Source organism: Protomyctophum parallelum (assembly GCF_964188405.1).
Source record: "Protomyctophum parallelum genome assembly, chromosome: 3".
Classification (NCBI taxonomy): domain Eukaryota; kingdom Metazoa; phylum Chordata; class Actinopteri; order Myctophiformes; family Myctophidae; genus Protomyctophum; species Protomyctophum parallelum.
The window spans coordinates 1,874,524-2,018,702 of record NC_139698.1 but is presented as its reverse complement, the minus strand read 5'-3'; the positions used below and the strand labels follow the sequence as shown (position 1 = coordinate 2,018,702).

Genomic DNA, 144,179 nt, shown 5'->3' with positions numbered 1-144,179 from the left:
ACCACGACTACCGCCGGTACCGCCGGCCCGTTCCCAGAGTACACCAGCTTCCCGGAGCACTGCGTGCTGTCCTTCCAGCCCGACAGGAGGTGCGTGCTGACGGGGAACAGCTCCCTCAAGGCCTTCCGGATCTCCATGGCTCTGGTGCTCATCGGGACCTACCCCAACCTGTGCTTCCTGAAGGGGCAGGGCCAGTACCTGGGCCTGGATCCCACCAGGCCCATCTCCTGCAAGCAGAACCCTATTGACATCCACCCGTACACCTTCGAGTGCACCAAGGAGCCGGGCCTGTTCGCCATGGGACCGCTGGTGGGGGACAACTTTGTCCGCTTTCTGAAAGGAGGCGCGCTGGCCATCGCTTCCTGTCTGCTCAAGAGGGTCAAGAAGAAGAAGGGGAAGGTCATCACCAACGGAGGCCATGACTTTATTTAAAGGACAAGAGGATGGCAGAATAATAGGTCTATATGCTGGCCTATATATAGGCATATATGCTGTATATAGGTCTATAAATATAGGTCTATATGCTTTATATAGGTCTATATGCTGGCCTATATATAGGTATATATGCTGTATATAGGTCTATAAATATAGGTCTATATGCTGTATGTAGGTCTATAAATATAGGTCTATATGCTTTATATAGGTCTATATGCTGGCCTATATATAGGTATATATGCTGTATATAGGTCTATAAATATAGGTCTATATGCTGTATGTAGGTCTATAAATATAGGTCTATATGCTTTATATAGGTCTATAAATATAGGTCTATATGCTGTATGTAGGTCTATAAATATAGGTCTATATGCTGTATATAGGTCTATAAATATAGGTCTATATGCTGTATGTAGGTCTATAAATATAGGTCTATATGCTGTATGTAGGTCTATAAATATAGGTCTATATGCTGTATATAGGTCTATAAATATAGGCATATATGCTGTATATAGGTCTATAAATATAGGTCTATATGCTGGCCTAAATATAGGTCTATGAATATAGGTCTATATGCTGGCCTATATATAGGCCTATATGCTGTATATAGGTCTATATGCTGGTCTATATATAGGTCTATAAATATAGGTCTATATGCTGGCCTAAATATAGGTCTATAAATATAGGTCTATATGCTGGCCTAAATATAGGTCTATATGCTTTATATAGGGCTATAAATATAGGTCTATAAATATAGGTCTATATGCTGGCCTATATATAGGCATATATGCTGTATATAGGTCTATATGCTGGTCTATATATAGGTCTATAAATATAGGTCTATATGCTGGCCTAAATATAGGTCTATATGCTTTATATAGGGCTATAAATATAGGTCTATATGCTGGCCTAAATATAGGTCTATATGCTGTATATAGGTCTATAAATATAGGTCTATATGCTGTATGTAGGTCTATAAATATAGGTCTATATGCTGTATGTAGGTCTATAAATATAGGTCTATATGCTGTATGTAGGTCTATAAATATAGGTCTATATGCTGTATGTAGGTCTATAAATATAGGTCTATATGCTTTATGTAGGTCTATAAATATAGGTCTATATGCTGTATGTAGGTCTATAAATATAGGTCTATATGTCTATATATAGGTCTATATATATGTCTATATATAGGTCTAAATATAGGTCTATATGCTGGCTGCTATACCTGCTATCTCATGAGTGGTTAACAAAGGTGATGGGAGGAGGAGGAAGGAACCGATTTTTTATTATTATTCTTTTTTTTTAAAGCTTTCTTTTCATCGTTTTAGATGTGGTGTTTTCTATTCTAAACAGAGGCTTTTCTTACCATTTCCTGAGACATTTAGGGCTCCATTTTCGTCACCGCTAAACCGCTTTAACTGTTCAAAAATGTTTTTGCAAAATAGTAAAAGGCAAAGACGTTTAGGGATAAGGGGGTTAGCGGTGACGATAAGACGTTTAGGGATAAGGGGGTTAGCGGTGACGATAAGACGTTTAGGGATAAGGGGGTTAGCGGTGACGATAATGGAGCCCGTAGTATATATATTCTGAGCATAATGTGAATGGATGTGAGCACATTGGTTTCAAGCTAGTTGTAAAGTCTTTTGCGTGACTCCATTTCCCAGAAGTCCGAGCAGCAGCAACGAACGCCAGTGTTTCCGCATCACATCTGCGACAACAAACCTTATTTCATTTTTATTCAGGGTCTCTTTTTTTTTAAATCGTTCAATAATATGACGTGTCCTTCATTAACACATTGACTCTCAGGGGAAATCGATAATAAACATCGTCGCTTCCCTGCCGCAGTTTTTCACGAACCCCTCTGAAGAATCACCCCCTCGCGATTGTACGTACTGTACCTCCTATTTCATGAAAATCCGCCGGAAAAAAGTTCCATTGTTTGTGTTTGAGTCTAAAGATATTCCAGCGCTGTGATGCGAGACAACAGCGGCGAACCAGAGCACAATGGACGAGGCCGTCATTACGCACCGTAGACTTTGCATTGTGCCTCCATTTCCCAGAAGCCTTTGCATTGTGCCTCCATTTCCCAGAAGCCTTTGCATTGTGCCTCCATTTCCCAGAAGCCTTTGCATTGTGCCTCCATTTCCCAGAAGCCCTGAGAATCGAGCGTCAGTGATTTTTGTGTTTTTTTTCCCGGTCGTGTTAATTACTAGGCGCGCTAATCGCTGCCCGTTTGAAAGGACCTTATGACATCTAAAAACCCAAATAAATGATGATATATATATATATATATATATATATATATATATATGCATCATTGGAATGAAAACAAGGCATATTGAGACACAATATCTAATGACCCACTGATTGTAATAAAACATCTCATGGGGAACGAGTTCCAAACCGAATGCTGGGACTAAATATTCACTTCAGAGGGTTTCTATAATAACTATGGGTAACGTAACGTTCAATACCATGATTCTGAGCCTGTTAAACCACAGCATGTCGTCCCATTCCTCAGAGGAGTCTGCCTGTAGCTGCCTATATGTCGTCCCATTCCTCAGAGGTCTGCCGGTATACAATAAGTAGACCATATAGCCGTATAGCCAGACAGAAACAAGGAAAGATAAAACGTGTCATTTAAAAGGCGCTTTCTATGCAAAACAACTTACAAGTATATACAGTACTTTCCACCAGTAAACCTATAATGTATTCTGGGATGTACAGTTTCACTGTACACTATAACGTCCCTATTTTTAGGGGAATATAACAGTTTCAGTGGTTTTCAACCAGTGGTCCTTGAGGGGGTTCCAGGTGGTCCTTGAGGGGGTTCCAGGTGGTCCCTGAGGGGGTTCCAGGTGGTCCCTGAGGGGGTTCCAGGTGGTCCTTGAGGGGGTTCCAGGTGGTCCTTGAGGGGGTTCCAGGTGGTCCTTGAGGGGGTTCCAGGTGGTCCTTGAGGGGGTTCCAGGTGGTCCCTGAGGGGGTTCCAGGTGGTCCCTGAGGGGGTTCCAGGTGGTCCCTGAGGGGGTTCCAGATGGTCCTTGAGGGGGTTCCAGGTGGTCCCCGGTTAAATGATGGAGAGTTGGCAACCACATGGACCCTTAATAGTTTGGTGGGTGGTGGTGAGATTACGAACATGAACAGCCTCTGATTGGGCGGGTGGTGGTGAGATTACGAAGATGAACAGCCTCTGATTGGACGGGTGGTGGTGAGATTACTAAGATGACCAGCCTCTGATTGGACGGGCGGTGGTGAGATAACGAACATGAACAGCCTCTGATTGGGCGGGTGGTGGTGAGATTACGAACATGAACAGCCTCTGATTGGGCGGGTGGTGGTGAGATTACGAACATGACCAGCCTCTGATTGGACGGGTGATGGTGAGATTACGAAGATGACCAGCCTCTGATTGGTCGGATGGTGGTGAGATTACGAACATGAACAGCCTCTGATTGGACGGATGGTGGTGAGATTACGACAGCCTCTGTTCCTGAAGTGAACTGTTTCTTGTGGCTTTGCAGAGCTTCTCTACTCTTGACATCAGCTGTTGTGCGGTGGTGACCTTTGAGGTGACCTTTGACATCCGTATGAAAGTGCCTTGCGGGCGCGGCTTCTCGATATGCATGGGGGGAGGGGGTGGGCGGGGGGGGGGTGAGACCTCGTATGTCCACCCCTGTGAACCTGTGCTCTTTAATTTATATTTTTTTGTCCCACGATTTTGTAACCCATTTTTCACCCCTGTGTCAATCATCCTGTGATGTGATCCTGGGCTCTACACACCCTCCACCAACCTAGTCCCCATATATGGGGGACAAGGGGAGAGCAACGGACTTAACTCATGCTTCCTTCATGCCTGAGTGTCCAAGTTGCTCCTTTACACCTGACAGGGGGGAGTTTCCCTGGTTGGCCGTAGCGCGTGAACCTGTGCTCCAAATGTGTTCAAAACACTTTCGAAAGAAATGTAATACAACATATTCTGTTTTAAAAAAAGCCTAAGTATTAACCCCGCTGGGCCGCAGCGGCCAAGCTACACCAGGCCATTTTGCGCACATGCGTATGCGTTCACTGTGCGCGTTCACTGTGCGCGTTCACTGCGCGCGTTCACTGCGCGCGTTCCGTACAGTGCGTTTGGATAGGACCAAATATATGTCAACGATACCAGCTACACCAGACGCACGGATACCGCGGGCCATCCTTACGCGTGCTCTTAAAAATAGGATCGGTTCTAATTCTTTTTACGTGCGTATATTAATGCCCCCATGCGCGCGTATCTATATATTATCCTCCCGGAAGGTCCCGCACAAACCTGCCGCGCGTCTGACAGGTCGATGTAGCCGCGGGGCGTTTGGCTTACGCACGCACGGTCCGCGCGTTTAGAGCAAACGCGCGAGAAAAGCCTGGCGTCGCTTGGCCGTGAGCGGTCCAGGCACGTGTCGACGGTTCGAGTCCCAAGCCTGTCGGCCGCATGTCTTCCCCCCCCCCCCCACCCCCCAGTCTCACTCCCCCTTTCCTGTAATTACTGTACCTTATCAAATAAAGGCAGTAAAGCCAAATGATACAGTATATATAGAAAAAGCCGAAACCCTTTTCGAACGGATTCAATTTAAATAAATCCCACGGATGTAACTGTTAACCGTTGAATAGCCAATGTACAAGCCCTCGCAACGTGTTTGAGATCTTGTAGATCTGCTATTTTCACTAGTCTGGGTGGAGCCGGCGAGGGGAGATTCATCCTTTGGTTCAGAGATACGAGGTTTCTGCCCCGACAGCAACAACAATGTTAACCTCTTCTTAACCCATTCTGACCTGAGATCAGATTCTAAAAATGTCTTCCTGACAGTTTTCTGAAAAAGCTATGTTTCTATGTCAGTCAGTCTTCGATAAAATAAAAAAATAGCAGAACTACAAGCTCATAGCGCGCCACTCGTTGGCGTGCTATGAGCTTGTAGATCTGCTATTTTTCAATAGCTAAAGCTTAACATAGTGCTTACACCAAAAGAATGGGTTAAAGCCCTGTCTTATACTCTGTTGTATGACAGTGTCGGCCGGCGGAAACCAGCCGATCTACAAGCTCATAGCTGTTGAAACCAGCCGATCTACAAGCTCATAGCTGTTGAAACCAGCCGATCTACAAGCTCATAGCTGTTGAAACCAGCCGATCTACAAGCTCATAGCTGTTGAGCTTGTCGATCATTCCGCTGGTTTCTAAAAAGAAAAAGATGACTGAAGGCGTTTCTAAACCATTTTGACCTGAGGACGCCTCGTGGCCTTTAGCCCATTCTGACCTGAGATCAGATTCATACGAGGTTTCCGCCGGACACACACTGGTCTGATTAACCCATTCTGACCTGAGATCAGATTCTAAAAAAATGTCAGTCGTTCTTCGATTTTTCAAAAAATAGCAGACCTACAAGCTCGTATCGCGCCACTCGGTGGCGCGATACGAGCTTGTAGATCTGCTATTTTTCAATAGCTAAAGCATAACATGATGCCGACACCAAAATGGGTGCCCGGTCAGAATGGGTTAAACACTTTGACCATTATTTTAAAACTTTAGCACGTCGAAAGATAGCAGATCTACAATGCTACGAGCTTGTAGATCTGCTATTATTAATTATTTTGAGATGGGGGGGGGGGGTCAGCAGTCAAATAAATATAATTCTGGGGGTCCTTGACATGAAATAGTTTGAGAACGACTGCTATAGAAACCTGAGGTTTCTGTTCTCAGGTTTAATGGGTTAAGCCTCTCTCTCTCTCTCTCAGCCCAGGTTTTCCAGCGCAGACTGTCTTATGGTCTCATGCTTGTGCTAGCTAGCGTGATGTGCTAGCTAGCGTTACGATCTTAGAGTATATATATTAATAGAGACGGCGCCGGATTTCTCCTCCCATCCACTTGCATTACGTTGCTCGAAAGCGCATGAGGCGATTTCAGTGCATTCTGGGATTGATTGGGCCAAACGCATGAACGCGCTGGCCGTTGACTATCATTGCACGCGTTCACGTGCTTTCACGTATTAAATCGCGTTCACGTGTCACGTGTTTGGCCCAGCGCTGCAATACCAAATTCTGCCACTATGTCCATTTCGCCTCAGGGTTTCCTCCGTCTCTATTCATATATACTCTAAGGTTACGATGTGCTATCTAGCGTGATGTGCTAGCTCGCGTTACGATGTGCTAGCTAGCGTGATGTGCTAGCTCGCGTTACGATGTGCTAGCTAGCGTGATGTGCTAGCTCGGGTTACGATGTGCTAGCTAGCGTTGCGATGACGCGCCGCTCTCTATTGCACAACTGAAATGGGTTTTTAACGTTTTGTACACTGTATTTTTTTATTATCAACTAATAAAAATCACACCTGTGTGAACCGAGCGGTGCAACTATACGTTTATTTATAGCTACTGTACTGTCCTGTCTGCTCTGTATAGGCCTACTGTATTGTAGTGTGCAGTGCTCTCTCTACTGTACTTTGGAAAATAACATCTTCGAGAAATGACAGTTACCGTTGTGGGAGTCCCCGGGACATGCAGACCCCCAGGAACACGCCCAGGGCTTGTACTGTAGTGTACTGTCTGCTATGTATAGGCCTACTGTACTGTAGTGTACTGTACTGTACTGTAGTGTATTGTAGTGTACTGTCTGCTCTGTATAGGCCTACTGTACTGTAGTGTACTGTCTGCTATGTATAGGCCTACTGTACTGTAGTGTACTCTGTGTCACTTGACTCTGTGCTGAACTCTACTGGCCATATTAGGTGTTGCAGCTGTCCGTGCTCGGACACAGAGACACATATGTACAGACAGGGACACACATAGCTGCGTAACGGAGCGGAGGACACAGAGACACATACGTACAGACAGGGACACACATAGCTGAGTAACGGAGCAGAGGACACAGAGACACATACGTACAGACAGACAGGGACACACATAGCTGAGTAACGGAGCAGAGGACACAGAGACACATACGTACAGACAGACAGGGACACACATAGCTGAGTAACGGAGCAGAGGACAGAGACACATACGTACAGACAGACAGGGACACACATAGCTGAGTAATGGAGCAGAGGACACAGAGACACATACGTACAGACAGACAGGGACACACATAGCTGAGTAACGGAGCGGAGGACACAGAGACACATACGTACAGACAGGGACACACATAGCTGCGTAATGGAGCAGAGGACACAGAGACACATACGTACAGACAGACAGGGACACACATAGCTGCGTAATGGAGCAGAGGACACAGAGACACATACGTACAGACAGACAGGGACACACATAGCTGTGTAATGGAGCAGAGGACACAGAGACACATACGTACAGACAGACAGGGACACACATAGCTGAGTAACGGAGCAGAGGACACAGAGACACATACGTACAGACAGACAGACAGGGACACACATAGCTGAGTAATGGAGCAGAGGACACAGAGACACATACGTACAGACAGGGACACACATAGCTGTGTAACGGAGCAGAGGACAGAGACACATACGTACAGACAGGGACACACATAGCTGTGTAACGGAGCAGAGGACAGAGACACATACGTACAGACAGGGACACACATAGCTGAGTAATGGAGCAGAGGACACAGAGACACATACGTACAGACAGGGACACACATAGCTGAGTAATGGAGCGGAGGACACATAGACACATACGTACAGACAGACAGGGACACACATAGCTGAGTAACGGAGCAGAGGACACAGAGACACATACAGACAGACAGGGACACACATAGCTGAGTAATGGAGCAGAGGACAGAGAGACACATACGTAGACAGGGACACACATAGCTGAGTAACGGAGCAGAGGACACAGAGACACATACGTACAGACAGACAGGGACACACATAGCTGAGTAATGGAGCAGAGGACACAGAGACACATACGTACAGACAGGGACACACATAGCTGAGTAACGGAGCAGAGGACACAGAGACACATACGTACAGACAGACAGGGACACACATAGCTGAGTAACGGAGCAGAGGACACAGAGACACATACGTACAGACAGGGACACACATAGCTGTGTAATGGAGCAGAGGACAGAGACACATACGTACAGACAGACAGGGACACACATAGCTGAGTAACGGAGCAGAGGACACAGAGACACATACGTACAGACAGACAGGGACACACATAGCTGAGTAACGGAGCAGAGGACACAGAGACACATACGTACAGACAGGGACACACATAGCTGTGTAATGGAGCAGAGGACACAGAGACACATACGTACAGACAGACAGGGACACACATAGCTGCGTAACGGAGCAGAGGACACAGAGACACATACGTACAGACAGACAGACAGGGACACACATAGCTGAGTAACGGAGCAGAGGACACAGAGACACATACGTACAGACAGACAGGGACACACATAGCTGAGTAATGGAGCAGAGGACACAGAGACACATACGTACAGACAGGGACACACATAGCTGAGTAATGGAGCAGAGGACACAGAGACACATACATACAGACAGACAGGGACACACATAGCTGTGTAATGGAGCAGAGGACAGAGACACATACGTACAGACAGACAGGGACACACATAGCTGAGTAACGGAGCAGAGGACAGAGACACATACGTACAGACAGACAGGGACACACATAGCTGAGTAACGGAGCAGAGGACAGAGACACATACGTACAGACAGACAGGGACACACATAGCTGTGTAACGGAGCAGAGGACACAGAGACACATACATACAGACAGACAGGGACACACATAGCTGAGTAATGGAGCAGAGGACACAGAGACACATACGTAGACAGGGACACACATAGCTGAGTAACGGAGCAGAGGACACAGAGACACATACGTACAGACAGGGACACACATAGCTGAGTAACGGAGCAGAGGACACGGACACATACGTACAGACAGACAGGGACACATAGCTGAGTAACGGAGCAGAGGACACAGAGACACATACGTACAGACAGACAGGGACACACATAGCTGTGTAATGGAGCGGAGGACAGAGACACATACGTACAGACAGACAGGGACACACATAGCTGAGTAATGGAGCAGAGGACACAGACACATACAGACAGACAGGGACACACATAGCTGTGTAACGGCGCAGAGGACACAGAGACACATACGTACAGACAGACAGGGACACACATAGCTGTGTAATGGAGCAGAGGACAGAGACACATACGTACAGACAGACAGACAGGGACACACATAGCTGAGTAACGGAGCAGAGGACAGAGACACATACGTACAGACAGGGACACACATAGCTGAGTAACGGAGCAGAGGACACAGAGACACATACGTACAGACAGACAGGGACACACATAGCTGCGTAACGGAGCAGAGGACACAGAGACACATACGTACAGACAGACAGGGACACACATAGCTGAGTAACGGAGCAGAGGACACAGAGACACATACGTACAGACAGGGACACACATAGCTGAGTAACGGAGCAGAGGACACAGAGACACATACGTACAGACAGACAGGGACACACATAGCTGAGTAACGGAGCAGAGGACACAGAGACACATACGTACAGACAGGGACACACATAGCTGAGTAATGGAGCAGAGGACACAGAGACACATACGTACAGACAGACAGGGACACACATAGCTGAGTAATGGAGCAGAGGACACAGAGACACATACGTACAGACAGACAGGGACACACATAGCTGAGTAACGGAGCAGAGGACACAGAGACACATACGTACAGACAGACAGGGACACACATAGCTGAGTAACGGAGCAGAGGACACAGAGACACATACGTACAGACAGACAGGGACACACATAGCTGAGTAATGGAGCAGAGGACACAGAGACACATACGTACAGACAGACAGGGACACACATAGCTGAGTAATGGAGCAGAGGACACAGAGACACATACGTACAGACAGGGACACACATAGCTGTGTAATGGAGCAGAGGACACAGAGACACATACGTACAGACAGACAGGGACACACATAGCTGAGTAATGGAGCAGAGGACACAGAGACACATACGTACAGACAGACAGGGACACACATAGCTGAGTAATGGAGCGGAGGACAGAGACACATACGTACAGACAGACAGGGACACACATAGCTGAGTAACGGAGCAGAGGACACAGAGACACATATGTACAGACAGGGACACACATAGCTGTGTAACGGAGCAGAGGACACAGAGACACATACATACAGACAGGGACACACATAGCTGAGTAACGGAGCGGAGGACACAGAGACACATACGTACAGACAGGGACACACATAGCTGAGTAATGGAGCGGAGGACACATAGACACATACAGACAGACAGGGACACACATAGCTGTGTAACGGAGCAGAGGACACAGAGACACATACATACAGACAGACAGGGACACACATAGCTGAGTAATGGAGCAGAGGACACAGAGACACATACAGACAGACAGGGACACACATAGCTGCGTAATGGAGCAGAGGACACAGAGACACATACGTACAGACAGGGACACACATAGCTGAGTAACGGAGCAGAGGACACAGAGACACATACGTACAGACAGACAGACAGGGACACACATAGCTGAGTAACGGAGCAGAGGACACAGAGACACATACGTACAGACAGACAGGGACACACATAGCTGTGTAATGGAGCAGAGGACAGAGACACATACGTACAGACAGACAGGGACACACATAGCTGAGTAACGGAGCAGAGGACAGAGACACATACGTACAGACAGGGACACACATAGCTGAGTAACGGAGCAGAGGACACAGAGACACATACGTACAGACAGACAGGGACACACATAGCTGAGTAACGGAGCAGAGGACACATAGACACATACATACAGACAGGGACACACATAGCTGAGTAACGGAGCAGAGGACACAGAGACACATACGTACAGACAGGGACACACATAGCTGAGTAACGGAGCGGAGGACACAGAGACACATACGTACAGACAGACAGGGACACACATAGCTGTGTAATGGAGCAGAGGACAGAGACACATACGTACAGACAGGGACACACATAGCTGCGTAACGGAGCAGAGGACACAGAGACACATACGTACAGACAGACAGGGACACACATAGCTGTGTAATGGAGCAGAGGACAGAGACACATACGTACAGACAGGGACACACATAGCTGCGTAACGGAGCAGAGGACACAGAGACACATACGTACAGACAGACAGGGACACACATAGCTGAGTAATGGAGCAGAGGACACAGAGACACATACGTACAGACAGACAGACAGGGACACACATAGCTGTGTAATGGAGCAGAGGACAGAGACACATACGTACAGACAGGGACACACATAGCTGTGTAATGGAGCAGAGGACAGAGACACATACGTACAGACAGACAGGGACACACATAGCTGAGTAACGGAGCAGAGGACACAGAGACACATACGTACAGACAGGGACACACATAGCTGCGTAACGGAGCAGAGGACACAGAGACACATACGTACAGACAGACAGGGACACACATAGCTGTGTAACGGAGCGGAGGACACAGAGACACATACGTACAGACAGACAGACAGGGACACACATAGCTGAGTAATGGAGCAGAGGACACAGAGACACATACGTACAGACAGACAGGGACACACATAGCTGAGTAATGGAGCGGAGGACAGAGACACATACGTACAGACAGACAGACAGGGACACACATAGCTGAGTAACGGAGCAGAGGACACAGAGACACATACGTACAGACAGACAGGGACACACATAGCTGAGTAATGGAGCAGAGGACACAGAGACACATACAGACAGACAGACAGGGACACACATAGCTGAGTAACGGAGCAGAGGACACAGAGACACATACGTAGACAGGGACACACATAGCTGAGTAATGGAGCAGAGGACACAGAGACACATACGTACAGACAGACAGGGACACACATAGCTGAGTAACGGAGCAGAGGACACAGAGACACATACGTACAGACAGACAGGGACACACATAGCTGAGTAACGGAGCAGAGGACACAGAGACACATACGTACAGACAGACAGGGACACACATAGCTGAGTAACGGAGCAGAGGACACAGAGACACATACGTACAGACAGACAGGGACACACATAGCTGAGTAACGGAGCAGAGGACACAGAGACACATACGTAGACAGGGACACACATAGCTGAGTAATGGAGCAGAGGACACAGAGACACATACGTACAGACAGACAGGGACACACATAGCTGAGTAACGGAGCAGAGGACACAGAGACACATACATACAGACAGACAGGGACACACATAGCTGAGTAATGGAGCAGAGGACACAGAGACACATACGTACAGACAGGGACACACATAGCTGAGTAATGGAGCGGAGGACACAGAGACACATACGTACAGACAGGGACACACATAGCTGAGTAACGGAGCAGAGGACACAGAGACACATACGTACAGACAGACAGGGACACACATAGCTGAGTAACGGAGCAGAGGACACAGAGACACATACGTACAGACAGACAGGGACACACATAGCTGAGTAACGGAGCAGAGGACACAGAGACACATACGTACAGACAGACAGGGACACACACAGCTGAGTAATGGAGCAGAGGACACAGAGACACATACGTACAGACAGACAGGGACACACATAGCTGAGTAACGGAGCAGAGGACACAGAGACACATACAGACAGACAGACAGGGACACACATAGCTGAGTAATGGAGCAGAGGACACAGAGACACATACAGACAGACAGGGACACACATAGCTGAGTAACGGAGCAGAGGACACAGAGACACATACGTACAGACAGACAGGGACACACATAGCTGAGTAACGGAGCAGAGGACACAGAGACACATACATACAGACAGACAGGGACACACATAGCTGAGTAATGGAGCAGAGGACACAGAGACACAAACGTACAGACAGACAGGGACACACATAGCTGAGTAACGGAGCAGAGGACACAGAGACACATACGTACAGACAGACAGGGACACACATAGCTGCGTAACGGAGCAGAGGACACAGAGACACATACGTACAGACAGACAGGGACACACATAGCTGAGTAACGGAGCAGAGGACAGAGACACATACGTACAGACAGACAGGGACACACATAGCTGAGTAACGGAGCAGAGGACACAGAGACACATACATACAGACAGACAGGGACACACATAGCTGAGTAATGGAGCAGAGGACACAGAGACACATACGTACAGACAGACAGGGACACACATAGCTGAGTAATGGAGCAGAGGACACAGAGACACATACGTAGACAGGGACACACATAGCTGAGTAACGGAGCGGAGGACACAGAGACACATACGTACAGACAGGGACACACATAGCTGCGTAATGGAGCAGAGGACACAGAGACACATACGTACAGACAGACAGGGACACACATAGCTGAGTAACGGAGCAGAGGACACAGAGACACATACGTACAGACAGACAGGGACACACATAGCTGTGTAACGGAGCAGAGGACACAGAGACACATACGTACAGACAGACAGGGACACACATAGCTGTGTAACGGAGCAGAGGACACAGAGACACATACGTACAGACAGGGACACACATAGCTGAGTAACGGAGCAGAGGACACGGACACATACGTACAGACAGACAGGGACACATAGCTGAGTAACGGAGCAGAGGACACAGAGACACATACGTACAGACAGACAGGGACACACATAGCTGTGTAACGGAGCAGAGGACACAGAGACACATACAGACAGACAGGGACACACATAGCTGAGTAACGGAGCAGAGGACACAGACACATACGTACAGACAGACAGACAGGGACACACATAGCTGAGTAACGGAGCGGAGGCACTGCTCAAAAACACATCTTTCCAAAAGACACCATTTGAATGTGAGAAACTGTTATTTTTTGTCCATAATGTTTTGCTCTTTAAAGGAGAATGTCATACTAAAAGGCTTTCTTACCTTTCTTTGTAGTCGTTACGTCCCCACCAAAGAGGTCCAGGTGTTATTTGTAGTTGTTACGTCCCCACCAAAGAGGTCCAGGTGTTATTTGTAGTTGTTAAGTCCCCACCAAAGAGGTCCAGGTGTTATTTGTAGTTGTTACGTCCCCACCAAAGAGGTCCAGGTGTTATTTGTAGTTGTTACGTCCCCACCAAAGAGGTCCAGGTGTTATTTGTAGTTGTTACGTCCCCACCAAAGAGGTCCAGGTGTTATTTTGTGAAAAAGTGCATTATTGGCTATTTTTCCCTAATATAAGCCCTCAATGGGGGTTGGGTTTTTGTGCTGGACCTCTTTGGTGAGGACGTAACAACTACAAATAACACCTGGACCTCTTTGGTGGGGACGTAACAACTACAAATAACACCTGGACCTCTCTGGTGAGGACGTAACAACTACAAATAACACCTGGACCTCTTTGGTGGGGACGTAACAACTACAAATAACACCTGGACCTCTTTGGTGAGGACGTAACAACTACAAATAACACCTGGACCTCTTTGGTGGGGACGTAACAACTACAAATAACACCTGGACCTCTTTGGTGGGGACGTAACAACTACAAATAACACCTGGACCTCTTTGGTGGGGGACGTAACAACTACAAATAACACCTGGACCTCTTTGGTGGGGACGTAACAACTACAAATAACACCTGGACCTCTTTGGTGGGGACGTAACAACTACAAATAACACCTGGACCTCTTTGGTGGGGACGTAACAACTACAAATAACACCTGGACCTCTTTGGTGGGGACGTAACAACTACAAATAACACCTGGACCTCTTTGGTGGGGACGTAACAACTACAAATAACACCTGGACCTCTTTGGTGGGGGACGTAACAACTACAAATAACACCTGGACCTCTTTGGTGGGGACGTAACAACTACAAATAACACCTGGACCTCTTTGGTGGGGACGTAACAACTACAAATAACACCTGGACCTCTTTGGTGGGGACGTAACAACTACAAATAACACCTGGACCTCTTTGGTGGGGACGTAACAACTACAAATAACACCTGGACCTCTTTGGTGGGGACGTAACAACTACAAATAACACCTGGACCTCTTTGGTGGGGACGTAACAACTACAAATAACACCTGGACCTCTTTGGTGGGGACGTAACAACTACAAATAACACCTGGACCTCTTTGGTGGGGGACGTAACAACTACAAATATCACCTGGACCTCTTTGGTGGGGGACGTAACAACTACAAATAACACCTGGACCTCTTTGGTGGGGGACGTAACAACTACAAATAACACCTGGACCTCTTTGGTGGGGACGTAACAACTACAAATAACACCTGGACCTCTTTGGTGGGGACGTAACAACTACAAATAACACCTGAACCTCTTTGGTGGGGGACGTAACAACTACAAATAACACCTGGACCTCTTTGGTGGGGACGTAACAACTACAAATAACACCTGGACCTCTTTGGTGGGGGACGTAACAACTACAAATAACACCTGGACCTCTTTGGTGGGGACGTAACAACTACAAATAACACCTGGACCTCTTTGGTGGGGGACGTAACAACTACAAATAACACCTGGACCTCTTTGGTGGGGACGTAACAACTACAAATAACACCTGGACCTCTTTGGTGGGGACGTAACAACTACAAATAACACCTGGACCTCTCTGGTGAGGACGTAACAACTACAAATAACACCTGGACCTCTTTGGTGGGGACGTAACAACTACAAATGACACCTGGACCTCTTTGGTGAGGACGTAACAACTACAAATAACACCTGGACCTCTTTGGTGGGGACGTAACATCTACAAATAACACCTGGACCTCTTTGGTGGGGACGTAACAACTACAAATAACACCTGGACCTCTTTGGTGGGGGACGTAACAACTACAAATAACACCTGGACCTCTTTGGTGGGGACGTAACAACTACAAATAACACCTGGACCTCTTTGGTGGGGACGTAACAACTACAAATAACACCTGGACCTCTTTGGTGGGGACGTAACAACTACAAATAACACCTGGACCTCTTTGGTGGGGACGTAACAACTACAAATAACACCTGGACCTCTTTGGTGGGGACGTAACAACTACAAATAACACCTGGACCTCTTTGGTGGGGACGTAACAACTACAAATAACACCTGGACCTCTTTGGTGGGGACGTAACAACTACAAATAACACCTGGACCTCTTTGGTGGGGACGTAACAACTACAAATAACACCTGGACCTCTTTGGTGGGGGACGTAACAACTACAAATATCACCTGGACCTCTTTGGTGGGGACGTAACAACTACAAATAACACCTGGACCTCTTTGGTGGGGGACGTAACAACTACAAATAACACCTGGACCTCTTTGGTGGGGACGTAACAACTACAAATAACACCTGGACCTCTTTGGTGGGGACGTAACAACTACAAATAACACCTGAACCTCTTTGGTGGGGGACGTAACAACTACAAATAACACCTGGACCTCTTTGGTGGGGACGTAACAACTACAAATAACACCTGGACCTCTTTGGTGGGGGACGTAACAACTACAAATAACACCTGGACCTCTTTGGTGGGGACGTAACAACTACAAATAACACCTGGACCTCTTTGGTGGGGGACGTAACAACTACAAATAACACCTGGACCTCTTTGGTGGGGACGTAACAACTACAAATAACACCTGGACCTCTTTGGTGGGGGACGTAACAACTACAAATAACACCTGGACCTCTTTGGTGGGGACGTAACAACTACATATAACACCTGGACCTCTTTGGTGGGGACGTAACTACAAATAACACCTGGACCTCTTTGGTGAGGACGTAACAACTACAAATAACACCTGGACCTCTTTGGTGAGGACGTAACAACTACAAATAACACCTGGACCTCTTTGGTGGGGGACGTAACAACTACAAATAACACCTGGACCTCTTTGGTGGGGACGTAACAACTACAAATAACACCTGGACCTCTTTGGTGGGGGACGTAACAACTACAAATAACACCTGGACCTCTTTGGTGGGGACGTAACAACTACAAATAACACCTGGACCTCTTTGGTGGGGACGTAACAACTACAAATGACACCTGAACCTCTTTGGTGGGGGACGTAACAACTACAAATAACACCTGGACCTCTTTGGTGGGGACGTAACAACTACAAATAACACCTGGACCTCTTTGGTGGGGGAGGTAACAACTACAAATAACACCTGTACCTCTTTGGTGGGGACGTAACAACTACAAATAACACCTGGACCTCTTTGGTGGGGGACGTAACAACTACAAATAACACCTGGACCTCTTTGGTGGGGACGTAACAACTACAAATAACACCTGGACCTCTTTGGTGGGGGACGTAACAACTACAAATAACACCTGGACCTCTTTGGTGGGGACGTAACAACTACAAATAACACCTGGACCTCTTTGGTGGGGACGTAACAACTACAAATAACACCTGAACCTCTTTGGTGGGGGACGTAACAACTACAAATAACACCTGGACCTCTTTGGTGGGGACGTAACAACTACAAATAACACCTGGACCTCTTTGGTGGGGGACGTAACAACTACAAATAACACCTGGACCTCTTTGGTGGGGACGTAACAACTACAAATAACACCTGGACCTCTTTGGTGGGGACGTAACAACTACAAATAACACCTGGACCTCTTTGGTGGGGACGTAACAACTACAAATAACACCTGGACCTCTTTGGTGGGGACGTAACAACTACAAATAACACCTGGACCTCTTTGGTGGGGGACGCAACAACTACAAATAACACCTGGACCTCTCTGGTGGGGGACGTAACTACAAATAACACCTGGACCTCTTTGGTGGGGACGTAACAACTACAAATAACACCTGAACCTCTTTGGTGGGGACGTAACAACTACAAATAACACCTGGACCTCTTTGGTGGGGACGTAACAACTACAAATAACACCTGGACCTCTCTGGTGGGGGACGTAACTACAAATAACACCTGGACCTCTTTGGTGGGGACGTAACAACTACAAATAACACCTGGACCTCTTTGGTGGGGACGTAACAACTACAAATAACACCTGGACCTCTTTGGTGGGGGACGTAACAACTACAAATAACACCTGGACCTCTTTGGTGGGGACGTAACAACTACAAATAACACCTGGACCTCTTTGGTGGGGGACGTAACAACTACAAATAACACCTGGACCTCTTTGGTGGGGACGTAACAACTACATATAACACCTGGACCTCTTTGGTGGGGACGTAACAACTACAAATAACACCTGGACCTCTTTGGTGAGGACGTAACAACTACAAATAACACCTGGACCTCTTTGGTGAGGACGTAACAACTACAAATAACACCTGGACCTCTTTGGTGGGGGACGTAACAACTACAAATAACACCTGGACCTCTTTGGTGGGGACGTAACAACTACAAATAACACCTGGACCTCTTTGGTGGGGGACGTAACAACTACAAATAACACCTGGACCTCTTTGGTGGGGACGTAACAACTACAAATAACACCTGGACCTCTTTGGTGGGGACGTAACAACTACAAATAACACCTGAACCTCTTTGGTGGGGGACGTAACAACTACAAATAACACCTGGACCTCTTTGGTGGGGACGTAACAACTACAAATAACACCTGGACCTCTTTGGTGGGGGACGTAACAACTACAAATAACACCTGGACCTCTTTGGTGGGGACGTAACAACTACAAATAACACCTGGACCTCTTTGGTGGGGAACGTAACAACTACAAATAACACCTGGACCTCTTTGGTGGGGACGTAACAACTACAAATAACACCTGGACCTCTTTGGTGGGGGACGTAACAACTACAAATAACACCTGGACCTCTTTGGTGGGGACGTAACAACTACAAATAACACCTGGACCTCTTTGGTGGGGACGTAACAACTACAAATAACACCTGGACCTCTTTGGTGGGGGACGTAACAACTACAAATAACACCTGGACCTCTTTGGTGGGGACGTAACAACTACAAATAACACCTGGACCTCTTTGGTGGGGACGTAACAACTACAAATAACACCTGGACCTCTTTGGTGGGGGACGCAACAACTACAAATAACACCTGGACCTCTCTGGTGGGGGACGTAACTACAAATAACACCTGGACCTCTTTGGTGGGGACGTAACAACTACAAATAACACCTGAACCTCTTTGGTGGGGACGTAACAACTACAAATAACACCTGGACCTCTTTGGTGGGGACGTAACAACTACAAATAACACCTGGACCTCTCTGGTGGGGGACGTAACTACAAATAACACCTGGACCTCTTTGGTGGGGACGTAACAACTACAAATAACACCTGGACCTCTTTGGTGGGGACGTAACAACTACAAATAACACCTGGACCTCTTTGGTGGGGGACGTAACAACTACAAATAACACCTGGACCTCTTTGGTGGGGACGTAACAACTACAAATAACACCTGGACCTCTTTGGTGGGGGACGTAACAACTACAAATAACACCTGGACCTCTTTGGTGGGGACGTAACAACTACATATAACACCTGGACCTCTTTGGTGGGGACGTAACAACTACAAATAACACCTGGACCTCTTTGGTGAGGACGTAACAACTACAAATAACACCTGGACCTCTTTGGTGAGGACGTAACAACTACAAATAACACCTGGACCTCTTTGGTGGGGGACGTAACAACTACAAATAACACCTGGACCTCTTTGGTGGGGACGTAACAACTACAAATAACACCTGGACCTCTTTGGTGGGGGACGTAACAACTACAAATAACACCTGGACCTCTTTGGTGGGGACGTAACAACTACAAATAACACCTGGACCTCTTTGGTGGGGACGTAACAACTACAAATAACACCTGAACCTCTTTGGTGGGGGACGTAACAACTACAAATAACACCTGGACCTCTTTGGTGGGGACGTAACAACTACAAATAACACCTGGACCTCTTTGGTGGGGGACGTAACAACTACAAATAACACCTGGACCTCTTTGGTGGGGACGTAACAACTACAAATAACACCTGGACCTCTTTGGTGGGGGACGTAACAACTACAAATAACACCTGGACCTCTTTGGTGGGGACGTAACAACTACAAATAACACCTGGACCTCTTTGGTGGGGGACGTGACAACTACAAATAACACCTGGACCTCTTTGGTGGGGACGTAACAACTACAAATAACACCTGGACCTCTTTGGTGGGGACGTAACAACTACAAATAACACCTGAACCTCTTTGGTGGGGGACGTAACAACTACAAATAACACCTGGACCTCTTTGGTGGGGACGTAACAACTACAAATAACACCTGGACCTCTTTGGTGGGGGACGTAACAACTACAAATAACACCTGGACCTCTTTGGTGGGGACATAACAACTACAAATAACACCTGGACCTCTTTGGTGGGGACGTAACAACTACAAATAACACCTGGACCTCTTTGGTGGGGGACGTAACAACTACAAATAACACCTGGACCTCTTTGGTGGGGACGTAACAACTACAAATAACACCTGGACCTCTTTGGTGGGGACGTAACAACTACAAATAACACCTGGACCTCTTTGGTGGGGACGTAACAACTACAAATAACACCTGGACCTCTTTGGTGGGGACGTAACAACTACAAATAACACCTGGACCTCTTTGGTGGGGGACGTAACAACTACAAATAACACCTGGACCTCTTTGGTGGGGACGTAACAACTACAAATAACACCTGGACCTCTTTGGTGGGGACGTAACAACTACAAATAACACCTGAACCTCTTTGGTGGGGGACGTAACAACTACAAATAACACCTGGACCTCTTTGGTGGGGACGTAACAACTACAAATAACACCTGGACCTCTTTGGTGGGGACGTAACAACTACAAATAACACCTGGACCTCTTTGGTGGGGGACGTAACAACTACAAATAACACCTGGACCTCTTTGGTGGGGACGTAACAACTACAAATAACACCTGGACCTCTTTGGTGGGGACGTAACAACTACAAATAACACCTGGACCTCTTTGGTGGGGGACGCAACAACTACAAATAACACCTGGACCTCTCTGGTGGGGGACTTAACTACAAATAACACCTGGACCTCTTTGGTGGGGACGTAATAACTACAAATAACACCTGGACCTCTTTGGTGGGGACGTAACAACTACAAATAACACCTGGACCTCTTTGGTGGGGGACGCAACAACTACAAATAACACCTGGACCTCTCTGGTGGGGGACGTAACTACAAATAACACCTGGACCTCTTTGGTGGGGACGTAACAACTACAAATAACACCTGGACCTCTTTGGTGGGGACGTAACAACTACAAATAACACCTGGACCTCTTTGGTGGGGACGTAACAACTACAAATAACACCTGAACCTCTTTGGTGGGGGACGTAACAACTACAAATAACACCTGGACCTCTTTGGTGGGGACGTAACAACTACAAATAACACCTGGACCTCTTTGGTGGGGGACGTAACAACTACAAATAACACCTGGACCTCTTTGGTGGGGACATAACAACTACAAATAACACCTGGACCTCTTTGGTGGGGACGTAACAACTACAAATAACACCTGGACCTCTTTGGTGGGGGACGTAACAACTACAAATAACACCTGGACCTCTTTGGTGGGGACGTAACAACTACAAATAACACCTGGACCTCTTTGGTGGGGACGTAACAACTACAAATAACACCTGGACCTCTTTGGTGGGGACGTAACAACTACAAATAACACCTGGACCTCTTTGGTGGGGACGTAACAACTACAAATAACACCTGGACCTCTTTGGTGGGGGACGTAACAACTACAAATAACACCTGGACCTCTTTGGTGGGGACGTAACAACTACAAATAACACCTGGACCTCTTTGGTGGGGACGTAACAACTACAAATAACACCTGAACCTCTTTGGTGGGGGACGTAACAACTACAAATAACACCTGGACCTCTTTGGTGGGGACGTAACAACTACAAATAACACCTGGACCTCTTTGGTGGGGACGTAACAACTACAAATAACACCTGGACCTCTTTGGTGGGGGACGTAACAACTACAAATAACACCTGGACCTCTTTGGTGGGGACGTAACAACTACAAATAACACCTGGACCTCTTTGGTGGGGACGTAACAACTACAAATAACACCTGGACCTCTTTGGTGGGGGACGCAACAACTACAAATAACACCTGGACCTCTCTGGTGGGGGACTTAACTACAAATAACACCTGGACCTCTTTGGTGGGGACGTAATAACTACAAATAACACCTGGACCTCTTTGGTGGGGACGTAACAACTACAAATAACACCTGGACCTCTTTGGTGGGGGACGCAACAACTACAAATAACACCTGGACCTCTCTGGTGGGGGACGTAACTACAAATAACACCTGGACCTCTTTGGTGGGGACGTAACAACTACAAATAACACCTGAACCTCTTTGGTGGGGACGTAACAACTACAAATAACACCTGGACCTCTTTGGTGGGGACGTAACAACTACAAATAACACCTGGACCTCTCTGGTGGGGGACGTAACTACAAATAACACCTGGACCTCTTTGGTGGGGACGTAACTACAAATAACACCTGAACCTCTTTGGTGGGGACGTAACAACTACAAATAACACCTGGACCTCTTTGGTGGGGACGTAACAACTACAAATAACACCTGGACCTCTCTGGTGGGGACGTAACGACTACAAATAACACCTGGACCTCTTTGGTGAGGACGTAACAACTACAAATAACACCTGAACCTCTTTGGTGGGGACGTAACAACTACAAATAACACCTGGACCTCTTTGGTGGGGACGTAACAACTACAAATAACACCTGGACCTCTTTGGTGGGGACTTAACATCATAATTAGTTATTATCAAAAACAACAACAACACTATATATTTTTTAAACATTTTCTTTTTTTTAACACAGTGATCAGACACGACCCACAGCATGCCATGTACTGTTGAACATTATTATGGCAAAATTGTACATTTTTAAGAATTTAACTTTTTACTACATAATACTACTGTATTATGCTTGCAAGGCATTGTTTTTCTGACAATGGGAACAAAACCGTGTGCAGCGAATATCAAACAATTCACACTGTGTGTGTGTGTGCGTGTGTGTGTGTGTGTGCACACGTGCGTGCGTGTTGTTGTTTCCATTACGGTCTGAACCACTGATTCACAAACGGACTGTAGTACAGTATGACTGACTGTACTGTACTGTCCCCAGCTAAAGGATACTTTGGAACCAAATGGACCCTTATGGGTCTGTAACTCTGAGGCCCCTTTTCCACCGGCTGGGAACCGGTTCAGTTCTGTTTGGTTCTTAGAGTCCATGAGCCAGAGCTTCAACATTGGAACGTTGACCCATTCTGACCTGAGATCAGATTCTAAATAATGTCTTCTATGTCAGTCGTCCTTCGATTCTTCAAAAATAGCAGACCTACAAGCTCGTAGCGCGCCACTCGGTGGCGCGCTACGAGCTTGTAGATCTGCTATTTTTAAATAGCTAAAGCACGACATGACGCTGGTTAATTATGAATTAATTAATTATTAATTAATTATTTAATTGAGTGTAGCAAAACCATATTTAATATTAGATTGATATCACCATGAACCTTCCCCAGTTGATTACTTACACAAAGACAATGATTTATTGTTTTAGAAATCGTAAAACGTTAAATATTATGCAAATTAGGCATTATAGAGGAAACTATGCAAAAAAATCTAAATATGAAGAAGCTACTCCTGTGGAAGGGTTATCTTATCATATATTAATTCAATTTACTTATAATGATCCTATAAACAATGTAATATGTTATGGTTTTGCACACCCATTTCATACTTAACTGGAGGTCTGGCTCATGGACTAACACCTGCTTCTGAACTGACCCGGTTCTGGAGGTCTGGCTCATGGACTAAGAACTGTCTCTGAACCGGTTCTGGAGGTCTGGCTCATGGACTAACACCTGCTTCTGAACTGACCCGGTTCTGGAGGTCTGGCTCATGGACTAAGAACTGTCTCTGAACTGAAGCGGTGGAAAAGGGGGTCCGTGTGGTTCCATTTGTACCCTCTCAGAGTTAAATGAACGCTGACTTTGCAATATAAAATGGGGGTCCCAGAGATAGAAATGTCATTAAACGGAGCATAATGCATATAAAACTGTGTGTGTGTGTGTGTGTGTGTGTGTGTGTATGGGGGGGGGGGCGTCCTTGAAATTAAAATGTTATGGGGGGCCCTTGAAGACGTTGAGAGCCGCTGTAGCAGCAGAGTGACGTCTGGGTCACTCTCTGACGGTGCTCCGCTCCTCTCATTTCTTTCTTCCTGTGCTGGGGTTGTACCTACACACACACACAAACACACACACACACACACACACACACACACACACGATGCACACGCATGCACGCACACACACACACACACACACACACACACACACACACACACACACACACACACACACACACACACAACCAGATTTTAGTGTCACTTCCACAATGTACACTACAGGGGAGAGCAAAATATTGTTCTCCACAACCTGAGCCGTTGAGACGAATAACAGTCTGAAGTCCACACGAATTATCCATAACCTTAACTTTATATCCATAACCATATCCACCATATCTACCATATCCATAACCTTAACCTTATATCCATAACCATATCCACCATATCTACCAGATCCATAACCTTAACTTTATATCCATAACCATATCCACCATATCTACCAGATCCATAACCTTAACTTTATATCCATAACCTTAAGTCCACACAAATTATCCATAATGTATAAATGATGGATAAGTGATATAGGCCTTTTCAGGGAGGGGGGGGGGGGGGGTCAGAATAAATGGTGATAAGTGGGTCAGAACAGTGATATAGGCCTTTTCAGGGAGGGGTCAGAACAGTGATATAGGCCTTTTCAGGGAGGGGTCAGAACAGTGATATAGGCCTTTTCAGGGAGGGGGGGGGGGGGGGGGTCAGAATAAATGGTGATAAGTGGGTCAGAACAGTGATATAGGCCTTTTCAGGGAGGGGTCAGAACAGTGATATAGGCCTTTTCAGGGAGGGGTCAGAACAGTGATATAGGTCTTTTCAGGGAGGGGTCAGAACAGTGATATAGGCCTTTTCAGGGAGGGGTCAGAACAGTGATATAGGCCTTTTCAGGGAGGGGTCAGAACAGTGATATAGGTCTTTTCAGGGAGGGGTCAGAACAGTGATATAGGCCTTTTCAGGGGGGGTGGGGGGTCAGAATAAATGGTAAGACTAATATACTAATTATTGGTCTCATCTAATCATGATGCTTCACATTTCAAAACAATAGACACATTGACAAGAGGGAATATAGATACAGTTCTGTTCATGGCCTCTAGGGGGCAATTATATGATGAGAGCATTCAGTGTCCTGATGGTTTGGTTTGGGGGAAGAAACTGCAAACTAGACGCACGCACGCACACAGTATCGATATATTGCGATACCGTTGCCTTTCTGCGATACTGATACTGTGCATAATGTTCATATCTCGATAACGATATATTGTGCAGCCTTAGTTTCGGTTCTTGCTGGTGATGCCTCTAAATCCATACTGGTGACACCGGGGCCTGCGTTGGAGCCTCTAAATTCATGCTGGTGACACCGGGGCCTGCGTTGGAGCCTCTAAATCCATGCTGGTGACACCGGGGCCTGCGTTGGAGCCTCTAAATTCATGCTGGTGACACCGGGGCCTGCATTGCAGGGCTCGAGATCCCGACGATCCCGACGTCCCGGGGACTATAAAATATCTATTTGGGACGTAAATGTATCTCATTCGGGCCGGTTTCGGGACGAGAGGAGTTTTTGCATTGAAAATGCGTATATCGCGTGCAGCGCTGAGCAGCATGAGACTATCAGCGCTGCTGACACTTTTTGCACTATCTGCAGTGCCGTCAGTCAGACAAGTTGACACCATGAACACACCACCATTCATCCAAAGGAATCAATAAGCCGCTTATATTACTTCTGCCCCGTGGATGGGACATTTACATTGAAAAACTATCGGTTGGACAAGCGTGGATTAAACCATGGTCGTGTCTTGTGTGCTATAGCGGAGGGAAAAGTTCCATATGGACACGGGGCTACCGCTACACTACACCAACGTTAGCTTCCATGCTAGGCTTGCTAGTAGCCCCATATGTGCCCTCTCCCTACGCTCATTCTGTAGCTCCGATGAGCGTAGGGAGAGGGCACATATGGGGCTAGGCTTGCTAGCTGCTTTAACATGTGTCGCATGGAACCTCTCCCTCTGATAGAGCTACATTCTAACGGGTTCCATATGGGGCTAATGTTAGTCCAAGTCAAATCCAAGTAGGAGTTGGACCCACGTCGGTCCAACCCACAGCTGACCAGATTAAATGGTTACGGCAAATTTAATAATATGTTGGTATCCTCTGAAGCAACAGATTGTTCTGGAATTGCTGCCCCAACACTGTAGAATGCACTCCTAAAAACGCTCTCATTCCACAGTTTTTATTGATTTTATTTCTTCATCTTTAGTGTTCCCCCTAAAAAAGTTTTTTTTATTTGTTTTCTCATGCCACCCATGTAAATCATTTGAGTATTCATAGACTACCTGCATTACTGCACGTTTATCTTTTGGTCTTGATCAAGCAGCCTACCACCAAAGTTGTATAGCTACTGTAGTCACTATTCATTGATTCACCAAAATAACAAAATCCATTTGAAAATAAATATCACTGTTCTCAGGTTGAATATTGATATGCGGTTAAAATGTGATTAATTTAGATTAATTAATTACAAAGCCTCTAATTCGATTAACATTTTTAACCCAGACCTATTTTTCATCTGGGAGCATTTTGACTAAATTAGTGTATTTTCTCTATCTACTGAAGAAACATGAAGCCAAACAAATAATGTACTGCATGTATTGTATTTCTATTATGCAATAGGAATACAGTTATTAATTTCGCAATCTGAGTGGTCCTTTTTTAACTTTTTTTCCCGGGACGGTATACATTCACTTTGGGACGGTTCAAATTGTATTTTGGGACGGTTCCGGGACGTTGGTGAAAAAAGTTAGTCTGGAGCCCTGCTGCATTGGAGCCTCTAAATTCATGCTGGTGACCCCCGGGCCTGCGTTGGAGCCTCTAAATCCATGCTGGTGACACCGGGGACTGCATTGGAGCCTCTAAATCCATGCTGGTGACACCGGGGACTGCGTTGGAGCCTCTTAAATCCATGCTGGTGACACCGGGGACTGCGTTGGAGCCTCTTAAATCCATGCTGGTGACACCCGGGCCTGCGTTGGAGCCTCTAAATCCATGCTGGTGACACCGGGGCCTGCGTTGGAGCCTCTAAATCCATGCTGTTGACACCGGGGCCTGTATTGGAGCCTCTAAATCCATGCTGGTGACACCGGGGCCTGCATTGGAGCCTCTAAATCACTGCTGGTGACACCCGGGGCCTGCATTGGAGCCTCTAAATCCATGCTAGTGACACCGGGGCCTGCATTGGAGCCTCTTAAATCCATGCTGGTGACACCCGGGCCTGCGTTGGAGCCTCTAAATCCATGCTGGTGACACCCGGGGCCTGCATTGGAGCCTCTAAATCCATGCTGGTGACACCGGGGACTGCGTTGGAGCCTCTTAAATCCATGCTGGTGACAACGGGGCCTGTATTGGAGCCTCTAAATCCATGCTGGTGACACCGGTGAGAACCACTGACATATGTGACCACTGCCAGCAGAATATGCCTCATCTCGCCAGAATGAACATGCCTTAAATCAATAAATAAACTCGTTTTATTTATTTATGTGATTTTCTTTTTTTTCATATTAATACAGTTTGAATGTTGAAGAAGGTTTTCATTCAAACAGATTGTTCATTTGGGCAAATGAAATGTATACATTTATACGTTCAAAGTGGGCTTGTTTTTTAACAAGTTTTTGGGGGCAGAGAAGCGCAGTTCCGAGATTTGCATGTTGTTTTCGATTGGTCCTGGAATCTCTTTGTCCTCAGGTTTCACGCTCTGATCACCGCCCATTAGCGTGCTTGTGTTTGTAAACACAGAAGTATTCTACATGGCTATAGTAGTATGGAGGAGCATTTGGGTTATACTTTACAGAAAATAAACAAAACCACGTAGCTACTCGCTCAAATACGCTTCCCAGCCTGGAAGCAACACACAACAGGCTAGAAGCTAGCTAGCCTAGTTAGCTAGCTGTCTGTGTGTCGTGTGTCAAGTGTTCTTTTTTTTTTTCCTCCACCCGCAAAAAGCCACGATCACTCGTCTTTTCTTTAAATCATAACTCGCTCCTTTTTTTTGCTCATTTAAAGAAATTCAAAATACTATGTAAACTACGGCTTTCATTTGGTATATAGATCGTTTGTGTAGGCCCTCTCTACGAAACGGTATCAAGTGAAAAGGAAATGTCGGGAAATCGGTTTATTGTGTAAAAGATTGGATACGTCTTTTCAAATACGGCCGTTAGTACTGTTAATTCAACATCCGGTGAGGGGAGGATACGGATCGTGTATGTATTGTGTATATAAATCAGCGCATACAGTGGGTGGGCTTTAGACCGGATGTAAGCCTTGCACACTAAATAGAAACCAGGCATTGTGACTGCATGTGGACAGATCTGTTTATTAAAATAGCAAATCTACAAGCGCACAACATCATAGCCTGATGCGTCGGTTTTATTTATTTAAAATACTGGGTCAATTGTCTGACTTTGATTGCTTAAAGTAGACCTGCATAAAATGGTGTACTGCAGCTATTTACAACCAGGTAGTGTATAAGTTAAATTGAACACTTAACTTAGTATTTAATACTTAGTACTTTCAAAAGGGTTTATTGGGGCACCTTACAAATTGCATTGTTTGTTCTACTGGCTTAAACATGTCAGTGTTTCTAGTGTTGCACTGTTGACAGCTAAAACGTCCTATTGTCCCTTGTCCCTCCCATTGTCACACCCACTTCTGTCCAGCTCTAAGGTGATAAAATGTTGTGAATATTGAAAAGGGCTTTTCTCAGCTTTGGGTGAAAGGCCCCAGTCATTTTAAAATGGTTATATCTCCTTCAATTATTGTCCAATTTCATTGAATGATACATCATATGAAAGCTTACATTCTGTACTTTAATAATCTGTAAAAATCTGAAAAATGGAAAAGTAGAGTTGAGGGCCTTTTTGCTGTATTTGGTCACATATATAAACATAGGGTTTTAACCCTGTGAGAACCACTGACATAGAAACATAGGGTTTAACCCTGTGAGAACCACTGACATAGAAACATAGGGTTTTAACCCTGTGAGAACCACAGACATAGAAACATAGGGTTTAACCCTGTGAGAACCACTGACATAGAAACATGAGGTTTAACCCTGTGAGAACCACTGACATAGAAACATAGGGTTTAACCCTGTGAGAACCACTGACATAGAAACATAGGGTTTAACCCTGTGAGAACCACTGATATAGAAACATAGGGTTTAACCCTGTGAGAACCACTGATATAGAAACATAGGGTTTAACCCTGTGAGAACCACTGATATAGAAACATAGGGTTTAACCCTGTGAGAACCACTGATATAGAAACATAGGGTTTAACCCTGTGAGAACCACTGATATAGAAACATAGGGTTTAACCCTGTGAGAACCACGGACATAGAAACATAGGGTTTAACACTGTGAGAACCACTGACATAGAAACATAGGGTTTAACCCTGTGAGAACCACTGACATAGAAACATAGGGTTTTAACCCTGTGAGAACCACGGACATAGAAACATAGGGTTTAACCCTGTGAGAACCACTGACATAGAAACATGAGGTTTAACCCTGTGAGAACCACTGACATAGAAACATAGGGTTTAACCCTGTGAGAACCACGGACATAGAAACATAGGGTTTAACCCTGTGAGAACCACTGACATAGAAACATAGGGTTTAACCCTGTGAGAACCACTGACATAGAAACATAGGGTTTAACCCTGTGAGAACCACTGACATAGAAACATAGGGTTTAACCCTGTGAGAACCACTGACATAGAAACATAGGGTTTAACCCTGTGAGAACCACTGACATAGAAACATAGGGTTTAACCCTGTGAGAACCACTGACATAGAAACATAGGGTTTAACCCTGTGAGAACCACTGACACAGAAACATAGGGTTTAACCCTGTGAGAACCACTGACACAGAAACATAGGGTTTAACCCTGTGAGAACCACTGACACAGAAACATAGGGTTTAACCCTGTGAGAACCACTGACACAGAAACATAGGGTTTAACCCTGTGAGAACCACAGACATAGAAACATGGCTTTTTCATAAAACTGACATTTGCATAATGGTCATCAGGTCTAAACGGGTTAAACCAAACATCCTTCCAGCGGGGGGGGGGGGCGGTGTCTGGGACGCCTGGCTTTTTAGCCCCGCCCCCAATGCCAAAAAAATAAAAGCTCTCGTTTCCTTTAGCGGCAGAAGCTGTTCCCTGAACACGCATGACTGCTCAGTGCACACGCACACGCATGACTGCTCAGTGCACACGCATGCACGCACGCACGCACGCACGCATGCACGCACAGTTCCCTGAACGCGCATGGCTGGATAAAACACTGCTGGTGCAGTGATCACACAGCGCACGCACACACACACGCGCACGCACACATAATCTATCTCACGCACTCGCACGCACACACACAGACAGACAAAGCATCGCTCTCACACACATGCACAGCTACTCACCTAAACAGACACCATCTCTCTCTCTCTGTCTCTTGCTCTCTCTCCCAAATACACACTATCAGTCCGTCTCTCTCTTGCACGCACACACGCACGCACGCACGCACGCACGCACGCACGCACACACGCACACACACACACACACACACACGCACACACACACACACACACACACACACACACACACACACACACACACACACACAGAGCGTTTCTGCTTAGCCAGAGAAAACAGGACAGCCTCAGGGCCAGCTTACATCACCTCCGTTACCTCGGCAACAGTGATGACGCAGGTACATAAAGCTGATCTCTGATTGGACGAATTGTGAAAACAAGGCCGAGGTGATGAATTAAAAACAATAACAGCACTCCATGCTCGTGTTTTTTAGGGTGGGAAGGGAATCACGGCCCTCCATCTTTAACCCATTCTGACCTGAGATCAGATTCATACGAGGTTTCCGCCGGACACACACACTGGTCTGATGAACCCATTCTGACCTGAGATCAGATTCATACGAGGTTTCCGCCGGACACACACACTGGTCTGATGAACCCCATTCTGACCTGAGATCAGATTCTAAAAAATGTCAGTCGTTCTTCGATTTTTTTCAAAAATAGCAGACCTACAAGCTCGTAGCGCGCCACTCGGTGGCGCGCTACGAGCTTGTAGATCTGCTATTTTCCAATAGCTAAAGCATGACATGATGCTATAACACCAAAATGGGTGCCCGGTCAGAATGGGTTAACCCATTCTGGGCAGGAACCCCTTTTTGGTGTTTTAGGCGTTGTATACGTTATACTTTAGCTATTGAAAAATAGCAGATCTACAAGCTGATAGCAGCTGATAGCAGACCTACAAGCTCGTATAGGGCGCCACCGAGTGGCGCCCTATACGAGCTTGTAGGTCTGCTGTTTTTGAGCGGTGCAACCACCACTCCAAGGAACAGCAATGTACGTGTCCGCCTAACTATGTGACGATAATGAGCACCAGTATGACTATTAGTACCAGTTAGGGCTGACCTTCGATTACGTTTTTAACCGTCTTCCTGCCATTGCCGAAGCCCTTCGGCAATTGCTCTTTTATAGTGCTTATGATTGATCAAGCCATAATGCTACTCACGTTAGCCGGTTAGCTAGCAATGTTGTTAGCACTGCACTGGATCGTTCATATTAATTCACCGTCGCCATAAGAATCCATTCTATCCGTTTCTTTCAATCGCCTGTATCTCCTATTCCTTGTCCCAGATGGCATTTTTGGTCAAAACAGCGTTTCTTTGACGGCACGAGCCGACGTTGTGGAGTGCTAAAATGTACCGGCATGATTCGATTATGTAAACAAAGGTTGTCTTGGCAACGTAAAGCTGGCAGGGATAAGATCACTTCCGGTTGAGGCAAAATGTGGCTTTTCAAAATAAGAGCTCAAATTAAAAAAATGCTGGCATGAATTAGGTCCTAATTTCTCAATAAATGGCAGCAGTAAAAGGGTTAATGATCGATTAATCGATATTAATTTGTTTCGAACTTCGACGCTTCGAAACCCAACGGGGGGGGGGGGGGTGCGTGCGTGCGCGATGCGAGCAGTGACTCTTTGGTTTAAACAACGCTATAGCGGAGAGAAAGGCATGCTTCGATTGGTATCATTTATTTTAAAGAGAGAGGAGAGAGGATCGCATATTGGATTGGTCTTTTATTTAACAATTAAACAGCGCCTGAAACAGGCATTACCTCTCCATCAAATAAAAATATATATAATCCAAACTCCTCTGTCAATTGTAAACGAACGGTAACATGAATGAACTCTTCAAGCCTGACACTTGTCAGAAATAAAATCAACCACGGTTAATTTGATTGATCATAAAGTTAATGTGACTGTGAGTGTGCGTATGGGAAAAAATATATAAACTGCACAGATTATAGATCACTTGGAATTATAACAATCTGTTGAGTATTGCCTGAATAATGCCACTAGTGAAATCCCATTTTTATCGACATGCGATGCCGATGGAGAAATCCCACATAGTTAAATTACCTCATAGTCATGCTGCATGCGCTGTTGGTCGATGAAGAATTATAATCCGAGGTTTGTCAATCATATTATGGTTTATGGTTGAAAGTAAACCATAATAAGTAAACTTTAAGAAGAGATCTGCAGTAATTGTGCTGCAGACAGTGCAGAGCGCATGAGAGCAGCTCCGTTTGCTAATTGAGTGGACATTTGCGCAACTTCACTGCATGGCATTACAGTAATTAGTTATTTGCCAGCACCTGCTCCAATATAGGCCTAAATCAAACTTTATTTATATAGCACATTTAAAACAATAAAAGCTGACCAAAGTGCTGTAGGCCTACAGGCTGAAACAAGTGGAGCGTCACCATCGGCGCACAAAAAAAACATAATTAAAAGAAAAAACACAGGCAAATAGGCTACATAATTACAATTCTCCGCATCGCCAAAATAAATCTATAGGCCTAGTTTCATTCGTGCCATTATACTCAGCCAATATGCACAACGCAGCGCATGAGATTGCAGATCTTTGAATTTTCGGTGCGCGCACTCACCATGTGAATCACAAGTATAATGTAGCCTACACCGCCAGGCTCCGCAAGGTTCTCAGCGCAAAGGCACGTCGATAAAAGTTGAGATTTTATAGTGGCATTATTCAGGCAATACTCAACAGATTGTTATAATTCCATGTGATCTATAATCTGTGAAGTTTATATTTTCATTTGGGTGTAAGTAATGTTTTTATGACTTATAAAACATGGTAGCCTATATTTAATGTCCACTGAGCTGTGGTACGCTTCCTTGTTTTTAACACGGGGAAAGAGGAGGCGTTGCGAGGTGCTGCGAGGCGCAAGCATGGCTCGCGGACCAAATGGGGCCGTCTCGCGGACCAAAAGCGGCCGCTATTTTTTTAATGACTATTCGAATCAAAACTATTCGAAATCGAACTATTCGAAATCAAAAAAGAGAGAGAGAGAGAGAGAGAGAGAGAGAGAGAGGTTCTGTATCAGTGGTTAAAGAGATGAAAACCCAAACTCACCTGAACAGATCGTCTCCTAGGTTCTCCTCATTCTTGTTCTGCCGGTCCTCCTGACACACGCACGCACGCACGCACACACACACACACACACGCACACACACACACGCACACACGCACGCACACGCACACGCACACACACACGCACACGCACACAATAATTTGGTTTTAACACAAATCTTCTCTTCTGGGGGACACTTCCAATGCCGCGGGGTCCGCGGCCAAATACATATCAATACTGTGGGCGTCATTGGCATTTGCGGAATTCACCTATAGCTAAGCCCCGCCCTCTCCCACTTAAGACACTCCCACTTGGGACACATTCCAGCCGCCTCATTCATTCCGATGTGTAAATATCATGGATTTTATAACACATTAAATACCGGTTCGTTTTTGGAACCAAAGAAAACCTTCAAAATCTCTTTCCAAGTCCGTCAACAAGGCCCGCCGTGAATATGCACTGGGAAAATATGTGCGTGACATTTCCTTTTTTTTTAAAACAATGTTTTATCATATAGGAAAACTATTGGTGGAGAGGTTTGTCTGAACCCATGTTATGCTTAGCTGTGATTGGACCATAGCAGTTTGGGGAGGGGCTTAGCTATAGGTCAATTGGCCTCAGGTCTCCCTCTCTCCCTCTCTCCCTCTCTCCGAAGCGGTCGAGGCAGACGGTCGCCTACTACTCTAGAGTCTGACCATCCTTCCAGTAAATTCATTCGCTGCTTTTTTCTTAATTAACACATTAGGCTGCCAAATCCGTGATGTCACTTTTTTTTTTTTTTTTTATATTTTTTATCCCACGATTTTGTAACCCATTTTTCACCCCTGTGTCAATCATCTAATGTGATCCTGGGCTCTACACATCCTCCACCAACCTAGTCCCCATATATGGGGGACAAGGGGAGACCAACCTAGTCCCCATATATGGGGGACAAGGGGAGACCAACCTAGTCCCCATATATGGTGGACAAGGGGAGACCAACCTAGTCCCCATATATGGGGGACAAGGGGAGACCAACCTAGTCCCCATATATGGGGGACAAGGGGAGACCAACCTAGTCCCCATATATGGGGGACAAGGGGAGACCAACCTAGTCCCCATATATGGGGGACTAGGGGAGACCAACCTAGTCCTCATATATGGGGGACAAGGGGAGAGCAACCTAGTCCCCATATATGGGGGACAAGGGGAGACCAACCTAGTCCCCATATATGGGGGACAAGGGGAGAGCAACCTAGTCCCCATATATGGGGGACAAGGGGAGACCAACCTAGTCCCCATATATGGGTGACAAGGGGAGAGCAACCTAGTCCCCATATATGGGGGACAAGGGGAGACCAACCTAGTCCCCATATATGGTGGACAAGGGGAGAGCAACCTAGTCCCCATATATGGGGGACAAGGGGAGACCAACCTAGTCCCCATATATGGGGGACAAGGGGAGAGCAACCTAGTCCCCATATATGGGGGACAAGGGGAGACCAACCTAGTCCCCATATATGGGTGACAAGGGGAGAGCAACCTAGTCCCCATATATGGGGGACAAGGGGAGACCAACCTAGTCCCCATATATGGGAGACAAGGGGAGAGCAACCTAGTCCCCATATATGGGGGACAAGGGGAGACCAACCTAGTCCCCATGGGGGACAAGGGGAGACCAACCTAGTCCCCATATATGGGGGACAAGGGGAGAGCAACCTAGTCCCCATATATGGGGGACAAGGGGAGAGCAACCTAGTCCCCATATATGGGGGACAAGGGGAGAGCAACCTAGTCCCCATATATGGGGGACAAGGGGAGAGCAACGGACTTGAACTCATGCTTCCTTCATGCCTGAGTGTCCAAGTTGCTCCTTTACACCTGACAGGGGGGAGTTTCCCTGGTTGGACGTAGCGCGTGGAAGGAACACGTTATTCCAACCAGTTCCTTTCCCCTCCATCAGGCGCCCCGGCTGGCCAGGGGGAGGCAGTTTAGTGACCAGGATTACTGCATATGTCTTTGTGAGGGTGGCTGCTGTTTTCTTAATTGACACCCGTAGGCTGCCAAATCCGTGATGTCACATTTTTAAATCCCTTTATATAGATATGAAAAAGTACTGTACTGTACTGTACTGTACTGTACTGTACTGTACTGTACTGTACTGTACCTCAGCCTCGTCTCTCATCCACTAGGGCAGTGGAAAAAAACACTTTTTGGACTTCTACTACTTTAACCCATTCTGACCGGGCACCCATTTTGGTGTCAGCATCATGTTATGCTTTAGCTATTTAAAAATAGCAGATCTACAAGCTCATATCGCGCCACCGAGTGGCGCGATATGAGCTTGTAGGTCTGCTATTTTTTGAAAACTCGAAGAACGACTGACATTTCTAGAATCTGATCTCAGGTCAGAATGGGTTCATCAGACCAGTGTGTGTCCGGCGGAAACCTCGTATGAATCTGATCTCAGGTCAGAATGGGTTCATCAGACCAGTGTGTGTGTCCGGCGGAAACCTCGTATGAATCTGATCTCAGGTCAGAATGGGTTAAAAATGACGAGCTCAACAAGATGTATACCCACCAAAATACAGTATTATCCCATTGCTGATTTTTTTTTTAAATGTACCTTAGCGACGCACTTGAGGAATAGAGGGGAGGAAATGGAACTGGTAGGGTTTAACCCATTCTGACCTGAGATCAGATTCATACGAGGTTTCCGCCGGACACACACTGGTCTGATTAACCCATTCTGACCTGAGATCAGATTCTAAAAATGTCAGTCGTTCTTCGATTTTTCAAAAAATAGCAGACCTACAAGCTCGTATCGCGCCACTCGGTGGCGCGATATGAGCTTGTAGATCTGCTATTTTTCAATAGCTAAAGCACGACATGATGCCAACACCAAAATGGGTGCCCGGTCAGAATGGGTTAAAAAAAGAATATATATATAACCCATTCTGACCTGAGATCAGATTCATACGAGGCTTCCGCCGGACACACACTCAGCTGTGCCTGTCAGCTGACTGACAGGCACTTTTTGATGTCAATCAATCAAGTCACCTTAATTCAAGTGCCAGGTGCAAAAATTAATTCGGATACTTAAATTATACAGTATATATATATTTTAAGGGCATGTCATGTGATCTACCTGCAAAGCCTTCGGGATCTACTGGTAGATCACGATCTACCTTACAATTTACAATTTAGGCATTTATCAGACGCTCTTAATCCAGAGCGATTTACATTAACCCATTCTGAGTCTGACCTGAGATCAGATTCATACGAGGTTTCCACTGGACACACACTGGTCTGATGAACCCATTCTGACCTGAGATCAGATTCTAAAAAATGTCAGTCGCTCTTCGATTTTTTCAAAAATAGCAGACCTACAAGCTCATATCGCGTGTGTGTGTGTGTGTGTGTGTGTGTGTGTGTGTGTGTGTGTGTGTGTGTGTGTGTGTGTGTGTGTGTGTGTGTGCGTGTGTGTGTGTTTGTGTGTACCTCAGCCACGTCTCTCATCCACTCGTCCAGCTCGGCGTTGGAGCTCCTGTTGTAAACCAGCAGGTCTGAAGCTCCGATGATGACGGCTCTGTCTTCAGCCCCAGAGACACGGACCTGATGCACACACACACACACACACACCACACACCACACACACACCACACACACACACACACACACACACACACACACACACCACACACACACACACCACACACACACACACACACACACACACACACACACACACACACACCACACACCACACACCACACACCACACACACACACACACACACACACACACACACACACACACACACACACACCACACACCACACACACCACACACACACACACACACACACACACACACACACACACACACACACACACACACACACACACACACACACACACACACACCACACACCACACACCACACACACACACACACACACACCACACACACACACACACACACACACACACACACACACACACACACACACACACACACACACACACACACACACCACAGACACACACACCACACACACACACACACACACACACACACCACACACCACACACACACCACACACACACACACACACACACACACACACACACACCACACACCACACACCACACACACACACACACACACACACACACACACACACACACACACACACACACACACACACAATTGCATTCACATTTTACAAGACATTCTTGAACACAAACAATAGTGGATGCGCCGCCTTGAAAACAACTCTACAACAACAAGTGCCTCAGGATACAGATCACGGGTACAGGAAGCATCGCCTTCTCCATATATGGCTACTGCCAATTATTGCAGACACTGAACAGAATTTGTGCCGATGCCTGATCAGCTTATTGGGCTTATTGGGCATGCCTGCAATCTGCAGGCCCCTCACCACTGATTTATGGACATTACCGAGGCTTCAGAATATGAACACAAGTAGTTTACATCTGTAGCCAAGCTGTATAATAGCATCCTTAAGACGCTGGTACTTAATTTAAGCACCTTGGTAAAGGAATGCCTCTTACAGACTGTGGTCAAATGTACATGATGCCACTTACAAAATGGTCACACACACACACACACACACACACACACACACACACACACACACACACACACACACACACACACACACACACACACACACACACACACACACACACACACACACACACACACACACACACACACACACACACACACACACACACACACACACACACACACACACACACCTGATGAACACACACACACCAAATACACCACATATATAGTGAAATGAAGCAGTGTTGTTTCTGGCAGCAGTTTTAGATTTTAGTTTTAGTGTCTTGAATAGTTTTCCTTTCCGTTTTCCAGCTCACAACGCGTCGCAGCGCAACGCGTTGTGAGCTTGTAGATCTGCTATTTTCAGCATGCAACCAAGTGTAAAATGTCTTATAGTGGATCTCTTGTCCACTAGTCCCTTCCTAACATTTTAGTGTAGTTTTTATTTGTTGACAAAATTGCCAATAGATTTAGTCTTACTTTTAGTCATCATACTAGCTTAGTTTTCATTTAGTTTCCATGTAGTTTTCGTCAGTGAGAAAAGGTCGTCGACGAACATTTTTCGTCATAGTTTTAGTCGGCAAAATCAACAGTGGAATGAAGACATGTCACAACATCTCACTCCATTGATGCTAGTGGCTCACTTACTTCCTGGACTACAATTCCCATAATGCTTTGGTGCACTGCTCCTCCTTGAACTTTCAAGAACCTGTTAAGTCTGCCCCCCCACCCCTATTCCCCCACTGCTGAGTAGCTCGCCCGGAATACAGAGATATTCATGTTTAAATAATGACTGGTTATTATTCAACAGTGGTGGAAAGTAGCTGTATATAGTATTGTACTTAAATACATTTCGGCCATTTGAAAATAGACCATCTACAAGCTCGATGAGACACATGTGAGCTTGTAGATTGTCTATTTTCAAATTTATTTGCTTTATTGTACTTTTCTAAACCAATAATATGAACATATTTTTATATGCCACATGTCACATATGCCACAGCTGTGGCTGCCACATGCCACAGCTGTCACATATATTTCCTATACATAATACATATACTGTATATGCAAATACTGTAGTGTATGAACATGGATGCAGCATACATTCTGCATATAGGCTATATTTGCCCCTTTCCATGTGGGGAGAGGGACAACAGTAAAACACCCGTTTTAAATGCATTAGACCAGTTGTTCTCCAACCTTTACCTGTCTACAATATTTTGCTTAAACGGCAAGAGAAAAATAAATCTCGTATAGCTCATATGATGCTAAATGATAACCCACCTTTTGAATATAGCATTTAACATGAGTCTGGGTTGCAATTATAGTGCCTCTTGAGCAGATTGTGCCATAACATCCAGTCCAGTTGTCAATATCAAGAAATGTGCAAATACAAATCAGTTAACCGTTGTGCTAGTTGAATTTAATTCTTCCAATGTGTAGTATTGTGTACAGCACATTTCTAGTAATGATATGCCTAATGCCTTGCCCTGAAAAAAAGTCTAGTGCACACGACACTACTGTCCGTGTATAAAACAATATACTCTACTAATCTCCAGTAGCATTAGCCTCATAATATTGTGCTTCTGTTCTGACAATTTAGAATAGATCATGGCTCTCTCGCACACACACACACACACACACACCCCCCCGGACACCCCTCTCTGCAGTTAGCCTAGCTGTTAGCGGTAGAACAACAACTGCAAGCAAACTCGTCGCGACAGCTTTATGGCTCTCTCTCTCCCTCACGCACACACACGCTCTGTCTCTCCCTCTCTCGTGGCCATAGTGTTTCTGTGTGCTTTTCCAGGTTATTTTTCTGTGTGTCCGCAGCGCTGTGTCGAAGTTTAAAATGTGCGGTGTTGTGTTGTGTGGCTGTGCGCTTCGCCTTCGCCTCGCTCCGGTCTCCTCAGTGTTGTCACCTCAGCTCAACCAATCAAGAGAAGCAGCGCTGCTGGCTCCGCCCATAGGTTCCCAGAACTCAGTGTTAGTACTACCTCAAAAGCAGGGCCGGAAAAAGGTTCTGAGAACCTGGTCTGAAACCGTGCCGTACCGCGCTGTGCGCTGTGGAAACAAACCCAGAACTAAAAAAATAGGTTCCGGTTCTGGAACGTTCTGGTTCCACCTTGCTAGTGGAAAAGGGGCCTAAGTGTGCCCAGTGTCCATGACATCATGGAGCCCATGGAGACTTATACTAAAATATCTAAAAACACAAATTACCCACAAAAAAAAACCCCGCTAAACCGTTTCCTATTTGGTGTAAAGCTTTAGGTACGAACATGTTCCTGCTTAGGATAAGGTCTCAATCATGTTGTTATCATTATTATGTCAAAACATTTTCAAAAAACATTCCCCCCAAAAAAAGCTAAACTTTTCATGAATTAATAACAAAATCCATGATCTATTTTTCAGTAATGTTATGAAGAAATGAAAGAAAGATCTAAGAAATTCAATTAAGTAGAACAACAATATATAAGTAGTAGCAAAAATGGCCGATCTACAAGCTCACAACGTGCCGCGAAGAGACGCCTTGTGAGCTTGTAGATCGGCTGAGAAGTTTTCAACAAGTGGTCCTGGGACCCCCAGGGGTCCTTGAGGGAGTTCCAGGGGTCCTTGAGGGAGTTCCAGGGGTCCCCAGATAAAGTTTGGTTTGGAGCCAAATGGACCCTTATGGGTCTGTAACTCTGAGAGTGTACAAACGTTATTTGTACACTCTCAGAGTTACATTAACATTGATTTTACACTATGAATTGGGTCGGCAGACGTTTAATTTACGGGGTGAGAATCACTGCCATAGAGCCGTATAGGGGGTCCCTGTCATATGTTTTCAAATGGGGGTCTGCGGGGCTAATTAGGGTCAATTTGGGGGTCCTTGACACAAAGTTTGGGAACCAGTGGACTAGACAACATGCCATCGCCCGGTCAGACAGACAGACAGACAGACAGACAGACAGACAGACAGCCAGACAGACAGACAGACAGACAGACAGACAGACAGACAGACAGACAGACCTTGCGGAAGCGTTTGAAGTTGGTGGTGGAGCCGTTGTTCCCCTGGTAGTGGCGTGGTTTGCCTCTAGAGGGCGCCGTCACCGTCAGGGACTTGAACTCGACCAACACCGCAGTCTGAGGAAGATTCTCCTCTTTCACAGACAACTGCGACAAAAAAAAAAAAACACACACACACACACACACCACGAGGCCAATGTTCCATTATCCTCTATAAACCACACCACCGAGGAAAAGATTAATTTATATTATTCTATATAAGACAACTGCATTGTTACTAGTGCTATCTAGACTATCTATCTATCTATCTATCTATGACGACCGTTGAGCCGATTCTACTCTATGGCTCCGAGACATGGACACTTTCAAAGAAACAAGAGAAACGGTTGGATGGCACCTTTACACCCGCCTTCTAATGAGAGCACTACATCTGTCATGGAAGATCTGATCTAATATACGCCAACCTTCCCTGTGTTTCTACACTAGTCCACCCATCGACTGATCTAATATACGGCAACCTTCCCTGTGTTTCTACACTAGTCCACCCATCGACTGATCTAATATACGGCAACCTTCCCTGTGTTTCTTCACTAGTCCACCCATCGACTGATCTAATATACGGCAACCTTCCCTGTGTTTCTACACTAGTCCACCCATCGACTGATCTAATATACGACAACCTTCCCTGTGTTTCTACACTAGTCCACCCATCGACTGATCTAATATACGGCAACCTTCCCTGTGTTTCTACACTAGTCCACCCATCGACTGATCTAATATACAACAACCTTCCCTGTGTTTCTTCACTAGTCCACCCATCGACTGATCTAATATACGACAACCTTCCCTGTGTTTCTACACTAGTCCACCCATCGACTGATCTAATATACGGCAACCTTCCCTGTGTTTCTACACTAGTCCACCCATCGACTGATCTAATATACGGCAACCTTCCCTGTGTTTCTTCACTAGTCCACCCATCGACTGATCTAATATACGGCAACCTTCCCTGTGTTTCTTCACTAGTCCACCCATCGACTGATCTAATATACGGCAACCTTCCCTGTGTTTCTTCACTAGTCCACCCATCGACTGATCTAATATACGGCAACCTTCCCTGTGTTTCTACACTAGTCCACCCATCGACTGATCTAATATACGGCAACCTTCCCTGTGTTTCTACACTAGTCCACCCATCGACTGATCTAATATACGGCAACCTTCCCTGTGTTTCTACACTAGTCCACCCATCGACTGATCTAATATACGGCAACCTTCCCTGTGTTTCTACACTAGTCCACCCATCGACTGATCTAATATACGACAACCTTCCCTGTGTTTCTACACTAGTCCACCCATCGACTGATCTAATATACGGCAACCTTCCCTGTGTTTCTACACTAGTCCACCCATCGACTGATCTAATATACAACAACCTTCCCTGTGTTTCTTCACTAGTCCACCCATCGACTGATCTAATATACGACAACCTTCCCTGTGTTTCTACACTAGTCCACCCATCGACTGATCTAATATACGGCAACCTTCCCTGTGTTTCTACACTAGTCCACCCATCGACTGATCTAATATACGGCAACCTTCCCTGTGTTTCTTCACTAGTCCACCCATCGACTGATCTAATATACGGCAACCTTCCCTGTGTTTCTTCACTAGTCCACCCATCGACTGATCTAATATACGGCAACCTTCCCTGTGTTTCTTCACTAGTCCACCCATCGACTGATCTAATATACGGCAACCTTCCCTGTGTTTCTACACTAGTCCACCCATCGACTGATCTAATATACGGCAACCTTCCCTGTGTTTCTACACTAGTCCACCCATCGACTGATCTAATATACGGCAACCTTCCCTGTGTTTCTACACTAGTCCACCCATCGACTGATCTAATATACGGCAACCTTCCCTGTGTTTCTACACTAGTCCACCCATAGACTAATCTAATATACAGTAACCTTCCCTGTGTTTCTACACTAGTCCACCCATCGACTGATCTAATATACGGTCAACCTTCCCTGTGTTTCTTCACTAGTCCACCCATCGACTGATCTAATATACAGCAACCTTCCCTGTTTCTTCACTAGTCCACCCATCGACTGATCTAATATACGGCAACCTTCCCTGTGTTTCTACACTAGTCCACCCATCGACTGATCTAATATACAGCAACCTTCCCTGTGTTTCTACACTAGTCCACCCATCGACTGATCTAATATACAGCAACCTTCCCTGTGTTTCTTCACTAGTCCACCCATCGACTGATCTAATATACAGCAACCTTCCCTGTGTTTCTTCACTAGTCCACCCATCGACTGATCTAATATACAGCAACCTTCCCTGTGTTTCTTCACTAGTCCACCCATCGACTGATCTAATATACAGCAACCTTCCCTGTGTTTCTTCACTAGTCCACCCATCGACTGATCTAATATACGGCAACCTTCCCTGTGTTTCTTCACTAGTCCACCAATCGACTGATCTAATATACGGCAACCTTCCCTGTGTTTCTACACTAGTCCACCCATCGACTGATCTAATATACGGCAACCTTCCCTGTGTTTCTACACTAGTCCACCCATCGACTGATCTAATATACAACAACCTTCCCCGTGTTTCTACACTAGTCCACCCATCGACTGATCTAATATACGGCAACCTTCCCTGTGTTTCTACACTAGTCCACCCATCGACTGATCTAATATACAACAACCTTCCCCGTGTTTCTACACTAGTCCACCCATCGACTGATCTAATATACGGCAACCTTCCCTGTGTTTCTACACTAGTCCGATCCAGAAGAACACAGTTTTCCGGCCACTGCTACAGAGCTGACAATGAGGTTATATCTCCCCTTCTTCTCTGGAGTCCTGCCTCAAAGCAGACCAGAGGTAGAAAACTGTGGTTCCCTGATGTCATCGCTATAGGGACACATGATGTCATCGCTATAGGGACACATGATGTCATCGCTATAGGGACACATGATGTCATCGCTATAGGGACACATGATGTCATCGCTATAGGGACACATGATGTCATCGCTATAGGGACACATGATGTCATCGCTATAGGGACACATGATGTCATCGCTATAGGGACACATGATGTCATCGCTATAGGGACACATGATGTCATCGCTATAGGGACACATGATGTAATCGCTATAGGGACACATGATGTCATTATCGCTATAGGGACACATGATGTCATCACTATAGGGACACATGATGTCATCGCTATAGGGACACATGATGTCATCGCTATAGGGACACATGATGTCATTATCGCTATAGGGACACATGATGTCATCGCTATAGGGACACATGATGTCATCGCTATAGGGACACATGATGTCATCGCTATAGGGACACATGATGTCATCGCTATAGGGACACATGATGTCATCGCTATAGGGACACATGATGTCATCGCTATAGGGACACATGATGTCATCGCTATAGGGACACATGATGTCATCGCTATAGGGACACATGATGTCATCGCTATAGGGACACATGATGTCATTATCGCTATAGGGACACATGATGTCATCGCTATAGGGACACATGATGTCATCGCTATAGGGACACATGATGTCATCGCTATAGGGACACATGATGTCATCGCTATAGGGACACATGATGTCATCGCTATAGGGACACATGATGTCATCGCTATAGGGACACATGATGTCATCGCTATAGGGACACATGATGTCATCGCTATAGGGACACATGATGTCATTATCGCTATAGGGACACATGATGTCATTATCGCTATAGGGACACATGATGTCATCGCTATAGGGACACATGATGTCATCGCTATAGGGACACATGATGTCATCGCTATAGGGACACATATCATCGCTATAGGGACACATGATGTCATCGCTATAGGGACACATGATGTCATCGCTATAGGGACACATGATGTCATCGCTATAGGGACACATGATGTCATCGCTATAGGGACACATGATGTCATCGCTATAGGGACACATGATGTCATCGCTATAGGGACACATGATGTAATCGCTATAGGGACACATGATGTCATCGCTATAGGGACACATGATGTCATCGCTATAGGGACACATGATGTCATCGCTATAGGGACACATGATGTCATCGCTATAGGGACACATGATGTCATCGCTATAGGGACACATGATGTCATCGCTATAGGGACACATGATGTCATCGCTATAGGGACACATATCATCGCTATAGGGACACATGATGTAATCGCTATAGGGACACATGATGTCATCGCTATAGGGACACATGATGTCATCGCTATAGGGACACATGATGTCATCGCTATAGGGACACATATCATCGCTATAGGGACACATGATGTAATCGCTATAGGGACACATGCTTCAGTAAGCAGGAAATGGGGATGGCAATGAAGGACCGGGAAGTCTGGCGTGGCGTTGTGAAATGCACGATCTCGACCGCGGTAGAGAAATGATGACGATGATCTATCTATCTACCAGTCTTACAGGACACAGATATAGAGGCCAAGAGGTTTCACCATTCTTACAGGGGTCTCCAGTTTGACTACGGTGGTCCCTGACTGGACAGCAACACCATCGCCTCCTCCTGAATGCTAGAAGAACACAAACATGGACACGTTTAGGATTGACAATAATGGACTGCATCTTTATAGCGCTTTTCTACGCACTCAAAGCGCTTTACAACGGTCCATTCATTCATACATTGGGAGGTGAAGGTTCATTCATTCATACATTGGGAGGTGAAGGTTCATTCATTCATACATTGGGAGGTGAAGGTCCATTCATTCATACATTGGGAGGTGAAGGTTCATTCATTCATTCATACATTGGGAGGTGAAGGTTCATTCATTCATTCATACATTGGGAGGTGAAGGTTCATTCATTCATTCATACATTGGGAGGTGAAGGTTCATTCATTCATACATTTGGAGGTGAAGGTCCATTCATTCATACATTGGGAGGTGAAGGTCCATTCATTCATACATTGGGAGGTGAAGGTTCATTCATTCATACATTGGGAGGTGAAGGTTCATTCATTCATTCATACATTGAGAGGTGAAGGTTCATTCATTCATACATTGGGAGGTGAAGGTTCATTCATTCATACGTTGGGAGGTGAAGGTTCATTCATTCATACATTGGGAGGTGAAGGTTCATTCATTCATTCATACATTGGGAGGTGAAGGTTCATTCATTCATACGTTGGGAGGTGAAGGTTCATTCATTCATACATTGGGAGGTGAAGGTTCATTCATTCATACATTGGGAGGTGAAGGTTCATTCATTCATACATTGGGAGGTGAAGGTTCATTCATTCATACATTGGGAGGTGAAGGTTCATTCATTCATACATTGGGAGGTGAAGGTTCATTCATTCATACATTGGGAGGTGAAGGTTCATTCATTCATACATTGGGAGGTGAAGGTTCATTCATTCATTCATACATTGGGAGGTGAAGGTTCATTCATTCATTCATACATTGGGAGGTGAAGGTTCATTCATTCATTCATACATTGGGAGGTGAAGGTTCATTCATTCATACATTTGGAGGTGAAGGTCCATTCATTCATACATTGGGAGGTGAAGGTCCATTCATTCTTACATTGGGAGGTGAAGGTCCATTCATTCATACATTGGGAGGTGAAGGTTCATTCATTCATACATTGGGAGGTGAAGGTTCATTCATTCATACGTTGGGAGGTGAAGGTTCATTCATTCATACATTGGGAGGTGAAGGTTCATTCATTCATACATTGGGAGGTGAAGGTTCATTCATTCATACATTGGGAGGTGAAGGTTCATTCATTCATACATTGGGAGGTGAAGGTTCATTCATTCATACATTGGGAGGTGAAGGTCCATTCATTCATATATTGGGAGGTGAAGGTTCATTCATTCATACATTTGGAGGTGAAGGTCCATTCATTCATACATTGGGAGGTGAAGGTTCATTCATTCATACATTGGGAGGTGAAGGTTCATTCATTCATACGTTGGGAGGTGAAGGTTCATTCATTCATACATTGGGAGGTGAAGGTTCATTCATTCATACATTGGGAGGTGAAGGTCCATTCATTCATACATTGGGAGGTGAAGGTTCATTCATTCATACATTGGGAGGTGAAGGTTCATTCATTCATACATTGGGAGGTGAAGGTTCATTCATTCATACATTGGGAGGTGAAGGTCCATTCATTCATACATTGGGAGGTGAAGGTTCATTCATTCATTCATACATTGGGAGGTGAAGGTTCATTCATTCATTCATACATTGGGAGGTGAAGGTTCATTCATTCATACATTTGGAGGTGAAGGTCCATTCATTCATACATTGGGAGGTGAAGGTCCATTCATTCATACATTGGGAGGTGAAGGTTCATTCATTCATACGTTGGGAGGTGAAGGTCCATTCATTCATACATTGGGAGGTGAAGGTCCATTCATTCATACATTTGGAGGTGAAGGTTCATTCATTCATACATTGAGAGGTGAAGGTTCATTCATTCATACATTGGGAGGTGAAGGTTCATTCATTCATACGTCGGGAGGTGAAGGTTCATTCATTCATACATTGGGAGGTGAAGGTCCATTCATTCATTCATACATTGGGAGGTGAAGGTTCATTCATTCATACGTTGGGAGGTGAAGGTTCATTCATTCATACATTGGGAGGTGAAGGTTCATTCATTCATACGTTGGGAGGTGAAGGTCCATTCATTCATACATTGGGAGGTGAAGGTCCATTCATTCATTCATACATTGGGAGGTGAAGGTTCATTCATTCATACGTCGGGAGGTGAAGGTTCATTCATTCATACGTTGGGAGGTGAAGGTTCATTCATTCATACATTGGGAGGTGAAGGTTCATTCATTCATACGTTGGGAGGTGAAGGTCCATTCATTCATACATTGGGAGGTGAAGGTCCATTCATTCATTCATACATTGGGAGGTGAAGGTTCATTCATTCATACGTTGGGAGGTGAAGGTTCATTCATTCATACGTTGGGAGGTGAAGGTTCATTCATTCATACATTGGGAGGTGAAGGTCCATTCATTCATACATTGGGAGGTGAAGGTTCATTCATTCATTCATACATTGGGAGGTGAAGGTTCATTCATTCATTCATACGTTGGGAGGTGAAGGTTCATTCATTCATACATTGGGAGGTGAAGGTTCATTCATTCATACATTTGGAGGTGAAGGTCCATTCATTCATACATTGGGAGGTGAAGGTTCATTCATTCATACATTGGGAGGTGAAGGTTCATTCATTCATACGTTGGGAGGTGAAGGTTCATTCATTCATACATTGGGAGGTGAAGGTTCATTCATTCATACATTGGGAGGTGAAGGTCCATTCATTCATACATTGGGAGGTGAAGGTTCATTCATTCATACATTGGGAGGTGAAGGTTCATTCATTCATACATTGGGAGGTGAAGGTTCATTCATTCATACATTGGGAGGTGAAGGTTCATTAATTCATACATTGGGAGGTGAAGGTCCATTCATTCATACATTGGGAGGTGAAGGTTCATTCATTCATACATTGGGAGGTGAAGGTCCATTCATTCATTCATACATTGGGAGGTGAAGGTTCATTCATTCATACATTGGGAGGTGAAGGTTCATTCATTCATACATTGGGAGGTGAAGGTCCATTCATTCATTCATACATTGGGAGGTGAAGGTTCATTCATTCATACATTGGGAGGTGAAGGTTCATTCATTCATACATTGGGAGGTGAAGGTTCATTCATTCATACGTTGGGAGGTGAAGGTTCATTCATTCATACATTGGGAGGTGAAGGTTCATTCATTCATACATTGGGAGGTGAAGGTTCATTCATTCATACGTCGGGAGGTGAAGGTTCATTCATTCATACATTGGGAGGTGAAGGTTCATTCATTCATACATTGGGAGGTGAAGGTTCATTCATTCATACATTGGGAGGTGAAGGTTCATTCATTCATACATTGGGAGGTGAAGGTTCATTCATTGGGAGGTGAAGGTTCATTCATTCATACATTGGGAGGTGAAGGTTCATTCATTCATACATTGGGAGGTGAAGGTCCATTCATTCATACATTGGGAGGTGAAGGTTCATTCATTCATACATTGGGAGGTGAAGGTTCATTCATTCATACATTGGGAGGTGAAGGTTCATTCATTCATACATTGGGAGGTGAAGGTTCATTCATTCATACATTGGGAGGTGAAGGTTCATTCATTCATTCATTGGGAGGTGAAGGTTCATTCATTCATACATTGGGAGGTGAAGGTCCATTCATTCATACATTGGGAGGTGAAGGTTCATTCATTCATACATTGGGAGGTGAAGGTCCATTCATTCATACATTGGGAGGTGAAGGTTCATTCATTCATACATTGGGAGGTGAAGGTTCATTCATTCATACATTGGGAGGTGAAGGTTCATTCATTCATACGTTGGGAGGTGAAGGTCCATTCATTCATACATTGGGAGGTGAAGGTCCATTCATTCATATATTGGGAGGTGAAGGTTCATTCATTCATACATTGGGAGGTGAAGGTTCATTCATTCATACATTGGGAGGTGAAGGTCCACGCACACACGCACATGCACATGTGCACACACACACACACACACACACACACACACACACACACACACCCCATCTCCTCACCACGGAAAAAGACACCTCCTCCTCTTTGGCAGCTTGCCAGCGCTCAGACGACTTCCCATTGGAAGCCGCGTCTTGCGCAGGCCGTGGCTGCTGGCTCCTATTGGGCGAAGGCCGTGGCTGCTGGCTCCTATTGGGCGAAGGCCGTGGCTGCTGGCTCCTATTGGGCGAAGGCCGCTCCTCTGTTCCACGGCTCCCTTCCGCGTCGATCCGCGGCCTCTTATTGGACAGTTGATCGGGTCGGGTTCGGGTCGGGTCGGGTCGGGTCGCGCTGCGTTCCACTGGCTGTCATTGATTGAAATATGTATTAACAGTTTGCAGAATGACAGTACATTTCAAGCACAAACTCAATACAAAGACTGTTAACTGTGAGTGGACGACCCGATTAAGCATTACGCTTGTTTACAAGAGGGTCCACCTTGTTCAATTCATCAAAACATTTAGAGACGCATACAAATATCATGATCAGGACATTACACCAATTGTCATACAAAAAAAAAGTGTGATTAATGACTTCACCACTTTTCAACGTACCTTCATATAATTTAAATTTGTCTTAGCTTCTACCGTTTGTTTTCCTTCTCCTGGTCTTTTTTATATGATATTGTATTACTCGACGACACTGAAAATTAGTTTAATTACTCTTTTAATTTCGGGAATGAATAAAACTTGGAATGAATTTTTCCTCACTAATGGGAAGGAATGGGGAGGCAGTATGTTTTGCACACACACTCCCTGGATGCCAACGATGAACCTCTGCCACAAAGTTTCCAGAACGGCCTGTTATAGCGCCACCAGGAGGCCGACTTTTGAAAAACTTTTTTTTTTTATATTACTCCTCCAGATTGTGTCCAAAGATCCCGGAAATCGTTACACACTATCTCTATAGTCATGTAGTGTTCAAGACGGATCTGTCCCATATTTCATATTCCATCCTGATTGGCTAACATTGGCTTCCAAAGTTTGCAGGATTGGCCCGTTTTTAACAAAAAGCCTCAAATCATGAACGCAGCGTGCAATTCACGAGAAATCTTTCACAGACTTTCCTACTATAGGCCGAGGAATATATCCCACCCTTTTCACATTGGCCTGTTATAGCGCCACCAACAGGTGGATGTTTGCAAAACACATTTTTGGAACAAAATGCCTCAAATCATCCAATTGCCATCAATGGCGTAAGAACAAATGGCACCCTTTTTCACATTGGCCTATTAGAGCGCCACCAGGAGGCCACAACCTGACCTGCCCTGGTGGAGACCTGTCCTATTAGAGCGCCACCAGGAGGCCACAACCTGACCTGCCCTGGTGGAGACCTGTCCTATTATAGCGCCACCAGGAGGCCACAACCTCACCTGCCCTGGTGGAGACCTGTCCTATTAGAGCGCCACCAGGAGGCCACAACCTGACCTGCCCTGGTGGAGACCTGTCCTATTATAGCGCCACCAGGAGGCCACAACCTGACCTGCCCTGGTGGAGACCTGTCCTATTATAGCGCCACCAGGAGGCCACAACCTCACCTGCCCTGGTGGAGACCTGTCCTATTATAGCGCCACCAGGAGGCCACAACCTGACCTGCCCTGGTGGAGACCTGTCCTATTATAGCGCCACCAGGAGGCCACAACCTGACCTGCCCTGGTGGAGACCTGTCCTATTATAGCGCCACCAGGAGGCCACAACCTGACCTGCCCTGGTGGAGACCTGTCCTATTATAGCGCCACCAGGAGGCCACAACCTGACCTGCCCTGGTGGAGACCTGTGCCCTGAGGGGCACTTCATCTAGTTATATATTGTAATAACACTGTGTGACAGAGTATGTAATGTACAATATACATTAATTGTATTGTTTCTGTATGGTATGTGTAACAGGTTGATTCTCAGGCCCACAGAAGGTGCACATTCTGCTGTGACATGTGAATTAATACTTGTGTTTATCTATGCAGATGCTGTAGTTTGGAAGCTGCCTTGATGGCCTGAAGAGAGCTCTGATTGCTTGTGTTGTTAAATGGCTCCTAAACTGTGGAATGCACTTCCCATTGCAGTCAGAACTGCAGCATCACTCCCAATCTTCCGCCGTAGTCTGAAAACCCACCTTTTCAGACTCCATCGTGGCCCATAGCACTTACCCCACCCCCTTAGATAGCATTTCTGTTGGCTTAGATAGCATTTGATACAGACTTATAGCATGTTATGTAGACGGCACTATAATTGCATTGTATGTAGTCATAGCATGTCATAGTACATATGTATAGCATAGTAGTATATATATATAGTTTATATGTATAGTCTCATAATATAGATATTCCACTGTTACTTTCTTAGCTTACGCATGTTTTATGATAAATGCTTTTGTGATGTATTCCCATGCTTTTGTTCTTGATTATTGTAAATCGCTCTGGATTAAGAGCGTCTGATAAATGGCTAAATTGTAAATTGTAAATGCCTTGTGATTCGCTGACTGCTTAGCCAGGGGTGGAGTCAGGAGTCTATATAAAAGGGGAAATGGCTCAGTAGAGTTTGTGCTGCCATGGGGAGAGGTTGACACCAGTACCTCTCTGTTCACAGTTAAGTTGTGTTATGGTTGTTTGAGTTGTTTTGAGTTCTTTCTTTTCTTTATTATTCACTATGTTGTCCAGGCCTGGAACTTTAATTAAAACCTTATCTTCACCTGCAAAGTCTGCCTCATGTCCAATATGTCATTTAAAAGGTTTTATCACTGACAAACAGCCGATCTGCGATCCCACTTGGTAACACTCTGACAGGGCCCTTACCTCATAATCATCGTCGTCTTCGCAGGCACCGTCGTCCTCCATGCCCTGAGACATGATGGACTCCAGCTCGTCCAGCTGCAGCCCCGTGTCCATCTCCTTCCTCTTCCTGCCCTGCTGCTCAGACTGATCTGGGAACAGCCGCTCGCTCCCCGACGAGGCCCGGGAGGCTCCGCCGAGGTCGGGGATGATGATGTCGGTAGAGGGTGCTGTTGTTGGTCTAGAGCCGCGGGGCGGGAGAGGGATATGGGCCAGCTTAACGGCAGAGGAGGAGGAGCGCGGCGGCGGGAGGGGGATGTCGGCCAGCCGGACGCCAGAGGAGTCGTCGTCCCACGACGGGAGACGGACGTCGAACAAGTCCACGACGGAGGAGGAGGAGGAGGAGGAGCCTGGTGGAGGCGCGGCCCGCTTTGACGTCAACTCCACCGGAGAGGAGTCGTCAGCGTCCCAAGGCCTGCGAGGAGGATTATGTATTTTTATTTTATTTTATATTTTTTTATCTGACGATTTTGTAACCCACTCTTTCACCCCTGTGTCAATCATCTAATGTGAACCTGGGCTCTACACCCTCCGCCAACCTAGTCCCCATATATGGGGGACAAGGGGAGACCAACCTAGTCCCCATATATGGGGGACAAGGGGAGACCAACCTAGTCCCCATATATGGGGGACAAGGGGAGACCAACCTAGTCCCCATATATGGGGGACAAGGGGAGACCAACCTAGTCCCCATATATGGGGGACAAGGGGAGACCAACCTAGTCCCCATATATGGGGGACAAGGGGAGACCAACCTAGTCCCCATATATGGGGGACATGGGGAGACCAACCTAGTCCCCATATATGGGGGACAAGGGGAGACCAACCTAGTCCCCATATATGGGGGACAAGGGGAGACCAACCTAGTCCCCATATATGGGGGACAAGGGGAGACCAACCTAGTCCCCATATATGGGGGACAAGTGGAGACCAACCTAGTCCCCATATATGGGGGACAAGTGGAGACCAACCTAGTCCCCATATATGGGGGACAAGGGGAGACCAACCTAGTCCCCATATATGGGGGACAAGTGGAGACCAACCTAGTCCCCATATATGGGGGACAAGGGGAGACCAACCTAGTCCCCATATATGGGGGACAAGGGGAGACCAACCTAGTCCCCATATATGGGGGACAAGGGGAGACCAACCTAGTCCCCATATATGGGGGACAAGGGGAGACCAACCTAGTCCCCATATATGGGGGACAAGGGGAGACCAACCTAGTCCCCATATATGGGGGACAAGGGGAGACCAACCTAGTCCCCATATATGGGGGACAAGGGGAGACCAACCTAGTCCCCATATATGGGGGACAAGGGGAGACCAACCTAGTCCCCATATATGGGGGACAAGGGGAGACCAACCTAGTCCCCATATATGGGGGACAAGGGGAGACCAACCTAGTCCCCATATATGGGGGACAAGGGGAGACCAACCTAGTCCCCATATATGGGGGACATGGGGAGACCAACCTAGTCCCCATATATGGGGGACAAGGGGAGACCAACCTAGTCCCCATATATGGGGGACAAGGGGAGACCAACCTAGTCCCCATATATGGGGGACAAGGGGAGACCAACCTAGTCCCCATATATGGGGGACAAGTGGAGACCAACCTAGTCCCCATATATGGGGGACATGGGGAGACCAACCTAGTCCCCATATATGGGGGACAAGGGGAGACCAACCTAGTCCCCATATATGGGGGACAAGGGGAGACCAACCTAGTCCCCATATATGGGGGACAAGGGGAGACCAACCTAGTCCCCATATATGGGGGACATGGGGAGACCAACCTAGTCCCCATATATGGGGGACAAGGGGAGACCAACCTAGTCCCCATATATGGGGGACAAGGGGAGACCAACCTAGTCCCCATATATGGGGGACAAGGGGAGACCAACCTAGTCCCCATATATGGGGGACAAGTGGAGACCAACCTAGTCCCCATATATGGGGGACAAGTGGAGACCAACCTAGTCCCCATATATGGGGGACAAGGGGAGACCAACCTAGTCCCCATATATGGGGGACAAGTGGAGACCAACCTAGTCCCCATATATGGGGGACAAGGGGAGACCAACCTAGTCCCCATATATGGGGGACAAGGGGAGACCAACCTAGTCCCCATATATGGGGGACAAGGGGAGACCAACCTAGTCCCCATATATGGGGGACAAGGGGAGACCAACCTAGTCCCCATATATGGGGGACAAGGGGAGACCAACCTAGTCCCCATATATGGGGGACAAGGGGAGACCAACCTAGTCCCCATATATGGGGGACAAGGGGAGACCAACCTAGTCCCCATATATGGGGGACAAGGGGAGACCAACCTAGTCCCCATATATGGGGGACAAGGGGAGACCAACCTAGTCCCCATATATGGGGGACAAGGGGAGACCAACCTAGTCCCCATATGGGGGACAAGGGGAGACCAACCTAGTCCCCATATATGGGGGACAAGGGGAGACCAACCTAGTCCCCATATATGGGGGACAAGGGGAGACCAACCTAGTCCCCATATATGGGGGACAAGGGGAGACCAACCTAGTCCCCATATGGGGGACAAGGGGAGACCAACCTAGTCCCCATATATGGGGGACAAGGGGAGACCAACCTAGTCCCCATATATGGGGGACAAGGGGAGACCAACCTAGTCCCCATATATGGGGGACAAGGGGAGACCAACCTAGTCCCCATATATGGGGGACAAGGGGAGACCAACCTAGTCCCCATATATGGGGGACAAGGGGAGACCAACCTAGTCCCCATATATGGGGGACAAGGGGAGACCAACCTAGTCCCCATATATGGGGGACAAGGGGAGACCAACCTAGTCCCCATATATGGGGGACAAGGGGAGACCAACCTAGTCCCCATATATGGGGGACAAGGGGAGACCAACCTAGTCCCCATATATGGGGGACAAGGGGAGACCAACCTAGTCCCCATATATGGGGGACAAGGGGAGACCAACCTAGTCCCCATATATGGGGGACAAGGGGAGACCAACCTAGTCCCCATATATGGGGGACAAGGGGAGAGCAACCTAGTCCCCATATATGGGGGACAAGGGGAGACCAACCTAGTCCCCATATATGGGGGACAAGGGGAGACCAACCTAGTCCCCATATATGGGGGACAAGGGGAGACCAACCTAGTCCCCATATATGGGGGACAAGGGGAGACCGACCTAGTCCCCATATATGGGGGACAAGGGGAGACCAACCTAGTCCCCATATATGGGGGACAAGGGGAGACCGACCTAGTCCCCATATATGGGGGACAAGGGGAGACCAACCTAGTCCCCATATATGGGGGACAAGGGGAGACCGACCTAGTCCCCATATGGGGGACAAGGGGAGACCAACCTAGTCCCCATATGGGGGACAAGGGGAGACCAACCTAGTCCCCATATATGGGGGACAAGGGGAGACCAACCTAGTCCCCATATATGGGGGACAAGGGGAGACCAACCTAGTCCCCATATATGGGGGACAAGGGGAGACCAACCTAGTCCCCATATGGGGGACAAGGGGAGACCAACCTAGTCCCCATATGGGGGACAAGTGGAGACCAACCTAGTCCCCATATATGGGGGACAAGGGGAGACCAACCTAGTCCCCATATATGGGGGACAAGGGGAGAGCAACCTAGTCCCCATATATGGGGGACAAGGGGAGAGCAACCTAGTCCCCATATATGGGGGACAAGGGGAGACCAACCTAGTCCCCATATATGGGGGACAAGGGGAGACCAACCTAGTCCCCATATATGGGGGACAAGGGGAGACCAACCTAGTCCCCATATATGGGGGACAAGGGGAGACCAACCTAGTCCCCATATATGGGGGACAAGGGGAGACCAACCTAGTCCCCATATATGGGGGACAAGGGGAGACCAACCTAGTCCCCATATATGGGGGACAAGGGGAGACCAACCTAGTCCCCATATATGGGGGACAAGGGGAGACCAACCTAGTCCCCATATGGCCAGGGGGAGGCGGATTATGTCATTTCATCAGAATCAGAACTCGCTGCTGTCCAGAGGAAACCTTACCTCATAACTACATTCCATAAATCAGTGCTATTGAACACCCTTTACGTCTGTGTGTTGTTTCATAAATCAGTGCTATTGAACACCCTTTACGTCTGTGTGTTGTTTCATAAATCAGTGCTATTGAACACCCTTTACGTCTGTGTGTTGTTTCATAAATCAGTGCTATTGAACACCCTTTACGTCTGTGTGTTGTTTCATAAATCAGTGCTATTGAACACCCTTTACGTCTGTGTGTTGTTCCATAAATCAATGCTATTGAACACCCTTTACGTCTGTGTGTTGTTTCATAAATCAGTGCTATTGAACACCCTTTACGTCTGTGTGTTGTTCCATAAATCAGTGCTATTGAACACCCTTTACGTCTGTGTGTTGTTTCATAAATCAGTGCTATTGAACACCCTTTACGTCTGTGTGTTGTTCCATAAATCAGTGCTATTGAACACCCTTTACGTCTGTGTGTTGTTCCATAAATCAGTGCTATTGAACACCCTTTACGTCTGTGTGTTGTTCCATAAATCAGTGCTATTGAACACCCTTTACGTCTGTGTGTTGTTCCATAAATCAGTGCTATTGAACACCCTTTACGTATGTGTGTTGTTCCATAAATCAGTGCTATTGAACACCCTTTACGTCTGTGTGTTGTTCCATAAATCAATGCTATTGAACACCCTTTACGTCTGTGTGTTGTTTCATAAATCAGTGCTATTGAACACCCTTTACGTCTGTGTGTTGTTTCATAAATCAGTGCTATTGAACACCCTTTACGTCTGTGTGTTGTTCCATAAATCAGTGCTATTGAACACCCTTTACGTCTGTGTGTTGTTCCATAAATCAGTGCTATTGAACACCCTTTACGTCTGTGTGTTGTTCCATAAATCAGTGCTATTGAACACCCTTTACGTCTGTGTGTTGTTCCATAAATCAGTGCTATTGAACACCCTTTACGTCTGTGTGTTGTTCCATAAATCAGTGCTATTGAACACCCTTTACGTCTGTGTGTTGTTCCATAAATCAGTGCTATTGAACACCCTTTACGTCTGTGTTGTTCCATAAATCAGTGCTATTGAACACCCTTTACGTCTGTGTGTTGTTTCATAAATCAGTGCTATTGAACACCCTTTACGTCTGTGTGTTGTTGAACCGATGGAAAGGTGGTAAATAATAACCTGACGCTGCCAGATGAGGGCGGTATTGGGTAACCATGTTCCCCAACACAGCACTCATCTGGGATCTCTCAGGCAGTTGAGCTGACAAAAATCCGTTCCGTACCGGACCAATCAGCGTGAGCTAAGGGCGGGATATGTGCGAAACCGGACGTGAAGCTATATAGACACGTCAATATGATTGGTTGTGTTTGCACGCCCACACGGTGATAGACAGACCGTCCCATCCAATCATCTACCAAGTATCTTGAAAAAAAGGAACAGCCCCGTCATCGAATTTGCTTCCGCGATCCCAGATCCCAATAAGCTGTGAAACAAATTTGTGTAGCAAGCTTCTTGGATCTGGCAGCGTCAGGTTAGGTAAATAACGCATTGGACAAAAAACCCTCAAACTGTCTGCTAAAGCAGCTAACTCCACCACCTCTCTCCTAATAATTGACAATATCTAAAGTCACAACACCAACTTTGATGAGGCAGTATTGTATCGTTTAAAGAAATATAAGTTTTCATTAATTTCCTTAAAAACGTATATTTTACATTTCCTGATAACATTTTGGAGAGGACAGCAGAGATATCTTTATGGTCATTGTTCGGGGACAGCGACATCGATTAGCTAACCAGTTCAGTGCATTAAAAGACATAAAATACACAAATACACATTAAAACGTATTGAAAGTCCATACGGTATAAAATATAGTTGCACGTAGAACCTTTCCAACGAGTCAATGTTTTCCCTCTTTTCCCCCTGCCCCATAGAGCACCGAAGTCCTGACGTAACTCGCTCATCCCGACGATTCCCCTGGTTCACGGAAGTAGTTTCTCTATGGAGAATAACATGGGGTGATCTTAATATCGTCTACTATAAGCGTTGTGGTCCAAAAATAAACAAGCTGTCTCGGCGTTATTGTCAGGGAGGTGTCTCTGTATCGTTTGCAACAGTCAGTCACTCATATATGATACAGTCTGCATCTAGCGAAAATCTAACTAATTCAGCAGCAGTAACATTAGCGTTTTCTCTCAGTCAGTTGATTCTTCATATCCATGTGAGTGAAGCGGCCGGGATGACATGTTTATTTTTCAAACACAGTTCTTATATGAATCAATCTAAAACTCCTCCTATGGTGATTTCAATGCAACTAAACAAATACATGAACCTGGGGACTGACGCCCTCTACTGAAAGTGACGTCAGACTTCGGTGCTCTATTTCTCCCAATTTAGTCGTCATGCCAATTCCCAGAATGTCACAGAAAAGACTTGTGCCACATATACGAGACTCAAAGTGTTCATTAGCAACAATCGGTACCGCCCGGTGAAGGAAGGAGCGAGAATGCCTTTCCAAGATGGCCGCCGTGCACAGAGCCTAAAGTTGTGTTTGTGGGAGCGCGAGGCCAAGCAGGCGACACCCTAGAGGAAGCAGGCTGTTCCCACCCCAGCAGTTCCATTTGCGATATGATTTAAGGCAGATTCACACTATGGTCCCGGATGCGCACTAGGGACCACTTGGCAGGTGTTGTGGGTTAGTGTGAACGCTGCGTACTGTTCCCGGGACCACATGGAGTTAGTCTCGGGACCGGTTGAAGTGTACTCGGGTACGGATCGATGCAACGCATGAAAGCATTGAATACTGTTGTAATGAAGTGTACTCGGGTACGGATCGATGCAATGTGGAAGAACTGAATACAGTTGAATGAAGTGTACTCGGATATGGATCGATGCAATGCATGAAAGCATTGAATACAGTTGAATGAAGTGTACTCGGATATGGATCGATGCAATGCATGAAAGCATTGAATACAGTTGAATGAAGTGTACTCGGATACGGATCGATGCCATGTGAAAGCATTGAATACAGTTGAATGAAGTGTACTCGGATATGGATCGATGCAATGTGAAAGCATTGAATACAGTTGAATGAAGTGTACTCGGATACGGATCGATGCAATGTGAAAGCATTGAATACAGTTGAATGAAGTGTACTCGGATACGGATCGATGCAATGTGAAAGCATTGAATACAGTTGAATGAAGTGTACTCGGATACGGATCGATGCAATGTGAAAGCATTGAATACAGTTGAATGAAGTGTACTCGGATATGGATCGATGCAATGTGAAAGCATTGAATACAGTTGAATGAAGTGTACTCGGATACGGATCGATGCAATGCATGAAAGCATTGAATACAGTTGTAATGAAGTGTACTCGGATACGGATCGATGCAATGTGAAAGCATTGAATACAGTTGAATGAAGTGTACTCGGATATGGATCGATGCAATGTGAAAGCATTGAATACAGTTGAATGAAGTGTACTCGGATACGGATCGATGCAATGTGAAAGCATTGAATACAGTTGAATGAAGTGTACTCGGATATGGATCGATGCAATGTGAAAGCATTGAATACAGTTGAATGAAGTGTACTCGGATATGGATCGATGCAATGTGAAAGCATTGAATACAGTTGAATGAAGTGTACTCGGATACGGATCGATGCAATGTGAAAGCATTGAATACAGTTGTAATGAAGTGTACTCGGATACGGATCGATGCAATGCATGAAAGCATTGAATACAGTTGTAATGAAGTGTACTCGGATACGGATCGATGCAATGTGAAAGCATTGAATACAGTTGTAATGAAGTGTACTCGGATACGGATCGATGCAATGTGAAAGCATTGAATACAGTTGTAATGAAGTGTACTCGGATACGGATCGATGCAATGTGAAAGCATTGAATACAGTTGAATGAAGTGTACTCGGATACGGATCGATGCAATGTGAAAGCATTGAATACAGTTGAATGAAGTGTACTCGGATATGGATCGATGCAATGTGAAAGCATTGAATACAGTTGAATGAAGTGTACTCGGATACGGATCGATGCAATGTGAAAGCATTGAATACAGTTGAATGAAGTGTACTCGGATATGGATCGATGCAATGTGAAAGCATTGAATACAGTTGAATGAAGTGTACTCGGATACGGATCGATGCAATGTGAAAGCATTGAATACAGTTGAATGAAGTGTACTCGGATACGGATCGATGCAATGTGAAAGCATTGAATACAGTTGAATGAAGTGTACTCGGGTACGGATCGATGCAATGTGAAAGCATTGAATACAGTTGAATGAAGTGTACTCGGATACGGATCGATGCAATGTGAAAGCATTGAATACAGTTGAATGAAGTGTACTCGGATATGGATCGATGCAATGTGAAAGCATTGAATACAGTTGAATGAAGTGTACTCGGATACGGATCGATGCAATGTGAAAGCATTGAATACAGTTGAATGAAGTGTACTCGGATACGGATCGATGCAATGTGAAAGCATTGAATACAGTTGAATGAAGTGTACTCGGATACGGATCGATGCAATGCATGAAAGCATTGAATACAGTTGTAATGAAGTGTACTCGGATACGGATCGATGCAATGTGAAAGCATTGAATACAGTTGAATGAAGTGTACTCGGATACGGATCGATGCAATGTGAAAGCATTGAATACAGTTGAATGAAGTGTACTCGGATACGGATCGATGCAATGTGAAAGCATTGAATACAGTTGTAATGAAGTGTACTCTGATACAGATCGATGCAATGTGAAAGCATTGAATACAGTTGTAATGAAGTGTACTCTGATACGGATCGATGCAATGTGGAAGCATTGAATACAGTTGAATGAAGTGTACTCGGATACGGATCGATGCAATGCATGAAAGCATTGAATACAGTTGAATGAAGTGTACTCGGATACAGATCGATGCAATGTGAAAGCATTGAATACAGTTGTAATGAAGTGTACTCTGATACGGATCGATGCAATGTGAAAGCATTGAATACAGTTGAATGAAGTGTACTCGGATACGGATCGATGCAATGTGAAAGCATTGAATACAGTTGTAATGAAGTGTACTCTGATACGGATCGATGCAATGTGAAAGCACTGGATACAGTTGAATGAAGTGTACTCGGATACGGATCGATGCAATGTGAAAGCATTGAATACAGTTGAATGAAGTGTACTCGGGTACGGATCGATGCAATGTGAAAGCATTGAATACAGTTGAATGAAGTGTACTCGGATACGGATCGATGCAATGTGAAAGCACTGGATACAGTTGAATGAAGTGTACTCGGATACGGATCGATGCAATGTGAAAGCATTGAATACAGTTGAATGAAGTGTACTCGGATACGGATCGATGCAATGTGAAAGCATTGAATACAGTTGTAATGAAGTGTACTCGGATACAGATCGATGCAATGCATGAAAGCATTGAATACAGTTGAATGAAGTGTACTCGGATATGGATCGATGCAATGCATGAAAGCATTGAATACAGTTGAATGAAGTGTACTCGGATACGGATCGATGCAATGCATGAAAGCATTGAATACAGTTGAATGAAGTGTACTCGGATACGGATCGATGCAATGTGAAAGCATTGAATACAGTTGTAATGAAGTGTACTCGGATACGGATCGATGCAATGTGAAAGCATTGAATACAGTTGTAATGAAGTGTACTCGGATACGGATCGATGCAATGTGAAAGCATTGAATACAGTTGTAATGAAGTGTACTCGGATACGGATCGATGCAATGTGAAAGCATTGAATACAGTTGAATGAAGTGTACTCGGATACAGATCGATGCAATGTGAAAGCATTGGATACAGTTGAATGAAGTGTACTCGGATACGGATCGATGCAATGTGAAAGCATTGAATACAGTTGAATGAAGTGTACTCGGATACGGATCGATGCAATGTGAAAGCATTGAATACAGTTGAATGAAGTGTACTCGGATACGGATCGATGCAATGTGAAAGCATTGAATACAGTTGTAATGAAGTGTACTCGGATACGGATCGATGCAATGCATGAAAGCATTGAATACAGTTGTAATGAAGTGTACTCTGATACGGATCGATGCAATGTGAAAGCATTGAATACAGTTGTAATGAAGTGTACTCGGATACGGATCGATGCAATGTGAAAGCATTGAATACAGTTGAATGAAGTGTACTCAGATACGGATCGATGCAATGTGAAAGCATTGAATACAGTTGAATGAAGTGTACTCGGATATGGATCGATGCAATGTGAAAGCATTGAATACAGTTGAATGAAGTGTACTCGGATACGGATCGATGCAATGTGAAAGCATTGAATACAGTTGAATGAAGTGTACTCGGATACGGATCGATGCAATGCATGAAAGCATTGAATACAGTTGAATGAAGTGTACTCGGATACGGATCGATGCAATGCATGAAAGCACTGAATACAGTTGAATGAAGTGTACTCGGATACGGATCGATGCAATGTGAAAGCATTGAATACAGTTGTAATGAAGTGTACTCGGATACGGATCGATGCAATGTGGAAGCATTGAATACAGTTGAATGAAGTGTACTCGGATACGGATCGATGCAATGCATGAAAGCATTGAATACAGTTGAATGAAGTGTACTCGGATACGGATCGATGCAATGTGAAAGCATTGAATACAGTTGTAATGAAGTGTACTCGGATACGGATCGATGCAATGTGAAAGCATTGAATACAGTTGAATGAAGTGTACTCGGATACGGATCGATGCAATGCATGAAAGCATTGAATACAGTTGAATGAAGTGTACTCGGATACGGATCGATGCAATGCATGAAAGCACTGAATACAGTTGAATGAAGTGTACTCGGATACGGATCGATGCAATGTGAAAGCATTGAATACAGTTGAATGAAGTGTACTCGGATACGGATCGATGCAATGTGAAAGCATTGAATACAGTTGAATGAAGTGTACTCGGATACGGATCGATGCAATGCATGAAAGCATTGAATACAGTTGAATGAAGTGTACTCGGATACGGATCGATGCAATGCATGAAAGCACTGAATACAGTTGAATGAAGTGTACTCGGATACGGATCGATGCAATGTGAAAGCATTGAATACAGTTGTAATGAAGTGTACTCGGATACGGATCGATGCAATGTGGAAGCATTGAATACAGTTGAATGAAGTGTACTCGGCTACGGATCGATGCAATGCATGAAAGCATTGAATACAGTTGAATGAAGTGTACTCGGATACGGATCGATGCAATGTGAAAGCATTGAATACAGTTGTAATGAAGTGTACTCGGATACGGATCGATGCAATGTGAAAGCATTGAATACAGTTGAATGAAGTGTACTCGGATACGGATCGATGCAATGCATGAAAGCATTGAATACAGTTGAATGAAGTGTACTCGGATACGGATCGATGCAATGCATGAAAGCACTGAATACAGTTGAATGAAGTGTACTCGGATACGGATCGATGCAATGTGAAAGCATTGAATACAGTTGTAATGAAGTGTACTCGGATACGGATCGATGCAATGTGGAAGCATTGAATACAGTTGAATGAAGTGTACTCGGATACGGATCGATGCAATGCATGAAAGCATTGAATACAGTTGTAATGAAGTGTACTCGGATACGGATCGATGCAATGTGGAAGCATTGAATACAGTTGTAATGAAGTGTACTCGGATACGGATCGATGCAATGCATGAAAGCATTGAATACAGTTGAATGAAGTGTACTCGGATACGGATCGATGCAATGCATGAAAGCATTGAATACAGTTGAATGAAGTGTACTCGGATACGGATCGATGCAATGTGAAAGCATTGAATACAGTTGAATGAAGTGTACTCGGATACGGATCGATGCAATGTGGAAGCATTGAATACAGTTGAATGAAGTGTACTCGGATACGGATCGATGCAATGCATGAAAGCATTGAATACAGTTGAATGAAGTGTACTCGGATACGGATCGATGCAATGTGAAAGCATTGAATACAGTTGAATGAAGTGTACTCGGATACGGAAGAATCAAGTCCAATGTGAATCATGTCCAGCGAGGACAAGGCAATCGTATCTATTCAGGAACAGGTTGAATCAAACGGACTCATTGTGAATCTGCCCTTCATGATATTATGTTTTTATTTTATTTTATTTATTTATTTTATCCCACGATTTTGTAACCCATTTTTCACCCCTGTGTCAATAATCTAATGTGATCCTGGGCTCTACACACCCTCCACCAACCTAGTCCCCATATATGGGGGACAAGGGGAGACCAACCTAGTCCCCATATATGGGGGACAAGGGGAGACCAACCTAGTCCCCATATATGGGGGACAAGGGGAGAGCAACCTAGTCCCCATATATGGGGGACAAGGGGAGAGCAACCTAGTCCCCATATATGGGGGACAAGGGGAGACCAACCTAGTCCCCATATATGGGGGACAAGGGGAGAGCAACGGACTTGAACTCATGCTTCCTTCATGCCTGAGTGTCCAAGTTGCTCCTTTACACCTGACCATGATATTATGTTAGCCTGGCTAATAGAAACAGACGTGAATGACGTGTGATACGAGTCTGGCTTATTATAGCCAGGCTATAGTGTCATGTGACCGAGCGTTAACTGACTGATGTCATACGTTTCACACACTGTGGAGGGGGGCGGGCGGCGTTTACCTTTTCTTACTGAGTGGCTGAAAGAAGTTGGTGAGAGCGGACTGCTTCTGTGGAGACGCCACTGCGGGGGTCGTCTGTTTGCGAACGGTCTGCTTCTGTGGAGACCCCACTGCGGGGACCTTCTGCCTCTGTGGAGACGCCACTGCGGGGACCTTCTGCCTCTGTGGAGACGCCACTGCGGGGACCTTCTGCCTCTGTGGAGACGCCACTGAGGGGACCTTCTGCCTCTGTGGAGACGCCACTGAGGGGACCTTCTGCCTCTGTGGAGACCCCACTACGGGGACCTTCTGCTTCTGTGGAGACCCCACTACGGGGACCTTCTGCTTCTGAGAGGAGCTGACAGCCTTGGACGGGACTGGACGCACGCTGCCGTCGGCTGCACCTGCGGTCACAACGTCAACTTCAAAGAACTTCCAAGAACTTTTCCTTCCGGAAACGTCTTTTTGTGCAGTGGTTAAAAGATAACCAGAAATCACAATACACACACACACACACACACACAGTTAACATTACGCTGCCAGATGAGGGCGGTATTGGGTAACCATGTTCCCCAACACAGCACTCATCTGGGATCTCTCAGGGAGTTGAGCTGACAAAAATCCGTTCCGTACCGAACCAATCAGCGTGAGCTAAGGGCGGGATATGTGCGGAACCGGATGTGACGCTATATGTGACCAGTGCCAACAAAACATGCCTCATGTCGCCAGAATGAACATGCCTTAAATCAATAAATAAACTCGTTTTTTTTTTTATGTGATTTTCTTTTTTTTTTATATTAATACAGTTTGAATGTTGAAGAAGGTTTTCATTCAAACAGATTGTTCATTTGGGCAAATGAAATGTATACATTTATACGTCAAAGTGGGCTTGTTTTTTAACAAGTTTCTGGGGGCAGAGAAGCGCAGTTCCGAGATTTGCATGTTGTTTACGATTGGTCCTGGAATCTCTTTGTCCTCAGGTTTCACGCTCTGATCACCGCCCATTAGCGTGCTTGTGTTTGTAAACACAGAAGTATTCTACATGGCTATAGTAGTATGGAGGAGCATTTGGGTTATACTTTACAAAAAATAAACAAAACCACGTATAGCTACTCGCTGAAATACACTTCCCAGCTTGGAGTCTTTCACCAACAAACAACAGGCTAGAAGCTAGCTAGCCTAGTTAGCTAGCCGTCTGTGTCGTGTGTTAAAGAACAAAGAGCCAAGATCACACGTCTTTTCTTTTAATCACAACTCGCTCATTTCTTGCTCATTTAAAAAAAGGTTATATACTATGTAAACTATGAAATGCAGGCTTTCATTTGGTATATAGAACGTTTGTGTAGGCCGTCTCTAAGAAACGGTATCAATTGAAAAGGAAATGTCGGAAAATCGCTTTCTTTTTTTCCTCGCGCACCCAGCAAAGAGCCAAGATCACACGTCTTTTCTTTTAATCACAACTCGCTCATTTCTTGCTCATTTAAAAAAAGGTTATATACTATGTAAACTATGAAATGCAGGCTTTCATTTGGTATATAGAACGTTTGTGTAGGCTGTCTCTAAGAAACGGTATCAATTGAAAAGGAAATGTCGGAAAATCGCTTTATTTTTTTCCTCGCGCACCCAGCAAAGAGCCAAGAACCACGAAACGGTATCAATTGACTAATGATCATTATGACTTGCTGTTTGCTGTATCTGTTTTTTTTTAATAGCAAATCTACAAGCGCACAACGCATCATAGCCTGATGCGTCGATTTTATTTATTTAAAATACTGGGTCAATTGTCTGACTTTGATTGCTTAAAGTAGACCTGCATAAAATGGTGTACTGCAGCTATTTACAACCAGGTAGTGTATAAGTTAAATTGAACACTTAACTTAGTATTTAATACTTGAATACTTATACTTAGTATTTAATACTTAGTACTTTCAAAAGGGTTTATTGGGGCACCTTACAAATTGCATTGTTTGTTCTACTGGCTTAAACATGTCAGTGTTTCTAGTGTTGCACTGTTGACAGCTAAAACGTCCTATTGTCCCTTGTCCCTCCCATTGTCACACCCACTTCTGTCCAGCTCTAAGGTGATAAAATGTTGTGAATATTGAAAAGGGCTTTTCTCAGCTTTGGGTGAAAGGCCCCAGTCATTTTAAAATGGTTATATCTCCTTCAATTATTGTCCAATTTCATTGAATGATACATCATATGAAAGCTTACATTCTGTACTTTAATAATCTGTAAAAATCTGAAAAATGGAAAAGTAGAGTTGAGGGCCTTTTAGCTGGAGTTGGTCACATATAGACACGTCAATATGATTGGTTGTGTTTGCACGCCCACACGGTGATAGACAGACGGTCCCATCCAATCATCTACCAAGTATCTTGAAAAAAAGGAACAGCCCCGTCATCTAATTTGCTTCCGCGATCCCAGATCCCAATAAGCTGTGAAACAAATTTGTGTAGCAAGCTTCTTGGATCTGGCAGCGTCAGGTTAACACACCGTTACAATATTACAAAAAGCCTATATTAAAATGACTTTAAGAAACTCACAATTACAAATCACATCCGAACCTCGGATGGATGACGATCACCAAGGACAGGGATATGAGGCATATAATAGCAGATCCTATACTTTGAACGAAGGTCCATGGGGGCTGTGTGCAAAGATCCTGGTGCTGGGGGTGACGAAGGCGTTGCCAGTGTTAAAAGTACATTTTCGGGCGAAACCGTTTCATGTTTGGTGCAATAAAGCTTTATGTACGAGATGTCCCGTATTTAGCAGACAACGGGTGTAGAGGGAAAGTACGAAAAACCTCGTAATTAATGAAGCAATAAGCCAAAAGAGGTTCCAGTTTACCTTTACGTTTATAATGAGACTGAGAGGCGTGGCCTCCTGACATCCGAGAGGCGTGGCTGAGAGGCACGAGACCTCCGACCCTCTAAAGACATTATAAATACAATACAAGGTAACCTGAGACCTGGTGTGTGTGCTACAGCTACAGTACCTTGGTGCAGTGGTCGGGTGTCCCTCTGTCTCCTACAGTACCTTGGTGCAGTGGTCGGGTGTCCCTCTGTCTCCTACAGTACCTTGTTGCAGTGGTCGGGTGTCCCTCTGTCTCCTACAGTACCTTGTTGCAGTGGTCGGGTGTCCCTCTGTCTCCTACAGTACCTTGTTGCAGTGGTTGGGTGTCCCTCTGCCTGCTGTACAGTACCTTGGTGCAGTGGTCGGGTGTCCCTCTGTCTCCTACAGTACCTTGTTGCAGTGGTCGGGTGTCCCTCTGTCTCCTACAGTACCTTGTTGCAGTGGTCGGGTGTCCCTCTGTCTCCTACAGTACCTTGTTGCAGTGGTCGGGTGTCCCTCTGCCTGCTGTACAGTACCTTGGTGCAGTGGTCGGGTGTCCCTCTGTCTGCTGTACAGTACCTTGGTGCAGTGGTCGGGTGTCCCTCTGCCTGCTGTACAGTACCTTGGTGCAGTGGTCGGGTGTCCCTCTGCCTGCTGTACAGTACCTTGTTGCAGTGGTCGGGTGTCCCTCTGCCTGCTGTACAGTACCTTGTTGCAGTGGTCGGGTGTCCCTCTGCCTGCTGTACAGTACCTTGGTGCAGTGGTCGGGTGTCCCTCTGCCTGCTGTACAGTACCTTGTTGCAGTGGTCGGGTGTCCCTCTGCCTGCTGTACAGTACCTTGGTGCAGTGGTTGGGTGTCCCTCTGTCTGCTGTACAGTACCTTGTTGCAGTGGTCGGGTGTCCCTCTGCCTGCTGTACAGTACCTTGGTGCAGTGGTTGGGTGTCCCTCTGTCTGCTGTACAGTACCTTGTTGCAGTGGTCGGGTGTCCCTCTGCCTGCTGTACAGTACCTTGGTGCAGTGGTTGGGTGTCCCTCTGTCTGCTGTACAGTACCTTGGTGCAGTGGTTGGGTGTCCCTCTGTCTGCTGTACAGTACCTTGTTGCAGTGGTCGGGTGTCCCTCTGCCTGCTGTACAGTACCTTGGTGCAGTGGTTGGGTGTCCCTCTGTCTGCTGTACAGTACCTTGTTGCAGTGGTCGGGTGTCCCTCTGCCTGCTGTGCGACTCGGCTGTGTTCTGCGCTGAGCCCAGGGAGGAGCTGATGGTCTCGTCCACCGTGGTCACCGAGCTGCCGCGGTGGCCCCGCCTCTTCTCAGGGGTCTCTCCCACCGCCGTCACACACGCTGCCACACTGAGGACACCACACACACACACACACACACACACACACACACACACACACACACACACACACACACACACACACACACACACACAGTTCATGAAAGCAGCACAAAGGTAGGTTCAAAGAGTGAACCTTTTACAAGCTCTTTATACATTCTGTGAGCTTGTAGATTAGCGATTTTTTAAACTTAGCAAAAATGCTTGTGTGTGCAATACGTGTACGTGTCTCTTTACTTGCGTGTGCACGTGTGCGTGTGCATGTGTGTGCGTGCGTGCGTACCTTTGTGAGGGCTCTGTGAGTGCGTATGCTGCGTGCATGCGTCCGTGCGTGTGTGTGTGTGTACCTTTGTGAGGGCTCTAGTGTGTTGACTGTAGTGTGTACCTTTGTGAGGGCTCTAGTGTGTTGACTGTAGTGTGTAGTACCTTTGTGAGGGCTCTAGTGTGTTGACTGTAGTGTGTAGTACCTTTGTGAGGGCTCTAGTGTGTTGACTGTAGTGTGTACCTTTGTGAGGGCTCTAGTGTGTTGACTGTAGTGTGTACCTTTGTGAGGGCTCTAGTGTGTTGACTGTAGTGTGTACCTTTGTGAGGGCTCTAGTGTGTTGACTGTAGTGTGTACCTTTGTGAGGGCTCTAGTGTGTTGACTGTAGTGTGTACCTTTGTGAGGGCTCTAGTGTGTTGACTGTAGTGTGTAGTACCTTTGTGAGGGCTCTAGTGTGTTGACTGTAGTGTGTACCTTTGTGAGGGCTCTAGTGTGTTGACTGTAGTGTGTAGTACCTTTGTGAGGGCTCTAGTGTGTTGACTGTAGTGTGTAGTACCTTTGTGAGGGCTCTAGTGTGTTGACTGTAGTGTGTACCTTTGTGAGGGCTCTAGTGTGTTGACTGTAGTGTGTACCTTTGTGAGGGCTCTAGTGTGTTGACTGTAGTGTGTACCTTTGTGAGGGCTCTAGTGTGTTGACTGTAGTGTGTAGTACCTTTGTGAGGGCTCTAGTGTGTTGACTGTAGTGTGTACCTTTGTGAGGGCTCTAGTGTGTTGACTGTAGTGTGTAGTACCTTTGTGAGGGCTCTAGTGTGTTGACTGTAGTGTGTACCTTTGTGAGGGCTCTAGTGTGTTGACTGTAGTGTGTACCTTTGTGAGGGCTCTAGTGTGTTGACTGTAGTGTGTAGTACCTTTGTGAGGGCTCTAGTGTGTTGACTGTAGTGTGTACCTTTGTGAGGGCTCTAGTGTGTTGACTGTAGTGTGTACCTTTGTGAGGGCTCTAGTGTGTTGACTGTAGTGTGTACCTTTGTGAGGGCTCTAGTGTGTTGACTGTAGTGTGTAGTACCTTTGTGAGGGCTCTAGTGTGTTGACTGTAGTGTGTACCTTTGTGAGGGCTCTAGTGTGTTGACTGTAGTGTGTAGTACCTTTGTGAGGGCTCTAGTGTGTTGACTGTAGTGTGTACCTTTGTGAGGGCTCTAGTGTGTTGACTGTAGTGTGTAGTACCTTTGTGAGGGCTCTAGTGTGTTGACTGTAGTGTGTAGTACCTTTGTGAGGGCTCTAGTGTGTTGACTGTAGTGTGTACCTTTGTGAGGGCTCTAGTGTGCTGACTGTAGTGTGTACCTTTGTGAGGGCTCTAGTGTGTTGACTGTAGTGTGTACCTTTGTGAGGGCTCTAGTGTGTTGACTGTAGTGTGTAGTACCTTTGTGAGGGCTCTAGTGTGTTGACTGTAGTGTGTACCTTTGTGAGGGCTCTAGTGTGTTGACTGTAGTGTGTACCTTTGTGAGGGCTCTAGTGTGTTGACTGTAGTGTGTAGTATCTTTGTGAGGGCTCTAGTGTGTTGACTGTAGTGTAGTACCTTTGTGAGGGCTCTAGTGTGTTGACTGTAGTGTGTACCTTTGTGAGGGCTCTAGTGTGTTGACTGTAGTGTGTACCTTTGTGAGGGCTCTAGTGTGTTGACTGTAGTGTGTAGTACCTTTGTGAGGGCTCTAGTGTGTTGACTGTAGTGTGTAGTACCTTTGTGAGGGCTCTAGTGTGTTGACTGTAGTGTGTAGTACCTTTGTGAGGGCTCTAGTGTGTTGACTGTAGTGTGTACCTTTGTGAGGGCTCTAGTGTGTTGACTGTAGTGTGTACCTTTGTGAGGGCTCTAGTGTGTTGACTGTAGTGTGTACCTTTGTGAGGGCTCTAGTGTGTTGACTGTAGTGTGTACCTTTGTGAGGGCTCTAGTGTGTTGACTGTAGTGTGTACCTTTGTGAGGGCTCTAGTGTGTTGACTGTAGTGTGTAGTACCTTTGTGAGGGCTCTAGTGTGTTGACTGTAGTGTGTACCTTTGTGAGGGCTCTAGTGTGTTGACTGTAGTGTGTAGTACCTTTGTGAGGGCTCTAGTGTGTTGACTGTAGTGTGTAGTACCTTTGTGAGGGCTCTAGTGTGTTGACTGTAGTGTGTACCTTTGTGAGGGCTCTAGTGTGTTGACTGTAGTGTGTACCTTTGTGAGGGCTCTAGTGTGTTGACTGTAGTGTGTACCTTTGTGAGGGCTCTAGTGTGTTGACTGTAGTGTGTAGTACCTTTGTGAGGGCTCTAGTGTGTTGACTGTAGTGTGTACCTTTGTGAGGGCTCTAGTGTGTTGACTGTAGTGTGTAGTACCTTTGTGAGGGCTCTAGTGTGTTGACTGTAGTGTGTACCTTTGTGAGGGCTCTAGTGTGTTGACTGTAGTGTGTACCTTTGTGAGGGCTCTAGTGTGTTGACTGTAGTGTGTAGTACCTTTGTGAGGGCTCTAGTGTGTTGACTGTAGTGTGTACCTTTGTGAGGGCTCTAGTGTGTTGACTGTAGTGTGTACCTTTGTGAGGGCTCTAGTGTGTTGACTGTAGTGTGTACCTTTGTGAGGGCTCTAGTGTGTTGACTGTAGTGTGTAGTACCTTTGTGAGGGCTCTAGTGTGTTGACTGTAGTGTGTACCTTTGTGAGGGCTCTAGTGTGTTGACTGTAGTGTGTAGTACCTTTGTGAGGGCTCTAGTGTGTTGACTGTAGTGTGTACCTTTGTGAGGGCTCTAGTGTGTTGACTGTAGTGTGTAGTACCTTTGTGAGGGCTCTAGTGTGTTGACTGTAGTGTGTAGTACCTTTGTGAGGGCTCTAGTGTGTTGACTGTAGTGTGTACCTTTGTGAGGGCTCTAGTGTGCTGACTGTAGTGTGTACCTTTGTGAGGGCTCTAGTGTGTTGACTGTAGTGTGTACCTTTGTGAGGGCTCTAGTGTGTTGACTGTAGTGTGTAGTACCTTTGTGAGGGCTCTAGTGTGTTGACTGTAGTGTGTACCTTTGTGAGGGCTCTAGTGTGTTGACTGTAGTGTGTACCTTTGTGAGGGCTCTAGTGTGTTGACTGTAGTGTGTAGTATCTTTGTGAGGGCTCTAGTGTGTTGACTGTAGTGTAGTACCTTTGTGAGGGCTCTAGTGTGTTGACTGTAGTGTGTACCTTTGTGAGGGCTCTAGTGTGTTGACTGTAGTGTGTACCTTTGTGAGGGCTCTAGTGTGTTGACTGTAGTGTGTAGTACCTTTGTGAGGGCTCTAGTGTGTTGACTGTAGTGTGTAGTACCTTTGTGAGGGCTCTAGTGTGTTGACTGTAGTGTGTAGTACCTTTGTGAGGGCTCTAGTGTGTTGACTGTAGTGTGTACCTTTGTGAGGGCTCTAGTGTGTTGACTGTAGTGTGTACCTTTGTGAGGGCTCTAGTGTGTTGACTGTAGTGTGTACCTTTGTGAGGGCTCTAGTGTGTTGACTGTAGTGTGTACCTTTGTGAGGGCTCTAGTGTGTTGACTGTAGTGTGTACCTTTGTGAGGGCTCTAGTGTGTTGACTGTAGTGTGTAGTACCTTTGTGAGGGCTCTAGTGTGTTGACTGTAGTGTGTACCTTTGTGAGGGCTCTAGTGTGTTGACTGTAGTGTGTACCTTTGTGAGGGCTCTAGTGTGTTGACTGTAGTGTGTAGTACCTTTGTGAGGGCTCTGTGTGTTGACTGTAGTGTGTAGTACCTTTGTGAGGGCTCTAGTGTGTTGACTGTAGTGTGTACCTTTGTGAGGGCTCTAGTGTGTTGACTGTAGTGTGTAGTACCTTTGTGAGGGCTCTAGTGTGTTGACTGTAGTGTGTAGTACCTTTGTGAGGGCTCTAGTGTGTTGACTGTAGTGTGTACCTTTGTGAGGGCTCTAGTGTGTTGACTGTAGTGTGTACCTTTGTGAGGGCTCTAGTGTGTTGACTGTAGTGTGTAGTACCTTTGTGAGGGCTCTAGTGTGTTGACTGTAGTGTGTACCTTTGTGAGGGCTCTAGTGTGTTGACTGTAGTGTGTAGTACCTTTGTGAGGGCTCTAGTGTGTTGACTGTAGTGTGTAGTACCTTTGTGAGGGCTCTAGTGTGTTGACTGTAGTGTGTACCTTTGTGAGGGCTCTAGTGTGTTGACTGTAGTGTGTACCTTTGTGAGGGCTCTAGTGTGTTGACTGTAGTGTGTAGTACCTTTGTGAGGGCTCTAGTGTGTTGACTGTAGTGTGTAGTACCTTTGTGAGGGCTCTAGTGTGTTGACTGTAGTGTGTAGTACCTTTGTGAGGGCTCTAGTGTGTTGACTGTAGTGTGTACCTTTGTGAGGGCTCTAGTGTGTTGACTGTAGTGTGTACCTTTGTGAGGGCTCTAGTGTGTTGACTGTAGTGTGTACCTTTGTGAGGGCTCTAGTGTGTTGACTGTAGTGTGTAGTACCTTTGTGAGGGCTCTAGTGTGTTGACTGTAGTGTGTACCTTTGTGAGGGCTCTAGTGTGTTGACTGTAGTGTGTAGTACCTTTGTGAGGGCTCTAGTGTGTTGACTGTAGTGTGTACCTTTGTGAGGGCTCTAGTGTGTTGACTGTAGTGTGTAGTACCTTTGTGAGGGCTCTAGTGTGTTGACTGTAGTGTGTAGTACCTTTGTGAGGGCTCTAGTGTGTTGACTGTAGTGTGTACCTTTGTGAGGGCTCTAGTGTGTTGACTGTAGTGTGTACCTTTGTGAGGGCTCTAGTGTGTTGACTGTAGTGTGTAGTACCTTTGTGAGGGCTCTAGTGTGTTGACTGTAGTGTGTACCTTTGTGAGGGCTCTAGTGTGTTGACTGTAGTGTGTAGTACCTTTGTGAGGGCTCTAGTGTGTTGACTGTAGTGTGTACCTTTGTGAGGGCTCTAGTGTGTTGACTGTAGTGTGTAGTACCTTTGTGAGGGCTCTAGTGTGTTGACTGTAGTGTGTACCTTTGTGAGGGCTCTAGTGTGTTGACTGTAGTGTGTACCTTTGTGAGGGCTCTAGTGTGTTGACTGTAGTGTGTACCTTTGTGAGGGCTCTAGTGTGCTGACTGTAGTGTGTACCTTTGTGAGGGCTCTAGTGTGTTGACTGTAGTGTGTAGTACCTTTGTGAGGGCTCTAGTGTGTTGACTGTAGTGTGTACCTTTGTGAGGGCTCTAGTGTGTTGACTGTAGTGTGTAGTATCTTTGTGAGGGCTCTAGTGTGTTGACTGTAGTGTGTACCTTTGTGAGGGCTCTAGTGTGTTGACTGTAGTGTGTAGTATCTTTGTGAGGGCTCTAGTGTGTTGACTGTAGTGTGTACCTTTGTGAGGGCTCTAGTGTGTTGACTGTAGTGTGTACCTTTGTGAGGGCTCTAGTGTGTTGACTGTAGTGTGTAGTACCTTTGTGAGGGCTCTAGTGTGTTGACTGTAGTGTGTAGTACCTTTGTGAGGGCTCTAGTGTGTTGACTGTAGTGTGTAGTACCTTTGTGAGGGCTCTAGTGTGCTGACTGTAGTGTGTAGTACCTTTGTGAGGGCTCTAGTGTGTTGACTGTAGTGTGTACCTTTGTGAGGGCTCTAGTGTGTTGACTGTAGTGTGTACCTTTGTGAGGGCTCTAGTGTGTACCTTTGTGAGGGCTCTAGTGTGTTGACTGTAGTGTGTACCTTTGTGAGGGCTCTAGTGTGTTGACTGTAGTGTGTACCTTTGTGAGGGCTCTAGTGTGTTGACTGTAGTGTGTACCTTTGTGAGGGCTCTAGTGTGTTGACTGTAGTGTGTACCTTTGTGAGGGCTCTAGTGTGTTGACTGTAGTGTGTACCTTTGTGAGGGCTCTAGTGTGTTGACTGTAGTGTGTAGTACCTTTGTGAGGGCTCTAGTGTGTTGACTGTAGTGTGTACCTTTGTGAGGGCTCTAGTGTGTTGACTGTAGTGTGTAGTACCTTTGTGAGGGCTCTAGTGTGTTGACTGTAGTGTGTACCTTTGTGAGGGCTCTAGTGTGTTGACTGTAGTGTGTACCTTTGTGAGGGCTCTAGTGTGTTGACTGTAGTGTGTAGTACCTTTGTGAGGGCTCTAGTGTGTTGACTGTAGTGTGTAGTACCTTTGTGAGGGCTCTAGTGTGTTGACTGTAGTGTGTAGTACCTTTGTGAGGGCTCTAGTGTGTTGACTGTAGTGTGTACCTTTGTGAGGGCTCTAGTGTGTTGACTGTAGTGTGTAGTACCTTTGTGAGGGCTCTGTGTGTTGACTGTAGTGTGTACCTTTGTGAGGGCTCTAGTGTGTTGACTGTAGTGTGTACCTTTGTGAGGGCTCTAGTGTGTTGACTGTAGTGTGTACCTTTGTGAGGGCTCTAGTGTGTTGACTGTAGTGTGTACCTTTGTGAGGGCTCTAGTGTGTTGACTGTAGTGTGTACCTTTGTGAGGGCTCTAGTGTGTTGACTGTAGTGTGTAGTACCTTTGTGAGGGCTCTAGTGTGTTGACTGTAGTGTGTACCTTTGTGAGGGCTCTAGTGTGTTGACTGTAGTGTGTACCTTTGTGAGGGCTCTGTGTTGACTGTAGTGTGTAGTACCTTTGTGAGGGCTCTAGTGTGTTGACTGTAGTGTGTAGTACCTTTGTGAGGGCTCTAGTGTGTTGACTGTAGTGTGTACCTTTGTGAGGGCTCTAGTGTGTTGACTGTAGTGTGTACCTTTGTGAGGGCTCTAGTGTGCTGACTGTAGTGTGTAGTACCTTTGTGAGGGCTCTAGTGTGTTGACTGTAGTGTGTAGTACCTTTGTGAGGGCTCTAGTGTGTTGACTGTAGTGTGTAGTACCTTTGTGAGGGCTCTAGTGTGTTGACTGTAGTGTGTACCTTTGTGAGGGCTCTAGTGTGTTGACTGTAGTGTGTAGTACCTTTGTGAGGGCTCTAGTGTGTTGACTGTAGTGTGTACCTTTGTGAGGGCTCTAGTGTGTTGACTGTAGTGTGTAGTACCTTTGTGAGGGCTCTAGTGTGTTGACTGTAGTGTGTAGTACCTTTGTGAGGGCTCTAGTGTGTTGACTGTAGTGTGTACCTTTGTGAGGGTTCTAGTGTGTTGACTGTAGTGTGTACCTTTGTGAGGGCTCTAGTGTGTTGACTGTAGTGTGTACCTTTGTGAGGGCTCTAGTGTGTTGACTGTAGTGTGTACCTTTGTGAGGGCTCTAGTGTGTTGACTGTAGTGTGTAGTACCTTTGTGAGGGCTCTAGTGTGTTGACTGTAGTGTGTACCTTTGTGAGGGCTCTAGTGTGTTGACTGTAGTGTGTAGTACCTTTGTGAGGGCTCTAGTGTGTTGACTGTAGTGTGTACCTTTGTGAGGGCTCTAGTGTGTTGACTGTAGTGTGTACCTTTGTGAGGGCTCTAGTGTGTTGACTGTAGTGTGTACCTTTGTGAGGGCTCTAGTGTGTTGACTGTAGTGTGTACCTTTGTGAGGGCTCTAGTGTGTTGACTGTAGTGTGTACCTTTGTGAGGGCTCTAGTGTGCTGACTGTAGTGTGTACCTTTGTGAGGGCTCTAGTGTGTTGACTGTAGTGTGTACCTTTGTGAGGGCTCTAGTGTGTTGACTGTAGTGTGTAGTACCTTTGTGAGGGCTCTAGTGTGTTGACTGTAGTGTGTAGTACCTTTGTGAGGGCTCTAGTGTGTTGACTGTAGTGTGTAGTATCTTTGTGAGGGCTCTAGTGTGTTGACTGTAGTGTAGTACCTTTGTGAGGGCTCTAGTGTGTTGACTGTAGTGTGTAGTACCTTTGTGAGGGCTCTAGTGTGTTGACTGTAGTGTGTACCTTTGTGAGGGCTCTAGTGTGCTGACTGTAGTGTGTACCTTTGTGAGGGCTCTAGTGTGTTGACTGTAGTGTGTACCTTTGTGAGGGCTCTAGTGTGTTGACTGTAGTGTGTAGTACCTTTGTGAGGGCTCTAGTGTGTTGACTGTAGTGTGTAGTATCTTTGTGAGGGCTCTAGTGTGTTGACTGTAGTGTGTACCTTTGTGAGGGCTCTAGTGTGTTGACTGTAGTGTGTACCTTTGTGAGGGCTCTAGTGTGTTGACTGTAGTGTGTACCTTTGTGAGGGCTCTAGTGTGTTGACTGTAGTGTGTAGTACATTTGTGAGGGCTCTAGTGTGTTGACTGTAGTGTGTACCTTTGTGAGGGCTCTAGTGTGTTGACTGTAGTGTGTAGTACATTTGTGAGGGCTCTAGTGTGTTGACTGTAGTGTGTACCTTTGTGAGGGCTCTAGTGTGTTGACTGTAGTGTGTACCTTTGTGAGGGCTCTAGTGTGTTGACTGTAGTGTGTACCTTTGTGAGGGCTCTAGTGTGTTGACTGTAGTGTGTACCTTTGTGAGGGCTCTAGTGTGTTGACTGTAGTGTGTAGTACCTTTGTGAGGGCTCTAGTGTGTTGACTGTAGTGTGTACCTTTGTGAGGGCTCTAGTGTGTTGACTGTAGTGTGTAGTACCTTTGTGAGGGCTCTAGTGTGTTGACTGTAGTGTGTAGTACCTTTGTGAGGGCTCTAGTGTGTTGACTGTAGTGTGTAGTACCTTTGTGAGGGCTCTAGTGTGTTGACTGTAGTGTGTAGTACCTTTGTGAGGGCTCTAGTGTGTTGACTGTAGTGTGTAGTACCTTTGTGAGGGCTCTAGTGTGTTGACTGTAGTGTGTACCTTTGTGAGGGCTCTAGTGTGTTGACTGTAGTGTGTAGTACCTTTGTGAGGGCTCTAGTGTGTTGACTGTAGTGTGTACCTTTGTGAGGGCTCTAGTGTGTTGACTGTAGTGTGTACCTTTGTGAGGGCTCTAGTGTGTTGACTGTAGTGTGTACCTTTGTGAGGGCTCTAGTGTGTTGACTGTAGTGTGTACCTTTGTGAGGGCTCTAGTGTGTTGACTGTAGTGTGTAGTACCTTTGTGAGGGCTCTAGTGTGTTGACTGTAGTGTGTACCTTTGTGAGGGCTCTAGTGTGTTGACTGTAGTGTGTACCTTTGTGAGGGCTCTAGTGTGTTGACTGTAGTGTGTAGTACCTTTGTGAGGGCTCTAGTGTGTTGACTGTAGTGTGTAGTACCTTTGTGAGGGCTCTAGTGTGTTGACTGTAGTGTGTAGTACCTTTGTGAGGGCTCTAGTGTGTTGACTGTAGTGTGTAGTACCTTTGTGAGGGCTCTAGTGTGTTGACTGTAGTGTGTAGTACCTTTGTGAGGGCTCTAGTGTGTTGACTGTAGTGTGTACCTTTGTGAGGGCTCTAGTGTGTTGACTGTAGTGTGTACCTTTGTGAGGGCTCTAGTGTGTTGACTGTAGTGTGTAGTACCTTTTACACCCTCCAGAAAAACGCGATTACGCGATCGCATAATTCATTGCATAATCAGCCAAATTGCGCTGATTACGCGGGGATCCATTTATTTCTAAAAGGGCGCATATTTCGCATAATCGCATATGTCCGCGCTGAATATGCGAATGATGCGGGGCTCGCTTGATTTCACAATTTCCGCATATTTTCGCATAAAAGGAAAAAAAGTTTAACTTGAGCGAAGTGGTGATGTGATTCACGTGCGACGCGCTACGTCACCGGATCGCGCGTTCATCATAGTAAAACAACAACACAACAGCATCTGGATGGAAGAATAGTCAGTGGAACTCGGACGAGAGAAACAATGAAAAAGGCTAATAAATCCCACTTACCAACACACATTTCAGCCCGAGACCGGGCAAAGCAATACCCAGGGGTATTGCATGAGAGTGGGGGGAAATTGTTTTGCACCCCGTGCAACTGCGTTTTGGAGCACTTACGCAAATCAACGGTGTCGAACCATTTCGCTAGCGCTAAACATGCCAAAATGCTTGCTGCTGCTGCAGACAAAGTTGTCTCCAAACAAGTGACGTTCACCGAGGCATCGACCTCAAAAACCATTGCAAGGGAAACACGAAATGAGGTGAGTAGCGTTTGAGCTGGTTAGATTGAATGAGAGACGGGGAAGAGTGTGTGTGTGTGTGTGTGTGTGTGTGTGTGTGTGTGTGTGTGTGTGTGTGTGTGTGTGTGCGTGCGTGCGTCAGAGAAGCGCGTGTCAGAAATAAATTAATAAATACCTAATGATTAAAATAAATGCTCTTAGTAAAACTGTATGGGACAAAGTCAAGTGATTTAACAGTCATATAGCTGTGTGTGCATACGTGCCAAATAATGAAAATAGCCTAATGATTAAATTAAATGCTCATAGGTGTGTGTGTGTGTGTGTGTGTGTGTGTGTGTGTGTGTGTGTGTGTGTGTGTGTGTGTGTGTGTGTGTGTGTGTGTGTGTGTGTGTGTGTGTAAATAAGACAGCCCAATAGTAATAAATATATATATATTTTTTCTTTTCTTTAGCTATGTGAGACCTGGGTCACCACCTGCACTGCAGTGAACATACCCTTGTCTAAGAGTGACCACCCTACAATGAGGAAATTCCTGAATGAAAGGGTAATAAATGGTGGAGCGATTCCAGGATTTCACCAGCTGCAAGAGAAACACTTGGGAGCCGTATATGAGAAGGAAAAAGAAGAGTTGAAGACACTTCTTGCAGGAAAACCTGTTGCTGTGATCTTCGATGAGACTCCAGATGTAGAGGGGAGATGCGTGTTGAACATCCTGCTTGCACCACTAGAGAAGGATGATTCTGGTCGGATCTTGGCTTACCTTGCAGACACAGTGTTCCTTGAGCAGTGCAATCATTCCACTGTATCTGTAGCTGTTGTAAATTGCCTACAAGAATACAGCATTAAAAATGAGGATGTGATTGTGTTTGACACAGATAATGCGGCATACATGAAGAAGGCATTCAAAGCTGCTCTTCATGCGCTGTACCCCAACTCACTGCACATCACGTGCATGGCACACATAATGAACCTCATCGGCAACGCCTTCCGCAAACCTTTTGTTCAGTTGAATAGCTTCATGATGAGTTTCTCCCAGATGTTCTTCAATGCTGGATCACGCAAGAGAAGATATCTCTCCTTCATGACAAACAAGCTGCCAGGAAAAAGGGTGACCATGCCTCCAAACCCCTGTGCAACACGTTGGAACTCTTGGTTCTTTGCCGTACAATACCACAGAGGGTACTTTGGACTGTACAAGGAGTTCATTGAGATGGAGAAACAGGTAAAAAGTAAAGTACAACTTCACTTAACAGTAATTGTCCCCTTCTCCACCAATCATGCCCCTTACACCTACACACATTTGTATATATAATGTATAAACAAATAAATAAATTATCATTATCAATCATGCACAAGCATAAATTAGTTAATTATATCAAAATAAAACCGTAGTAATATATATATATAACACTTAACTGTTTGACCTAATCACATTATTTCTCTTTTCTTTCTGTGTTTTTCATTCACAGGTGTGTGGCAGAAGTGTACCACCGTCTGTGGAGAGACTCCATGACATGCTTCAAGACCCAAACCTGGTTCCGTCCCTGAATGTGCAGATCAATATCATGGCTGACAAGTGCAAACCCATCCTCAATCTACTAGACATCTTCGAGAGCAGACGCCCAGTGACCATAAAGATCTTCAATTATCTGGAGGATCTGCAGGTGGTCATTGCTGCCAACAAAGAGCTGCAGTATGACATATGTGCTGAATACTTCGAGGAGTTTGACCTACCACACCACACGAAGACCGAGATCCTCGGCACAGTTGGCGAGGCATACGTCAATGCTGAAGATAAGCTCACCAAGTACATGTCAGATGGCCAGCCAGCCATAGAATTTCTCAAGGAGGTCAGGGTGTTTGATCCTCGTCACATCGCATTCCTAGATGACTCTGTAGAAAGCTACAAGGCCATTCCAGGTTTCAGTCATGTGCCAAGAGATGAATTTGATTCTTATTTCACAACCCTGGGTCCAGCAGCACTCAGAGCTTCAGCTTCTGGTGTGGTGGATTTGGATGTGTTCTGGGATGGCCTACAGGAGAGACTTCCTGTGCTGTCCAGCTTAGCCCGCAGGTACAAGGATGCTGTCTCCAATTCAGCTGATGCTGAACGGAGTAACAGCATCTATAAGCTAGTGTTGTCAAACAGAAGGAGGTCAACGACCAACAACAACCTAAAAGCGTTGGTCTTCTTGTGCCATAATCAACGCATCCTCAGTGGAGCGTTTGAGAGGGAGGAGAGGGCGAAGGGAAAGGAGGCAGAGCGGGAGGATTTGGAGGAGTGGGAGGACATAGATGTTGAGGGAGAGGGGATGCAGGAAGATTGATTTATTTGGACAGTGACAGACCAGACTATGCAGTCGGAAAAAAATCCTGCATTAAATGAGTCCACTGTGTTTGAAAATGACCTAGTCATACAACTTGAGCACCTTAAGTTTTACTACAACAAAGTTGTAGATTGCACCTTTTGTTTTGTAGCAAATAATACAGTATTATTGTGTTAACTAAGGTTTATAACCATTACAAAAATGATCACATTTTCTTATGTCATTGCTGTCGGGTCGGAACTTATGTCCTAAACCGTTTATTCTTTATTATTTTAAAACATTTTAAAATGGTGGAAATAGCCAATCTACAAGGTCACAACATGTCACAATGCGACATGCTTGTATTTTATTTTTTTGATTTTCACTACTATCCATGTTTAAACTTTTCATGTTTTATTTCCCCCCATAAATTATGCCTCTACTATGTTACACAAGAGTGTCATACACTAGTAGTGAAAATTGACTTATCTACAAGCTCACATGTCCCAATGTGACATGCTGGTCTATTTGCACTACTACTTCTGTATGACACTCTTGTGTGACATAGTACTGCCTTCACTTATGGGGAAAAAACATGAAGGGCTCCATTTTCGTCGCCCCTAAACTTACTATTTTGCAAAACATTTTTGAATAGTTAAAATGGCCAGTCTACAAGCTCACAACGTGTCGTGTCAATGTAGATTGGCTAGTTGAACTATTCAAAAATGTTTTTCAAAATAGTAAAAAAAAAAAAAGGCAAAGAAGTTTTGGGATAAGGCATAAGGGGTATAGCGGTGACGAACATGGATATGAGGTTTCTTCCCAACAGCAATTAAAAGTATGTTTGCCTCATTGAGAGATCTGTTTTTTCCAAGAGCTGTTATCCTGTGATTTTGGATGTTTGGATCCTGTGATTTTCAACAGTTACGTGCTCAGTTTCAACGGTGTGTCTTTGAAAATATTGTTCTACCTCACTTTTATTAAGGTTATTTTAATTTTGTTTTAAATTTGTTTTAAGTTTGTTGTAACTCAGGAAAATGACTGCATACAACTTGAGCACTTTACGTACAACCGAGTTGTAAGACATTGCACTTTTGTTTTGTAACAATACAGTCTAAGATTTAAGTTGAGAAAATAAAAAACTGAATCTGATGTAGCTTGCTTTTACTATGCTTTAATGTCTCCTGTTCATTCAGTAGTAGCCTAACAGCAAACAGAGAAGAATCATCTTTTTTCCAGTTCCTGAATATTTTTCGCATAATCGCAACTGTCCGCATATTCCGCAACTTTCCGCATATTCCACAACGTTCCGCATATTCCGCAATTTACCGCATATTCCGCATAATCGCAACTGTCCGCATATTCCGCAACTTTCCGCATATTCCACAACGTTCCGCATATTCCGCAATTTACCGCATATTCCGCATAATCGCAACTGTCCGCATATTCCGCAACTTCCCGCATATTCCACAACTTCCCGCATATTCCGCAATTTACCGCATATTCCGCATAATCGCAACTTCCCGCATATTCCGCAACTTCTCGCATATTCCGCTATGTCCCGCATATTCCGCTATGTCCCGCATATTTCGCAACTTCCCGCAATTTCACCGCATAAAAGCGCAGAAAAACCCCGCATATTTAATCGCATAATCAAGGATTTTGGCCCGCAAAATCAAGGATTTTGGCCCGCTTAATCAAGGATTTTTGCCCGCGCTTTTCTGGAGGGTCTAACCTTTGTGAGGGCTCTAGTGTGTTGACTGTAGTGTGTAGTACCTTTGTGAGGGCTCTAGTGTGTTGACTGTAGTGTGTACCTTTGTGAGGGCTCTAGTGTGTTGACTGTAGTGTGTAGTACCTTTGTGAGGGCTCTAGTGTGTTGACTGTAGTGTGTAGTACCTTTGTGAGGGCTCTAGTGTGTTGACTGTAGTGTGTACCTTTGTGAGGGCTCTAGTGTGTTGACTGTAGTGTGTACCTTTGTGAGGGCTCTAGTGTGTTGACTGTAGTGTGTACCTTTGTGAGGGCTCTAGTGTGTTGACTGTAGTGTGTACCTTTGTGAGGGCTCTAGTGTGTTGACTGTAGTGTGTAGTACCTTTGTGAGGGCTCTAGTGTGTTGACTGTAGTGTGTACCTTTGTGAGGGCTCTAGTGTGTTGACTGTAGTGTGTACCTTTGTGAGGGCTCTAGTGTGTTGACTGTAGTGTGTAGTACCTTTGTGAGGGCTCTAGTGTGTTGACTGTAGTGTGTACCTTTGTGAGGGCTCTAGTGTGTTGACTGTAGTGTGTACCTTTGTGAGGGCTCTAGTGTGTTGACTGTAGTGTGTACCTTTGTGAGGGCTCTAGTGTGTTGACTGTAGTGTGTACCTTTGTGAGGGCTCTAGTGTGTTGACTGTAGTGTGTACCTTTGTGAGGGCTCTAGTGTGTTGACTGTAGTGTGTAGTACCTTTGTGAGGGCTCTAGTGTGTTGACTGTAGTGTGTACCTTTGTGAGGGCTCTAGTGTGTTGACTGTAGTGTGTACCTTTGTGAGGGCTCTAGTGTGTTGACTGTAGTGTGTACCTTTGTGAGGGCTCTAGTGTGTTGACTGTAGTGTGTACCTTTGTGAGGGCTCTAGTGTGTTGACTGTAGTGTGTACCTTTGTGAGGGCTCCGTGTTGACTGCGTATGCCGTGATGTTCAGACTTTCTCCCGCCGGCAACACCGTCTCCTCCACTGCATTCTGGGAAAGTGTGGCGGAAGGAATTCTACTGGAGGTCGAACTACTTTGACCGGTGTCTGAAACCCCCGCTGAAAAGAGAGAGAGAGAGAGAGAGAGAGAAAGAAATTAAATCAATGAGAAAAATGATGATCTGCAATCGATTTTGATTGATTTTATTGCTTTCTCATTGATCTCTCATCAATGATCACCATGCAACTGGCTGGACTGAATACCTGTGTCTGTGATGGAGGAGGAGGGGTTGCAGTATTTGTCACAGCAGATATAAATGGCCGCCAGGCCGATCTCTGACTCCGGGATCAAGCGAAGGCCTTTCCTGTGTCGCGGCAGAGAAGGAGCAGAAAGAGCGTTAAGTACGATCAATGCTCCAAGTTATAGAATGATTCTACAACAGGTCGTTTCGAGGAAGCAATCTGATTGGCTGAAACAGCCTTCTAGCCGTGGGTCAAACCAGCACCGTTCACCACCGAATCAAAACAAAGAATTCAGCCGCTTCCCAGAGCGCTAGCAAACTCGGTGGCTAGGCTAGCTAGTTTCTTGGGACATTTGTGGTCTTAGTGACTACATCTGTCATTAAAAATAGCTCATAGCGCGCCACGAGCTTGTAGGTCTGCTGTTTTTGAAAAAAGAAAAGCAGATGAAATGAAAATGTGTCGCAAATCCTGACAGAAAACTGTCAGGATCTAGAAGACATTTAACCCATTCTGAACGGGCACCCATTTTGGTGTCGGCATCATGTTATGCTTTAGCTATTTAAAAATAGCAGATCTACAAGCTCATATCGCGCCACCGAGTGGCGCGATACGAGCTTGTAGATCTGCTATTTTTGAAAAATCGAAGAGCGACTGACATTTTTAGAATCTGATCTCAGGTCAGAATGGGGTTAATCAGACCAGTGTGTGTCCGGCGGAAACCTCGTATGAATCTGATCTCAGGTCAGAATGGGTTAATAAATGTCGACGTCGGGCCTAAATGGGTTAAAACACCAACACGGGGGGGTCCAGTGGGTGTGTGATACGTACTGGTGCAGACTGGTCCTGACCGCCCGGGCCCAGTCCACGGTGGACGAGGGCAGCAGGGAGGCCTGGGAGTTCCCGCTGACCACGTCCACCACGCAGCTCTGCGGAGACTGCAGCAGCGGGAGGGGCAGACTGCCCTCGCCCAGCAGCTGGCTGCGGCCGCCTCCCAACGCCACCGCCGCACTGAGGCGCTTGAGCTGTGGAGGACAACAGACACAATAAACCATGAATACTAGAGCTGTGGAGGACAACAGACACAATAAACCATGAATACTAGAGCTGTGGAGGACAACAGATACAATAAACCATGAATACTAGAGCTGTGGAGGACAGCAGACACAATAAACCATGAATACTAGAGCTGTGGAGGACAACAGACACAATAAACCATGAATACTAGAGCTGTGGAGGACAACAGACACAATAAACCATGAATACTAGAGCTGTGGAGGACAACAGATACAATAAACCATGAATACTAGAGCTGTGGAGGACAACAGATACAATAAACCATGAATACTAGAGCTGTGGAGGACAACAGATACAATAAACCATGAATACTAGAGCTGTGGAGGACAACAGACACAATAAACCATGAATACTAGAGCTGTGGAGGACAACAGACACAATAAACCATGAATACTAGAGCTGTGGAGGACAACAGACACAATAAACCATGAATACTAGAGCTGTGGAGGACAACAGACACAATAAACCATGAATACTAGAGCTGTGGAGGACAACAGACACAATAAACCATGAATACTAGAGCTGTGGAGGACAACAGACACAATAAACCATGAATACTAGAGCTGTGGAGGACAACAGACACAATAAACCATGAATACTAGAGCTGTGGAGGACAACAGACACAATAAACCATGAATACTAGAGCTGTGGAGGACAACAGACACAATAAACCATGAATACTAGAGCTGTGGAGGACAACAGACACAATAAACCATGAATACTAGAGCTGTGGAGGACAACAGACACAATAAACCATGAATACTAGAGCTGTGGAGGACAACAGACACAATAAACCATGAATCTAGAGCTGTGGAGGACAACAGATACAATAAACCATGAATACTAGAGCTGTGGAGGACAACAGACACAATAAACCATGAATACTAGCTGTAGTGACCACTTGTCCGTTTGTTGAAAAACACTTTTCTCCCTTTGTGTGAGCCGCTTCGTACGACGCTTAAAAGGTCTTTAAATAAATACTTTTTGAAATGTCTATGGGGAAAATGCATTGGGCCTGGCCCAGTCATGAAAGGGGGCGGAGACTGCGACGCTCTATATGTGTTGCATACAAAGCCGCTGGGTCGCGAAACGAGACGATAAAGTACTATATGATGATGATGATGATGATGATGATGATGAGGCCACTTCGTGACTGAAGAGCCCTATAGGTCAGTGGGCGTGGTTTTTCTGGACCCACTGAAAAATTGGCCACTCATTTTTCCCCATATAGAGATTTAAACAAATATTTAAATCAATTATTTATATTATCCAGGCCATTCCATGATGCTACACAGCCCCTTATACACAGAGGAAGGCCATTCCATGATGCTACACAGTCCCTTATACGCAGAGGAAGGCCATTCCATGATGCTACACAGTCCCTTATACTCAGAGGATAAGGCCATTCCATGATGCTACACAGTCCCTTATACGCAGAGGAAGGCCATTCCATGATGCTACACAGTCCCTTATACGCAGAGGAAGGCCATTCCATGATGCTACACAGTCCCTTATACGCAGAGGAAGGCCATTCCATGATGCTACACAGTCCCTTATACGCAGAGGAAGGCCATTCCATGATGCTACACAGTCCCTTATACGCAGAGGAAGGCCATTCCATGATGCTACACAGTCCCTTATACGCAGAGGAAGGCCATTCCATGATGCTACACAGTCCCTTATACGCAGAGGAAGGCCATTCCATGATGCTACACAGTCCCTTATACGCAGAGGAAGGCCATTCCATGATGCTACACAGCCCCTTATACACAGAGGAAGGCCATTCCATGATGCTACACAGTCCCTTATACGCAGAGGAAGGCCATTCCATGATGCTACACAGTCCCTTATACGCAGAGGAAGGCCATTCCATGATGCTACAGTCCCTTATACGCAGAGGAAGGCCATTCCATGATGCAGAGGAAGGCCATTCCATGATGCTACACAGTCCCTTATACGCAGAGGATAAGGCCATTCCATGATGCTACACAGTCCCTTATACGCAGAGGAAGGCCATTCCATGATGCTACACAGTCCCTTATACTCAGAGGATAAGGCCATTCCATGATGCTACACAGTCCCTTATACGCAGAGGAAGGCCATTCCATGATGCTACACAGTCCCTTATACGCAGAGGAAGGCCATTCCATGATGCTACACAGTCCCTTATACTCAGAGGAAGGCCATTCCATGATGCTACACAGTCCCTTATACGCAGAGGAAGGCCATTCCATGATGCTACAGTCCCTTATACGCAGAGGAAGGCCATTCCATGATGCTACAGTCCCTTATACGCAGAGGAAGGCCATTCCATGATGCTACACAGTCCCTTATACGCAGAGGAAGGCCATTCCATGATGCTACACAGTCCCTTATACACAGAGGAAGGCCATTCCATGATGCTACACAGTCCCTTATACACAGAGGAAGGCCATTCCATGATGCTACACTGCCCTGTACTGAGAGGACATTTTGGCCCAATGTTGTTTGCCGGTGCGGCACTTCTCAGTCTCCTCCAGTTGTTGCTCTGGTACCGATTCCCCTATCGGACCTGTTTGTTGCTGAGGAGGACGAAGGTTAACAGACCTGTTTGTTGATGAGGAAGACGAAGGTTAACAGACCTGTTTGTTGATGAGGAAGACGAAGGTTAACAGACCTGTTTGTTGCTGAGGAAGACGAAGGTTAACAGACCTGTTTGTTGCTGAGGAAGACGAAGGTTAACAGACCTGTTTGTTGCTGAGGAGGACGAAGGTTAACAGACCTGTTTGTTGCTGAGGAAGACGAAGGTTAACAGACCTGTTTGTTGCTGAGGAAGACGAAGGTTAACAGACCTGTTTGTTGCTGAGGAGGACGAAGGTTAACAGACCTGTTTGTTGCTGAGGAAGACGAAGGTTAACAGACCTGTTTGTTGCTGAGGAAGACGAAGGTTAACAGACCTGTTTGTTGCTGAGGAGGACGAAGGTTAACAGACCTGTTTGTTGCTGAGGAAGACGAAGGTTAACAGACCTGTTTGTTGCTGAGGAGGACGAAGGTTAACAGACCTGTTTGTTGCTGAGGAAGACGAAGGTTAACAGACCTGTTTGTTGCTGAGGAAGACGAAGGTTAACAGACCTGTTTGTTGCTGAGGAAGACGAAGGTTAACAGACCTGTTTGTTGCTGAGGAGGACGAAGGTTAACAGACCTGTTTGTTGCTGAGGAAGACGAAGGTTAACAGACCTGTTTGTTGCTGAGGAAGACGAAGGTTTTCCCGTCAAACAGCCGCCTGCGTTCTTCCTGGGTCGTGAGGACCACCACGTCTCGGTCCAGGCTGGGCTCGTCCAGCTCTGGGATGAAACTGACAACAACAACAACAACAACAACAACAACAGACATTAATGCTTCCCGGCAGCTACAACATCGACATCCCATAATGATGTCACCAGGTGGTTGTAATTACTGCGATCAGTTAAAAGCCCCAGCCTTTCAAACCGACATACAGACACAGTTAAGCAATATTACACCAGAGGGTGTTAAAGGACCACTTCACCACTTTTCAACCTATCTTCAAATAATAGGTCCTCACTAATAATCATGATAAAATGGCACGATTTTTTTCTACTCAGTCCGTGTCTCATAGGAGGGCTGTGGGCAGTTTAGAAACCGTCTTCCAGTGACATCATCATTAGGCAGATTATTATTTAAACAAGATTTTTTTACAATTCTTTTTAGATTTTCATTATCGTGAGAACGATGGCTTCCATTTTCGCATTGCAACTTTTCAGGACTAGAAAGCCTGCAGTTTCTATTAGCTTCTAATCCCCATCGATGATGTCACTGGAAGACGGTTTCTGAACTGCCCACAGCCCTCCTATGAGACAGACTGGTTTCTGAACTGCCCACAGCCCTCCTATGAGACACAGACTGGTTTCTGAACTGCCCACAGCCCTCCTATGAGACACAGACTGGTTTCTGAACTGCCCACAGCCCTCCTATGAGACACAGACTGGTTTCTGAACTGCCCACAGCCCTCCTATGAGACACAGACTGGTTTCTGAACTGCCCACAGCCCTCCTATGAGACACAGACTGGTTTCTGAACTGCCCACAGCCCTCCTATGAGACACAGACTGAGTAGGAAAAAAATTCGCCATTTTTTCATGATTATTAGTGAGGACCTATTATATGAAGTATAGGTTGAAAAGTGGTGAAGTGGTCCTTTAAGGGGTTAACGTGATTATTGCCACGACAGGGATGGAGGTCAGGAACGAGACGGAGTCGAGTTCCGCAAGCATCCGTCTGCGTCAGGGACTGCAGTCTGTCTGCGTACCTGTCTGCGTCAGGGACTGCAGTCTGTCTGCGTTACCTGTCTGCGTCAGGGACTGCAGTCTGTCTGCGTTACCTGTCTGCGTCAGGGACTGCAGTCTGTCTGCGTACCTGTCTGCGTCAGGGACTGCAGTCTGTCTGCGTACCTGTCTGCGTCAGGGACTGCAGTCTTCTGCTGCACAGCTGCGCTCAGCACGCTGATGAAGTCCTCCGTGATGATTGGTCGACAGCTCAGGAGAGCGCTTATGGTCTGAAATGAAGGGAGCATAGATTTATATTAGCATTTATTATTCATTGTAAATTAAGTTAATTTACAAGAAGTCTACACAATGAATCAACGTGTGCCTGTTATCTCTCCTAATGGACCATTAGTAATGGTACCAACATCAATGCAGCATGGAATTGTGTCCAAATCCTATCCGCCGATAACAAAGAAATTGTGTTTTGGGTCCGAGAGGCTAAATGTCATCAAATGGTGGTTCCGTGGCTCAGATGGGTCTGAGAGGCTAAATGTCATCAGATGGTGGTCCGTGGCTCAGATGGGTCTGAGAGGCTAAATGTCATCAAATGGTGGTTCCGTGGCTCAAATGGGTCTGAGAGGCTAAATGTCATCAAATGGTGGTCCGTGGCTCAGATGGGTCTGAGAGGCTAAATGTCATCAGATGGTGGTCCGTGGCTCAGATGGGTCTGAGAGGCTAAATGTCATCAGATGGTGGTCCGTGGCTCAGATGGGTCTGAGAGGCTAAATGTCATCAAATGGTGGTTCCGTGGCTCAAATGGGTCTGAGAGGCGTACCCCCTTTCTGAAACCAGCTCCTCGCCACTCGCCCTACACACTTGCCCTCGATATGCGCGTTCACGCGAGGCTGCGCCGTATTAAGTGTTGTCCGAAACCAAGCAGCCTTGAGTGGAAGTGTCTTATAAAGCCCTCAACAGCGAGTCTGTGCCGATCTAGACTCCATTGCCTTGTGCAGCCCTGCTCTCTGTCCGCATGGAAACCGCGACCTACAAATGTAAGAACCACCACAAATAAATGATAAATAAACTCCTGACATGTCATTTTTGACAGTCACGCTGTATTTCCTTTTTCCATATTAATGAAATCCACAAACATACACGATGCAATGCAATATAACTGTACAAACAAAATAACAGGTAACACAATTGCATGATGGTAACCATGGCAACGAATGGTGTCTGTTTCCTGTTTCTGCACAAGGAGGGCGAGTGTATTTCCAAACAGTTTTTTATACCCAGCACCCTAATCAAGGGAACTGGATTCAGCTGGAGGGGCACTTCCTGACCAGGGAACCTCCCGAGAGCACTTCAAGTCAAGGGACTGGTTTCAGAAAGGGCCTAAATGTCATCAAATGGTGGTCCGTGGCTCAGATGGGTCTGAGAGGCTAAATGTCATCAAATGGTGGTCCGTGGCTCAGATGGGTCTGAGAGGCTAAATGTCATCAAATGGTGGTTCCGTGACTCAAATGGGTCTGAGAGGCTAAATGTCATCAGATGGTGGTCCGTGGCTCAGATGGGTCTGAGAGGCTAAATGTCATCAAATGGTGGTCCGTGGCTCAGATGGGTCTGAGAGGCTAAATGTCATCAGATGGTGGTCCGTGGCTCAGATGGGTCTGAGAGGCTAAATATCATCAGATGGTGGTCCGTGGCTCAGATGGGTCTGAGAGGCTAAATGTCATCAGATGGTGGTCCGTGGCTCAGATGGGTCTGAGAGGCTAAATGTCATCAAACGGTGGCCTGTGGCTCAAATGGGTCCGAGAGGCCCATAAATAATAAATAATGTACCTTGACATAAAAAAAAGGTTGAAAACAACTGGCTTAGACGCATGCAGACAGAGACAGACAGTGGGTGGTAAGGTAACAGACAGAGACAGACAGTGGGTGGTCTGGTAACAGACAGAGACAGACAGAGGGTGGTCTGGTAACTGACAGAGACAGACAGAGGGTGGTCTGGTAACTGACAGAGACAGACAGAGGGTGGTCTGGTAACAGACAGAGACAGACAGAGGGTGGTCTGGTAACAGACAGAGACAGACAGAGGGTGGTCCGGTAACTGACAGAGACAGACAGAGGGTGGTCTGGTAACTGACAGAGACAGACAGAGGGTGGTCTGGTAACTGACAGAGACAGACAGTGGGTGGTCTGGTAAGGTAACTGACAGAGACAGACAGACGGTGGTCTGGTAAGGTAACTGACCGTGACAGACAGTGGGTGGTCTGGTAACAGACAGAGACAGACAGTGGGTGGTCTGGTAACAGACAGAGACAGACAGTGGGTGGTCTGGTAACTGACAGAGACAGACAGTGGGTGGTCTGGTAACAGACAGAGACAGACAGTGGGTGGTCTGGTAACTGACAGAGACAGACAGTGGGTGGTCTGGTAACTGACAGTGACAGACAGTGGGTGGTCTGGTAACTGACAGAGACAGACAGTGGGTGGTCCGGTAACTGACAGTGACAGACAGTGGGTGGTCTGGTAACTGACAGAGACAGACAGTGGGTGGTCCGGTAAGGTAACTGACAGAGACAGACAGTGGGTGGTCCGGTAACTGACAGTGACAGACAGTGGGTGGTCTGGTAACTGACAGAGACAGACAGTGGGTGGTCCGGTAAGGTAACTGACAGAGACAGACAGTGGGTGGTCCGGTAAGGTCACTGACCTTGATGGTGACCTTGAGCGTGGGCATGACCAGGTGCGTGCACAGGTCTGTCCAGCTGTTGACCAGTTTCCCTCCCAGAGGAAGCAGAGCCTGAGAGAGCCTCGCCTTGCCCTCAGTGTCCACGCACGACGAACACACCACCAGCTGGATCCTGTCCACACTGACACACACACACACACATTTCGATTTCTTTATTTGAGTCCACATTTATAAAATACATTATCAAGGGCACAAATATTTTCAGTTGCTTCTGATATACTACGCACTCGAAACATCACGTGTCTCAGTGCTGGAGTCCAAACAAGCCCTAAATGTACAGAATATACAGTAGGCAACACATGAACTTATTCACAGCAAAAATTGGTCACTTCAGTCTGTCATATTATTAACAACACCGAAAGTAATGTAAATCATGGGTACAAAAAGCACCTTCTCCTCCAAATAGACCGACTGCCTATAATGGAGGAGACTGAACAGTATGTTGCAAGCTGCTTTGCCACGCGCACGCACGCACGCGCGCGCGCACACGCACACGCACACGCACACGCACACGCACACGCACACGCACACGCACACACACACACACACACACACACACACACACACACACACACACACACACACACACACACACAGTGTGACCTTACATCTCCATTTTGGATATACTTTAGATCAGGGGTTCTCAACCTGGGGGGACTTTTGGGGGGGTCCCCAGATTATTAAAAAAATACTTTATTTTACTGAATGGCATATTAAAAAAAAATATTCTTTCAGCGATTTTCTTAGTTTTAAGGGTAACTGTTAATTATAATATAATTGCAATATTACACTCGAGGGTGTGGTTTGACGTGATTATTGCCATTATTGCCGCTTGCGGAACTCGACTCCGTCTCGTTCCTGACCACATCCCTGTCGTGGCAATAATCACGTTAACCCCTTAACACCCTCTCGTGTAATGTTGCTTAACGTCGTTACCTGAACTTGCTCTCGAACACTCCAAAGGTCACGAGGTCGCCCGGCTTCAGCCTCAGCGGAGTGTTCTCCGACAGGCGCTGCTCGTTCACAAACGTCCCGTATTTAGAGCTGTCCTTCACTCTGAGGGTCTGTGGGGTCAAAGGTTAGGACAGGTACTTAGAGCTGTCCTTCACTCTGAGGGGCTGTGGGGGGTCAAAGGTTAGGACAGGTCACCCTTCACTGGGAGGGTCTGTGGGGGTCAATGGGTTAGGACAGACAGGTCACCCTTCACTGGGAGGGTCTGTGGGGGTCAATGGGTTAGGACAGACAGGTCACCCTTCACTGGGAGGGTCTGTGGGGGTCAATGGGTTAGGACAGACAGGTCACCCTTCACTGGGAGGGGCTGTGGGGGTCCATGGGTTAGGACAGACAGGTCACCCTTCACTGGGAGGGGCTGTGGGGGTCCATGGGTTAGGACAGACAGGTCACCCTTCACTGGGAGGGGCTGTGGGGGTCCATGGGTTAGGACAGACAGGTCACCCTTCACTGGGAGGGGCTGTGGGGGTCAATGGGTTAGGACAGACAGGTCACCCTTCACTGGGAGGGGCTGTGGGGGTCCATGGGTTAGGACAGACAGGTCACCCTTCACTGGGAGGGGCTGTGGGGGTCCATGCTTTAGGACAGACAGGTCACCCTTCACTGGGAGGGGCTGTGGGGGTCCATGCTTTAGGACAGGTCACCCTTTCCCAAACAGTGGACCCATTTCTATGTGGTCACTCGAATATTGAATACAAGAGGTCAGAGTCAGAAGAGAGATAAAACACAGTATTCTCTTTTATATGAACTTGATATAATATATCATACTATCATTACACTAACATCTCTCCTTTAACATCTACTATTAAAGGAGAATGCCATACTAAAAGGCTTTCTTACCTTTCTTTGTAGTCGTTACGTCCCCACCAAAGAGGTCCAGGTGTTATTTTGTGCAAAAGCTCCTTATTGGCTATTTCCCCTACCATAAGCCCGCAATTAATTGCATTGAATGGGAATTTAATGGGGCTATGGGGTGTTGTGATAATTTGCTTATTTCCATCGCTCAAAATAAAATATTTTTTTTTATATATCCTCTATTCATAATGTAAATAATAACCCAAGCGGCACACTTTACTACTTATTTCGATGGAAATAAGCGAATTAGCACAACACCCCATAGCCCCATTCAATTCCCATTCAATGCAATGCAATTCATTGAGGGCTTATGGTAGGGGAAATAGCCAATAAGGAGCTTTTGCACAAAATAACACCTGGACCTCTTTGATGGGGACGTAACGACTACAAATAACACCTGGACCTCTTTGGTGGGGACGTAACAACTACAAAAAACACCTGGACCCCTTTGGTGGGGACGTAACTACAAAGAAAGAATTCTCCTTTAAGTCTACTCATATGGTCACTTAGATAAACACAACAATGATCGGTGGTTAATTACTTTCCGTTTCCACAAAATCAAGGCAGTAAATTATGTAAATAAGTGTTAAATGTGTGCGTGTGTACCACTGAGGGGAAAAAAGATAGTTTCCAGTCCAGCCAGTGTGGGTTAACCAACACCGCCATCTACTGGGCACACGACCACATCACAGCGGATGAAATGTCATTATTGTTTTCCAGGTCAACAACATAAGGATGAACAGAACAATAATACAACATGTTTTACTTACTCAATACAGAACTTAAAGAACATTCAACCCATTCTGACCTGAGATCAGATTCATACGAGGTTTCCACTGGACACACACTGGTCTGATTAACCCATTCTGACCTGAGATCAGATTCATACGAGGTTTCCACTGGACACACACTGGTCTGATTAACCCATTCTGACCTGAGATCAGATTCATACGAGGTTTCCACTGGACACACACTGGTCTGATTAACCCATTCTGACCTGAGATCAGATTCATACGAGGTTTCCACTGGGACACACACTGGTCTGATTAACCCATTCTGACCTGAGATCAGATTCATACGAGGTTTCCACTGGGACACACACTGGTCTGATTAACCCATTCTGACCTGAGATCAGATTCATACGAGGTTTCCACTGGACACACACTGGTCTGATTAAAAGATCATATAAAGCTATGATAATTGACAAATATATAAAATCACTTTAATATATACAGTAGTATGCATAGGCACTATTAGGCAGTAGATATTACAAAATTATATAAATAAAAACAACATAAATAATATAAATTATTTGTAGTAACCACTTCAAAACCTAAATATACAAACACATATGCAGTAAAAGTAAACAATAATACACACTATATTTGAAGCAACCACTTCAAATTATAAAAGCACGCTTTAAAAAAAGCTAAATCTATGTGGGCGTAACGTAACTGTAGTATAAGGCATATAAGCTAAATATGTATTTTCTGTTCATCATTGGTATATGTATACAGTAATTAAGCACAGCACTGTACAGAGAATCAGTTTTCCCGTTGCTACTGTTCCTGTTTTTGTTTTTTTCTGTTCCTTTTTTTCCCTTTTTATATTATTTGAATCATTAATAAATTCTGAACGGGAACCCATTTTGGTGTTGGCATCATGTTATGCTTTAGCTATTGGAAAATAGCAGATCTACAAGCTCATAGCGCGCCACCGAGTGGCGCGCTACGAGCTTGTAGGTCTGCTATTTTTGAAAAATCGAAGAACGACTGACATTTTTTAGAATCTGATCTCAGGTCAGAATGGGTTAATCGGACCAGTGTGTGTCCAGTGGAAACCTCGTATGAATCTGATCTCAGGTCAGAATGGTTTAATAAGGTGGCCATAATAATAAGCTTCGGCTTAATCAGCCCAAACCTTTTCAGTCAAACTGTAATTCTGTAAAAACCCTCATTCTGAAATGTACTGTACTGTAAATGACTGAGATAAATAAACTAACTAACTAACTTCTAAACGTCTAACTTCTAACTACTAGTATCGTTTATCAACTGGATAACATTTAGGAATACAAAAGATGACGACATGAACGTACAGACTAATATCATCTGAAAAATCTGAATGTGTCACTACTAAGTGTGTGACTGTGCGTGCGTGCGTGCATGCGTGCGTGCGTGTGCGTGCGTGCATGCGTGCATGCGTGCGTGCGTGCGTGTCTCACCTGGTCGGTGACGGTCAGCGTGGCGTGGGCGCGGCTGATGGACTGGTCACTGGACAGCAGGACGTCACAGTTCTTGCGTCCCACGACGTACTCTTTACCAGGGAGGAGGTAGTGGCTCTCGCCTGCCAGGGTTAGAGGTAGTGAGTTAGAGGTAGTGGGTTAGGGGTAGTGGGTTAGGGGTAGTGGCTCTCGCCTGCCAGGGTTAGGGGTAGTGGGTAAGGTTGGGCGATATGCCAATTTTTTTCAACCGCCAATCGTCTGACCAATATTCGCCGATTGACGATGTATTCGTGTCATAAAAGTAGAGTGAGAACAGCTCACTGCAGGTCGCAAAAAAGCCAGATCTACAAGCTCTCAAGGCGCCGCGTCCTGCCTGTTTTCGCAGCTCCGTTCGCTAGGCGTTGAGAGCTTGTAGATCAGTCTGTTTCTGCAGCGCAGCCAGGGTAACTTGCTCCCTTCCCTCCCCGGTCCGGTCGTCGGAGGCTCGGAGCGGAGCAGCGGAGCCCACAAGCTGCTGCAGCCTGGCTGATCCACACAGGCTCTCAAGGCATCGCTTGTAGCTTGTAGATCTGTCTATTTTTGCAGCGCTGGTGTCGGGGTCCGTTCACGTTGTCAATAAAAATAACTTAGATTACAGGCGGAGATGAAGTTCAATCAGTGGGTTGCACCAGTATTGGCTACACGCTAAGCTAAGCGCTAAGCTAAGCGCTAAGCTAATGAATGATCCCCGTGCCTATACACTAACACTAGTAGACAGTTTTTTTATTCCCCCCCCCCCCCCGCCACTCACGGGTGGCGCATTGGGATTGTGATGAGACACGAGACAGCAGTGTGCATTCTGTTGTGACTGTATATTATTAAACTGCATGGGTCTGGACTCCGGAGCTTAAACAACATGTAGGCTACAGCCTCCCTCGGCTCCCAGCCAGGCTGCCGTAAGTGCCGTGCCGTGGTGCGGCGGTGCCCGATGCTGGCTGCTGACAGTGCTGAGTGCGGGGAGTCGGGACTGTGGGAGCATACATTATAACGGGAGGAGGTGATTTCCACCCGGCCGCTGTTACTACTTTGCTGGGCCAAATTGATCCACATGTTGCTCACACTTTACAGGTTATATGGGCTAAATCGTCCCGAGAAATCGCCTAATAAAAATATTCGGCGATTGGATTCGTATATTCGCGATTGACGATGTATTCGTATCGTCACCCAACCCTAGTAGTGGGTTTATAGGGGTAGTGGGTTAGGGGTAGTGGCTCTCGCCTGCCAGGGTTAGGGGTAGTGGGTTAGGGGTAGTGGCTCTCGCCTGCCAGGGTTAGGGGTAGTGGGTTAGGGCCCTTAGGGGTAGTGGGTTAGAGGTAGTGGCTCTCGCCTGCCAGGGACAAGATTCAATTCAGTTCAATTACATTTTATTATAGTGTCAAATCACAACAAGTTGTCTCAAGACACTTTACAACCAACACAGATCCACCCAGAGCAAAGCAATACTGTGACAACGGTACAGAGATTAAAATAGGGTGCATTTTGCATCCCAAAACGCAGTTTATAGTTAAGGGACGCAATAAAACGACCTCTGCATCCACGGGATGCACTACTGTACTGTTTTTTTATTTCTAGTTTATTATGCTTTAGTTCTTTAGTTAAAATAAGGGTTACCCACCTGCCCCTGGCAGGTAAATAAAACACTAAGGGTTGCCCACCTGCCCCTGGCAGGTAAATAAAACACTAAGGGTTGCCCACCTGCCCCTGGCAGGTAAATATAACACAAAGGGTCGCCCACCTGCCCCTGCCAGCTAAATAAAACACTAAGGGTTACCCACCTGCCCCTGGCAGGTAAATAAAACACTAAGGGTTGCCCACCTGCCCCTGGCAGGTAAATAAAACAATAAGGGTTGCCCACCTGCCCCTGGCAGCTAAATAAAACACAAAGGGTTGCCCACCTGCCCCTGGCAGCTAAATAAAACACAAAGGGTTGCCCACCTGCCCCTGGCAGGTAGATATAACACAAAGGGTTGCCCACCTGCCCCTGGCAGGTAAATAAAACACAAAGGGTTGCCCACCTGCCCCTGGCAGCTAAATAAAACACTAAGGGTTGCCCACCTGCCCCTGGCAGGTAAATAAAACACAAAGGGTTGCCCACCTGCCCCTGGCAGCTAAATATAACACAAAGGGTTGCCCACCTGCCCCTGGCAGCTAAACACAACCTTCGGGCAGGTGGAGTTTGCTTTCAGGTTGCCTGATCAGGCAAGTGCTCGTTTGAGAGATAAGATAAGACACCTGAACGTGGTCTTCTGGTCTGCGGAATGTAAAATAAGAGCACTGTGTACCTACAGTATTATACGGTACTGTTTTCACTGTTTTTCACTTAAAAATATAAAACATAGTTACGTAAGTATTTGCCGTAAAATGTAGGTATGAGAGCCCAGTGTTAAATGGAATAGTCCTGTAATTCAATTTACCTATCATTTTATAACGGGCGATTCACATTTCTGGTAAGTGCACATGACCTTTGGGCAAGTAAAACTTGACACGATGGGCAAGTGCCTCTGAGACCTTAGTGGGTGAGTGTGTTAGAGTGGGTGACAATATGAGACCTTAGTGGGTGACAATATGATACCTTAGTGGGTGAGTGTGTTAGAGTGGGTGACAATATGAGACCTTAGTGGGTGAGTGGGTTAGAGTGGGTGACAATATGAGACCTTAGTGGGTGACAATATGAGACCTTAGTGGGTGAGTGGGTTAGAGTGGGTGACAATATGAGACCTTAGTGGGTGACAATATGAGACCTTAGTGGGTGAGTGGGTTAGAGTGGGTGACAATATGAGACCTTAGTGGGTGACAATATGAGACCTTAGTGGGTGAGTGGGTTAGAGTGGGTGACAATATGAGACCTTAGTGGGTGACAATATGAGACCTTAGTGGGTGAGTGGGTTAGAGTGGGTGACAATATGAGACCTTAGTGGGTGAGTGGGTTAGAGTGGGTGACAATATGAGACCTTAGTGGGTGAGTGGGTTAGAGTGGGTGACAATATTATCACACGAAAAGATGAAATGACCTACCTAGGTTCCATCCTGGAGGTTAGTCTTTCCGGTGATAAAATGGCCACCAACGTAATCAAAAACATCAACCAAAGAACAAGATTCCTCTACAGGATCTTCTCCTCACTGGTCAACAAAAAACACCCTGAAGACCCAAACAGGAGCCCTCGTACAAGGTTTCTTTAACTATGCATGCACCTCCTGGTACCACAGCACCTCAAAGGCCCTTAAAACTAGGCTCCAGACATCCCAAAACAAACTGGTCAGGCTCCTACTTGGCCTCACCCCCCGAACCCACCTCACCCCTGCCCACTTTGACAGGCTGGAATGGCTTAGGGTCGACGACAGAGTACAGCATCTTGCAATGGGTCTGGTCCACAAGATTCGATACACCACCAAGATACCCATGTACCTGTCTAAATACTTCACTAAGATACCCATGTGCCTGTCTAAATACTTCACTAAGATACTGATGTACTAGCCGCAATTTGCAACTCTAGATTGTTTTATAATGGGATGAATCTAGAGTTGCAATACCCTCCATTGACTCCACAGTAGAGATGTTATGAGTTACTTTCTGTCAAGACATCCTCTGCAGGTGATTATTTTTCTAAGTGTTGCAGTTTGGAAGCACTCGTTTTTGTTAACGGGTCGCGCTGCTCCCTCCTGCATTATGTGCAAATTCGAAACAGGTGGAACGCAGGGCCGTTCAGTGACGTACGACGAGTGCTTCCAAACTCCAGCACTTTGAAAGATAATCACTTGCAGAGGATGTCTTGACAGAAAGTAGCTCATAACATCTCTACGGTGGATTTCTATGAAAAACAAGCTCGGCAGATTGAAAGAGGATAAATCAAGCTTGGACTACAGCTGCAATGTTGGTGAGTTTAACGTCGTTTAAGACAAGCAGATCGCAAACCAAAAAAGATGAGTGGGGAGTCAATGGAGGGTATTGCAACTCTAGATTCATCCCATTATAAAACAATCTAGAGTTGCAAATTGCAGCTACCCATGTACCTGTCTAAATACTTCACTAAGATACCCATGTACCTGTCTAAATACTTCACTAAGATACCCATGTACCTGTCTAAATACTTCACTAAGATACCCATGTACCTGTCTAAATACTTCCTTAATGTAAACGAAGTCCACACCCACAACACCAGAGGGAGTGCAACAAACCATGTACAACCCAGATTCGGCACAAACAAGGGACTAAATTATTTTCACTCCTATGCTACCAAAATGTGGAACGCCCTACCAACAGTCATTAAGACATGTGAATCCCTTGACTCCTTCAAAACCGCTCTCAAAGGGCACCTACGGACGGCTGCAATTCTAAACTGGCCTCTGTAAAATCTGAATCCCCCCCCACTGTCCCCGTTTCCCCTCCTTTATGATGAATTCCTCTCCTCTTCTTTTTGGCTATATAGAAGTGTCTATCTTTGATTGATTGATTGAAATATTTATTAACAGTTTGTAGAATTTACAGTACATTTCAAGCACAAACTCAATACAAAGACTGTCAACTGTGAGTGGACGACCCAATTAAGCATTACACTTGTTTACAACAGGGTCCACATTGTTCAATTCATCAAAACATTTAGAGACATACAAATAGACACTTCTATGTAGCTAAAGAACAGAACAGGAATTCATCATAAAGGAAGCAAAAAGGGAAAAGATACATATACAGTGAGGGGAAAGGGGGGGTGGGGGGATTCAGATTTTACAGAGGCCAGTTTCTAATTGCAGCCGTCCGTAGGTGCCCTTTGAGAGCGGTTTTGAAGGAGTCAAGGGATTCACATGTCTTAATGACTGTTGGTAGGGCGTTCCACATTTTGGTGGCATAGGAGCGAAAATAATTTAGTCCCTTGTTTGTGCCGAATCTCTAAATGTTTTGATGAATTGAACATGGTGGACCCTGTTGTAAACAAGTGTAATGCTTTATTTGGTCGTCCACTCACAGCTGTATCGAGTTGTGCTTGAAATGTACTGTAATTCTGCATAATAAATACTGTATTGCTGTATCGTATATTTTCGCGTATATAAATTAATATTTAGTGATCTAAATAAACTCACCTCCAGATCCTCCTCCACGCTGCTTCAAGATCCACATGACGTCACCAACACGCACTACACATAGACAACACTGTACAGATGAACAAATATGGATTTATGTTCATCAACAACAACAACAATAAGAACATTAACAACATGCAGGACTTTGTCCTAATGCAAACTACGGCAACATCCGCGCCAATTCATGACGTCCAAAGCATGCGCCGGCGTTATTTTGCTGTTGTGTGTTCAATACACTAGTAGTGATGACGACCAGTCACCACATGGTGTCGCCAAAGGACCACAGACACACACACACACACACACACACACACACACACACACACACACACACACACACACGCACACACACACACACACACGCACACGCACACGCACACGCACACGCACACGCACACGCACACGCACACGCACACGCACACGCACACGCACACGCACACGCACACGCACACGCACACACACACACACACACACACACACACACACACACACACACACACACACACACACACACACACACACACACACACACACAGAAGACCCCTGCCTTGCTGCACTGTCAATACTGTGATATTCAGCTGATTGATTGATTGATTGATTGATTGATTGATTGATAAATGTATTAACAGTTTGCAGAATTACAGTACATTTCAAGCACAAACTCAATACAAAGACTGTTAACTGTGAGTGGACGACCCAATTAAGCATTACACTTGTTTACAACAGGGTCCAGATTGTTCAATTCATCAAAACATTTAGAGACGTTTACAAATAGACACTTCTATGTAGTTAAAAAACAGAACAGGAATTCATCATAGATGTGATATTCAGCTGATTCACAATGCATTGCAGCAGTGGTTCCCAAAGTGGGGTCCGGGGACCCCCCCCCCCCCCCCCCCAGGGGTCCCTGAGGGACCCCAGCTAAATGATAGTTTGTAACCAAATGGACCCTTTATGGGTCTGTAACCCCGAGAGTGTACAAATGGGTCCACTGTAGCCTATATGTTTCTTTTCCCTTTTTGCTTCCTTTATGGTGAATTCCTGTTCTGTTTTTTAACTACATAGAAGTGTCTATTTGTAAACGTCTCTAAATGTTTTGATGAATTGAACAATGTGGACCCTGTTGTAAACAAGTGTAATGCTTAATTGGGTCGTCCACTCACAGTTAACAGTCTGTGTATTGAGTTTGTGCTTGAAATGTACTGTGATTCTGCAAACTGTTAATACATATTTCAATCAATCAATCAAAACCAGTCGGTTCCATTTGCACACTCAGCGTTACATCAACGGGGTCCGTAGACTAATGTAATATGCATGTCAGACTGGGGGGTCCTTGAAATGACTATATGTTCTAATGGGGGTCCGCAGACTAATGAGTATCATTCTGGGGGGTCCTTCAAATGAAAACGTTTGAAAAGCACTGCATGCATTACAGTGCGACAGCCAGGTGATTGGCTAATGGCCTAATGGCCAATTAAGGTAAACTGTTTCAGTTTTAATTATAATTTCCAATCGGGCTGACCTTAATTTTTTTCTTAGAACATCAATTCTATTATAGTATTGTTGGTGTTTATTTAATCTGATCAGTTTGACAGAATGCCAAGTAGGCTATATATCAAAGTATAAAGGCCTAAATAAAGGTATAAAGCGTACAGTTATACACACATATTAATAATTTTGTAATATATGTTTTTCTTTCTGGGAACAATTACATTATGTTATCATACATTGTCATACATCCCATTCCGTGCTCAGCCAATCAAATTAAATCATCACAAATGTCATTCCTTCCGGCCAATCACTTTTGGCGTCACTATATTTATCTTCAATAATGTACTTTGCTCAGCCAATCAAATCATCACTGACATGATAAGATAAGATGATGTCATACATTATGACTCCATCATGGAGTTGCCTGATGTCATAGGAAATGCGACGGGCATTGCCCCAAAGCTATTAATGCATGAAAATGAAGACTCGGCCGCTGGGCCCTCATCAAACCCTGTACACTCAGGACACTGCCCCCCCGGCTGCCACCCTTAGATCTCCATATATGGAGCTGACCTGTTCTGACATTCCATATGTTGATCTGACCTCATCAAACCCTGTACACTCAGGACACTGCCCCCCCGGCTGCCACCCTTAGATCTCCATATATGGAGCTGACCTGTTCTGACATTCCATATGTTGATCTGACCTCATCAAACCCTGTACACTCAGGACACTGCCCCCCCGGCTGCCACCCTTAGATCTCCATATATGGAGCTGACCTGTTCTGACATTCCATATGTTGATCTGACCTCATCAAACCCTGTACACTCAGGACACTGCCCCCCCGGCTGCCACCCTTAGATCTCCATATATGGAGCTGACCTGTTCTGACATTACATATGTTGATCTGACCTCATCAAACCCTGTACACTCAGGACACTGCCCCCCCGGCTGCCACCCTTAGATCTCCATATATGGAGCTGACCTGTTCTGACATTACATTATGTTGATCTGACCTCATCAAACCCTGTACACTCAAGACACGCTCCATATATGGTCGGTATACAGAATTCATTCCATATGTTGATCTGTCCCCCCCCATGCCAAAGTGCCAGCGCTCTCCCAGCGGTCTGCCGTCACCCAGGAGGATGTGTGCACGCTTCTCGCCCTCAGGGTGTCTCACTGCAGGTTACTTTGGCAGATCATGGTCCTTCGTATTATGTAAAAGCAAAGCAAAGGAAAGGTACCATGTTTACCCAGGGTAACTGGACTGAGCTCAAGAACTTGTTTACAGCCAGGCCCTGCTCATAGAACATTTCATGGTAGGGGTTCAATGCCTTGCCCAAGCAGGGCACTTCAGCGGTAGTAATTTTAACATGCCGGTCCGGGGATACGAACTAGCGACCTTCACGATATCAAGACCGCTCCGCAAACCGTTCGGCCACCGCTGATTATCAGTATTATTTGGAGACGATGGCAATGTCTCTCAGCCAATCACAACGCAACACCGGAACTAACCGTGATGTCACAACGAACATAAAAGGCTTGAGTGAGCCAGTAGCTTTTATAAACGAACGATATGAAACGGCAGGTGGCCGCTCTGTAAATGAACTACACGGAACGGTATAAGTAGCGCGATAAATAAGAAACATGCCCAAGAAAGCTAAGGAAAAAGCCCAGTGGGACGGTGACGAGGCTGCCCCGACGGCAGCCGTGAAGAAAGGGAAGAAAGATAAAAAGGAAAAAAAGAGCTTCTTCGAGGAACTCTCCCAAAATGTCAAGAGTGAAAAGGAGGAGCGCGAGGCGTCGGCGAAGGACAAAGAACAGAGCCAAAGAAAGAAGAAACACCTGAAAGGGAGAGCTGCCGGCGACGCGGACGCAAACACCACGGGAACCAAGAAGATGAAAAAGCAGTCGGCGGCGCTCGCCAGCGACGACGACGACGGTGAGAAGCCTGCCGTTGTTCCCAGGAAAGGCGTCAAGAAAAAGAAACGTGAGAACAAGTTTGCCGCTCTGGCTCAGAGTGACGAGGAGGAAAGCTCTTTGAATAAAGACGCTAGACCTCCAAACAAGGAGGCTGAGAAGGCGTCGAAGAGCAAGAGGAAAGCTCAGTCTAAGCCTGTTGTGAAGGTTAAGGCTGAATCTGACGAGGACGACAAGAAAGGAGAGAATAATAAGGCTGCCGTCAGGGATTGTGACGACAGTGACGGGGAAAGCTCCTCGGACGATAGACCACCAACGAGGGAGGTTCAGAAAGTGTCCAAGGGCAAGAAAAACGCCCAATCTAAGCCTGCGAAGGTCGTTACGGCTGCGTCTGACGAGGAAGACGAAACAGAGCATGCTGTTCTCAGTTGTTGTCACAGTGAAGGCTCATCAGATGAAGATGATAATAGACCACCTAAAAGGGAAGTTGGGAAAGTGTTTAAAGGTAAGACAAAGGGTAAATCCAAGCCAGTGAAGGTGAAGGCTGCATCTAACAGGGAAGACAAGAATACGGAGAAGGCTGTCCTCGGTCACGGTGATAATGGGGAAAGCTCTTTAGATGATAGTCCAAACAAGGAGGTGGAGAAGGTGTCTAAGGCTGGCAAGAAGAAAGCTAAAGTTAAGTCTGTGAAGCTGCAGACGGCTGCCTCTGATTCGTCATCTGATTCGTCATCCGGTGAGACAGAGAGTCATATCCACAGCGATCAGGAGGAGAGTTCTTTAGATGAAGATGACAGACCACCAAACATGGAGCTTGAGAAGGGCAAGAGAAACGCTCAGTCTAAGCTTGTTGTGAAGGCCAAATCTGATGAGGAAGACGAGACAGAAGAGTCTTGTCACAGTGATGGGGAAGGCTCTTTAGAAGAGGAGAGACTGGAGCTTATTAGGGATCTTCTGAAATTGCCTAAGGGAGGCAAGATAAAAGCTAAATCCAAGCCGGTCAAGGCAAAGGCTCCATCTAACAAGGACGTTAAGAAGACAGAAAAGGCTAAATCTAAGTCTGTGAAGCTGCAGAAGGCTGCATCTAATGAGGACGACGAGACAGACAAGGAGGATCGTGGTGAAGGTGAGGAAAGCTCCTCAGATGAAGATGACAGACCACCAAACAAGGAGGTTGAGAAGGGCAAGAAAACGACCAAATCCAAGGTGGTGAAGCCGACGACGGCCGCATCCGACCGGGAAGATGACACGGAGAAGAGAAATGAAAAGAAAGTCGTGAACAAGCTCAAGACGAAGCCCAAGCGGTCCAAGGATCAGACGCGACGGAAGGGAAACGCGGCTAAACCGCCGCGCGGCATAGACGAGGAAAAGGAGGAAGATCAGAGCGACGATCAGCGTGCCGAGGACGTCATATCAGAGCGTGAACATCAGAGTGACTCGGACGACACCATGAAGTGTGCCGAGGACATCATGGCGGAGCAGGCCGAGAAGAAGAAGAAGAAGAAGGAGAAGGACGGCGACCCGTCTGCAAACCTCACCAGGAAGGAGAGAAAGAAGAAGATGAAACAGATGGAGAACGAGAAGCGGGTTTCCCAGCAGGACGCCACGGAACTGGGGGACTTCTCCTTGTCTCAGGCCGAGATGTCCTCCAGACAGGCCATGCTGCAGAACGCCTCCGACATCAAACTGGAGAGGTTCAGCATCTCGGCTCACGGGAAGGACCTCTTCGTCAACGCCGACCTTCTGATCGTGGCGGGCCGACGCTACGGCTTGGTCGGACCGAACGGCAAAGGAAAGAGCACGTTGCTGAAGCACGTCGCCAACAGGGCGCTGACGATCCCCCCCAACATCGACCTGCTGCTGTGCGAACAGGAGGTCCGGGCGGACGACACCCCCGCGGTCCAGGCGGTGCTGAAGGCGGACACGCGGCGTCTGAAGCTCCTGCAGGAGGAGAGCTCGCTGCAGGCCCAGCTGAAGAAGGGCGACGACGGCGTCTCCGAGAGGCTGGAGAAGGTGTACGAGGAGCTGAGCGCCATCGGAGCCGCGGCCGCCGAGCACAAGGCCCGCAGCATCCTGGCCGGCCTCTCTTTCACTCCCGAGATGCAGAACAGGCCCACCAAGAGGTTCTCGGGAGGCTGGAGGATGAGAGTGTCCCTCGCCAGGGCTCTGTTCATGGAGCCCACGCTCCTGATGCTGGACGAGCCCACCAACCACCTGGACCTGAACGCCGTCATCTGGCTCAATAACTACCTCCAGGGCTGGAAGAAGACTCTCCTCGTCGTCTCCCACGACCAGAGTTTCCTGGACGACGTTTGCACGGACATCGTCCACCTGGACAACCAGAAGCTGCACTATTACCGGGGCAACTACCTGACCTTCAAGAAGATGTACGCGCAGAAGTTCAAGGAGCTCCAGAAGCAGTACGAGAAGCAGGAGAAGAAGCTGAAGGAACTGAAGGCCAGCGGCCAGTCCACCAAACAGGCCGAGAAGAAGGCCAGGGAGCCGCTGACCAGGAAGCAGCAGAAGGGGAAGAGGAAGGCGGGAGGACTGGACGAGGAGAGCCAGGAGAACACGGAGCTCCTGAAGAGACCCAGAGAATACACCGTCAACTTTACCTTCCCCGACCCCCACTCGCTACAAGACGGATGGACGCCCGTCATGGGACTCCACGGCGTCGACTTCGGCTACGACGGACTGACCCTGTTGGAGAACGTGGACTTTGGGATCGACAGGGAGTCCAGGATCTGCATCGTCGGACCCAACGGCGTCGGAAAGAGCACCCTGTTGCTGCTCCTCACGGGGAAGCTGACCCCGACCCGAGGCGAGATGAGGCAGAACCATCGGGTCAAAGTGGGCTTCTTCAACCAGCAGTACGCCGACCAGCTGGACATGGACGAGGAGGCCACCGCGTATCTCCAGAGGAACTTCAACCTGCCCTATCAGGACGCCAGGAAGTGCCTGGGCCGCTTCGGCCTGGAGGGCCACGCGCACACCATTCAGATAGCCAAGCTCTCGGGGGGGCAGAAGGCGCGCGTGATGTTCGCCGAGCTCGCCTGCCGCCAGCCCGACGTGCTGATCCTGGACGAGCCCACCAACAACCTGGACATCGAGTCCATCGACGCCTTGTCGGAGGCCATCAACAAGTACAAAGGAGCGGTTGTAATCGTGAGCCACGATGCCAGGCTCATCACGGAGACTCGGTGTCAGCTGTGGGTGGTGGAGAACCGCTCGCTCAGTCAGATCCAAGGAGACTTCGAGGACTACAAGCGGGAGGTGTTGGAGTCCCTCGGGGTGACGCCGGTCCACAAGGCTAGGGAGTGACCTCCAGGAGAGAGAGAGACGCCAGTCCACAAGGCTATAGGGAGTGACCTCCAGGAGAGAGAGAGACACCGGTCCACAAGGCTAGGGAGTGACCTCCAGGAGAGAGAGAGACGCCGGTCTGGTCCACAAGGCTAGGGAGTGACCTCCAGGAGAGAGAGAGAGACGCCGGTCCACAAGGCTAGGGAGTGACCTCCAGGAGAGAGAGAGACGCCGGTCCACAAGGCTAGGGAGTGACCTTCAGGAGAGAGAGAGAGACGCCGGTCCACAAGGCTAGGGAGTGACCTCCAGGAGAGAGAGAGAGACGCCGGTCCACAAGGCTAGGGAGTGACCTCCAGGAGAGAGAGAGACGCCGGTCCACAAGGCTAGGGAGTGACCTTCAGGAGAGAGAGAGACACCGGTCCACAAGGCTAGGGAGTGACCTCCAGGAGAGAGAGAGACGCCGGTCTGGTCCACAAGGCTAGGGAGTGACCTCCAGGAGAGAGAGAGAGACGCCGGTCCACAAGGCTAGGGAGTGACCTCCAGGAGAGAGAGAGACGCCGGTCCACAAGGCTAGGGAGTGACCTCCAGGAGAGAGAGAGACGCTGGTCCACAAGGCTAGGGAGTGACCTCCAGGAGAGAGAGAGATGCCGGTCCACAAGGCTAGGGAGTGACCTCCAGGAGAGAGAGAGAGACGCCGGTCCACAAGGCTAGGGAGTGACCTCCAGGAGAGAGAGACGCCGGTCCACAAGGCTAGGGAGTGACCTCCAGGAGAGAGAGACGCCGGTCCACAAGGCTAGGGAGTGACCTCCAGGAGAAACCCAATGCAACATGAGTCATGACTGTCAATAAAAAGAGTTTATTCCCGGGCACCGCCAGTCAAATAATACCCAGGATAAATACTGGGAGCTGACAGTAGGTGTGGCCTGGCCCAGCCAGCGTGCTTCCTGGGTCCGAACATGTGGAAAACGATGGGATAAAAGGATGGCGAACACGAGTTAAGGTTGGCGAACATGCGCTGCTCTGTGCTTGCGGCTATGGTTAGGTTAGGTTGTAGAAATTAAAGCTATAGCAATATTTTTTGGTTACAACCTTTATTTTATTTTTTTAAGCACTATATCTGATAGTAATCATTGCTATCTCTGCATCTTTCCAGCTGTTTAATAGACAGAACATTGTCAGGTGGGTGGCCATGGCCAATCTTCAGTCAATCAGGAGAAAGTATAGCCATTTAACAGGTATTCAAAAATAAGGATCCTCTAGCCTCTACATATTATATATTGCATAAATACATATTTACATATTATGATGTAAATTCTCCATTCATTGGCAATGGCATTTAATGTTTGCGTTAGTATGAATCTACACCATAGCTGAATATGGGGGGCGCTATAGCGCCCCTCAGAAAAGCCCCTATAGCTGAATATAGGGGGCGCTATAGCGCCCCTCAGAAAAGCCCCTATAGCTGAATATAGGGGGCGCTATAGCACCCCTCAGAAAAGCCCCTATAGCTGAATATAGGGGGCGCTATAGCGCCCCTCAGAAAAGCCCCTATAGCTGAATATAGGGGGCGCTATAGCGCCCCTCAGAAAAGCCCCTATAGCTGAATATAGGGGGCGCTATAGCGCCCCTCAGAAAAGCCCCTATAGCTGAATATAGGGGGCGCTATAGCGCCCCTCAGAAAAGCCCCTATAGCTGAATATAGGGGGCGCTATAGCGCCCCTCAGAAAAGCCCCTATAGCTGAATATAGGGGGCGCTATAGCGCCCCTCAGAAAAGCCCCTATAGCTGAATATAGGGGGCGCTATAGCGCCCCTCAGAAAAGCCCCTATAGCTGAATATAGGGGGCGCTATAGCGCCCCTCAGAAAAGCCCCTATAGCTGAATATAGGGGGCGCTATAGCGCCCCTCAGAAAAGCCCCTATAGCTGAATATAGGGGGCGCTATAGCGCCCCTCAGAAAAGCCCCTATAGCTGAATATAGGGGGCGCTATAGCGCCCCTCAGAAAAGCCCCTATAGCTGAATATAGGGGGCGCTATAGCGCCCCTCAGAAAAGCCCCTATAGCTGAATATAGGGGGCGCTATAGCGCCCCTCAGAAAAGCCCCTATAGCTGAATATAGGGGGCGCTATAGCGCCCCTCAGAAAAGCCCCTATAGCTGAATATAGGGGGCGCTATAGCGCCCCTCAGAAAAGCCCCTATAGCTGAATATAGGGGGCGCTATAGCGCCCCTCAGAAAAGCCCCTATAGCTGAATATAGGGGGCGCTATAGCGCCCCTCAGAAAAGCCCCTATAGCTGAATATAGGGGGCGCTATAGCGCCCCTCAGAAAAGCCCCTATAGCTGAATATAGGGGGCGCTATAGCGCCCCTCAGAAAAGCCCCTATAGCTGAATATAGGGGGCGCTATAGCGCCCCTCAGAAAAGCCCCTATAGCTGAATATAGGGGGCGCTATAGCGCCCCTCAGAAAAGCCCCTATAGCTGAATATAGGGGGCGCTATAGCGCCCCTCAGAAAAGCCCCTATAGCTGAATATAGGGGGCGCTATAGCGCCCCTCAGAAAAGCCCCTATAGCTGAATATAGGGGGCGCTATAGCACCCCTCAGAAAAGCCCCTATAGCTGAATATAGGGGGCGCTATAGCGCCCCTCAGAAAAGCCCCTATAGCTGAATATAGGGGGCGCTATAGCGCCCCTCAGAAAAGCCCCTATAGCTGAATATAGGGGGCGCTATAGCACCCCTCAGAAAAGCCCCTATAGCTGAATATAGGGGGCGCTATAGCACCCCTCAGAAAAGCCCCTATAGCTGAATATAGGGGGCGCTATAGCGCCCCTCAGAAAAGCCCCTATAGCTGAATATAGGGGGCGCTATAGCGCCCCTCAGAAAAGCCCCTATAGCTGAATATAGGGGGCGCTATAGCGCCCCTCAGAAAAGCCCCTATAGCTGAATATAGGGGGCGCTATAGCACCCCTCAGAAAAGCCCCTATAGCTGAATATAGGGGGCGCTATAGCGCCCCTCAGAAAAGCCCCTATAGCTGAATATAGGGGGCGCTATAGCGCCCCTCAGAAAAGCCCCTATAGCTGAATATAGGGGGCGCTATAGCGCCCCTCAGAAAAGCCCCTATAGCTGAATATAGGGGGCGCTATAGCGCCCCTCAGAAAAGCCCCTATAGCTGAATATAGGGGGCGCTATAGCGCCCCTCAGAAAAGCCCCTATAGCTGAATATAGGGGGCGCTATAGCGCCCCTCAGAAAAGCCCCTATAGCTGAATATAGGGGGCGCTATAGCGCCCCTCAGAAAAGGACAAACGTCTATACTGTGCATTATGGAACAATCACACCTGTGTGAAGTGAGGGCCGCTCTCTAATCATCATGACATCATCTCATTCCGGCCAATCACAATTTGCGTCCTCACCTTCGTCTTCCGAGTTTGTGTTTACACAATGTGTGTGTTTACACAATGTGTGTGTTTACACAATGTGTGTGTTTACACAATGTGTGTGTTTGCAGCACAAACCCTCAAAGCTGGACATAGGAGGGGCTAGGGGCGACCCTCGGGAATAGGGTGGGAGGGGGGGACTTTAAAGGGATAGTTCAGATGTTTTGAACTTAAGCTGTATGAAATACTTGCCATTATTACAGTGTTTGCGACTGTATTAATTGATTGCCCGATTGAGTCCCGTGGTGGGAGTTCTGCTCTGGTTTTGGTCAATATTAAGTAGTTCCAGTCATTTTGTGGGGGGGGGGGGGGGGGGGGGGGCACTCAGTAAAAGTCAATTAATCCACAAAACAATAAACGTAATTTGTATTGTTGACCTATTTCTAGAATATTAGCGTGACTTTCGTTCAACTTTGACCCCTCTTTCACATGGAACTATTTTTTGGGCGTAGTGATATGGACACAAAAAACATAGTTCTGTGTGATAGAGGGGTAAAAGAAATAACGAAGGTTGCACTAATATAGAAATAGGATCAACAATACAAATAACGTTAGTTTTGTGGATTAATTTACCTTTACTGCGTGGCCCCCAGTGCACCCCCCCCCCACAAAATGACCGGAACGATATAGATATTTCACCCAAACCAGAGCAGAACTCCCACCACGGGACTCCACCAATCAGAACCAGAGCAGAACTCCCACCACGGGACTCGGGCAATCAATGAATACAGTTACAACCACTATATTAATGGCAAGTATTTCATACAACTTAAGTTAAAAAAATAACTTCACAGCGGCCAGTCAAAACATATAGTTTTAAAATAAACTCAACCCAATTAAGCAGAACACTCACACACAAGTGGACTGACATCACATGACCATTCTGTATCTACTTTATTCAAGTACAGTGTACAGCACAAGGACATGTTAAATAAATGTGTCTTTTGTGACATTCTTGTTAACAGTACCTAGACCGCATCAAAAAGTGCAGATTGTTACGAAAAACAATTATTGTTTTTCCGATTCATGCATTGGCTATCTACCCATTCTGAACGGGAACCCATTTTGGTGTTAGCATCATGTCGTGCTTTAGCTATTTAAAAATAGCAGATCTACAAGCTCATATCGCGCCACCGAGTGGCGCGATACGAGCTTGTAGGTCTGCTATTTTTGAAAAATCGAAGAACGACTGACGTAGAAACACAGCTTTATCAGAAAACTGTCAGGATGTAGAAGACGTTTATAGAATCTGATCTCAGGTCAGAATGGGTTAAGAGGTGACGAAACAGAACCGAATACATTTGAAACAAGTTGATACTTTTCCCCAGTGGAAGGAATTTTCAATTTAAATAATGTTCTATTGTTTAACCTATACAGGGATATATTTCACTTCCAAATACATTGGCTCATTTTACTGTCTATACTAGTTTTTTTCAACCAAGGTTCATGTTTTAGGTTGTTATTAGAGAAAGTAAAAGATGAGTGTTCATTTTCTTTCATTTGCTGCTTTCTTTCGTTTTAGGGATTTTAGCAGTTTTTGACAGGGGGGCGGGGGCATTCCAGCATGGGGCTAAATATGTATTTTTTTACAAAATATTATGGCGATTTTTTTAATTTTATTTACTATAGTCCTAATAAACCCCAAGAAATTACATCTGACCACAGAAGATTACGGGATCTACTGAATGTGACAAACTGACATATTGAGCCTATACACACAGTATAAGCCTTCCCCCAGTAGGCTACCTTCACATTCAGTAGATCCTGTGATCTTCTGTGGCCAGATGTAATTTCCTGGGGTTTATTAGGACTATAGTAAATAATAAATAAATAAATCACCATAAAATGTTGTAAAAAAATACATATTTAGCCCCATGCTCGAATGCCCCCGCCCCCCTGTACAAAACAGCTAAAATCCCTAAAAGGAAAGAAAGCAGCAAATGAACGAAAATTAAGACTCACCTTTTACTTTATCTAATAACAACCTAAAACATGAACCTTGGTTGAAAAAAACTAAAGTTGTCCTTTAAGTTGCTTTATACAGTAATTAAGACATTCGATAATTCATATTATCAGACAACACAGCAGTCCTGTATTATACAACCCCACTGTAACTTCAAACTCCATTTTAACCAAGTTAGATTAATCGAAAAACACCCGTTATTATTTAAAAAAAGTAAATGCAAAAAGTAATTGGAAAGAGTCACCAGAACCAAGAGGCTTGTAGATCTGCTATTTTCAAAAGATCGTTTTTATAATACATTTGAAACCTTGAAATGGGATATTCTGCATAACGAGTACTTCTACTTCGATATTTTGGTACTTTTTGATGCCAATACTTTTGTACTTTTACTCAAAGTAAATGTACAAATTCTGGACTTTTACTTGTGACAGGTATTTCTATATTACAGTATTGATACTTTTACTTTAACCCATTCAGGGCGGGAACACCTTTTGGTGTTTTAAGCATTATGTTATACCTTAGCTATTGAAAAATAGCAGATCTACAAGCTACAAGCTTGTATTTTTATTTATTTTTTAATCGTGAAAATGGGGCACACATCTTTGAATATATATTCTTTCAGAGCGAATGTTTTTAACTCAAATAAATAACATAATACAGACAATTCTGGGTGTACTTGACATGAAAAAGGTTGAGCACCACTGACATAGAAACAGAGGTTTTTCAGAAAACCTTTAGGATTTAGAAGCCTTTTTTTTTAAATTAAATCGGCCTCAGGTCGAAATGGGTTAAATGCTATTTATTTTTCCCAAATACAGTATATTAGCATTTTGCAGCAATCAAACTAAAACCTAAAACATGTTTGGGTCCTCAAACACTTATTTTGAGCCTCCAAACTCAACTTATTAAAACAGAAACCTTATTAAAAAAGGTCAATTGGTGAATATCAATCATTTCAAAATGTCATAGTGAACATTGGAATTGTTCAATTAGCTCTGTTAGATAATAGACTTAAAAAGGAAATAGTTATTGCTATATTTAATCGTTGCCTGCCTTCCTTCCTTCCTCACATCCCGTATTTGGCGATGGCTTCCTTAGCGAGTGTGATGTAGGCTGTCATGGCATCTTCTTTGGACATCCCTGTAAAGAATAAAATAAAAACACATTAATATTATTATTGTTAAAACACCCAGGACAACCCTCCCTTCTCTAAAACACCCAGGACAACCCTCCCTTCTCTAAAACACCCAGGACAACCCTCCTTTCCCTAAAACACCCAGGACAACCCTCCCTTCTCTAAAACACCCAGGACAACCCTCCCTTCTCTAAAACACCCAGGACAACCCTCCTTTATCTAAAACACCCAGGACAACCCTCCCTTCTCTAAAACACCCAGGACAACCCTCCCTTCTCTAAAACACCCAGGACAACCCTCCTTTCTCTAAAACACCCGGGACAACCCTCCTTTCTCTAAAACACCCAGGACAACCCCCCTTCTCTAAAACACCCAGGACAACCCTCCCTTCTCTAAAACACCCAGGACAACCCTCCCTTCTCTAAAACACCCAGGACAACCCTCCTTTATCTAAAACACCCAGGACAACCCTCCCTTCTCTAAAACACCCAGGACAACCCTCCCTTCTCTAAAACACCCAGGACAACCCTCCCTTCTCTAAAACACCCAGGACAACCCTCCTTTCCCTAAAACACCCAGGACAACCCTCCCTTCTCTAAAACACCCAGGACAACCCTCCTTTCTCTAAAACACCCAGGACAACCCTCCCTTCTCTAAAACACCCAGGACAACCCTCCCTTCTCTAAAACACCCAGGACAACCCTCCTTTATCTAAAACACCCAGGACAACCCTCCCTTCTCTAAAACACCCAGGAGAACCCTCCCTTCTCTAAAACACCCAGGACAACCCTCCCTTCTCTAAAACACCCTGGACAACCCTCCCTTCTCTAAAACACCCTGGACAACCCTCCCTTCTCTAAAACACCCTGGACAACCCTCCTTTCTCTAAAACACCTGGGACAACCCTCCCTTCTCTAAAACACCCTGGACAACCCTCCTTTCTCTAAAACACCCTGGACAACCATCCTTTCTCTAAAACACCCAGGACAACCCTCCTTTCTCTAAAACACCCAGGACAACCCTCCTTTCTCTAAAACACCCTGGACAACCCTCCCTTCTCTAAAACACCCTGGACAACCCTCCTTTCTCTAAAACACCCAGGACAACCCTCCTTTCTCTAAAACACCCGGGACAACCCTCCTTTCTCTAAAACACCCAGGACAACCCCCCTTCTCTAAAACACCCAGGACAACCCTCCCTTCTCTAAAACACCCAAGACAACCCTCCCTTCTCTAAAACACCCAGGACAACCCTCCTTTCTCTAAAACACCCTGGACAACCCTCCTTTCTCTAAAACACCCAGGACAACCCTCCTTTCTCTAAAACACCCAGGACAACCCTCCTTTCTCTAAAACACCCGGGACAACCCTCCTTTCTCTAAAACACCCAGGACAACCCCCCTTCTCTAAAACACCCTGGACAACCCTCCTTTCTCTAAAACACCCAGGACAACCCTCCTTTCTCTAAAACACCCAGGACAACCCTCCCTTCTCTAAAACACCCTGGACAACCCTCCTTTCTCTAAAACACCCAGGACAACCCTCCTTTCTCTAAAACACCCAGGACAACCCTCCTTTCTCTAAAACACCCGGGACAACCCTCCTTTCTCTAAAACACCCAGGACAACCCCCCTTCTCTAAAACACCCAGGACAACCCTCCCTTCTCTAAAACACCCAGGACAACCCTCCCTTCTCTAAAACACCCTGGACAACCCTCCTTTCTCTAAAACACCCAGGACAACCCTCCTTTCTCTAAAACACCCAGGACAACCCTCCTTTCTCTAAAACACCCGGGACAACCCTCCTTTCTCTAAAACACCCAGGACAACCCTCCTTTCTCTAAAACACCCAGGACAACCCTCCCTTCTCTAAAACACCCAGGACAACCCTCCTTTATCTAAAACACCCAGGACAACCCTCCTTTCTCTAAAACACCCAGGACAACCCTCCCTTCTCTAAAACACCCAGGACAACCCTCCTTTCTCTAAAACACCCAGGACAACCCTCCTTTCTCTAAAACACCCAGGACAACCCTCCCTTCTCTAAAACACCCAGGACAACCCTCCCTTCTCTAAAACACCCAGGACAACCCTCCTTTCTCTAAAACACCCAGGACAACCCTCCCTTCTCTAAAACACCCAGGACAACCCTCCTTTCTCTAAAACACCCAGGACAACCCTCCCTTCTCTAAAACACCCAGGACAACCCTCCTTTATCTAAAACACCCAGGACAACCCTCCCTTCTCTAAAACACCCAGGACAACCCTCCTTTCTCTAAAACACCCAGGACAACCCTCCTTTCTCTAAAACACCCAGGACAACCCTCCCTTCTCTAAAACACCCAGGACAACCCTCCTTTCTCTAAAACACCCAGGACAACCCTCCTTTCTCTAAAACACCCTGCAGGACAACCCTCCTTTCTCTAAAACACCCTGCAGGACAACCTTCCCTTCTCTAAAACACCCTGGACAACCCTCCTTTCTCTAAAACACCCAGGACAACCCTCCTTTCTCTAAAACACCCAGGACAACCCTCCTTTCTCTAAAACACCCGGGACAACCCTCCTTTCTCTAAAACACCCAGGACAACCCCCCTTCTCTAAAACACCCAGGACAACCCTCCCTTCTCTAAAACACCCAGGACAACCCTCCCTTCTCTAAAACACCCTGGACAACCCTCCTTTCTCTAAAACACCCAGGACAACCCTCCTTTCTCTAAAACACCCAGGACAACCCTCCTTTCTCTAAAACACCCGGGACAACCCTCCCTTCTCTAAAACACCCAGGACAACCCCCCTTCTCTAAAACACCCAGGACAACCCTCCTTTCTCTAAAACACCCAGGACAACCCTCCCTTCTGTAAAACACCCAGGACAGCCCTCCCTTCTCTAAAACACCCAGGACAACCCTCCTTTCTCTAAAACACCCAGGACAACCCTCCTTTCTCTAAAACACCCTGGACAACCCTCCCTTCTCTAAAACCCAGGACAACCCTCCTTTCTCTAAAACACCCAGGACAACCCTCCTTTCTCTAAAACACCCAGGACAACCCTCCCTTCTCTAAAACACCCAGGACAACCCTCCTTTCCCTAAAACACCCAGGACAACCCTCCCTTCTCTAAAACACCCAGGACAACCCTCCCTTTCTCTAAAACACCCAGGACAACGTTCCACACGTCCCCATTTCTCCCTTCTAGCTCCATAGCTATGGAATGCACCACCCATGCCAGGCCACGCTGCAAGACCTACAAAACTCCAGCATGTGATGCAGATGAAACGGAAGCGTCCAACCCTTACATAATATACCATTTTAAGGTAACGCAATACTATTTCAGCTAATTTTGAGCAACATTTAGAATGTTTTTTTTATACTGTTGTGGTTGTATTTTATACCTTTCCTCGAGTTCCAAGAATCCCACTTGGCTTTTCCCTTCAGGTCCATCATGCCAGGTTTATCTGTGACGACACAAACACATCAGTGGTTCGTTTGTCTGTGACGACCAGGGGGGCAGTCAGCCAGATATTTCGTGAAGCCTCATTTGAAATCGGTAGTTCATATAATGGCCTGTTGTGGTGCTGGACTGGACCCAAAAAGCCCCATAGCTCCATAGAGGCCCATGTATTTGGGCCCAACTTCACCTAGACTGTATTACCTTAATAAACATGGTCATGAATACTTTCTTCTTCCAGTCACTAGTTTAAAGTCTCATTTCTAATGTCATAATATTCTTTTTGGAAAATTATGGTCCCATTAATTCAAAAAATGACCATAAAGTCGCGTATGTTCTGAGGGGTGTGGCTACCGTTACAGTCTATGATCGGGATTCCAAAATAAAAACCAACGGAGAAGAAGGGGGGTGGGGGGGGGGGGGGGGAGTCCCGCCTCGTTGTCTGGGCCAGCCAATGGGCCAGCTGGGCTAAAACGGATCTAGAAAGATGGCGACTGTTACTGCAGCCATGTCAAGGTTTTCATGTTTCCGTATGTGTCCTCTTGGGGGCGCTCTAAGTGTGTTCAATGTGTTGTGGGTTTCCCGTTGTGTGTCTTGGTTGCACCGGTTTTGTGAATGAGAGAGGTTAGAGGTTATCTTTTGCGCTGAAGGAAATGCACTGTGCAGATCGCGGAGAGAGAAGAGAGCTCTGTGCAGAAGGACTGAAAAGTAGACTGAGAGAAGTGAAAACAAAGTAAAGTGAACTGTAAAATGTAAAGCAGAAGAAAGTTAAGTCAAGTACAAGAAATGAAGTAAAGTAAAATCGAGAAAAGAAGAGAAAGACTGAAGGATCCAAGTCGACCCCCCCCCCATTCATGTGCAAGCAGGCAAAGTGGTCAGTACTGTATTTGTTTGTGACTCTTATTGGGAAGGTTTTGTGTTCTCGTGAATGTAACAATATGTCCCAAGTTAATGTTTTGTTGTCTTGTTTTTGTATGTCAGTTCTACGGTGTTAATAAACAGCAGTAAAAAAGAACTCCGAGTCTCGTGCGATGGATGGGCGGCACAGTAGAACACTACACTGCGTTGGTGAAGGCTCCGAGCACTGCGTATCTGCGACGGTGAAGGCTCCGTGACGTCTACAGCACGCCTAGAAGACAAAGCTACACAGCACACGCTGTGAATGAGGAGGTACTGTTTGGACTGGTTGCGATAGTACAAGCCAGTTAAGGAGCAAGTGGACAGTGCTAAACAAGCAAGCTCGTTGAAGAAATTAGCACAAGGGTTCACTGCCTTTTGAGTTTCTATCGCACCAAAGTTGAATCTGTGTTTCTCCTTAAAGCAACAGCGCAGACATTTTCTTCTTGGCAATTGAATTGATACAAAATGAACAATGAATATAGTCTGAATGAAGAGACTCAAGTGAAAACACCTTTGAGGTTAACTAAAGGTCTAAGATACGTTTTATTTTTATTTTATTTGGATTACTGGATTCAGGCTCTTATGTGTATTTTTTGAATATTTAAACTATGTAACAGCAGTTCTACAGTTTTATTATTTTTGCATTTCTACAATTTTTGGGATTTAATTGATTGATGCTACACTGTTTTTTGATGTGCATTTTTGCAAGGTTTAAATATTACTAAAGGTTGTACTTTTACATTTCATATTTAGCCTATACTTATTTACATTTCAACACATTTCACTACATAAGCACTTAACATGTCACACACAAATGAAAATGCTGCACTGCCAGCTGAAGAGATCAGCCTTGCAGAAGATAGTGGAGCAGAGAAGATTACTCCACCACAGCAAACTGACACTGATGAGCAAGACAAAGCGACACCACAAAACGCACAACCTCTGTCTGGTGCAGATGCAGCCAGAAGGAAAAGCCAGCGTGTAAGAACCCCCTCTGAGAAGGGAAAGGCCCTACTAGAAGATAAATTGAACGATTTGAGAATGCATCTTGTAAAGGTGTATACAAGATGGAAGTTCTACATCAATGGCTTGAAACGATCCATTAAGAGCCATGAGGCTACTGATTTGATTGAAGAAGTGATGAGTGCAATCAATACCAGTCAAGCTGATGTTGACGGTATTTATCTACAGATGATGTCCATCTCAACTCCTGACCCTGAAATCTGGAGAATGAATGACACATGCCATGCACTCACTAAAACTGCAAATTTGAATGCTCAACACTACTTTGGAAGTAATGATGAAGCCATACACTGGCCTGACCATGAGTCTGTTTTTGATGTGTCCAGCGTTGCCTCGGCTAGTTCATGCAAGTCAAAAACCTCTTCTAAGAGTTCAAAGTACGACAAACAACAAGCAGCAGCTGAAGTTGCAGCTTCAAAGGAAGTACTCAAAATAATGAAGACACAACATCAACAAGAGGAAGAAATACAAAGACTCGAAGCAGAAGATCAAAGAAAGAAGGCTGAAAGAGAAGTGTTGGAAAAGGAAATTGAAGCAGAAAATGCTAGAAAGAAGGCTGAAAGAGAAGTGTTGGAAAAGGAAATTGAAGCAGAAAATGCTAGAAAAAGAGTTCACTTTGTTTCAGAAACTGCTGCCATACGGATGAAGCTGGAAGAGAAAAGGAAAGAAGTGGAACGGTTGGAGGAACTAAAAAGGCACAACGCAGCACAAGCAAGACTGCAAGTGTATTTAGACAGTGATCACAGTGACGAAGAAGAGCATGTGTCAGCTGCTTCCCCACAACAAGGCCAAGGCCAGCCAAGAACCCCAGTTTCTCCCTATCTACCACTCGCACTCAACCCTTTAAGTCAACCCTTTCATCCCCCTCAACAAGTACAGCATTCCCAAACACACTCTGCTCAACAAGCAGCAGCCACTCAAGTCCAGTTCCCAAGTCAAGTTAAAGTCACCACTACCTCTCCCCCAGGTCTTTCCATGTTCACCTCAGTTTCCACACCACAAGTCACTTTTAGTAAAGTTACTGCAAGTCATCAAGCCAACCCCATTCAACCTCCCACACCAAAACCACATGTTAACCAAGCTCCAATCACCCAATCAGCCACAACCACTACCTCTAATGAAGTTTCCAATGACCTTGTGAGAATGCTTGCTGAAGCTATCACAGCAAATCGGATTCCAATACCAGAACCGTCTGTTTTCACAGGAGATCCCCTCAATTATACTGATTGGAAACTTTCTTTCGCAACATTGATTGATCGCAAGAACCTGCCAACACAAGACTTCCTGCGCAAGTATGTTGGTGGCTCGGCCAAGAGAGCCATTGAAGGACATTTCCTAGCAGGAACAGAAGCTGCGTATCTTGCTGCATGGCATACACTTGAAGACAGATTTGGTAATCCATTCATAATTGGCAAATCATACCGTGACAAGATCCACTCATGGCCCAAAATTGGCACAAAGGACAGTGAAGATCTTCGTGATTTTGTGGATTTCCTGAGCAGCGTTGAATCAGCCATGCCCTATGTTCAAGGTTTACAAGCACTCAACGACTGCATGGAGAACCAAAAGATGGCTGCCAAATTACCTGACTGGTTGAGCTCAGGTTGGAATAGAAGAGTCACAATGTTTCAAGATGAACACCAAATGTTCCCTGATTTCAGTTACTTCATACGTTTTCTTACCCTTGAGGCTCGAATTGCATGCAATCCTATTACGTCATTACAAGCAATAAAGCCAGCAGAACAAGGAAGATCTAAGCCAACAGAAAGAGACTATAAGTCTCAACAGGATCGCAAGTGTCATGCTAACACTTTCACTACTAGCTCAAGTGAGACAGGTATCATGTGCATGTTTTGTAAGAAGCAAGGCCACACTCTGGATGAATGTCGCAAGATAATGGAAAAGTCTATCGAAGAAAGAGTGAAGTTTGTGCAACTGGAGAAGTTATGTTTTGGTTGCCTTAATACTGGCCACTACTCCAGACAATGTACATCTAGAACCGTGTGCGCCTCATGTGGAAAATCTCATCCAACATGCTTACATGAAGATCGTGACAAGGACCAAGAACAAAGAAGAAGAGCGAACCAAGTACAGTCGAATGAAAGTAAGGGTGTCTCAGATGAAGAGTCTGAACCAATACAGACTGTTACTTCCAATAGAGTCGTTCAAGAAAGGAACAGCGCTTGCACCTCACCTATTGTTCCAGTATATGTTTCCACAGCCACTGAACCAGACAAGGAAGTTCTAGTGTATGCTTTGCTGGACACTCAGAGCGACACTACCTTCATCTGTGCATTTGAGTGCAAGGGATTTCAGGCTTCATTTTACGTTCATGTTAGACCCGGGGAACGCTTTGTCCATATTTTTTTACAGTCTATGGTGACGACACAAACACATCAGTGGTTCTCAAACTATTTCATGCCAAAAATGATCTGTATTTGGCTGCTGACCCCCATCTGAAACCAGGGACCCCCCCCCCCCCCCAGAAGCAAAGATACGAGTTAAAAATGTCCGCTGTAAAATAATATATATTCAAAGAGAACGTTATAAACTCACCGACATAATTGCATTGAAGCTGTAAGAAAATCTCAAATTATCCTCTTCCTACGTATTATGCGCAAAGTTTGTTTCATGAAAATCCACTGTTATATGAGCTACTTTGTGTCAAGATATTCCATGCACGTGATTATGTATCAAAGCGTTGTTGGAGTTTGGAAGCGCTCGTTTTCAATAACGCAACCTTCTGCTGCCTGCTGCATTACGTGACATTTCAAAGCAGGGCTGCTGAGTGATTTCCAACGAGCGCTTCCAAACTCCAACTCCAACATCCAACAGGTAAAAAATAATCAAATGATTCACATGCACAGAATGTCAGAAAGTATAGCTGATAACATGTCTAAGGTGGAACAAAACTCTTTGCAGATAGAAAGATTTTTAATTAAATTAAATTTAAGCTTTTTGTACAGCTGCAATGTTGGTGATAGTTTAACGTTGTTTAATACGATCAGATTTAGGACTTTTCTGTTTGGATGTATGGGCTAATGGCAGGTGTTGCAATCCTAGTATTGCAAATTGTGGCTACAGCCAAACCTTAGCCATCCCTTTTGACATTTAAAAATCACACCCCTGTGAAGTGAGGGGCGCTCTTATCATCAAACATCATCTCATTCCGGCCAATCACAATGTGCGTTACTGTAGTTGTCCATGTAATGAATGAGGCCTGTACTGTAAACTGTACCAATATCAATGTCTAGTTTCCAGTAGGGGCGGCGGTGGCTCAGGGGTAGAGTGCCTGGATGGCTAACCGTAAGGTTGCCAGTTCGAACCCTGTGGGCTCCCCCAGAGTTACTGTCGAAGTGTCCTTGAGCAAGACACTGAACCCCTAATTGCTCCCGATGTGCTGGTTGGTGCCTTGCATGGTTTCCGCTGCCATCGGTGTATGAATGTGTGTGTGAATGGGTGAATGTAATGCACAATCTATGTAAAGCGCCTTGGATAAAGGCTATATAAATGCACCATTTACCATTTACCATGTAATAGGCCTGTACTGTACCAATATTAATGTCTAGTTTCCATGTAATAGACTGTACTGTACCAATATCAATGTCTCCAGCGTTGGCCTGTTTGTAAAGTCCGTACATGTCCAGCAGCTCCTGGTCAGAAGGTCTGGTTTTCACGTTCTTCACATCCACTGCTACCTTGTCAAAATCTGCCTGCAGGACGCACGCACACACACACACACACACACACACACACACACACACACGCACGCACGCACACGCACACACACACACACACACACACACGCACGCACGCACGCACGCACACACACACACACACGCGCGCACAGTGTCAAATAGTGTTCATTTCACCCTGACAGTGAACAAACGGAACCAAAATTAACTTTGTCCCCCATACAGTATATGGGGACTCCCCATATACTGTATGGGGGACAAGGGGAGACCAACCTAGTCCCCATATATGGGGGACAATTAAGGGGAGACCAGCCTAGTCCCCATATATGGGGGACAAGGGGAGACCAACCTAGTCCCCATATATGGGGGACAAGGGGAGACCAACCTAGTCCCCATATATGGGGGACAAGGGGAGACCAACCTAGTCCCCATATATGGGGGACAAGGGGAGACCAACCTAGTCCCCATATATGGGGGACAAGGGGAGAGCAACCTAGTCCCCATATATGGGGGACAATTAAGGGGAGACCAACCTAGTCCCCATATATGGGGGACAAGGGGAGACCAACCTAGTCCCCATATATGGGGGACAAGGGGAGACCAACCTAGTCCCCATATATGGGGGACAAGGGGAGAGCAACCTAGTCCCCATATATGGGGGACAATTAAGGGGAGACCAACCTAGTCCCCATATATGGGGGACAAGGGGAGACCAACCTAGTCCCCATATATGGGGGACAATTAAGGGGAGACCAACCTAGTCCCCATATATGGGGGACAATTAAGAGGAGACCAACCTAGTCCCCATATATGGGGGACAAGGGGAGACCAACCTAGTCCCCATATATGGGGGACAAGGGGAGACCAACCTAGTCCCCATATATGGGGGACAAGGGGAGAGCAACCTAGTCCCCATATATGGGGGACAAGGGGAGACCAACCTAGTCCCCATATATGGGGGACAAGGGGAGACCAACCTAGTCCCCATATTATGGGGGACAAGGGGAGACCAACCTAGTCCCCATATATGGGGGACAAGGTGAGACCAACCTAGTCCCCATATATGGGGGACAATTAAGGGGAGACCAACCTAGTCCCCATATATGGGGGACAATTAAGGGGAGACCAACCTAGTCCCCATATATGGGGGACAATTAAGAGGAGACCAACCTAGTCCCCATATATGGGGGACAATTAAGGGGAGACCAACCTAGTCCCCATATATGGGGGACAAGGGGAGACCAACCTAGTCCCCATATATGGGGGACAAGGGGAGACCAACCTAGTCCCCATATATGGGGGACAAGGGGAGACCAACCTAGTCCCCATATATGGGGGACAAGGGGAGACCAACCTAGTCCCCATATATGGGGGACAAGGGGAGAGCAACCTAGTCCCCATATATGGGGGACAAGGGGAGACCAACCTAGTCCCCATATATGGGGGACAAGGGGAGACCAACCTAGTCCCCATATATGGGGGACAAGGGGAGACCAACGGACTTGAACTCAGTGTGTGTCCAGTGGAAACCTCGTATGAATCTGATCTCAGGTCAGAATGGGTTCATCAGACCAATGTGTGTCCAGTGGAAAACCTCGTATGAATCTGATCTCAGGTCAGAATGGGTTAATGGGTTGAAGACACTCTAGAGTGTGAATGAGAAACTGAACCAGAACCAGAACCCAGGAAGGAAGGAGGCAGCTTTTAGCCCACATTACACAGACAAACAATAGGCTCTTATTATTCAGCAGCCTCTGTGTTCCATAATGAGATGTACAAAGGGCCTGCTCTACTGGATGTGGGCCACGTCATTATGGCCTTTACAATAACATGGATCTATATATCTGAACATTATGGCCTTTACAATAACATGGATCTATATATCTGAATATTATGGCCTTTACAATAACATGGATCTATATATCTGAACATTATGGCCTTTACAATAACATGGATCTATATATCTGAACATTATGGCCTTTACAATAACATGGATCTATATATCTGAACATTATGGTCTGTACAATAACATGGATCTATATATCTGAATATTATGGTCTGTACAATAACATGGATCTATATATCTGAACATTATGGTCTGTACAATAACATGGATCTATATATCTGAATATTATGGTCTGTACAATAACATGGATCTATATATCTGAATATTATGGTCTTTACAATAACATGGATCTATATATCTGAACATTATGGCCTTTACAATAACATGGATCTATATATCTGAACATTATGGTCTGTACAATAACATGGATCTATATATCTGAATATTATGGCCTGTACAATAACATGGATCTATATATCTGAATATTATGGTCTGTACAATAACATGGATCTATATATCTGAACATTATGGCCTTTACAATAACATGGATCTATATATCTGAATATTATGGCCTGTACAATAACATGGATCTATATATCTGAATATTATGGTCTGTACAATAACATGGATCTATATATCTGAATATTATGGTCTGTACAATAACATGGATCTATATATCTGAATATTATGGTCTTTACAATAACATGGATCTATATATCTGAACATTATGGCCTTTACAATAACATGGATCTATATATCTGAATATTATGGCCTTTACAATAACATGGATCTATATATCTGAACATTATGGTCTTTACAATAACATGGATCTATATATCTGAATATTATGGCCTTTACAATAACATGGATCTATATTTCTGAATATTATGGTCTGTACAATAACATGGATCTATATATCTGAACATTATGGTCTGTACAAGAAGCATTTCAATAACATGGATCTATATATCTGAACATTATGGCCTTTACAATAACATGGATCTATATATCTGAATATTATGGCCTTTACAATAACATGGATCTATATATCTGAATATTATGGTCTGTACAATAACATGGATCTATATATCTGAACATTATGGCCTTTACAATAACATGGATCTATATATCTGAACATTATGGTCTGTACAAGAAGCATTTCAATAACATGGATCTATATATCTGAATATTATGGCCTTTACAATAACATGGATCTATATATCTGAATATTATGGCCTTTACAATAACATGGATCTATATATCTGAACATTATGGTCTGTACAATAACATGGATCTATATATCTGAATATTATGGTCTTTACAATAACATGGATCTATATATCTGAACATTATGGTCTTTACAAAAACATGGATCTATATATCTGAACATTATGGTCTGTACAATAACATGGATCTATATATCTGAATATTATGGCCTTTACAATAACATGGATCTATATATCTGAATATTATGGTCTTTACAATAACATGGATCTATATATCTGAATATTATGGCCTTTACAATAACATGGATCTATATATCTGAATATTATGGCCTTTACAATAACATGGATCTATATATCTGAACATTATGGTCTTTACAAAAACATGGATCTATATATCTGAACATTATGGTCTGTACAATAACATGGATCTATATATCTGAACATTATGGCCTTTACAATAACATGGATCTATATATCTGAATATGAATCTTTACAAGGAGAATTTCAATAACATGGATCTATATATCTGAATATTATGGTCTTTACAATAACATGGATCTATATATCTGAATATTATGGCCTTTACAATAACATGGATCTATATATCTGAATATGAATCTTTACAAGGAGAATTTCAATAACATGGATCTATATATCTGAATATTATGGCCTTTACAATAACATGGATCTATATATCTGAACATTATGGTCTGTACAATAACATGGATCTATATATCTGAATATTATGGCCTTTACAATAACATGGATCTATATATCTGAACATTATGGTCTGTACAATAACATGGATCTATATATCTGAATATTATGGCCTTTACAATAACATGGATCTATATATCTGAATATTATGGTCTGTACAATAACATGGATCTATATATCTGAATATTATGGCCTTTACAATAACATGGATCTATATATCTGAATATTATGGTCTGTACAATAACATGGATCTATATATCTGAATAGTATGGTCTGTACAAGGAGACTTTCAATAACATGGATCTATATATCTGAACATTATGGTCTTTACAATAACATGGATCTATATATCTGAATAGTATGGTCTGTACAAGGAGACTTTCAATAACATGGATCTATATATCTGAACATTATGGTCTTTACAATAACATGGATCTATATATCTGAATAGTATGGTCTGTACAAGGAGACTTTCAATAACATGGATCTATATATCTGAACATTATGGTCTTTACAATAACATGGATCTATATATCTGAATATTATGGTCTTTACAAGGATAATTTCAATAACATTAATCTATATATCTGAATATTAATCTTTACAAGGAGCATTTCAATAACATGGATCTATATATCTGAATATTAATCTTTACAAGGAGCATTTCAATAACATGGATCTATATATCTGAATATTAATCTTTACAAGGAGCATTTCAATAACATTAATCTATATATCTGAATATTATGGTCTTTACAAGGAGAATTTCAATAACATGGATCTATATCTGAACTCTTATAGTTGGCCTCAAACAGTTGAAGCCTTATTCCATTCTCCCAGATGTAAGAGGCTATTCAAATCATTACGTAATGGGTTGTAAAGTGTTCTCCTTTTGTATTTAATCTCCCTAAAACGTGCAACACGTACACACATTGTACGACGTCTCTGAGTGAGTCTGACTCCATTAATGACGTATAGCCTATAATACGTCTCTGAGTGAGTCTGACTCCATTAATGACGTATAGCCTATAATACGACATCATTTTATTGAGCATTCTTTTACACACCTATAGTCTAAGCGCACCGTAGTCTAAGCGCACCGTAGTCTAAGCGCACCGTAGTCTAAGCGCACCGTAGTCTAAGCGCACACCGTAGTCTAAGCGCACACCGTAGTCTAAGCGCACCGTAGTCTAAGCGCACCGTAGTCTAAGCGCACCGTAGTCTAAGCGCACCGTAGTCTAAGCGCACCGTAGTCTAAGCGCACCGTAGTCTAAGCGCACCGTAGTCTAAGCGCGCACCGTAGTCTAAGCGCGCACCGTAGTCTAAGCGCGCACCGTAGTCTAAGCGCACCGTAGTCTAAGCGCACCGTAGTCTAAGCGCACCGTAGTCTAAGCGCACCGTAGTCTAAGCGCACCGTAGTCTAAGCGCTCCGTAGTCTAAGCGCACGCACAAACAACCCATGTGATATTGAGAAGCATCACTAGGACGACTGATTATCAATTATTTAAACCCCATTCTGACCTGAGATCAGATTCATACGAGGTTTCCACTGGACACACACTGCTGGTCTGATGAACCCATTCTGACCTGAGATCAGATTCTAAAAAAATGTCAGTCGTTCTGCTATTTTTCAATAGCTAAAGCATAACATGATGCTGACACCAAAATGGGTTCCCGTCTAAAATGGGTGAACAGCAATGTCCTCTCTGTGCTTGACTAAGGCCCCTTTTCCACTATGGGGTGGAACCAGAACCAGAACCAGAACTTTCCAGGACCCAGAACTACCAAGAACCATGTGTAGTTCCAGAACCAAGTTCTGCTTCCGTTTCCATATAACCAGAACCCCCTCCCCCCCCCCCTATTCCCCCACTGCTGAGTAGCTCGGCCAGCAGGGACACCCCCCCCCCCCCCCCCTGGCACGGCCGGGGGGTTCCCGGAATACAGAGATATTCATGTTTAAATAATGACTGGTTATTATATTCAACAGTGGTGGAAAGTAGCTATGTATATTGTATTGTACTTAAATACATTTCGGCCATTTGAAAATAGACAATCTACAAGCTCGATGAGACACATGTGAGCTTGTAGATTGTCTATTTTCAAATTTATTTGCTTTATTGTACTTTTCTAAACCAATAATATGAACATATTTTTATATGCCACATGTCACATATGCCACAGCTGTCACATATATTTCCTATACATAATACATATACTGTATATGCACATACTGTAGTGTATGAACATGGATGCAGCATACATTCTGCATATAGGCTATATTTGCCGCTATATAGGCTATATTTGCCCCATTCCATGTGGGGAGTGGGAAAACAGTAAAACACCCGTTTAAATGCATTAGACCAGTTGTTCTCCAACCTTTACCTGTCTACAATATTTTGCTTAAACGGCAAGAGAAAAATTAATCTCGTATAGCTCATATGATGCTAAATGATAATCCACCTTTTGAATATAGCATTTAACATGAGTGTAGGTTGCAATTATAGTGCCTCTTGAGCAGATTGTGCCATAACATCCAGTCCAGTTGTAATGTCAATATCAAGAAATGTGCAAATACAAATCATTTAACCGTTGTGCTAGTTGAATTTAATTATTCCAGTGTTTAGTATTGTGTACAGCACATTTCTAGTAATGATATGCCTAATGCCTTGCCCTGAAAAAAAAAAGTCTAGTGCACACTACTGTCCGTGTATAAAACAATATACTCTACTAATCTCCAGTAGCATTAGCCTCATAATATTGTGCTTCTGTTCTGACAATTTAGAATAGATCATGGCTCTCTCACACACACACACACACACACCCCCCCCGGACACCCCTCTCTGCAGTTAGCCTAGCTGTTAGCGGTAGAACAACAACTGCAAGCAAACTCGTCGCGACAGCTTTATGGCTCTCTCTCTCCCTCACGCACACACACGCTCTTTCTCTCCCTCTCTCGTGGCCATAGCGTTTCTGTGGGCTTTTCCAGGTTATTTTTCTGTGTGTCCGCGGCGCTGTGTCGCACTCAGAAGTTTAAAATGTGTGGTGTTGTGTTGTGTGGCTGACTGGCTGTGCGCTTCGCCTCGCTCCGGTCTCCTCAGTGTTGTCACCTCAGCTCAACCAATCGAGAGCAGCAGCGCTGCTGGCCCCGCCCATAGGTTCCCAGAACTCAGTGTTAGTACTACCTCAAAAGCAGGGCCGGTAAAAGGTTCTGAGAACCTGGTCTGAAACCGTGCCGTACCGCGCTGTGCGCTGTGGAAACAAACTCAGAACTAAAAAAAATAGGTTCAGGTTCTGGATAGTTCTGGTTCCACCCCATAGTGGAAAAGGGGCCTTACTGTGTTTGTTTTTTTTACCAGGTAGCACTTTGTTTGGGATTCCTTGTGAATGAAAAGTGCATTACAAATAAAACTGATTATTATTTACTTATTATGATTATGATTATTATTTATTAGTACAGTAGGTGTAGTTTTGGGGATACATTTCACGTTTCAATCTCCTGCTTCATATGAAACACTGTTGTGGTTAATTAATACATTCTCTTGTAGATGTTGTAAAATAATCAATTGGTAGATAGTAGTGTCATTAAGCAGTAGTACTGTAGATGTAAAATACTCAATTGGTAGATTGTAGTGTCATTAAGCAGTAGTAATGGTACTGTAGATGTTGTAAACATTACATTCTTGAGAACTATATATATATGTATAACTAGGCTACCTGGAACACCATATTTTCAGATGGGGGTTTAACTAGGCTACCTGGAACACCATATTCTCAGACGGGGGTTTAACTAGGCTACCTGGAACACCATATTTTCAGATGGGGGTTTAATTAGGCTACCTGGAACACCATATTTTCAGATGGGGGTTTAACTAGGCTACCTGGAACACCATATTCTCAGACGGGGGTTTAACTAGGCTACCTGGAACACCATATTCTCAGATGGGGGTTTAACTAGGCTACCTGGAACACCATATTCTCAGATGGGGGTTTAACTAGGCTACCTGGAACACCATATTCTCAGATGGGGGTTTAACTAGGCTACCTGGAACACCATATTTTCAGATGGGGGTTTAACTAGGCTACCTGGAACACCATATTCTCAGATGGGGGTTTAACTAGGCTACCTGGAACACCATATTTTCAGATGGGGGTTTAACTAGGCTACCTGGAACACCATATTTTCAGATGGGGGTTTAACGATTTAGAAGGCATTTGTAGAATCGTCCTGAGGTCTAAATGGCAGTATAGGCTAGTACAGTAGATGGCTGCTGTATTTTAGCAGCAACATTACAGTACATTCTAATGTATACTGTAAAGGCCATCAATCCGTCATCTAGGATTCCTCTATAGCTCCACATTCACTCATTCAGTAGTGAAATGAATGCAGACGCAAGATGCAAGTTATGCATCTCTGTCTAAAAAAAAAGAAAATAGTTATTTTTGGAGCAATTCTCACGACATGAGAGACTCACTTAGTTTAAAACCACCTTTTAATATTACGTGTTTTCATGAAATAAATCCCAATGTAGATGCTGGTATAGCCAATAGCCTACATACATTCAATAATATCACACACATTGCAGGAGTTGATTGTCATATACTGTATACATTTGAGGAGGACTTCTAAGATGCAAAAAAGGATGCAGGCCATAATATTATTGTAGGCCTATAGTTTGGTGGCCCATGGAGACAGTTCTCCACATTCACCCCCACCACCTAACAACGACATCCATCCATGCAGCACAGCAGGGCCCAGCTAGTTCTGGTCCTTCTATGGTTCTGCCCATGGAGCAAAGCAGGGCCCAGCTCTGGTCCATAGCCCTAACAACAACATCCATCCATCCACCTGCCCATGGAGCAAAGCAGGGCCCAGCTCTGGTCCATAGCCCTAACAACAACATCCATCCATCCACCTGCCCATGGAGCAAAGCAGGGCCCAGCTATAGTTCTGGTCCATAGCCCTAATGCTGGGCAGAACCATAGAAGCATTTAATAGGACTATATGGACCAGAGCTATAGGGTCCAGCATGCAGTGGCCATGCCGTTCTCCTGATATACGATGCATTTTAATTGAATGTAAAACAGCTGATTTACATACAGTACGAAATGCAACTATAACGGTGCAACGGATCATGCATTCTTTCATCCCATCTGCATTCCTTCCTATATCATATATCAGGCCAGCAATAATAAACAATAAGAGATCATATTATTAATATTAATATTTTACCTGAAGAGACATTGTCAGCAGTCAGCAGCGGCTCTGCAGCGGCATCAAAGTGCAGTGGGTTCGGCTTGTGTTTCTGTTTCTGGACGGGTCGGCAGGCTCGGGTTGCACCGGACCACACTGACCAATCAGAACTGTCTGTCTGCCGCACAGAGGGCGGGACCAACGGCTGGCAAGACGGCTTTGAAGAATTCCGATTGGTTTTCTCTGAGCACTGTCTGTGATTGGCTGGGACGGTTGTCAGTCAGTGGATGGGACTTAAACAATGACGACATTAACATGCACCACCAACGGACATAATAATAATTATAATAATAATAATTATTATTATTATTATATACCATACATGAATACCATTATAATAACTATTAAAGACTAAACATTTTGATATTTAGTCGACTATTAAAGACTAGACTAATTGACTAAACAATTTCAGATGGGCTAAAATATAGCTCAAAAATAGGACTAAAACTAAATGGTGTGAAAGACTAAACTAGAATTAGTTGTCAGAATGACCACGCATGGAATCCATTATATATCAATCTTTGTATTTTAATATATAATTAAACTGCTTGCAAACAGCAGCATGGGCTCGCTGTTAACCCCCCCCCCCCCCCAAAAAGAAACTCATTGGTGTGATTTAAAAAAAGCAAGAAAATGCACAAAAATAGATTTGCTCAATAAGTTTCAGATATTCAGATGAAAACATGGGTGAACACAATAAACACATTGACATTCATAAAACAGGTTTATCTTTCAGTTTGGCACAAACCATTCTGGCACTCTTTTTGTCCATTTAATACTTTTTATTCTATTTTCAAAAGGATAAACTCTTTAATTTATGTCCAATTTATGTCCTTCAAATAGCTAGTGTGGTTCCAAAAGGAGACAGCAGGTGGCGCTAAACGACAATCTAGAGAGAGAGAGAGAGAGAGAGAGAGAGAGAGAGAGAGAGAGAGAGAGAGAGAGAGAGAGAGAGAGAGAGAGAGTGAGAGAGAGAGAGAGAGAGAGAGAGAGAGAGAGAGAGAGAGAGAGAGAGAGAGAGAGAGACAGAGAGAGAGAGAGAGAGAGAGAGAGAGAGAGAGAGAGAGAGAGAGAGAGAGAGAGAGATAGACAGAGAGAGAGAGAGAGAGAGAGAGAGAGAGAGAGAGATAGACAGAGAGAGAGAGCGAGAGAGAGAGAGAGAGAGAGAGAGAGAGAGAGAGAGAGAGAGAGAGAGAGAGAGAGATTTTCCCGTCGTGTTCTGTTCCGACACCAATAAAGTTTCCCAGGTTCAAAACAAGATGGCGGCGCCCTGAAGCTAACTCATGTTGTTGTTGTAGTAGACACTGAGACAGACAGTACAGACACACCGTGGTTCTGACGTAAGGACAACAGACCACATTTAAACAGTTATAACTCTGCTGAGAGGACAACAGACCACATTCAAACAGTTATAACTCTGCTGAGAGGACAACAGACCACATTCAAACAGTTATAACTCTGCTGAGAGGACAACAGACCACATTCAAACAGTTATAACTCTGCTGAGAGGACAACAGACCACATTCAAACAGTTATAACTCTGCTGAGAGGACAACAGACCACATTCAAACAGTTATAACTCTGCTGAGAGGACAACAGACCACATTCAAACAGTTATAACTCTGGGATTACAACAGGTAAATATCAACCTTTTACATTACATTAAACACTGTTATTATAACTATGATTAAAACACGTTGACTTCCAGTCCAGGTATAAATCAACTGTTATGTTGGACCAAATGGACCCTTATTATTACTGTAGACCAAATTGACCCTTATGGGTCCATTTGGTTTCATTTTACACTCTCAAGAGTTAAATGATTGCTAGACATGAATGATCTGCATTACTTAAGTTAATTTACAAGAAGTAACTACACATTTAGAGAATGTAGAATTATTATTTTCATCAACGTTTGCCTGTTATCTCTCCTAATGGTATAACATCAATACAGCATGGAACTGTGGACAAAGTATTATCCAACAACAAATTATTCTTTAGCTTTGGGTCTGAGAGGCTAAATGTCAGCAGATGCTGGGCCGTATATTGTACTGTATTGTATTGTCCGTACTTAAATTCCAAAATAAATAATGGGCCTCGATATGAAAATGGTACAAAATGTCTTGTTAGAAATATGTTGTTTGTTGTTGGCAATATTGACATAAACAAGATTTACTTTTAAATCATAATTTGTTATATGCCACTCAACCAAAATGATGTATACTGTAGTTGACAGTGATGCGGTCAGGAACTCGACTTCGTCTCGTTCCTGACCGCATCACTGTCGTGGGAATAATCACGTTAAACCACACCCTCTCGTGTAATATTGCTTAAATATGTTCTGACATCACAAATATGTTGTGACTGTGACATCTGCATAGAATCCATATTTGGGTATGCCTGACATAAATTATGGGCATAAAAGGGGAGCTAAAAGCTTAAAGTTTACATATTCTTATTGCCGCGGCCAGTGCTACACACATACTTGCTAACTGGGTGGGGCATTCATTTCCAACTTGCATCGTTCCAAGCAGGCCAGTGCCCAATGGGCAGTTTGGGCACCGCGCCAGTGTGTTATTATACAATCACACCCAATGTGAAGTGAGAGGCGCAAATATGTTAAAGTCTAACTCATGTTGCTATGATTAGGTATGAATGGTGATGTAAAACAAACATTACATTATCTTTATTGTTAATGGCATTTAATGTTTGTGTTTTTTTTAGAGACAAGATGACGTACTTTTTCCCTTCATTGTCAATGGTGTTTTTAATGTCTGTTTTAACCCATTCTGACCTGAGATCAGATTCTAAAAATGTCTTCTGCATCTTGACAGTTTTCTGAAAAAGCTATGTTTCTGTCAGTCGGTCTTCGATTTTTCAAAAAATAGCAGACCTACAAGCTTGAGTGGCGCGCTATGAGCTTGTAGATCTGCTATTTTTCAATAGCTAAAGCATAGCATGATGCTAACACCAAAAAGGGTTCCCGCCCCAAAACTAAAAAACAAACATTAACCCATTCTGAACGGGCACCCATTTTGGTGTTGGCATCATGTTATGCTTTAGCTATTGAAAAATAGCAGATCTACAAGCTCATATCGCGCCACCGAGTGGCGCGCTACGAGCTTGTAGGTCTGCTATTTTTGAAAAATCGAAGAACGACTGACATTTTTTAGAATCTGATCTCAGGTTAGAATGGGTTAATCAGACCAGTGTGTGTCCAGTGGAAAACCTCGTATGAATCTGATCTCAGGTCAGATTGGGTCAGATTAGGCAATAATAAAAGAAAGAACCTTTGCGTCATCATCATTTCAGAGGTCCTCATCATGGCCGCCGCCGCCGCCCCAGCCACGCCCATCATGGCCGCCACGCCCGGCGCCGCCCCAGCCAAGCCCACCAAGAAGCAGCAGAGGCAGCAGAAGCAGGTTCCGGCCAAGACGTCCCTGTGTTCTCCGTTCAGCGCTCCGCGGTGGAGCCCTCTGCCCCAGGCCGACATGCTCTTCATCCTCCAGGCACTCCGGGAGGGGCTGCAGGCCGTCGGCCTGGAGAAGACCGAGACCAACCCGTTTCGCCCCTGGAGGAAGAAGTAGGGATACGCGTTTATAGCCTAGAGTTTGTTAAAGGTATATTCAGTGATTTCACTCAAAAAACCTTCGTTTTTTGCTGTGGGACCCAGCCTTTCGTCCAATCAGGTTAGAGAGTCAAAAACGAAACCTAAGGTTTTTTGACCCCCAGGGGTTAACTGGGGACAGGGAGGAACTCCTTATATGGTCAGCACACTCTATAGTAGGGAGGATTATCACAACAAAACAAAAAAATAAGTGATATTTGAATTAAGTGAAATCACTGAATATACCTTTAAAGGACGACTTTAGTTTTTTTTCAACCAAGGTTCATGTTTTAGGTTGTTGTTAGAGAAGGTAAAAGGTGAGTGTTAATTTCTTTTTCATTTGCTGCTTTCTTTAGTTTTAGGGATTTTAGCTGTTTTTGACAGGGGGGGGGGGGCATTGGAGCATGGGGCTAAATATGTATTTCTTTACAAAATTGTATAGTGATTTATTTTCTTATTCTTTACTATAGTCCTACTAGACCCCAATAGATTCTGGCCACAAAAGATCACAGGATCTACTGAATGTGAAGGTAGCCTACTGGAGGAAGGCTTATACTGTGTGTATAGGCTCAATATGTCAGTTTGACACATTCAGTAGATCCCGTGATCTTCTGTGGCCAGGTGTAATTTATTGGCGTCTAGTAGGACTATAGTAAAGAATAAAAAACAAATACAAGTAACACTCACCTTTTACTTTCTCTAATAACAACCTAAAACATGAACCTTGGTTGAAAAAAACTAAAGTCGTCCTTTAACCCATTTAGACCTTTTAAACCCCCATGTTTTTTATGTCAGTCGTTCTCAAACATTTTCATGTCAAGGACCCCCGAGATTATATGTAATTGACCCCCCCCCCCCCCCCCCATCTGAAAATATGTTGTTCCAGGGACCCCCCCCCCATCTGAAAATATGTTGTTCCAGGGACCCCCCCCCCCATCTGAAAATATGTTGTTCCAGGGACCCCCCCCATCTGAAAATATGTTGTTCCAGGGACCCCCCCCCCCATCTGAAAATATGTTGTTCCAGGGACCCCCCCATCTGAAAATATGTTGTTCCAGGGACCCCCGATAAGCAAAGATTTGAGTTAAAAACATTGGCTCTGAAAGAATATATATTCAAAGACTTGAGTTAAAAACGTTGGCTATAAAGAATATATATTCAAAGATTTGAGTTAAAAACGTTGGCTATAAAGAATATATATTCAAAGATTTGAGTTAAAAACGTTCGCTATAAAGAATATATATTCAAAGACACATTTTTAAGATTTTTTACAAACCCATAAGACTATGAACAACGCTTAACACACTCTGCACGTCCGTCCCTCTAGGAAGCCCGGCGAGAAGGATCCCGTGACTTCACCACCGCCAGTCCTACTACCCATCGGCCCACCCAGCGCTCCACCCAGCGGCCCACCCATCGGCCCACCCAGCGCTCCACCCGGCGCTCCACCCGGCGCTCCACCCAGCGGCCCACCCATCGGCCCACCCATCGCTCCACCCATCGGCCCACCCATCGCTCCACCCATCGGCCCACCCATCGCTCCACCCATCGGCCCACCCATCGCTCCACCCATCGGCCCACCCAGCGCTCCACCCATCGCTCCACCCATCGGCCCACCCATCGCTCCACCCATCGGCCCACCCAGCGCTCCACCCATCGCTCCACCCAGCTGCCCACCCATCGGCCCACCCATCGGCCCACCCAGCTGCCCACCCATCGGCCCACCCATCGGCCCACCCATCGGCCCACCCAGCGCTCCACCCAGCGGCCCACCCAGCAGTCCCAGGAGCGGCTGGACGGTCCCGGAGGCCCGGAGGCAGCTGGCCGTGGGCATCAACGAGGTCACGCGGGCTCTGGAGAGGAACCAGCTCAGCCTGGTTCTGGTCTGCAGGTCGGTGAGGCCCGGTCACATGACCAACCACCTGATCGCCCTGAGCCGGACCAGAGCGGTGCCGGCCTGTCAGGTACTGAATGGTTCTGTCCATTTATTCTTTGCTTTTTCATTTTCTTTGCTATGTTAGTAATGATTAATAAATATCAATCCAAAATGTATTATCACAGGCTTTATAGAAAAACAAAGAACGGACCTTCAAGAGGTCCTGAAAGTCTTGAAAGACAGTTCTTCTGAACGGACTTCTTTGTAGCAATGATTCTGTCAATTTATATTTTTCTCCAATTTACGGTAATCGAATAATCAATCTTGAAGCACTTTTGTGTGATCTTTTAGAGCTTTTTTTTCCCATTTCTTATTTGCTAGTTTAGTAATGATTAAAAAATATCGATCCAAAATGTATTATCACGTTCAAATAGATATTATTTTTTGTATTTCTGAGTGGTGCCAGCCCCTCCTATACTTAATGTTTTGTTTTAATGTTTGTCTTTAGTTCAGTTTAGTAAACGCATTGACAATGAAGGGAAAATGTACGTCATAATTAAGCAATAAGCCACGAGAGGTGTCAGGTTACCGGTCACGTGACGGTAACCAGCCAATCAGAATCAAGTATTGGGTCTACCCGTTTTAGAATGTGTCATTTACGTCATATTGTCTCTTTATTGTTAACGGCGTCTAATGTTTGTTTCCACCGTTTGTTTTACGTCACCTAATCAACATGAGTTAGACTTTAATATATTAGCGCCGCTCACTTCACACGGGTGTGATTGTTGGTTGTACTAACCGTTGTTGCCCCCCCCCCCCCCCCCCCGTCCAGGTTCCACAGCTCAGCGCCACCGTGGGCCGGCCGCTGGGCCTCAGGAGCGTTCTGGCGCTGGGGTTCCGCCACGGCGGGCTCTTCGCCCACACGGTGGACGCCATCGCCCCCCGAGTGCCGGCGCTCTGCGTGGAGTGGATCACAGACGACCCGGGGGCAGCAGCAGGGTCCCAGGGCGGGGAGGGGGAGGGGGGGGGAGGAGAGCGGGGGTCGCAAGAGGAAGTTTGAGGAGTCGAAAGACGACGAGAACAAAGTGGACGCTTCGAAACCCACGCCCTGTCTTCTCCAAACCGAGCCCTGTCCCCTCAAACCCACCTCCTGTCCCCTCAAACCCACCTCCTGTCCCCTCAAACCCACCCCCTGTCCCCTCAAACCCACCCCCTGTCCCCTCAAACCCACCTCCTGTCCCCTCAAACCCACCTCCTGTCCCCTCAAACCCACCCCCTGTCCCCTCAAACCCACCCCCTGTCCCCTCAAACCCACCTCCTGTCCCCTCAAACCCACCCCCTGTCCCCTCAAACCCACCCCCTGTCCCCTCAAACCCACCTCCTGTCCCCTCAAACCCACCTCCTGTCTCCTCCAACCACTCAAAGTGAAGAAGATCGTTCCTAACCCTCTGAAGAAGAGAAAGCAGAAGAAGAACAAGAAGAAAAGTAAAGCGTAAGGTTCCCCGCGGTGATGGATCTCTCCTCGTGCGGCCGACCCCCTGGGCTATGGGGGCGACCCCCTCTGGGCTATGGGGGCGACCCTCTGGGCTATGGGGGCGACCCCCTCTGGGCTATGGGGGCGACCCTCTGGGCTATGGGGGCGACCGACCCTGGGCTCTGGGGGCAGTCCATTGGAGCAGCTATTACCCACTCTGTGTGCACTTTTGTGCTAATGAAGTGTATACTAACTGTACATGTCTTTGTGCTATGGACGTGTATACTGTGCCTATAACGACGTGTATCAAGGCGTCTATAGGTCGTTTTATTTTATTTTATGATATCAAACGGGATCGCTGTATTTAGTTTTATTTCCTTCTTCAGCGATCAACGCTCTGACTTTGTAGTCCAGTCACGTGGTCTATAGTGGCGAGGGTTTTCACGATGGACTGGCCTCTAAGCCAATGGGAGACTAGCCCTAATACGGCCAACCATATGACTACAGAAAGTCCCACTAAGGTACATTTTGCACGCTGATATATTATGACTTGAGACGGTTCTTGTTTATTATAGCTGATATATTATGACTTGAGACGGTTCTTGTTTATTATAGCTGATATATTATGACTTGAGACGGTTCTTGTTTATTATAGGGAAAAGAATCGACACAAACCTTGTACTTCATACAACGACGCATAATTATAGGGAAGTGATTTTGTTTTCAAGGTGAACCCCTGGTCACGATTTAAAAAGAAATGCTTTAAAGTGAGTTTATTCAATCAAATATCCATGCTGGTATAACTGACACTGTTTGTGCTGAAACACTTTGACTCCTTCAGGCTCGTGTAAATGATGATGCTGTTAACTGCTTTTTTTTTGTTTTTCATTTTTTTCTCTTCAGCTTAATTTCCACAGCCTGCCAATGGAATAAAAATACTGTTATTCAATTAGAGAAAAGGCTGCACGTCATTTCAAAACGACGTTAATTTGAGGTTTTTTCAAAGCCCCAGATATCTCAACGTAAAAAAAAAAAAAATCCCCCTCAAAGGCAAACTCAACATCAAAAGCTTGTGCAAGTTGCAGTTGAAAACCAACATGCATCCACGATCGAGGCACCCAGCTCACTCAACCAAAAAAGTGTAAGAAATTAATACAAATAAAAACATGCCATATTTTATGAATGCCATTTGTTAACTTTACTAATTATATTACATAGAATGTTATTGGAGGCATTTTGGACCATAATGTAAATAAGCTCTTTGAGATATTTAGTGTTTTCGGTAATGATTCACCCATTATTAAATCTGATCCTCGCCCTGTTGATCATGACTGGCAACACGTCTGCAAGTAAGACCACATTCACCGATGCCAGTGGCCGATATTTAGCACTTTCCTGAATCTATGATTAAATTTGTGCTCTTTAAAAGGCCTGAAATACTAATACATTTTAAATGTTTACAATGATTAATTTCCCCGGCATTACAGAAACAAACAAATTCATGCATTCGTCTTTTGCCCAAATCCTTTTGACTATACTTGTATATGTACACATGTTTATGCAGATTAATTGACTCAAAGAAGTAGACATATTTTACAGTTTTTAATTGGGTTCTCTTGGACACAGGTGAAGTTCAGGACAGACAGGACAGAGACAGGACAGAGACAGGACAGGACAGGACAGGACGAGACAGGACAGAGACAGGACAGGAGAGACAGGACAGGAGAGACAGGACAGTCAGGGGACCCAGCGAGCTGAATGAATGTCTTGGCTGTTGAGAGACGCGAGCATGGTTCTGTCTCCGGGTTGAGTACAGAGTGACGTAGAGGGTGCGCTGTGATTGGCCAGTCGCTGTGATTGACAGCCTATACCTAAACCTAACCCTAACCTTAACCTCAGGAAAACTATACCTAAACCTAACCTTAACCTCAGTAAAACTATGTCTAAACCTAACCTTAACCTCAGTAAAACTATGTCTAAACCTAACCTTAACCTCAGTAAAACTATGTCTAAACCTAACCTTAACCTCAGTAAAACTATGTCTAAACCTAACCTTAACCTCAGTAAAACTATGTCTAAACCTAACCTTAACCTCAGTAAAACTATGTCTAAACCTAACCTTAACCTCAGTAAAACTATGTCTAAACCTAACCTTAACCTCAGTAAAACTATGTCTAAACCTAACCTTAACCTCAGTAAAACTATACCTAAACCTAACCTTAACCTCAGTAAAACTATACCTAAACCTAACCTCAGTAAAACTACCTAAACCTAACCTCAGTAAAACTATGTCTAAACCTAACCTTAACCTCAGTAAAACTATGTCTAAACCTAACCTTAACCTCAGTAAAACTATGTCTAAACCTAACCTTAACCTCAGTAAAACTATGTCTAAACCTAACCTTAACCTCAGTAAAACTATACCTAAACCTAACCTCAGTAAAACTACCTAAACCTAACCTCAGTAAAACTATGCCTAAACCTAACCTCAGTAAAACTATACCTAAACCTAACCTCAGTAAAACTATACCTAAACCTAACCTCAGTAAAACTATACCTAAACCTAACCTCAGTAAACTATACCTAAACCTAACCTCAGTAAAACTATACCTAAACCTAACCTCAGTAAAACTCTATACCTAAACCTAACCTCAGTAAAACTATACCTAAACCTAACCTCAGTAAACTATACCTAAACCTAACCTCAGTAAAACTATACCTAACCCTAACCTCAGTAAACTATACCTAAACCTAACCTCAGTAAAACTATACCTAAACCTAACCTCAGTAAAACATACCTAAACCTAACCCAGTAAAACTATACCTAAACCTAACCTCAGTAAACTATACCTAAACCTAACCTCAGTAAAACTATACCTAAACCTAACCTCAGTAAAC

General features: G+C 45.5%; 5 protein-coding genes across 5 annotated transcripts in view; 3 read left to right on the top strand and 2 right to left on the bottom strand.

Moving 5' to 3' along the window:
* Positions 1–432, top strand: part of osgin2 (oxidative stress induced growth inhibitor family member 2) — a gene marked incomplete at its 3' end in the record, with an annotated part of 16,389 nt that extends 15,957 nt beyond the window's left edge. Inside the window, exon 7 of the mRNA XM_083760484.1 lies at positions 1–432. This exon is cut by the window's left edge and continues 156 nt beyond it. Coding sequence (XP_083616610.1) covers positions 1–432 — 432 coding nt within the window.
* A 23,675-nt stretch (positions 433–24,107) lies between these two features.
* Positions 24,108–103,145, bottom strand: LOC310856486 (nibrin-like). The gene is made up of 18 exons (XM_083761955.1): positions 102,977–103,145; positions 97,862–97,983; positions 94,711–94,838; positions 93,736–93,895; positions 91,206–91,309; positions 89,975–90,092; positions 86,513–86,706; positions 85,706–85,806; positions 85,411–85,561; positions 70,209–70,375; positions 66,212–66,593; positions 53,399–53,849; positions 50,634–50,915; positions 46,490–46,555; positions 41,927–42,070; positions 37,820–37,933; positions 34,342–34,391; positions 24,108–24,891 (listed from the first exon to the last, which is right to left on the bottom strand). Exons 1-18 carry the CDS (start codon positions 103,011–103,013, stop codon positions 24,861–24,863), a joined length of 2,802 nt encoding a protein of 933 aa, XP_083618081.1. The 5' UTR covers positions 103,014–103,145; the 3' UTR covers positions 24,108–24,860.
* Positions 103,146–106,117: 2,972 nt separating this feature from the next.
* On the top strand, positions 106,118–109,711 carry LOC310856056 (uncharacterized protein; the record flags this gene model as incomplete). Its single annotated transcript, XM_083761274.1, has 1 exon — positions 106,118–109,711. One exon carries the CDS (start codon positions 106,118–106,120, stop codon positions 109,709–109,711), a length of 3,594 nt encoding a protein of 1,197 aa, XP_083617400.1.
* A 4,353-nt stretch (positions 109,712–114,064) lies between these two features.
* Positions 114,065–134,416, bottom strand: acbd7 (acyl-CoA binding domain containing 7). The gene is made up of 4 exons (XM_083760789.1): positions 134,304–134,416; positions 125,185–125,302; positions 119,611–119,673; positions 114,065–116,223 (listed from the first exon to the last, which is right to left on the bottom strand). The coding sequence occupies exons 1-4, from the start codon at positions 134,313–134,315 to the stop codon at positions 116,150–116,152; spliced, it is 267 nt and encodes an 88-aa protein (XP_083616915.1). The 5' UTR covers positions 134,316–134,416; the 3' UTR covers positions 114,065–116,149.
* A 1,389-nt stretch (positions 134,417–135,805) lies between these two features.
* rpp38 (ribonuclease P/MRP 38 subunit) lies at positions 135,806–141,482 on the top strand. Its single transcript, XM_083761273.1, has 5 exons — positions 135,806–135,961; positions 137,637–137,907; positions 139,259–139,895; positions 140,640–140,861; positions 140,935–141,482. The coding sequence occupies exons 2-5, from the start codon at positions 137,648–137,650 to the stop codon at positions 141,301–141,303; spliced, it is 1,488 nt and encodes a 495-aa protein (XP_083617399.1). The 5' UTR covers positions 135,806–135,961; positions 137,637–137,647; the 3' UTR covers positions 141,304–141,482.
* Positions 141,483–144,179: the final 2,697 nt, after the last annotated feature.

Coding starts and splice junctions, on each gene's coding strand:
- LOC310856486 (XM_083761955.1), bottom strand. CDS start 103,013: ATGTGGATCTTGAAGCAGCGTGGAGGAGGATCTGGAG. Junction 86,707..89,974: donor TCTTCCTCAGCAACAAACAG/GTCTGTTAACCT, acceptor TGTCCTCCACAG/CTCAAGCGCCTCAGTGCGGC. Junction 85,807..86,512: donor GTCAGGACCAGTCTGCACCA/GTACGTATCACA, acceptor GCCGCGACACAG/GAAAGGCCTTCGCTTGATCC.
- acbd7 (XM_083760789.1), bottom strand. Junction 119,674..125,184: donor CGCTGGAGACATTGATATTG/GTACAGTACAGT, acceptor GTGTCGTCACAG/ATAAACCTGGCATGATGGAC. Junction 116,224..119,610: donor TTCTTGGAACTCGAGGAAAG/GTATAAAATACA, acceptor TATTCTTTACAG/GGATGTCCAAAGAAGATGCC.
- rpp38 (XM_083761273.1), top strand. CDS start 137,648: ATGGCCGCCGCCGCCGCCCCAGCCACGCCCATCATGGCCGCCACGCCC. Junction 137,908..139,258: donor TTTCGCCCCTGGAGGAAGAA/GTAGGGATACGC, acceptor CCGTCCCTCTAG/GAAGCCCGGCGAGAAGGATC. Junction 140,862..140,934: donor AGCGGGGGTCGCAAGAGGAA/GTTTGAGGAGTC, acceptor CTCCAAACCGAG/CCCTGTCCCCTCAAACCCAC.